The sequence below is a fragment of the Castanea sativa genome, chromosome 8 (assembly GCF_040712315.1).
Source record: "Castanea sativa cultivar Marrone di Chiusa Pesio chromosome 8, ASM4071231v1".
Classification (NCBI taxonomy): domain Eukaryota; kingdom Viridiplantae; phylum Streptophyta; class Magnoliopsida; order Fagales; family Fagaceae; genus Castanea; species Castanea sativa.
In genome coordinates, this window is record NC_134020.1 from 53100910 (window position 1) to 53221858 (window position 120949).

The 120949-nt window shown below is 32.3% G+C and overlaps 5 protein-coding genes across 7 annotated transcripts; 2 read left to right on the forward strand and 3 right to left on the reverse strand.

The window, feature by feature from the left end:
- Positions 1–5203: 5203 nt before the first annotated feature.
- Positions 5204–9033, reverse strand: LOC142606912 (protein neprosin-like). The gene is made up of 7 exons (XM_075778280.1): positions 8441–9033; positions 7576–7662; positions 7226–7483; positions 6933–7097; positions 6756–6809; positions 6477–6623; positions 5204–5912 (listed from the first exon to the last, which is right to left on the reverse strand). Exons 1-7 carry the CDS (start codon positions 8615–8617, stop codon positions 5535–5537), a joined length of 1266 nt encoding a protein of 421 aa, XP_075634395.1. The 5' UTR covers positions 8618–9033; the 3' UTR covers positions 5204–5534.
- Positions 9034–41214: 32181 nt separating this feature from the next.
- Positions 41215–43634, reverse strand: LOC142608124 (uncharacterized). The gene is made up of 2 exons (XM_075779835.1): positions 43177–43634; positions 41215–41682 (listed from the first exon to the last, which is right to left on the reverse strand). Exon 1 carries the CDS (start codon positions 43514–43516, stop codon positions 43205–43207), a length of 312 nt encoding a protein of 103 aa, XP_075635950.1. The 5' UTR covers positions 43517–43634; the 3' UTR covers positions 41215–41682; positions 43177–43204.
- A 7691-nt stretch (positions 43635–51325) lies between these two features.
- On the forward strand, positions 51326–63067 carry LOC142608362 (lysine--tRNA ligase, chloroplastic/mitochondrial). Its single transcript, XM_075780122.1, has 14 exons — positions 51326–51667; positions 52025–52243; positions 53025–53136; positions 53925–54033; positions 54833–54890; positions 55713–55781; positions 55887–55994; positions 57175–57267; positions 57439–57543; positions 58035–58241; positions 58646–58740; positions 60081–60171; positions 61168–61344; positions 62609–63067. The coding sequence occupies exons 1-14, from the start codon at positions 51434–51436 to the stop codon at positions 62699–62701; spliced, it is 1770 nt and encodes a 589-aa protein (XP_075636237.1). The 5' UTR covers positions 51326–51433; the 3' UTR covers positions 62702–63067.
- A 2844-nt stretch (positions 63068–65911) lies between these two features.
- On the forward strand, positions 65912–70071 carry LOC142606895 (uncharacterized). Of its 3 annotated transcripts, none has more exons than XM_075778261.1 (3): positions 65912–66037; positions 66696–67061; positions 69654–70071. In XM_075778261.1, the coding sequence occupies exons 2-3, from the start codon at positions 66718–66720 to the stop codon at positions 69715–69717; spliced, it is 408 nt and encodes a 135-aa protein (XP_075634376.1). In that variant the 5' UTR covers positions 65912–66037; positions 66696–66717; the 3' UTR covers positions 69718–70071. The 3 variants fall into 3 exon arrangements, with proteins under 3 accessions (XP_075634376.1, XP_075634377.1, XP_075634378.1); XM_075778262.1 differs by lacking the exon at positions 65912–66037 and adding an exon at positions 66044–66410; XM_075778263.1 differs by lacking the exon at positions 65912–66037 and adding an exon at positions 66044–66410 and having other exon boundaries at positions 66739–67061.
- A 23798-nt stretch (positions 70072–93869) lies between these two features.
- LOC142606545 (F-box protein At4g35733-like) lies at positions 93870–94595 on the reverse strand. Its single transcript, XM_075777869.1, has 2 exons — positions 94315–94595; positions 93870–94218 (listed from the first exon to the last, which is right to left on the reverse strand). The coding sequence occupies exons 1-2, from the start codon at positions 94593–94595 to the stop codon at positions 93870–93872; spliced, it is 630 nt and encodes a 209-aa protein (XP_075633984.1).
- Between the last annotated feature and the right edge of the window lie 26354 nt (positions 94596–120949).

Below are 120949 nucleotides of genomic sequence, written 5' to 3' on the forward strand. Positions count from 1 at the left end.
CTGGGTTTTGGGGTTTGTATTATCTTTTAATGTAACATTTTGTTCTTATGAAACTGAAATCAACATCTAAATGGTTTTTATTATTATTATTTTTTATTCTAATATATTCTACTCTATAATATTTGGTTGAGACAATCAGTATAATGGTGATATTTTTGGGTATGTTCTTCATATTCAAAATTTGTGTGAATGGAGAGAGAGACAAATACCATTTTTTGATATTGTTTCTCTTGCATTTTTGCTCTATTTTTTGTTTTGGGAAGAGAGAGATATAAAATCTGAGCAAAAATACCTATTAACCCCTGATTTTAACAGAGGTGGGTTACGGAAAACAAACAGAGCATACCACAGGTGGGTTAAGTGATATTTTTCAAATCACGGACAGATAAAGTGATTTTCGCCCAAACCACATGTGGGTTATGTGTAATTATCCCATAAATATATTTAAAAAACCCAATACTTAATATCAAATTAACTCCTTAAAGGCAAACAACACTAATGATTAAGTAACAAGAGTAATTTACTAGAATTTGTGTGAACTAATTGACTTTTATATAGGATAGGAGAAACTGGTTATTTAAAAAAAATTATTAATTATATAATATATTTTAAGTATATGGGTGGGTTGGGTCGGGTTTGAAATTTTATGACCTGAACCCAACCCGACCCGCTATTAAAAAAAAAGATTGTAACCCAACCCAACTCACCAAGCTCTAAAAACCGATCCAACCCAACGGGTTGGGTTGAGTTGAGTTGACAAATTAACTACACACCCCTAATTAAGATTAAGATAAAAATAGACTATTTCCTTTATCTAATAAATACTAGTAAATAAATAAAGAAGAAGATTGGCTATTTCAACTATAGGACAGTTGAAGGACAGGTTTGTGTACATAGACAGCGTCGACAATTATTTTTTTAAAAACAAAAAGATGGATGAATAATAGAGATTTATGGCCTGCGAAAGCATGAAACAATCATTATATTAAATACAGACAATTAAAGTGAATGAATTAATTAGCGAAAAGAGTAATTGACTTGGCAGCTTTGTAATTAAATTGGAAAACATTTCACTGTCAGAAAACTCCATTCGTGTTGTCGAAGGTTTCTTTTAATGTTACATAGACGCCATGCATGATAATTGAACACATTTTAATAATTAATGAATATAAATTAAAATACGATTGTTTAAACTAGAATGTCCTTTTGTTATCTAAATTACCTTCTATGGTATTTATTTATTATTAAATTATTTATTAAAAAAAAGACTTATCTTCTATGGTCATGCACTAACAAAATTTTCTATAACCATGACTAGAAACTTTGGAGGATCTTTACTTTTTTTTCTTTTTTTCTTTCTTTTCTCTTCTCTTTTTTTCAAGAGGTAAAAATGTAGACAAACACACGAGGGAAGAGCACACTCTAGCAAATCTCAAAAAATCCAAGACATTACCTCATATTGGATGAGGAAATGTAATTTCTGGATTGGCATAGGCACTATGAGAAAGTTAAAGATATTAGAGAAAAGGAGTATAGGAGTGCTGTTGAGAATGGTCATATGATACATCCAAAGCTAAAGCAAGTTGGGGTAGGCAGATAAGCAAAATATATTCTCACCTTGACCTCTTTGGAGAGAAGTAAATTGAACACCCAATTGGAATGTGACATGTAAATGAAAGGTTTTTAGGGGAAAGAAGTATCGAGTAAGTTGGGTTTAACATGTGTTCATGGAAACCCGACACTAAAACCAATTACAAGATGCTTTACACTTCAAATTTTGTTTTAGATTCAATCATTTCATATCATATTATATTGGATAAATAAGGTGTTTTGGGTTCGAGTTTACTTGAGCAATCGGGTAGGATGATTGATCAAGTGCAATGTGAAAAATGGGGTGGGTTTAAGTCATACCTCGTGTAACTCTAAACAATGTTATATCACTCAATATTTTTTAATTTAATGCAAATATTGACAAATTCACTATTAGATTACATTATCTTTATATATTATTTATACTTGCAAAATTCCAAGGTGATCAAAAATTAGTATCCATGCCATCAATCAATTGTTAAAATTCAATTTTTTTTTGTAATTTAAAATAATGCATAAAATATGAGTTTGTGGATCAAATGGTAAATAACATCCGATTAATATGAAAATTGGCATGCACAGGGACGGAACCAGGATTCGAAAATGAGGGGGGCCAAAGTATATAATAATAAAAAATTGGTATAGACCAAACTTAACATAAGCTTGTTCAATTGCATTGTGTTAATTAACATCATAATATATTCGTGATAATTCTAAATTATTCTATAATGAACTATTACCAATTTTATATATGGTGATTTTTTAAGAATTTATTTGATGGATTTTAAAATTTGGGACATCAAACTAAATGTTGACAATACTGTATTTTCAATATAAGCTTCTAAATTATTTTGAATTTTTCTTAATAAAAAAAATCAAAATTGAACATTATTGTTCCATGATCTTAAAAAAAAAAAAGGGCAACAATAATTAATTGTAAGGAATTTATTCTACATCTACCTAGCCATTTAAATAATATTTTGACATAAGATTGACAAATTTCTCTCATTTCTTAAAAAGTAACACTACCAAACAATTTCTTACAAAAAACTCATTATATAATTTTTTTAATGAAAAAATAAACATTATTGAAAAATTCATACATTTGATAATGTTAAATTTGTGCATTACTTTTGTTGTCAATATTAGTTTGTCTACAAATAATTCATGTTATTTTTGGGGCAATTGGGTTTCTTTGTGTGCAGATAATTCATATTATATTTTGGGCAATTGGGTTTCTTTGGACTAGATTTTTGGGTTTTTTTTTTTTTGGTTATTATCTAGATGTTATTGTAAATATTTTTCAGGCAACTAGGCAAAAGGGATAGAATAGAACATATACTTTTGGATTTCATGGACCAATTTATAATTTTTTTGGAGGGAAGGGGGCCAAGATTGCATATTTTGGGACAAATTGAATTTTTTTTTTTTTTTTTTTTTTGTGTACACACATACTAAGAATTTTTTTCCCAAAATTTTGGGGGAGGGGAGGGGGGGGCATGGCCCCCCAACCCAAGGCTAGGTTTGTCCCTGTATGCATATTAAGAATATATAGAACATGTAATTTAACGGTTGGATTTTCAAAAAAATTAATTCAATAATAAGTTATTGGGTGGTGCAACATTGCTTAGAGTTACACCGAGTGTAACGTGAACCCAGTTCGTGAAAAATTTAGGACAATAATAAATTTTGAAGCTTGTATCAAAGAACTGTGACATGAATAGGAAACAAAGACATTAATAATGCTTGGGCAGAGAGAGAGAGAGAGAGAATAATGCTTCTACTATCGGTTTTACACATAAATATGCAATGAGGTGTCATATGCTAATTCCCAAAAAAAAAAAAAAAAAAAAACCTTGTACTGCATGAGAAGGCAACGGTACAAAGGCCTTCAATTCAATGTCATAAATAAACGAGGTGACTGCATGCGAAGGTGGGTTTCCAAATAGGGGCTTGAGGCTTTTGGAGTCAACATCTAAACTTGGCCCATATGAACACCATCCGATATTAATTACTCCTAAGTGCCGCCTGGAGCATCATAAAGTTCACAACCAAACATAATGAAGAACAGTCAAAAGGGCCATTTGGACCCAAACCCACTCTATTGACACAAAATGGTTATGTGGGCTTGAGATGCCCCTTATTCCAAAGCCGATAGTATAGAGAAGCACACCTCCCAAAGTGGAAGCACTTGGGGGAGACGATGCTTCAAAATCAGGCATTTAAAGAACACAGATGCATTATTGTCACACGTATAGGAGCTTATACACGTGGGTCCTCTATATATATGAGAAGTATTTTATATATAGCAAATAGTTTTTGATACTCAGGTGTGAGATTAAAGTTTTAAGGTATCTTATTTTATTATTTAGCTTACAATTATGTTACTATTTAGGATTTAAAGTTCAGCTTGGAATTTGGAATTAGGTTGTATTTGGCATTAACTGAAAAATGCAGTTTTTATTTTTACTAATTAGCTTATTTTTGCAACTATTTATGAGTCTCATTGTATTTTTTAGTACTTTTCATAGATTCTAATGTATTATTTTAGCTAGTTTTTAGTTTTATTTACAGTACTTTCAACAAAAAGTCAACTTATTTTATTATTTAGTTTATATATAGCAAAATTGTTTGTTAAAAAAGTTTTTTTTTTTTTTAATTTCTTCCCTTCTACCAATACAGACAACAAATTGTCTTCTCTTATAAAGAAAAATGGGGAAGACTTGTACTATTTGCTCAAATTTTCAGTATAAATATTTTTGCTAGAGAGGCATTTTTCTTTTTTTGATGAGTACTAGGTAGGCGTTTTTCTTGGTTGACAAAGGTGCCAAGAAATACCCCATTTCACTCAAAACTACTTCTTTGATGGGTATGCTGGAAAGCATTTTAAGATTTTTGCTCGGAGCTTATTTAACTCATACAACTCCTTAAAAGGTTTTTTTATAAGGTACAATTGTACTTTTATCCAACTAATTTTTCTAAAGTCTAATAAGGCAATGAATGTAAACTTTCTCTAAGACAAGCAAACTAATAAATTTCATTGTTCAACAAACAACAATGGTAGGTCTCAACCGTAAAATTAGCTTCTGTCGACACAAGTATCATTACTGCTTGAAACTAATTCACATATAAAGCCATCTATTCTTCTCAATCAAATAATTGTTTTGTGGAAAATGAAGTAGCCAGTTGTCTTCCAATATAATTTAGGCGGTTGGATGAAAATGACAAACATCTAGATCATCCTATAAATGCATTTAGCTTTTAAGATTCTTTTGGTGAAGGAATCTATGTCTGTTAGCCCCATTTCTGATCAGATAATGGAGGAACCTAGCATAGACACAGAAAGCCGGAAAGGATAAGTATTTGTTAATACCAAATAACTGGCTAGGGTGTGGTGGCAATAGAAGTGGGGGGGCTCTTTACAAAAGGAGATGCACAAGTGATATGAAAAGTTCTGCCATCCACTCACATGCAAGACTGATCTAAATATCTTTTTCAGTATTTTTCAGGCATTTCCCATCAAAAAGCAAATTCGAAATTTCTTCAAGAAACAACATATAAGCTCCTCCACACAAATGGAATTAGAATATCCCAATTTGCAACAAAGTAATGGTTTTTCAGCTCAAACACCAATATCCATTCATTAACAAACCACTCCCAAGAGAGGAGTAAACAAACAAATAGAATACAGAAAATTATAAAGGCCTGTTTCTTTTAGGCTTTTGAGAAACTTGGCCACCTTCCCACCACTTACATGGAGAATCTTTTAAGTAATAAAAAACAGAGTCAAAACTTCCCACTAAGAAAGGTAAAAGGTTACTGGTTACTAGCCCCACCTAAGAGTAAAAAGAGAAGGGTATACAAGAGAGAGAGAGAGAGAGAGGGGCATTAGACTAGATTGAATGATACATAAGAAGATTAAGAGGGTGAAATGGGGTTTTTCTTCAAGCACAATTTGCGTTTCTACCAGGGCCTCCATAGTAAAAGAACTGGCCCCAATCCCCATTTCTGCCTAATTGGACATCATAGCAGTTAGATTGCTCGGTAAAGGTACCAATCCCTTTGGGAGCCTTGAGATTGTTTGAGCTATCAACAACTTGGACATTCCTGAAATAACTTGACTTGCCAAACCCCTCCTCTGGAAAATGACCACTGCCCATTTGAGTTGAGGTGTGCTGACCTCCAGGCTGTGAGTTCACAACTTCACCACCCCACTCAATCATGGAAGCACTTTCAGCCAGGTATGAGAATAGGAAAGAAGGCCAATAACCCAATACATAGTCATTGCCAAACTGCATCCACCAATGCCCCTCTGTTGGATCCTGCAGAAGTTCCCAAAAACAAATTATAAATTATAAAAGTAGTCAATTTTTTAAAGATATTAACAAAGGAAAAAAATAAAAAAAAAGATTTTGTCAGGGCACTTGTTTTACTCAAAAAGGGGCATCCAAACTATGTTAACCAAAGGCAACGAAAAGCTAGAATAAAATTATAGTGTTCTAAAATTTTTTATGATGTGCAAAAATAGAAAGAGAAAAAAAAAAGGCAAACTCTAAACTTTCCCATGTCTGTAAGTAATAGTTTTCTTTCATCATTTACAGTTAGTGTCCAAATCAATGACCAAAAGAAATTGGCAAAAGATTCTTAACATCAGAACCGTCCAATGATGTCTTTTGACTCCCTACACTCAATACATGGAGGTACTAATTTTGCTGCTGACACTGCCAATGATCAATTTGCACATCTAATGGAAGTACCCTATGAAAAGGACAATCACATGCATCCATCCTTGGCAGTATCAGCTCCATCTACCTTTCTCAATCCTATTATTATAAAGGGTGGTCAGTATTTTATCAGGGGCTGAATGAGGGTGCTTTGGCCTTTACCTTCCAGACAAGTATACTAATATCATATTGGGAATTGCGAAATGCAGAAACAGGAGAGATGCTTGCTCCCATTGCTATCTCGCTGTTAATTTGAATAAAGCCTGAGCAGAGGAGGTTGTAGCAACCTGTGGCTTGGTATGCATCACTCTGAGATACATTCACAGAAAGCAAGTGTGAGAGGAAAAATTCATTAACATATCTATTAAAATCAACAAAAAGGCATACTCAAAAAGACATGTAGTTCAGGAGAAGTTGAAATATGAAAGCTTAGTAGCTTACAGTCCAGTAGGTGAAAAGTCTTGTGTTGTTATCACCATATAGATCTGGGCTAACCTGTTTCATACATGTTTAAGTAATAATTTAGCAATGGGCTTAAAGATTGAAACAGTGTTACCCGTTTCCAATTGTCAGTTTAATTATTTTTTTGTCAAGCCCAAGTATTTATTATAATAATACCTGCCATCCAGCTTCAATGCTGTTAAGATCTTCACCAAAAGAACCTCCTAATATCCAAAGCTGAGACAAGCTGAACTCATTAGGCTGTTGTATTTTGGGTTCCCAAACATTAATGGTTGCTTTTGCTCCATAGTACTTATCTCCTTGGACATAGGCTATTGCATGCTAAACAACCCCAAAAGAAAAAGACCAAACAAAAGCAACAAAGAAATTAGAAACAATTATACATGATAACAATGAGAAAAGCCACTTTACTACTTTAAAAAGAAGAAAAAGGTTACAACTTTAATTACCTGATGACCACTCTGATTGATGAGATCAGGATCTGCTGACCTGGGCTGAGGGGCGGTTCTTCTCTTCTTCCTTCCATATCTTTTGATTGAGCTTGCTCTCAAAACATCCTCCTCCTTTGTGCGCCTAACAGGAATGGTGCCCTCAGGGCACTTACCATTTTGGTGCCACAGCTGTTTAACTGGGCTTGATTTTTCTATGGGGTTTGCTGCCACTTTGTTCTCATCAAAGAGCCCTTCTGGGTGGTAACTAGGCCTCATCTGATAGACCAAAAAGAGCAAACAAATTAGAAGCAGTTTACAAAATTATGTTTTAAAAAAATCATGGAGATACATAGGTGAAGATTATGGACCTGAATTTTATGGTCTTTAAGGAATGGATGATCAAAAGCTGGCTGGTGAGACATGTGAACACAATCTATGATGTCCCCATCTGGACTCTGCTTAGACACAAAATATCAATAAAGTAACATTAGATATCTTACACTATGATGAGACATTTCTGAAGCACAAATTTTTTCACAATATGAAGAAGTTACTTTCAAGTGAAGGGGATAAATTAGAAGGATTAATATGAATAAATAACTTTGACTGAAGTACACAGTTGTATTTATTCAATACATCTCTGCTTGGTTGCAGAGACAGTGAATCAATTATCATTACAGTATTTTTTTATAAGAAAATATTGAATATTGCTCCATCATATACTTTGGTGATTTTCATTATTGTTTCATGTACAATAAATACATAAAAGAGAAATCATTGTAGAGAGAGAAAGGCAGAAAAAAGGAAATATAATCAGAAAATCATTACTGCCTCAAAAGCCTGAATTCCAAAGAAAAATGCTACATATTTTAGGTGGAAATTATAGAGCAAGACTGAAACTTGAGAAATACCCATTTGCATATATGCACCATACTAAAAAATACGAAAAAAAAAATCAATTATAGGAAAAAAAAATAACGCATTTTTGATACTTCATTCACAGTCTATAATAGCCAAAACAAAAGGCACCCATTTCACCAAAACAACAGGAAACATCAACTTTCAATCAGAAAAAGGGTATACTGTCCTTCACTTTCTCTCACTTTCCTTCATTTTCTCACCGTCCAAACAGAGGCCAAATAGTATTTTAAAAATTAAAAACACATACACACACACACACACACAAGAAAGTTAGAGAAAAGAGAAAGTAAAGTGTAGAGAAAAGAATGGGACCTCAATGCTTTTCACTGCAGGCTTGTTCAAGCGGTTCAAATGCTTCTGGACCTCAAGTTTCTGCCTTGAAGCACTCAATCTAGCTGCACAACACATTGAGATCAAACCCCATAAGCAGAAAACCACTGCCAAGCCTCTACCTGTTCTCCCTCTACTACTAAACTGAGAAAGACCCATTTTTTTTCTCAACACCACCTCTAAAGTTAGTAGCTTTCTCACACTATACACAAAGCTCAAAACCAGTGCAGTTTGAAGCAAAGGCTTTGTTGCTACTAGTAGTTACACAACCATTACAACCTTAAGCTAATAAGAAGAAGCTCTCTCCCTCTCTGCTTATCTCACCAAACCTCAAAAGCCCACAACTTTGGCAGTGGGACTGGTTCTTGCTCCACAAAAAAACCCAATAAAAACAAACCCCACTAGTGCTCACTGCTCAGTGCCCACCTCTCTTTCTCTCTCTAAAAGAAAAAAAAAAAAAAAAAAAAAACCAATAACTTTCTCTCTCCACACAATGTCATTTTCTCTCACTTACTTTTCCATTAAAAACTACCCCTATTTTTTTTTCCCAATTTCTCTCTCTCTCTTTCTTTGTCATTTTGCCTCTGCTTTTTCTCCCATTAATAAGAATGCCAAACTGTCCACCTCTCTTTCTCTCTCTAAAAAAAAACTTTTCACTTTCTCTCTCTAATTGCATGAGGGGTAAAAGTGGAATAGGAAAAGTTGTGATGGGAAATGGGTCGTTTCATGGAAATGGAGGAGGTTACGGAAAACGGAACAGGCGCACACACACGAACAGGCAAAGTTTTGTCTGTCGTTTAGGGGTGGCCCACATGTACTTTTTATTGGGTTTCCCATTTTACCCCCACCCCATTTGAAATTTGACCTCTTGGAACAGAACATAATTACTAATTTGTCCATTTCCTCGTGCTTAATTTACCTTTGTATTATCCTTAATCAATTGCTTAACTTGGGAAATGATTGTCCAAATTCAAATGTTGTGCCTACTACTTCCTATAGGTGTAACGGCGTCTCTAGATATCCTAGGGGAGATTTTTACCCCCAAAAAAAAAAATCACAAATATATATATATATATATATATATATATATATAATCTTATTAGAGATGGTCATATTTCAAATTATGATAATTTTGTATGTACGAGTCTGTTTAGTATTCATTTATTTTATTGTAGATAAAAGTAAAAATTAACTGAAATGATACAGTATAACTCATAAATAATACCAAAAAGTACAGTGAAGCTCATGAATAATAACAAAAATAAGTTAAATAGTAAAATAAATTGACAAAAATAATTTTTGCCAAATACACACAAAAATAGAAGAATTAGAGGGTAATTGGATCTATGTGCATTTATACCTAAGCAGAAAATGCAAGAAAAGATTGTTTAAACCTTTTTAAATTACAAGGGATCTACCTTACATTTTATTATAAGTGGAAAGTCCAAACTATCAGGCTTTTGGAGTGTCAAGTTCAAAGTATGGATTGAAATTCTAATATAAGTCTAATTTAAGTATTTGGGTGTGAAGTTTACTTCTAAAAATTTCTACCTCAACGCTTGTCTCTCACATCCTATAAAAAATTGTATTTTTAAAGTAATTATTACGTTAAGGGTGTGCGACAGATACAATTATATTATAGTTAAACCCGTTTGGAATGTGCTTAATTGCTTTAGCTTATTTGAGTTTTTAGCTTCTTTTTGTACTATTTATAGATCTTGTTATACTCTTCAGCTAACTTATAACTTTTTTTTTCTACACTATTTGCAAAAAAAAAAATCAATTTCAACTATATTGTTGTTCCCAAACAGACTGAAAATGTAATAAGCTCTCTCTTTGTTAAGGTTGGCCACTTTTCTTTCTAAGTTATGAAAGCGTCTTGTAAAATGTACCATAACAAAACAAAACCAAAAAAAAAAAATTGCAATGTTCACTGCAAAGTACGAGAACATTTGTAATGTGCATCACTAATTTAGATGAACGGTGGACTCGAGTTGAAAGGATGATTTCCAAGTTTTGAACTTGCAAGGTGGATGTTGCAAATACCCCTTTTAGTTTTATTGGATAGCTGCAACCAAAACTGATTTTTGGTATTTTATTTTGCAATATTTTCCATGTTATTTAAATTATTCATATTCATTAGTGTAGCTTTGAGAGCCTGAATTTTAAATAAAATCCATCATTGGATAGATTTGCTTTGCTTTTCTTTTTCTTATTACCTTTTTCATGATTGGTTGAACCATATTTGTTTATATTCATAATGAAATTTTAGAAATCACTTTAAATGTCATGTGTTTTTTTTTTTATATATAAATAATTGTAGATTATGGTTGGAGATTTCAAACATTTCCATAATTTAAAATCATCTGTACGTAAAAAGTTAAAACCATATTCTAAACCAAGTGATGTACATTTTAAAATAAATTACTGAAAATCATTTGTGTAATTATCTTTCATAGTCTTAAAATGTTTAATTCAAAGAGTGCTTCATCATTTGTCATTGTTTTTGGTTTGAGAATTGGAGGTTCTCCATCATTGCGTAGTTGATTTTGTGATCTGAATAAATGAATAACGTAGGGTCATTTTTTCCCCCCTAAAATTATTGCATACTTTAACCATCATTTAAAGGAATCCAATGAGATATCTTGCTACTCAAAATTATATTAATGTGTAAACATTACTCAGTAGGTACTCAGAGAATCATTTACAACGTGGCGTTTCATCTACGAACATGTTCAATGTTATTCTAGACAAAGATTCTTTTGTTCCACTTCTATTTATACGTTTTTTCTAACGTAACAATACTCATTAACATTTTATAATACTAATAACAAATAAACATGATATATTTTTTTAATGAATTACATTTAAATATTCTGACATTAAGCATTATGAAGATACTCGGAACATTGGTCAAATTTAAAAATTTATTTATTCAACGTTAATGAAAGTGCACAATTTTCCAGAACATAGTTAAAAGATATGCATTATTATGGTGGCCATTAATAAAATAATAGTATATATATTTTTAATGCAAAATGTTGAAAAAATAAACCTTTTTTTTTTTTTGGTTCTCTCCAATACATGTAGTTATTTAGTTAACAAAAATAAAAACAATTACATGGAATTGGAAATGGTGGAGTAGGTGCTCAATTCAATCGTAGCACACTCCAAAAAACAACTTTTTTTTTTTTTTTGCTGAATACTCCAAAAACAACTTGTGGTCCATATTTAGGTCCTAATATATCATCCATCATTAATCTTTGTTGTTGATATCTTTGTAAAATTCTTAACATAGAGACGGTTCTCGGGATGCCAAAATATAACAAAGTTTTGCACATTTGCATGTTGATCAATGTTAGTTTGATAAGAAAGTAATAATATTTTTATGGGAAATGTTAACATGCGTTTTAAAAGGCAGTAGTTTAGTAAAATATTTTTATAAACTTTTTATGAGAAAAAAAAAAATCAACGAATTGCTTTTTTAGAGTCATTTCTATTTTTCCTTAAAAGTAGTATTAAAACTTTCTTAAAATAGTATTGTGGGAGGGTGAGGCTTGTAGAAGAAATATTACCAAATAGATTCAACCCAAGGAGGAGGTGGGCCCGACTTCTCATCAGCTACACAATGATGATAATCCATATATTGAAACCGAGGAAGTGGCCTGCCCGAGAACGAACACTCCTCGGAAGACTGTAGATAAGCCATCTAAGCCAGAAGATTGAAGACTGAAGAAAGAAGTAGAGACGTACAAGTAAAGAAAGAGAGGAAGTTTTCAGGTAGAGTACCCATTACCTCCGCATTTAATACACTGCACCAACTTAACTGACGGCATTAATGATAGAATGACTCTTGAATAGTACCCTCATAGCTTGCAACACATTCTACTACTTCCAACAAAACCTTGATGGGACAAGCATCCAAGTGAAGATCGGTGGTTGTCTAAGTAGAGGGCTAATATGCATCGCAAATAGCTATATAAGGAAAAAGGACTCCTTTAGAGAGGTGGATGAAGGAATTAGAGGGAAAAAATATGAAGTGTAACCAAGAACTTTGTAACTGAAAAAGTTTTATTATACAAGTTAAGGATCCTCGGACCATCTTGGGAAAGAACTTACACCAACATCTTCGTAGATTTTCACTATCTTTTCTCATGAAGTTTTTCCTTGTTTGCTCATTATTCTTTTAATCATCTGACATAATTATTTCGGCGTGAAAGGTTGACCTTGATAACCTTCTTTTACAAATTAATTGTATTGAGCCACAACACAGAACCAAACCATCTCTCTTGGGTCGGATTGTTGTATTTGCCGCTCACAAGTATATTAAAAAAATGCTATAACTCAAAAGAACTCATATTTTATATAAATATTGGTTTCTCAAATATAGTATAAAAGACCACTAAAAGATTTGCACACACCCAAAAATACAAAACAAAGAGCTCAATATAGTAAATTAGCAAATTTAATTAAGGGGATCAGATATTGTAGGTTTAAAATAAAAAAACTAACTAAGATAAAAACTCTGGAGACTTGAATGATGACCATTTCTCCCATCCTATAATAACTTAAACATGTGAAATGACTATTACGACTAATAGCATGTGGTGTTTAGATTTTTCTTTTTAATACTACAATTGTAATGTGCTTTCTTTATTCCACTTGTAGATACTACAATTATGTAAAATATAATTTTATTTTATTAGTTTTTTATTAGTTTATTAGACTAAAAAGATAACTCTAGTAAAAATATATTTTTATCTATAAAAGTGTACATTTAAAAATTGTAACTAATTATAAGTTTAAAATAAATCTCGACAAACTTAGAAAGTTGATAAAAGCATAATATTTTAGGAGACCAAGAAACTGTTAATTGTTATTTTTTTTAGATATATTTTTGCAAGGTTAATTACTCGATCTTGCAAAAATATATTAGAAATAACATTTTAACATATAAATTTCTTAGTGTTATGATTCATCTAATGACGATTTTTCCTTCTTCCCCTCCCCCCCCTTTTGTTCAACATGCTATGGAGAATTTATTTTCAACAAAATTATTAAGAAATCAAATAGAACAACACATTTTAGTTTTAAAAAATTATTTAAGTAAAAAAAAAGTATATTTTTATTTTAGTTTTCTTTGAATGTCTAACCCACAACTTGAGAAACAAAGGAGAGCAAAGCAGGATTTAACCTAACGCATGGCTCGTAAAGCAAGGGAGATGGGGTAAAGGTGTTTGCCATTGAACTCAATCTCATTGGCTAAAAAGGATTATACTTACCGTGCGTTTGGGAGCTGAGTTTTGCGCGTTGAAGCTGCGTTTGCGTTTTTTGGCTGGTCTCATGGCACTGTTCATGGACTAGCCAAAGCACAAAAACGCGTGAACAGTGTTTGTGAACAGTGTTTTGAATTTTAAAAAATATTTTACTACAGTATTTTGAGTAATAAGTTTTCTATTTTCAACAAATAAGTGATATTTAAACAGACCCTTAGTTAATTGACGTTTCAAAATTTAGTGTTAGTCCACTAACTAGCCAAAAAGCTTTAACATAATGGATCTTAAACTATAAATAATACAAACATAAATTAAGCTACCAGTAGGGATGGTGGTTGGGTGGCTACTAGTGAGGGGTGGAGGTTGGTTGATAATTTTAGGTAAGGAAGAAAATATTTTTACAGCAAATGAAAGTGCAAACCATTTTCAATTAGAAATGCCTTTATTTTATGATCAATCAGAAAACAGTTCCCATCTGATCAACCGTTTTAGTCATCCCAAACATCAGCAAATGTAAAAAATATTTTCTATTGAACCAAAAACCATCTTAAGCAACCCTAAGAACGAGTACAATATACTATTGTGGAAGCAAGTGACACTTATACATGGGCGGCTCCACTTGGAGCTTGGGGGTTCAAATGAACCCCTTGAATTGGCCCAAAAAAAAAAAATATATATGTAATTTTTTATTTTTTTGACCCCCTAAAATAAAATAAAATTTTGAACACTTTTATTTTAGATTTTTTTAAGCATATTTAAAATAAGTTTGAATATGACCCTCTCAACAATATCTTGACATTAAAAAAAAAAAAAACAATAACAAACCAATTTAATCTAAAATCTAGAAAGAAAAAAAATTATTAAGTCCAACAACATAAGTAGAAATTTGTTAATCTTAAACCTTAGAAAAAGCTCATTTAGATCTTAACAAATTTGAAATAAATCAATCAAATGGATGACCAATAAATGAATGATTGATTAAATGTGATCATTGAAAGAAATGTAGATCGTAGGATTGATAATGAAGAAATCATACATGTAATGATTTCAAACTATGAAACATCATAAGAAGCAATTGTAAAATTTTATGTATTTTGATTTTTGTTTTGTTTTTTTTATGATATCGATATATTCAAGTTTTCGTTTGTTTTAAATTTTATATACTTTATGTTTCTTATTGGCCCATCTAAAAAATAATTCTAGAGTCAACACTATACTTATAAACTCATATGTATTTTATAGTTAGCTTATTTTGTCGAATAAGAGAGTTGAGTTCGAATTCCACTTATATTTTTTTTTTTTGAAAACCATTGTATATATAAGAAAAAAAAACACACACACACATATATTCTTACTAAGCCCAAAAACCAAAAAGAAAAACAAAATCCAATATTATATTATATGACTACCATTTACCACCAAAAACGTTTTAAAATGGAGTATATTTTTAAAAATAAACTACAAGGGTGGAATAGTCATATCAGCACAATTTCAATTTAGGGGCAAACCGAAATTCTCTTTCCCAATGAACTATTAATTAAACCCCCTCCTTTCCTTTGTCGTTAGTCGTTAATACCAAGGCGGTAATAAAGCCCACTGTCCGTTTAGGTTCATATTAACGCCGTTTAAAATTTCCATCACCCGCGGGTCACATTCTATATTTCTAACCGATCGCTAATAATCCAAAACGAACAAGAAATGACGTAAAGTGTGTTTTCACAAAATCATAACCACACGTACCTTCTGTGGGGTCCCATCGCATCATCATCATTCACCCTACACGTGTACGGCTACTGTGACACAAAACGCACCCGTGAGCAGCCTTTGTACTAGTTTATATCAGCACGAATTACTAGGAACAGTAAATTTAAAAAAAAAAAAAAACCCAACGGTAAAGTAGGAAAAGAATCCAATGGGGTGAATAGGGTTAAAGAGTCATAATTAGATTAAAAAAAAAATGGCACAACCCACGTAGTGTTCTGTGTGGGTGTGTAAGTTCCATTGGGATAAGAGTCATAATTAGATTCAAAAGGACAAGATTTTTTTTCTCATTCAAAAGGACAAGATTTTTTTTTCTTTTTTCTTTTTCTGCATTTGGGAATTTGAGAATTGAGATTGCTACACAATTTTTTCATTATTTTGTTGCTCAATTTGTTAATGTAGATCAAATGTTAATGATTTCAATTTCGTCAATTTTAAAATTGATTCATTTTTATGATTAAGAGTTATTTATTTATTTTAACATGGCTATCAACATGTAAATGATTATGAAATGACATATAATGAGTGTTCGTTTTTAAGTCAAACCTCATAGCATCGTGGGGTCACTCTTAAGATTTTCTATACGTAATGACTTGATTAATGTGAGATTAGAGGGATTACAAGCATTCGGGAAATAATTAGGTATTCAAAAAGCGGGAGAAATAAGAGTAAGACAAGACACATTTAGAGAAACAATTAATGGAAGAACTCTAAACACCTTGTCGGCAAAAAAAAAAAAAAAACATGTTCAGAATTTCAGGGGAGAATAAACTCAATAATGAAGTTTATAAAAAAAAAAAAAAAAGCTCAATAATGAAGTTGATATAATTTTTTTTTAAATGATAAAAAATAATAATATTCCAATCCATGTACTCGTGCTTCACCCATCAGTTCTTTAACTCTTGCGATTATTTAGAAAAAAGAAAAATAATGTGTGAATAGTATGGTTATGGGCAGTGGCCTGGGTGTTTGGCTCTGTTTTTGTCACTGGCCACGTGTGTGCAAGTGTGTAGTGATTGGTACTTTTTGTCAGAAATGAATATCTTGTCTTGGAAAATCTAAGTTCTGGTTTGAATGTCTGAAATGTATATGTGTGCATGCATTTTGCAGATTTTGGATCACAATGAGACCACAATTTCTTTAATCATGCTTGTAATGTCAAAAATTAGTGGGATGGAATGATCTTTGATTATAAACTTCTTTCATGCATATCTTGTATTGAGTGCTGGTTTGGAAATCTTTGGTTGGCTTGTTTAAGTAACAGTTTTCGTTGTTTAAACAATACAACATTTATTTTAATTACACTTTTTCATTCACATGTATTTTTATGACACTTAAACAATGTTACTAAAATAACATTACTAAACGGACTCTTATTTTTTATAGGGAAAACTTAAGTACAATAAATGGATCAAGTTGTTTGTGTTCATGTACTTAGAAAACAAGCCAAACTCAAGCACAAGTTTTGACTTGAATATTAAACAATCAAAACTCATAAAAAGATATTCCTGAATAAGCTCATGACATGCATGCTTGATTTAACAACATAATATACTATTTTTATATGTATACTTATATAGACTTGATAATGGATTTTGTAATTTTGTAGCTAGCTAGGTTCATTTAATTTCAAATTTGTAATATAGTTTATTGATTAAATAGTTTATTTGTAGTCATATTTATAGATTTGTGAAGGAATAAGAAATTTTAGCCCTAAGGTACTCAATGCAACCATATGATTAAATTCAATTATAAAATCTAAGATACAACATCTAAGTAACTGTAAATAAATTATATATATATATATATATATATATATATATATAGACACACATACATACATATAGGATTTTAAGCAAAAGTAGGATAAAAATTAAATTTTGTCTAGAAATAATAAAATTTTAAAAATTGTAGATAAGTTAAATAATTTGAATAAATAGCTGTAAGTGCACAATTGCACCTGAACCCAAAGACAATCACAGGCTCAGGCCCAATGAGCCTTAAACAATAAAATTTGTAGAGTGTGGGCTTGAAACCTAGGTTAGAAGTGCTGGGAGCTTGATAACAGACTTTTATAAACAAATACAGGTAAATAACGAACGATAATTGCAAATGGATCTCCTCGGACTCGAGCCGAGGACTACTTCTTTATTATTTCTCTTTCTTCCTTAAAGATTACAATTTCTTAATTTCTTTCTTAGTTACCGATCCCCCCTCCTCTCTGGCCTTTACCCCCCTTAAATACATCATTCCCTGATACTTTTTGAACAGTGACTAGAAGTTTCCACCTCACTGTTCAGGGGTTACTTTTCCATTAATGCGGTCAGGGAGGTAGGTGCAGAGCTTTTAATGCGGAGGTGGCAGCCTTTGCTCTTGATATTTTCTTTAACACTGGTGCATCTAGAAGGTTCAGGGTGTCCCCTTTTAACCATTAGTCTTTCCAGAGTTTGTGCTTCGACCTTCATAATCAAGTTTCGAGTTCTCTTGGATCTGTCCGAGGAGAAGCTCTCCCTCGGCTGCATCCTCGGATCCTTGGCATATGGGCCAATTCGTAGAGTTTAATTCTGGAGCAGGTCGGCCCTCCATGCTACAGTCCAAAGACCCATATACCCACTTGGGTCCTTTTACTCCCCACAATAGGTTCGTTCTTTTCTATCACTCATCCAAAAGACATTGGCAATAAATTTAGTTATTAATAGAAACAATTTTATTTTCAAAGAATTTGGGGGCGTTATTGTTATTTGGAATTATTCCCATTATTTGTTCTAATTTTTATTTTGCTAGAATTGGAAACATACGATGAAGATCAAAGATTTATTTGTCTATTTGATTGCTTAAAAATGAATAGTTTTAGTGTGTGTTTGTTTAGAAATTGTTCGGCGTTTTGTGTTTTTTGGCTGGGTTCTATGAAACTATTCATGACCCAGCCAAACTTCAAAAAACGCGTATAAGCAGGTTAGTCGTGGGTCCCACTACACAATTCATAGTTTAAAAATTATTTTTTCTACAGTGTTTTCAACAACAAATTTTTAATTTTCAGCAAAATAAGCAATATTTAAACAGACCCTTAGTGGTGACAAATGGAGAAAACGACTGGTAGGTGAAATCAATGAAAGGGATGTTCTTGCTTTTGTAAGAAAGAAAAAGATTAGATTTAGAAAGGGGAAAAATAAAAGGAAGATAAAAATGGAAATGTGTTTTTATTAGAAAGCACAACATTAACTCTCTTTCTAAAGCATTCAACAAATGATTTTTTTTCTTCTTCTATGTTGGTCTCTAGTCAAGAACTATTATATATAGTAAAAGTATTAAACTAAACTTTATGCCTTTGTGGTGTAAATTATTAATATTGTGAATAGAGTAATGGACCCATGATTTGTTAGGCATCAAGGCCAACTATTGATTGTTCTTATCACATTCCACTCATGTATGACTTTTAGATAAATGTATTATGCTACATTGCCAAAAGTGACTTTTCCATCATTTATTTTTGTTCAAATCTTTATCCCTACCAGTTTTTCTAGTAATGAACAAATGCTTTGTTGTTATAAAATTCTTAGATTCGAAATAAGGGAAGAGAATTTTATTTCCAAAGCTATCATAACACCACAAAAAAAAAATTCCATCACAATGGTTCTTCTTGTAATGCATTATTATTGCACATTATAATTTATAAAGGCATCTCATTTTTTCATGGACCCAATTGATAAAACAGACTCATGTTGATTCTATTTAGTATTTTGCTTATGGCAAAAGATTTTTCACCACCTTCCCGCTCTCTCTTTAAGAAAAAAAGGGGGCTTTTGGTGTGGAATCATGGAGCTCTAGCCTCTAGGTTGAACCTCAATTTGCAAAAGATCACTCTTTTGTTTTCCCCCTTCCTAAAAAGATAAATAATCATACATCCTTGTTAATCTTTTCTTAAAATCATTAAAGCATATTAACCAAAAACCATAAAGTTTTCAATCAAAAGAAACTTTTCCTTGTTGTATGGTTAAAGAGAGTGGGGTGTTGAGATGGAGAAGGTATCTCTTAAGATTTGGCTCCATGGAGCCTTTTGACTATGCTCTTAGCAAGTTTCACATAGTCCTCCCAAGTTGATGAACATTCAAGTTTAATATCATCTAGATGACATAGAAGAGAAAAGCTTGAATTAAAATTTATGTTACCATTTCATATTTTTTTCCCTACAGTCACAAATATAATTAGTAATATACATCTATGGAACTCTACCAAGATGAAATTATGTTTGGCTTTGTCGGTGAGTCATTGGCACCATTATTAGCTCCAATCTTCAGGTCAATACAAAAATCAACTAATAGGTGTTGAACACCCATCATATGGACAATGCAGTGGTTGAGGCACCTCTTGACACATAATTTTCTTCAACATAAAAATAAGGGAATTGATACAAAGATGACTTTATTGTGGCATACTAGAGGCCAAAATTTTGGTGGGACGATTCCTTGTGAAACTGCCTGTGAAAGGACAAGGCAATGGTGTCTGGACATTGTTGAATGTTAGTTGTGTTGGGCATAGTTTGTCTACAAAGTACTACAAAATATGGACTACAACCAGAAATTTTTAATTTTATTTTTCTTTTTAAAAGGAAATCATCTTATGGGGCCTACCTTTTGAATGCTTTTTATCCAAATACAGAGGAAAAATTGGAAGTGTGTTCTTATTTTTTCTATAGAATGGAATAGAACATATCATGATCTAGATTCCAGACTGTGTAAAATTAATGACCATGTATAGTCTTCTTAGAAATGTAGGTGGAAAGTACGAACTGTAATGAGCGTGTGCTAGTAATTTGCATGTAGCTTTTGATATTAAATTAGTAATCATATGCCAAAGCAAACAAAACAGATAAATTGATTAATATAAACTTAGGCAAGTGGTAGCCAAGCTGTCATAGAAAATTCAATTCTCCACCAAAGAATTTGATATGATTACGCATTTAGAATCAGATAAAAAGATAAGTTTTTGACTAACTTTCACTTGTTTTTAATTTAGTATTTTAAGGATATTTTTATTTTTCATTTTAGTCATTTAACTTCTATTTAGTTCTAATGTAGTTTTTCTATCCAATCCAAACTACTAGTAAGTCCATCCAAAACAAAATCATTTTGGAAAGTGAACAAATACTAAAAGTCTAAAATGAATGGCAAGATTGGGCAAAAGATGGAAAGACTAATTAAAGTTAAAAGTATTGAAATGAAAAATGTGAAATTTAAATGATCGAATTGAAGACATGTTAAAATTAGGGGTGTCAATTTGGGTTAGCATGTTGGGTTCGTGTTGTGTCGAAATAAGGGTATTCGACTAAATGACTCAACCCTATCCTAACCCATTAATAATCATGTCATGATCCTTCAACTTTAACCTGACCTGTTAATAAGACGGGTTGACCTGACCCAACCCATTTGACAAGCATAATAAATAAGTCGTGTTGGGTTGACACGAATGTAACACAACCTATTTTAACCTGCATAATATTTAATATAACATCCATCTAGAATTTTTTTTTTACATTCCAAAAGCAATGCATACACTCCAAGTCTTCAATCCACATTCAAAATAATATAGTTCAACAAAAATATAACATTCATCTAGAAATAAGTTCTTTACACTCTAAAAGAAGTGCATACACTTCAACCCAAATTCAAAACAACATAGTTTAACAAAAATAACATAGTTCAACAAAAATATAATATCCTTGAAACTCACCAAATGCTAAGTATTAATATTTAAAGAATTGGAGCAAACAGTAGACTAATCTTGACTATGACTACGATTATCATCCATAGAGAGAGAGAGAGAGAGAGAGAGAGAGAGAGAGAGAGAGAGAGAGAGAGAGAGAGAGAGAGAGAGAGAGAGAGAGAGAGAGAGAGAGAGAGCAATAACTGATTTGAGACTTTGAGTTTGAGAATTGGGCATGAGACTATAAGATAGTAGAGTGAGTAGTAGAGCTAATATAAAAAAAAAAAAAATTAGATATTTATAAGAAGGTTTAGAGATTTAGGGTTTAGAGATTTAGGGTTTGTAAAGTTTCAATTTCCAATTAATTCCCCTTTAAGTTTTTGTAATTACTCACTTTTCTTTTTAAATTTAAAATATATATTGGATATAAAAGGTATTTGATACATCTAAAATAAAATGAATATTTATTTGTTATATGAGTTAAACAGGTTGTATTAAGTGGGTCATTTTGGGTTGATACAAATAAATTGGCGTGTTAAACATGTCTATTGTGTCGCTTTTGGGTTGACCCATTTATGACCCAAACCCATTACGGCACAACCCTAACCCGCAAAAACCTGTGTCAAATTTGTGCCGTGTTCGCAGGTTGGATTGAACATTGACACCCCTAGTTAAAATCAGAGGATGTTTTTGTTTGTTAGGATTTATTTATTTTTAACAATGGATGGGTCTGTAATTTTATAAATTACAATTATGACGAATTGATATTTGAAACTAAAACCTCTCACTTTGGAAAGATGAGATTAAGTATTAGTGGAGTATAAGATACTAATTATCTTTCCATTGATCATTCTTATACAGGCTTTTAGTGGCATAAACATAACTCACCACCATAATCCCACAAAGTGCTTTTCACTGAATAATAAGCCAAAAAGTTATATTATTAGGGACTGTGAAAATGGAAGTAATTGATCTTTGAAGATGAGTACCAATAAAGAAAAATAATGTAATCTGTAGAAATATATGGAAGTGATCATTGCTTACCTAAATATTGTTGTAAGTTTCATTTAAAAATTGAAATTTTCCAAATTGCTTTTAATTGTATGGCTACCACTTACCACACCAGAATTGTTTTGAGGCAAATCTTCTCCATGTAAAAGTGCTTCTGTTGGCCTTATTAGTTTCATTCAACTGTAGTCTTTGAGTCTTTCATAGTACTCTCACTGTTTCAACCATACTATTACTAGGTGGCCATAATTCTAGGCTTGACTTTTCTTGGAAACAAACAGGGAGAGAAGTCAGGAAAATTTTTCGCACTCCACACCCATATCCCCACAAATTGAAAAGCTGGAAAGGTGGGGAAGAGAAGGCCAGCAGTCAATGTCTACTAACAAAGAAAGAAAAAAGTGTATCTTTAATACTTTTGTATTAGGTTTTTGTATATGTGATATGGTCATTCTTAAAAAAAATAAAAGAGAGGAGGGTCGGTCCGTACTTTTTTGCCTCCTTTTTCCACCCTATAAATCTATAATTGTGCTATCTGATTCTTATTAAAATGCTACCACTTGGCCATCCATGGACACAAAGATACCCTTTCATTTGGACAATAGAAAATTGAAGGCAAATTAAGACCCCACATGTACCGTGATTGATGCAATGCCATCACTCCTAGTTTACTTTTATTTGTCCTTCCATGGAAATAATTAATCCACACCAATGAGCAATGTTCCATATATATCTATGATCTTCACACATAACATGTTATAATCCTGCAGTCTTCTTTTTAGTCAATGGCCAACTGTATGTATAGGATACTTTGGTGGATGCCAAACTAGCAGATATTGGGTCAATCAATCAATTGCTCAAGCAATGTAGCACATATTGGTTCATTGCATAATGGCGGGAAGTGGGAAACGAAATACAAAAAAGAAAAGAAAAAAAGAACTGTCTAAATAAGACTACATGATAATGATATAAACGACTTTTTTTTACAGTTTGTTAAGGTGGCAAGTTAATTGATTTACACACGATCTCTTTGTTGACATCACTAAATTATCTTCCAAGAATAGAACAACTTGTTGCCTCGCTTCAACATTTGTGAAAAAAGTTGTGTTTGCGAACTTTTTGTGTAGTACTATACGTCCCTTCCCTTGAGGAAAGCATCGAGCTTCCATTGAGGTATATTTTTAAGTTATTGGGTATCGGTTGCTATATATTGCAATGGTTGCTAGGAACAGTAATAATACTAAAGAATGTTTGAGCATGCATTTTTGTGACTAAACAATCTCACCGATGACATAATGTTGAAGTGGTCATCAAGTGTAAACATTGGCCCAAGGGTAAGTGAAAAGCATGTAATCCTCTCAGCCTCTTTATGGATAGCAAGGATTAGAGTAAACAACTTGTATTTGGGGTGTAATATGACTATGAAAGTAGACGTGTATCCATTCTCTTAATGTCATTTTTGTTGTGTTGTTGATGCCATGGCCATGGGTTATAAGTTGAATAAACATTAATAAATCTTGGTTCCATAATTGTGCCATTTTTTAAAGAAGACAAGTATGGACCGCATGTTACATGGGAACAAGACGCTCGCTGATGATGATTACCTTTTAACTTTTTTTGATGATATTATAATAAAAAAATCCAAATCGTACCTGTAAGGAATTAGAATTTCACAATAGTACCGTAGCAAAACAGACTGCATAATGCAGCTACCATTAACATTGAAATAGTAAAGAATGGTCACAACCAAAGACCTGAGTGAAGCTAAAACAGCTTTACATCATTTTAGAGAAGGTGTAACAGCTTTAGAACATGGCCAGCAGGTTCTAAAAGACCTGAGTGAAGCTAAAACAGCTGAGAACGCTAAAGATATCACAAGTTGAGGAGTCCTAGTGATTCTGTCAGTACGTACAGAGGAAAAGTTCTCAGCCCTGAGCCATTTTCTTTTTATCAATCAAGCTTTGGGATAGGTCTGAAGAGCATATTAGCCAATTTAACCTTGATATTGTCAACAAAAAAAAAAAAAAAATGATAGGATGAATCAAAGTAACAAAATCATGACATGAACCTTTTGTTTCTCAAGTTACTGAAAACCTTTTTCAATCTTGTCAATCACAAAGCATCGGGTTGTTATGAGTTAATTCTTTCAATCCTAATCATCAAAGCATCTCATTAGTTAGAAAAATACTAAAAGCATATTTTACTTGCGAAGCAGCATCCCTCCAGTTTGGCATCTGCAAATGTTCTATTCTCTACCACTACAAACAAGTTGATATTCTCTAACAACATAACACAAGCCGATATTCTCTACCGCCAGAGTACAATCAAATATTCCCTACCCCCATAACACAAGCCAATTCCTAGCTGAATTCTACATCCTTCCATCCTACCAATCTACCTTCAATAATTATCGCTTAGCTTCTTGAGGAAAGGAATTGGACTAACATACCGGCAGTAGCTAGTTGCCAGAGATCACATATTGTTGACTGATATCAACTCTTTTTTTTTTTTTTTTTTTTTTTTTATAAAAAATTTATTACTATTTTTTATTTTTTAGAAGAAGGCTGTAAGTATTATGGTGTGGAGGATGTTCCTCTATTCACACCAAAAAACCACCAACATATTTAAAATGTCAAGCAAGATTATGAGCTGCAAAATTAATTACCCTGTCTTTTAAAATGGGAAAAAAAAAAAAAACTTTGACAAAGGAATATGTTAAAAATTTAGCCTTGTCTATAAGATAATCATATGAGGCAAAAGAAATATCTTCGCAAATCAATGACTCGATGACTACTTCTGAATCACCTTCCAGAATGATAGAAGAGGCACCGATTTCCTAAGAAAAGAGTAAAGCAATGATAGAAGGTCATTAACTTCCTCTCTTAGCTCTCTCACTCGAAAATTAAACCCAATTGTCAGAGCTTCCCTCTAAGCTTGTGCTAGTAGCTTCTTCTTCTTCTTTTTTTTTTTTTTTTTTTTTTTCAAGAGCTCTTCTAATATTTCCAAAGCATTTTCAATTCCAAGAACTCAAAGTTTTGCTACACTTTTCAATTTTGTGAACTATCAGAATAGCTAGACCATCTTAGTCAACACTAGACCACATAGTATTGGACTTTGTGGAGCCTAATTGTGTTTGATTTGATTGACGACCTGATCCGAATAATATTGTGTGGTTTTTTTAATGGGAGATTTTTTGAGGCTTAGCGCTCAAATTTTGGCCCATTTTGTAGCCCATTGTAAATCCTGTGCGTAGGATATAGAAAAAACGTTATTTTTGGTGATTAGGATTTTCTGTCGTTGTTTTGCGAGAGAGAAAAAAGATTGTAACCGCATTTTGTATTTTTTCCTGATAATAGTGAAATTCCTGCAATTCCGTGGACGTAGTCAAATTGCTGAACCACGTAAATACTATCTTGTGCGTGTGATTATTTTCTTTGGCGTGTATTTTTTCTATTTTCTATTTTTCACAGGTTGGGAATTTCATGGTAATTTCCCTGCACACAGCTTCCACTGTTTCAGTACATCTTCTGTCAAAGAGCCACATTTCTTCAAAGTGGAATGGTTTAGTGAAACGAATAGGTTCCAATGCCTTGGCACTATCCACAGAGGAGAATGATTAGAGGTATTGCAACTTAAATGGTGAACCTCAGACTCGACAAACTTGAGAAGCCAATCATTCGTAACAAAGCCATGGTCTAGCCTTTCCCATATTGAATGTCCTGCCCCAAAATGCTTCTGCCATGTAAATTAAGAACCTGTAAACTAAGATCCAAAAATCCACATTTATCAATTGCTTCTCTATAATTTTGCATTTCTGCTTGACTCCAAGAACTACCACATTCCTTCTCTTAACTTCTCAAAATTTCATTGAAGTCACTGTCACATAACCATGGCAAATTCATATGGTTATTGAGTAGTCATAGCAAATTCCATGACTCATAATGCCTCTTATGTGTGATGGGTTCCCCATAAAACCCTGTAAATCTCTAAGCTTCCTACGTGTCCTTTCCAATGGTAGAGTCAATGTGATTTTTTGGAATATGTTTCAATCGATAAATCAATCAATTTCTTCCAATACATCACTTAGAACATAAATTTCTCTTGATTTCCTTTAGCCTTGCTTCATTCGCCTATGTTTTGGCTAAAAACATAATAGATAGATCTTTAGCCAGTACCAAATTTACACAACTCATGGTTCTTGGAGGGGTTGCATAGAAACCTCCACCATTGCATTAGATAGAACTTCGTCATCCTTTGAAACCTGCAACCTCTTGCTAGGTAACTCAGATTAACCCTCATTAATTTCATTTCCCAATCTCTTACCCAAAGTCCAACCCTGCATAGATGAGTCTTCACTGATCAACTGATAAGCAAGTCTTTTTTAATTCATCAGCCTGTGGTAGTGTCTACTGTCTAAATTATCCGCTAAAATAACGTTATTTGAATTAAGATGGGAAGGAGTAGAGGAGTCCAAATATTCCAACCCTTTCGGATATATCTTCCTTGAAAATTTTTGTCAAACCCCCATCGATCTGTTGGAAACTAATATCAAAAGGGATTGAGGGAATATGAGAGTTATCCAAAAATCTGAAATAACACCAAATGCTTATCAAAACTACACGTCTCATTCAAAAAGAATCACTTGATTTCCTACATCACGGATCATGAAATCCCTACGAGTATTCCATAAAGGTTTGAAAATTCAGCCAATAGCTTCGACATTCAATGATTCAAAACACGCTTGGTTAAGAACTTTGCGGCTAAAACAAACTCATCCGTACTACTACTATTCCTATCAAGGTTGACATGCATTATCTGTTAAGAGAGAGTTTGTTCGAATCATTTAGAAAGGACTCCATACCAAAGATGATAAACAAAAAGAACAAGAGAAACAAAAGAAAAACTGTATCCCCACCCACCCTCGAAAGAAAGCTCGACAAACCCTACAGATAACAGTGTTAAAGGATGGAGGGAATAATCATTCCTAAGGAAAGATAAGAATTTCTACTGTGAAGGTTCCATGACTGCAGAGAGCCACAGAATCCTTAGTCGAGAAAAAGTAGCCCATGCTCAACCTGACTGAAGATCATGTTCATAATATCAAATAAACGAAGGCCAAAACTATAACCCAAGAATGCCTGTGGAAATATGGAATAGGTTCAAGAGATGAAGTCGAGGCTCACATGATAAGAAGTCAAGCATGCATTTTTCATTTATTAGTTTAGATCTCAGTTCAAGTAATAGAACATAACAAAATGACACGTTGAGCTAGTCAAGTCGATACGACGATACATGGACTTGACTTCATTTGGTAAACTAATTTTATGTTCAATTCCAAAGCTTTCAGGCAATGCATTTGCGAGGTTAGAGCAGAATTTAATCAAGGTTTTTTTTTTTTTTTTTTTTTTTTCACTTTCACTCCCTTACATAAATAACAATTAATAAATCACCTAGAAAAAAGAGTATTTCAATCATCATTATCTACATATAATGCCCTAGTCATAATTTGAATTATATTTTGATGATGACTATTTTTTTTTTAGATACCATAGTTTTTAATTTATGACATTTACTCTTTATCATCATATTAAAATATTAGTTAATTATTAATGTAGGCAGAGATTAAATCGTATATTCTTTATTCAATGACAATAAACTTTTAATAACTCATTTTGAACCAATTGTTTCTTCATCTCTTGGGAGGTTAGAGGCCTAGCCACTGAGTCTCCCAAAGAGATGGGTCTCTTATGATGCTATTCCTGATGGAAATGTTGGTCAGGACAATTTATCCTCCACTATACCTCCCATTATATACTAGCTATAAAGAATTCAGCAAAAAAAAAAAAAAAAAATACTAGCTATAAAGAAGAATATTAATTAGTCTAACTCAAATATAAATTTGGTGCTTCCCTATTGCCTCCTTAATTTAGACCATAAGCTATGCTAGATAACTATACATGATATGTTGTAGGAAGATTGAGCAAGCTGATAAGGGGATCGATAACTAAGTTGTTCATAAACAACTCAGGCTTGATTTGATAAAAAGCTTGTTAATGTTTGTTCATTTGTAAATAAGCGATACTTGAGCCTTAATTTTAGTCTTGTATAATAAACAAGCAAAGCTTGAACAACAAAATTTATTTAAGAATAGACACATGATTCATGAACAATATGGCTCAAAAAAAAAAAAAAAAAAAACCCAAGCTGAGCTTCGGTTGGTTAATGGGCTTGATAATAAGCATGATATGAGCTTGAAAAATAAACTCATATCTTACTAACTTTTAAATTAATTAGGAGTTGGGATCACATGTTTAAACCAAATGAGTTTGATAATGTGTTTGTATTGGATCTAGAGCTAAAAAAAAACTTGATATTGAGCTTGAACTTGGCTTAACTTATGAATCAAGCCAAATCAAGCTCAGTTTAAGCTTTTGGACTCAAAAACAAACTTAAGCTCAAACATAGCCAAGCTCAGTTCAAGCTAAACTTGTGCTCTTTTACAACCCTATCAAATTGTATGTTTGTGTATTTTGTACATCAAAGCAATCGCAACTAGCATTAAGATGTGCACACGGTTATTTAACAAAATTTTTTATATTTTTGTAATCAAGCAAAAAAATAAGATGCATGTGAATTAAATCATCTTCAAACTAATTTTCAAAGAAGGAGTCTTTTCTAATTCGTAATTTATCCACACTAATGATCAACTCATTCATTAGAGAGAATTTCAGTGCTTGAACTCATTTCTCAAAAAACAATTTTACAAAAGAAGTCAACCAATAAATTATTTAACTTTAACAAAAAAAATTAAAAAAATATTTTTAATAAAAAATAACCAAATTGCAAATTGCATCCTGTGCAATCTCAAATATTTAGATGGAGAAAAAGTTATAACTATCCGCATAAAATTCGTAATCCTCTAATTAGTAAGAAGTATTAGATAAATAAAACCAACCGACTGCATCCATAGTAAATTCAAAATTGCTACACTGAGCTCAATTCTTCAAGAGCATGTTTATCACCTATAAGGCTAAGGCTCTAAGCAAGATATAGAGAGTCAACTTCGTCTGGTTCGAATTCTTCATTATCATCATCGTATTCACTATCTGTTGAAATGGCTTGAATTTAACTTCCATGGATTAACATTACAAGTAAGCATTAAATGCTATCTTGTATGAATTGTCAAAGAAAATGGCAAGGAACAACACCAACTCTATGTGTATTCATGCATAGCCGAATTGTTTGACTCTATAGACCATTAATGAATGCATGTCTATGTTAGAAAGTTTGACTTGATCAACAAAGTCAAAGATGTGCAATTTACCATTTAAGCTTGCGTAAAGAATTACTACACTCATGCATTAAATGATGTAGGATTGCTTGGCCACTATTGTTGACTTGCTTCCACAATAGAAGACTCTCATGTGTTGAAATTATTTGTATTTCGGCTGAAGGTTGGCTATAAATTGAGGTGGAGCAAATGAGAATATTAGTGGTGTGAGCAAGAGATACTTCAAGCGTGAAACAGAGAGATAGCAAAGGAAGTGTTAGTGTCTTGTAATTTGTCTAAATACAATAGGGTATTCTCTATTTATTTGTGAGAGAACCAAGGGTGTATTTGGGGTTTGGGTTGTGAGAAAGTGTCTTCAAGCTGTTATTGTAATCTCCACAGTTATAGTGAAATTTATTCTGTCGCCTCCCGTGGATGTAGGCATATTGCCGAACCACGTAAATTTCTTGTGTCATATTTTCTTCTCTCTTATTTAAACCTTGTGATAAAGTCAGATTATTTCACCCAATTTTCACAACACTATCATTTTCATTAGGGCTGTTCATAGGTTGACCGGGTCGGGTTTGTGCCCAATCCGAACTCAACCCGAATGATTCAGGTGGATGAAGATATGACCCGAAATCGACCCGGATGATCTGGTTGGATTTTTCTGTTCGGGTCACATCAGTTTTTGATTGTATCGGCTCAGTCTCAGGTTTTATCACTGGGTTTGATATTTGGCCAGATTCGCAGAGATCTGGTTGAAATCTGATTGAATTTGTTGAGATTTGGCCAAATCCATCAAGATCGGACCGAAATCTAGCCGAACCCGTCGAGATCTTGTTGGATTTGGACCAGATCTCGACGGATCTCGATGAGATCTTGCCAGATTTGGTCCGGAATGCTTAATAATTTGTTGGAAAGGTTAAAGGTATCAATTTCGAGTGGATGAAAATATGACCCGAAACCGACCCTAATGATCTGGTCGGATTTTTTGGTTTATGTCACATTGGTTTCTGGTTGTATCGGGTCGGTCTCAGGTTTTCTCATTGGGGCCAATATTTGGTAGGATACGGGTAGATCCGGCCAGATTTGTTGAAATCTGGCCGGATCCGTCGAGATCGGACCGAAATCTAGACGAATCCGTCAAGATTTGGCCTAGATTTTGTCGGATAATGGCGAGATCTCGTTGGATTTGGACTAGATCTAGATGGATCTCATGAGATCTCTCTGGATTTGGTTTGGAACGCTTAATAATTTGCCGGAAAGGTTAAAGGTATCAGTTCAGGTCGGGTTTCACAAGTTTTGAAATGGAAAACCGACAACCGACCCGCTGGGTCTGGTTAGAGAGTTTGAAACCCATGTTCAACAGCCGGAATTGTCGGATCGGGTGGCGGCGGGTCAGACTCGGGCGGGTTGGCCGCGTTGAGCGGGTTGGTGGGCCACTTGGACACCCCTAGTTTTCATCCCCAAACATATCTACATTGTCATATTCAATATCGCCTAAAGATGATACACCTTCATCTTCATACTCATATTCGTCTTCATCTTCTTTTTCATCTTCATCTTCATCTTCTTTTTCATCTTCATCTTCTTCATCATCATCATCTTTATTTTCACCTTCACCTTTTACAATACATATTTTCAACCTATGAGGATCATGACTTCTCAATATATCTGTAATTAATCCAATTCAACTCACATCAAAGTCAAGAAGAGTATATCATTTTAATGGAAATAATCAAAATATCAAGAGAATGCATATATTATACATCTTTATATTTATCAAAGTCAGGTTAGGTTAAATACACCTCATAACCCAAACCCTACAAAAGAACCCTAGAAATAGAGAAAATTTTATATTCTATATCAAATTTTATAGAACCAAAAGAATCAAATGCAAAACTTAGAAAAGTTGGGGAGTTTGGGTTGTAAAACACCAAGCTTTCAGGGGAAAAAGAAAGAGGATATTGTGTTAGTCATGAAAGATCGGGTATTAGATTCTGTTTAAACTATTCAAACCTACAAGAATCAAAACTTAAAAGTTCAAAACGGTTGGGAGAGAATATTAGGGAAGGGTGCTTGTTAATGAAGGCTGATGAAATCAATAAAAAAGAGGGTTAACCACCCTAAGAAGGAACCGTACACCCTCCGAACGCTCAATTTGAAAGCAAGTGAAGAAGTTGGACCTAAAATCATAAAACATGAAAGTAAAGAAAACCTCAAATCTTAATAGTTATACCACAGATTATTATAATCCACTTAATGTTGTAGCTGTTATCCTGTGGCAAAAAGAAAAAAAATATATAAAAGAAAAAGAAGTCAGATTTTATCATAATGGGAGTTGAATCTTAAAAAAACTTATGCAAGCAAATGAATTCCACACACAGCTATACTTTACCTTCTAGGACAGGAAATTACAACAATTCTTTCAGAAGAAATAAAGAGAGGAAAAGTTCCATTTAAAAATTGTGCAACTCACTTTCCAAATTATAAGAAAGGCATCATATAGTACATGGTTCAAAACATTCAAGATCAATTTGGCTTGCTAAAAAAAAAGGATTGTTTTGTTTTCCTCAACAATACATTCACAAATACTTGTAAAACAATACAGTCTCAAACAGACTCATGTCAATGGAATCAACTACATGACCTATGATTCTCAACATATTAATCATCCAAGTGTATTCGAGGACTATAATAAAACACAAAAATAGATCAATGCCTCAAGTCAATCAGCGAGACAAGAAAGTCCAATGTAGGAAAAATCAATTTCATGACCTGGATAAATTCAACAATAATCTTAAAAAACATAATAAACAAAAAACAACACAAAAAAATGCCTTGAATTTTGCTACAAGTGATAAATCAATATCATGACCAAGAATAGCAAGACATAATATTGTGAACAAACAATAGATGGAGAGAGATAGAAAGAATCAGGAAAGCAGTGTACTGATCACCTCATAATATATAAAACGAAGTATAGAAAGTGTATAAGGACAATTTCTTGGACTGATCTTTGGTTTTTTGATTCATCAAGGTCATAAGCAACTCTTTTTAGATCAAGCTTATTATTTTAAAGTTCTTCAAAAAGCAAATCATAACGAGGGTCCTCTAGATTAATCCTGAGATAATGCCTAGCAACGTCCTCTGCTGCGGAAAACAGATTAAATAAAAAATAATTAAATCTATCAAGAAAGGGATGAAATTGCGTAGGCTCAAACTAAAGAAGTCGCACCTTTTCTCTCTCCATGTTCTGATTTTGGAGCCAAAGATTCTACAGGTGAATCTTGTGATTGTTGCATGATAGCATTAGGTTCTGTGGCTGTCCCAATTGCTGACCATTGATGAGGTTTTTTTTTTTTTTTGGTTTAGTTTATAGTTTTTCACTCATTCTAATTTGAGATTTACATTTTTTTTTTTCACAGAAATTGTGCATTTAAGACTACTAATATAGCTAGAAGTGTCATAAGGTTAGTAAAAAAATGAACAAATCTACGCATAAACATATGATATCAATGTTATTTCGATATTCATTTTTTGTTGCTAACCTTAAGACCTTTCTAGCTATATTAGTAGTCTTTTTAAAAAAAAAAAAGAATTTCAACCTATGGCATCTACTCCTAGTGATGCTCTTTATCATCAAACCAAGACTCTAATAAGTTTTTGGTGTAAACGGGAATAGCTATATTAGTAGTCTTAAATGCACAATTTTTGTGGAAAAAAAATGTAAATTTCAAATTAGAATAAGTGAAAAATTATAACACTAAACCAAAAAAAAACCTCATCCTAGTATATTGAAAGGTAATCTCCTTCCGATTAAACATCTTCTATATGCATTTTTTTTTGGGTCTAAATTAAACAACTTCGAAAAGTAAACAATCTTATGTTATATAACTGCTAACATTATCTAAAAATCAAGTATGTGACAGAAATACAAAGTAAAAAAACAAGAATATAAACATAAGTGTTAAGAGTGTTCCCCTAACATAACAACCCTATATTAAAGGAGAAAGCAAGTATTCACAAAGTTTCAAACGTGGTTTTATTCAAAATCAAACCATCATATTCATATCACCAAGGTTGTCAAAATCGGGATCCTACGTAGGATCGTAGAAGGTAGGTAGGATCGAAGATCGTAGGATCGAATCGTGGATCGTAAGATCCTACCTATTTTCAGATTTTAAGCAAAAAACCTATTGATAGTGACTTTGTATGTTATATAATCACTTAAAATATGAATTCATCCATTAAAAAAAAAATTGCATCATAAAATGTAATTTGCATGCACTACATCGTTCTTATGTCATTCTAATGATGCAAAATATATTTAACTTTTGACATAATGTATCTAAAAAGTTCAGTACATATTTAATTAGAACTAAGTACCAAAATATTATCTGCACAAATGGAAAATTCACTTAATTTTCTTTCTAGCCAAAGTAGACATTGTATATTTGTACTAGAGCTGCCAAAAAAAAAAGACACCAAGATACAGAGCATGCTAAAAAAAAAAGACACCAAGATACAGAGCGTGCTCAAAAAATCACACGAAGAATTCATCAAACAGGTTGTGTGCAATTCTAAACTACTAATTGTGTTTACTAATATTTCTCAAAGATTCAAATACTGAAGATCATGTTTCATAATTTTTCAAATTTTACTTAATTTAGTTAACAAAATAGAAAAATAAAAACCTTAAAAGCTTTGTCAAAATCATATACACAACACAACAATATGGAATCAAACTATCAAAGTACAAATAAATGATAAACTACTAAGTACTAACTACCAAAACAAATTACCAGAAAGCTTAAAGGCAGCGATGTCTCACGACAACATCATTGAGAGGGCTGAGAGGTGCTGGATTTTTTACTGGGTTTTTAAAAAAAAAAAAAAAAAAACGTTAAACTTAAGTTAAGAAAGCTCCAAGGCAGTGATGGCTCACCATTAACAGGGCTGAGAGGTGTTGGGTTTTTGATAGAGGGTTGAGGAGGCGCGGGACAGAGGTGCATGCTGGAGCTTTGTGTTTCTAAATAGTTTAGGTTTTGTTTTTGAAAACGTTAAATTTATACCATAGATTTTTTTTAAAATTTTATGTTGACATAGGGGTAAATTTGGGACTTCAATTCATTATTGGGCTTCTAAAACCTGTTGGACTTGTGGGTTTAGGTTTACCCAAATGAATCCCACTTAAAAAAAAAAAAAATTCAAGTCAAATGATAGGATTGGTAGGATCGGTAGGATCCCATACGATCCTATACGATCCTACACGATCCTAATATTTTTGCGATCCTGTTACGATTTTAAACTTTTTGGTGAGGTAGGATCGTAAAATCGTGCGATTTTACGATCCGAATCGCGATTTTGACAACCATGCATATCACCCCCTCCAAGTCACAGATCAAACCCTAACTTAGCAAACACGTGAAAATAATAACAACCCTAAATCAATAAATTCATTACAAACTTAAAAAAACAATTTTCTTTTAATATATAGGGTAAAATGCAAAACTGACATTCTAAATTTCTTTAGATTTCATTTCAGTTCTCTAACTTTGCTTTTGTTTGTTTCAGTCTTTTAACTTTCAAGTTTATTCAATTAAGCCTTTTCCATCAACTTTTGTTATATATTGTGGTTAATTTTTCAATTTTATAAATTTTTCTTCAAATATTTTTAATTAAAAAAAATTCAATTTATGATTGAAAAATATGTTCCAGATTTTTTTTTTTCAAAAATTTTTAATAAAAGTTAACGGAAAAGCCTTAATTGAATAAATCTGAAACTTAGAGGACTGAAATGAACAAAAGTAAAATTAGATGACTGAAATGAAATCTGAAGAAATTTAGAGAGTTGGTTTTACATTTTAGCCTATTATATAAATAAATAAACTCACCTTTATTTGTCAGTATGTCACCGGCTCTCTTTTCCAATCTTAGCTACTGCGGTAATTTTTTTTTTATTTAATTATTTAATTTTATTTTAAGTTTTGATCAAAGGTTTAGAAGCCTTTTATATTTGTTGGAATTACAGCGTTAGAATTACCGAATAAGTAACCTAGCCTAGTCACTCGAAGCCTTTTACATATATAAGGTTTGGGTTCAAGCCCAAATAAGTCTTATTTTTGGGTTCAGCCCCAAAAAATTTACTTCTATTCAAGTTAGGAATTGGGCTTAGTTTTCTATATTACATTTTTATAATAGAAAAATAAAAAATGTGTAGAATTTACATAGTTTTGTTTTAAAATGACCACATATCAATCGGTGTATAATTATGTAAATTTTCAAGTTTATTACAGTATCGTGTAAATTTACAAAGACACTATTTATTTTGCATTTAGTATAATATATATATAAATATATATATATATATATATATATATATTTTGAGGATAAAAGAAAAGAATAGATAATGGTTGCTGTGTATAAAGAAAGATAAATAATTAAAAAAATCAAGAAAATATGATGTTTTAATAAAATGTAGTGTAAAATAGATAATTTGATGTGAAATATTTTGAAAAATGAGCATGTAAAATAGAAAAAGTAGGTTTATATGTTGAAAGTTTTATAAACACTATGGCACGTTCTTATATTTAGCTTTCCCACCTATGATGAGCATAACAAATTTTTTCTCTCGTTTCTCTTTTTTTTTTTTTGGTTTCTGTATGTTGCTTTCTTTGCTGATTCTCACTATAGTATTTGTATTTTGCCAAAATTAGATTGGTAAGTTGGTGTTTACTTTAGTCTTTTAGACTTATAGACATGTTTGTTTTACTAGTGTTACTCATGTGATCCATCTTTTTATTATTATTAGTTTCATCGAACATGTTGTGATGTGAACATGTGTCTAAAACTGAATTTATGTCCGTATTCCAACGTGTCTAGTGGAACTGGCCACTGGTTACAAGACCAACCCATGGATATGATGCTCTAATTTTCAAGGCCAATATCAAAATAGAGGCATGCTTAAAATTTGGCTAATTTAAGATTGCTTGAAGCACTTTCAATTATTTTTGTTTTTCTCTCTATATGAATTGTAGAAAATTTGTATAGGAGTCTACCAAAAGAACACATTTTTTTTCTTTTTCATGGGTCACAAATTGGTTTACAATTAACAATGACAATGATGTCATGGTGAGATGTTTCTAAGGGGATATTTAATAAAAAAAGAAGAAAGTAAATGATACTCAATCTCAAACCTGAAAGGAAAAAACACTCTCATCCCTTGAGATTTGAAAAAAATACCACTCTCCTTTTACCAAAGTTTAACCATGATTAGTAAAAATATTACGGATAAATTTAGAATTAAAATGCAAAGTTTATTAAGCACCAAAAGACTTACAACGACAAATCACTCCACAGCTCTTTGAAAAAAAATGGTAAAGAAGAATAAACAAAAGTCATGTCATGGCCATGGCCATGGGTAAGTTAATTGAATAAACATTTATAAATCTTGGTTCCTTAATCGTGCCATTTTTTAAGGAAGACAGTATGGACCGCATGTTACTTGGGAACTAAACGCTTGCTGATGATGATTACCTTTTACTTGTTTTGATGAAATTATTATAATAAAATCCAAATCGTACCTGTAAGATATTAGAATTTCACAATAGTGTAGCTACCATTAACATTGAAATAGTAAAGAATGGCCAAATCATCACCAACATGAGAGTGCATCATTTTAGAGAAGATGTAATAGCTTTAGAACATGGCCAGCAGGTTATTAAAGACCTGAGTGAAGCTAAAACAACTGAGGATGCTAAAGATATCACAAGTTGAGGAGTCTTAGTGATTCTGTCAGTACAGGGGGAAAGTTCTCAACCCTGACCCCTGAGCCATTTTCTTTGTATCAATCAAAGCTTTGAGATAGGTCTGAAGAGCATATTTTCCAATCTAACCTTGATATAGTCAAACAAAATGATGGGATGAATCAAAGTAAAAAAATCATGATATGAACCTTTTTTCAATTTTCTCAATCACAATTCACAGCATTGGGTTGCGCTATGAATTAATTCTTTCAATTCTTAATCATCAAAGCATCTCATTAGCTATAAAAATACTAAAAGAATCTTTACTTGCTTAGCAGCATCCTTCCAGTCAGGCATCTGTAAATGTTCTATTCTCTACCACCACAAAACAAGTTGATATTCTCTAACAACATAGCACAAGCCGATATTCGCTACTGCCATAGTACAAGCAAATATTCCCTACCACCATAGCAAAAGCCAATTCCTACCTGAATTATACATCCTTCCATCCTACCAATCTACCTTCAATAATTGTTGCTTACTTTCTTGAGGAAAGGAATTGAACTAACATACAGGCAATAGTTGCCAGAGATCACATATTAACTGCAGGCTCAGCAATACAGCAATTTAAGAAGGTCAAAGGAAGCAACACAGAGGATCACACCATTGAACGAAAGGTTGTAAAAGCTCATGTCAGACAGCTAAATTGTTGAATAGAGGTTGTGCTTTAACTATCATGAAGCAATGCTCATATAAGGATGTGAAGATTGTGCTTTGTTAAATGGAGTGGTAATGTACAGCTTTTTGTATTTTAGCAATCATACTGAGCTCTTTAAAATCATTAAACAGAGATTCTCAAGAGCAAAATAAACTCTTAACTATTTACTTAAAAATCACAGAAAATTAAAAATAGATAACTAAATTTGAAAAAGGAACTAAGGTAACAAAAGTTCATATAATCAAATCTCACACATGTATGTGAACAGAACCAATGGCTTTGATAATAGGTTGGGGTGAGTGTAATAATCTCATAGGCATCAATACAAGTGAAACTTTAAGAGATTAAAACCCATTCTTTATGAAACCGACTTGGACATACTGAAGATTTAAATATGGTTGCTCATGGTATTTGGATCTAATGTGATGTCCATAAACCACAACCTATTATCAAAGCCATAACACATTATCAGTATTATATTAATAAGAAAAAATTCTTCATTGCTAATAAATATATACTAATGATTCATTTGCATTTCCATTGGCATTCATTCCACATCATGAATAGATGGCGATTGGCTTATCCAATTGACCATCATTTTTCGTGTTTGTATTCCACTACTATTGAAGTCACTCAGTTTTGTTTTTATATCATTCTGTTAAAAGTTTGAGCCACATTTACAAAAGATGGTCTATGCCTCTGTTATGTAGGATCATTAGGGATTTAGCACTAAAGATTTCTTGATGAGATCTTGAAGGGTTTATGGATAAGGATTGATGTTTAAGCGTTCAGGTAAAGAAAAGATTGAATCTTGAATATGTAGATGGCTGTTTGGTGTTTAAGCAGTGAATAGAACAAAAAATAAAAAAGGTAAACACTAAGCAATTACACCCAGGTTTTCCTAAATAAGTAGGAGAAGACAATCATACCCTCAAAGCTTAAAATAAGTTGCTGGAATTTTATTAGAATCAATCTCACAATGAGTGTAATTGACTACAATAAACCTTTATATAGGCTATAGCTAATAACAAAGAAAAAGTACTTCAAAGCTTCCAAATCAAAAAGGAAAATGACTTTTTTTTTTTTTTTTGAGAATGAAAAGGACTTGAAACATAAAATAAGATTCATGGGCCTTTGGCCCAAAAAAAGAATATTATGTATCCGGCATATATAACCACCCTCTCACATAAGGACGGATTCCACAAGCATGGGACCCATCCCTATGTGAAGGGATGGTTGTATATACTGGACACACCATACACTCTCCTCCTTTGATAAATCCAAGGACAGCCCATTCTGGAAATCTTGAAATTACCAAAGTGCCCTTACCTTAGTAAAACTGATCCAGCAGCAAATAAACAAAAAGAAAAAGAAGAAGACACTATTCAGCTTTAAAATGACTAAGCAAGGTCCCAAGAGAACTCTCCACCATCTGCAACATTCCAAACTATTATAAGCCTTTAAAGGAGGCTGCCAGTTATGTTCCTCATCACTGTTATTATACATATGTCTAGTTAATATTTCTCTCTTTCTTTACCTTTACTGTGTCAAAATTGTGAACCAAATAACCACAGTTAGTTCCTTATACCCTGACCTAAAATGAAATCCTAGGAGGAACTCGCTTTTCTTGCTATTTCTAATGTCCATTGTATATTAGTGATGATGATGAAGAGGCTGATTAAATTTTTGCAAATATGACGTGATTCATAAACATCAACCCAAGCAGGAAAATTGTAATTCCTAAATAACATCAAATAATCACTTGTAAGGATCTAAGATCTAAGACTCTCTAAAGCTATTGTTGTACAAAGAATGCAAGATGAAAGGTTTTTAAAATAATCTTAGAGTAAAAGGACTTTTGTCAATACCAAGAAAGTATACATAGCAGTTACTAGGCAAGAAAACAAAGACCAACCCTATATACATTGTATTATTTTAGGCTACCTTACGTATAGATCTGATATACACAAGGTAGTTCTTTCTCATCATAAAATTTTTATTTATCAAAAAAAGAAAAAAGAAAACCAAGACTAGCCTTGCAATTTTCTCAGCCAGTTCCCTGGAAGTTAAACTCTACAACTATTAAACATGGCCAAGAGGTTATGAGATCAACCTCCTATCCTTCAAGTTCCTACAAACATTATGGTACTCAACCAGATAATGCCTTAAGAAATCAGATCATCATGCATAGTTGAACTATTTCCCTGTACAGAGGAAAAAAAAGAGATCTAACTTCTAAGCAGAAACACAAATTAGAAGAGCAACTATCTTCCTCCAGCTGTATCCTACCCACATTTCTCAACAAGAAGCAAACTCTTTAAAAGCAGAAGGGTCTTGCTGATATTTCTCAGGAATCCTGTCAGGTATGTCAAATACCAAAAAACCCAAAATGAGTTGTTACAAATTCTTAATTTTGTATAAGCTCGATGGTATTTCCTTGGCAAGAAAATTGGATATCTTAAGTCTTGTTCATTTTCCTTTTCTCTTGGAACCACTAAATCTTTTTTTTGAGAAATAATTACAACATGCTGCTAACCCCATAGCTCGAACCTTTCCCCCCTAGACCTCAAAGCACTTTGTACATGAGGAGGTGCCAATTTAGCTACAAGGCCTTTGGCAACTTCAAGCCAAAGAGAAAATAAGACCCACATATCTGCAACTTCTTTTTAATTAGATACATATCTCTAGCTTCTAATGGAGAAAGAAAAGAATTCACCATTTTTTTTTAAAGTTTTACTAAGCCACCATACATTTCATGTCAGCAACTATACATAAACATATATCCTATTCCTCATCAAAACCCTATTTCCAGTAACAGTATTGTTTAATATTCTGCTCTGCTACTGTAGACTTCAACACACATTTGTATTGTGTTGCTCTATTGCACACGTCCTAAACAATGAAAATTAGCTCTCCCTTACTTTATAAAAGGTTTTGTTCACTCTATTTTTCATAAACATGGCAAGTCAAGGTTTTAAGTCCTCATCTCACAATTCCATCATTCTCATTAATCTCTCATTTATCTATTACATTATTGATTTCGATACTTCTAAAGGTGAATTTTACATGCTTTATGTTAGACTTCTTCAAAACTATCAGAATCCTCATCTAGATTATATTATTTATGTATTTTTATTAGTAATGTGATAGCATTAGAATTCAAAAAAAAAAAAAAATACTGGAAGTATAAATGCAAAAGAAAGAACAGCATAACACTGAAAATTAAAAAACAGGCTCAGACTCGTGGGCTAATATGTAAAGAGGCTATGAGATCCAGAAAAAGCAGTGGTAGAATTTTCATTTAGAATCTTACCATTCTTTTTTCTATAAACAAATAAATACTCATTACATCATCAAATATAAACAAAGTGAAAGACACAACCTCAAACAAAATATGTGACCACAGATTATTCATACTATACAAGTGTTATCTAAGTCACATATATCACCCTGCTATGAAAATTAAAACCTCCAGAGATCCAGTATTCTGATGCAAAGATCTAAGACTTCACAACTGCTGTTATACAAAGAGAAAGAGTTTAAAAATAAGTGGGGTCCTCTATATTATCATACTGGCAAAAAAATTCCTTGTCACCCTGCAATGACCATAAAATTGAGTAACCAAGTAGCCTAATCCTGCTTTGCAACGATCCCTGGTCACTTCTCTGTCAAACCCCACAATTCTATCACATGGCCAAGAATCCAAACAAAGAATCTATCTCTATCCATCCTGCAAGTTCCTACAAAAATTATTAAACTCCATAAGCCAATGAAGATGTCAAATCATGATTCAACACATACACTTTTTCAAAATCAACGTGCAAAACATCTAAATTACTTAATGATTAGGCAAGTTATAAAAGTGACCCTCCCATGACCTCTCCTCTTCCTAACTCAACTCCCCAACAAGAAGCCAACACTTCTAGAAGCAGCAGCAACCCTGGAGGGAACTCTGAGGAAGCAGTCCAGTGTATGCATATTATAAAACTTAAGCATACAACTGTAAGGTTTAAAACTGGAAAACCTGAGAAGCTAATCATCAGCTAGAGAAGAAAATAACTTAGTGTGGAAATCTTGATCCACACATCCCAAACACTGCAATGGCTCTACCTCCATTGCTTAGGAATGGCAATTCTCTACTGTTAAACCTTCAACTGTCCATTGCATCATCCTCATCTTAGTTCTTACCAATAAAAGATTTCTAGGCTAGCAAAATTTGATTTATAAGGCAAACCCAACCCCTTACTCTATCCGTAAAATATCATAAGTTCAACTGAACATGCCAGTAACTGACCTAACACCCATAAGCGTATCCCCATGAAACCCAACTGTTTTAACTCCATGAACAATCTCAACAATTAATCCTAAGAATAAGTTTAGAGCTATTGGCAATGGATTCTTAAAAATATTTATCACTAATCAAATTTAGTGAATATTCTCTTGACTTTCTTTGCCGTCAAGACCATGAACTATCATCTCACATCACCATTGTGGTTCTCTTTGAACAATCTTTGCCACTAACTCATCCTATTGGATTGTGATTTTGCTTATGTTGCAATTTACATGCTTGCTTTTATGTCAGACTCATTGCTTTTCTACCAATAATCTCTACAATTCCTAAGTTCGAACCTATATAGTAGCTACTCCAGAGTTGACCTAGGTATTAACTAATAATAAGTGGCAGCAAATATGAACCACAATAAGTGGTAGCTGAAATTTGCCAAAAGGTGTGGCTTCCCAACCAGCACGATCCTTTCAATTTCATCTTTCTTAGTTAAAGGAACACTTCGTTATCTCAAACTTTCGAAGGGCAGCACTAACTATTCCAGACAACCCAATTCATCAATTCAAACAAAGTACTCAAAACATCAACCAAAACAAAGTTCCACCCTCTGATCATCAACAAGCCTTCATAAACCCAAAATTACAAACTTGAAAAAGAAAGGATTTTGCAAACAACCCAATTCGAATATCCCCATAATTCAGCTAAAAAACCGAATTTGCAAACAACCCAATTCGTATATCCCCATAATTTAGCTAAAAAAAATGAACTTGCAAACAGCCCAATTCATATATCCCCATGACCATGATTCAGCTAAAAAAGGTCAACCAAAAGATCAATCAGCCAGCAAATTAGCACAAACCCCACATTACAAAGACAAGAAAAAAAGCTAACAAATTGAAAGAAAAAAAGAAAGAAAGAACAGGGGAGAGAGAGAGAGAGAGAGAGTTACTGTGCATGAATCCCAATGAGAGAGAGTATCAATCTGAATGGGAATGATAATAGAGTCCGTTGTTGTAATTTAGGGTGGAGGAAGAGTCATCATCATCGTCATCATCATCAGAAGATGAAGAGGAAGAGTAATAGGCGTAGGAGTAGAAGGAATCAGGAGGAGGGAGACAGAGGAAGGTCCAGAGGCAGAGAGCAAGGCGACCCAGTTGCTGCAAAGGGAAGCAGCAGATTAGATCCAATAGCTGATGGCTGCTCAGCCTCTCTGGGTTGCAAGCTATGCATTGCCATGCGTCTGCCGACAGGTGAGCCACTGACAGCACCATCAAACTGTTGAAAACCATTTTTGGCCCTGTTTTGCTCTGTTTTCTTTCTCTCTGTTTTTTTGGCCTGTTTTGCTTTGTTTCCTCTCTGTTTTTCTCTGTCTGAAATGCAAGCAAAGGCAGGGCAACAAATGCCCTGTTTCTCACACTCTTTATATTTTTATCTCTTTTTTTTTTTTTAATTTTAATTTTATATAAGTTTATATTTTTGTCTTAAATTATGGTTTGGTGTTTGATTTGGTTTGCTTGTTCAATTGGTCTTGATGTTCAAAAATGTAAAAAGTCTCTATTTTCGTTTGATTGCTTTTTGGTTGAATGAGTCAATGTCTTTATCTATTTATTTTTATATAAGAAAATAATATTACAGCCTTTCACTATATTTATCTATGAAAAATATTTCAAAATTTCATACTATCATTGTTAGTATGGCGGATTGAATCTTACCGACTTTTGGATTTTTGTTATGCATATAGTGTCTTACGGAGATATAAGCCTATATACATATTCATTACCTATAAGATTTTTATACAATATGAGTATTTTATTGGCTTTAGTTTGTTGTCCTCTCCTCTCTCTTTAAAAAAAAAAATTGTTATTTTGCTCTTTAATTTGTAAAGTAAAAAAAAAAGTGGAAAGAGTTCTCAATTTTTATGACGCAATTCACAAACAAAAGTCCTCCCCGACACTCAAGTTGTGGATCCTTTTAGACTATCGTCAAACTCTTTTCCAACAATTATCATGTGGGTCTTTTTCATTTTCCTTAAGAGGTATTTCATTTTTATTTTAGTATTGACTGTTGACTTATGACGGCAACCTAATATGTACTTCCCTAGATACCACCTAAAGTTAGGCCAATACTTGTTATTCAGCACAGGTTATGGTACTATTCCTATCTCTTTGTTCCTTTTGTGTGGAGTGATGGGAGACTTCAAACTCATGCTATGCGAGATTGTTCCATTGTCCAATCCTTTAAGAACCAGCAAGGAATTCCTTGGCGTAGGCATCTCATTTCTCAAAAAATATATATTGAGAATCCAAACAATAACAATAAAAATGTAGTAATCTCAAAATTTTGAAATCCATTATGAATCCTCAGTAAATTAATTAGAATTGATCAAGGGACGCCAGAATAAGTATTCATGGTGAATCTATTCATAATAGAGTTTATTATATTTTATGATGATTGCCAGCCTACAATAATTCTTCTCTTTTTCTTGAGCTTGAGACCGACAGTGAACAAAATAGATAACACTAGACATAAATAGAGCAATATATTGAGAATTTAAGGCAGGAATAAAATTGGTGTTTCAATATTCACATGCTCAGGGGCAAAAAATGTTACTTCTCAAGAATTTTTAATGGTAAACATTTGCTCGCTCAACAACCAACAAAATACGTACTCTACATAAACATAGGAAAGAGGGGTTATTTTTTTATTTTTGATAAGTAATAAGAAAGAGGGTTGTGTGAATACTGGCGAGGTCATCAATTTTTTCTATGGGAGGCTAAACTAAATATATCATAAAAAATTAAATTCAAATAATAACCTATGAATCACATTAACACATATGTATATTATATATATACTAGTATTATGCTCGTGCGATACAAGGCGTAATCAAAATTTATATGAAAATAATTTTTTTATTAATTTACTTAAAATAAATAATAAAATAAATGAATATTTTACTTTTAAATTACATAATGAATGCATGTTATGTGAAACTAAGGTATCATAAAATGCATATATATATATATATGTATATATATAATTGAATGGAAAATGGTTGAGGTACCTAAATATATATATATATATATATATATATATATATATATATATATAAAATGATTTTTAATAATACATCGAACTTTAGGGCTCAATTAATCACATATATTTAAATGAAAAATTCTTGAATTTAATAGTTAAAAACTATCCAAAATAATAATTGAGATCATGTTTAAGTGAAACCTCAATTCAATAATTAAGAACAATTTAAATTATATAACATTTAAAAATTTGAAGTAGAAAGAGACACACATGAGAATTTAATTTTTATTGTTGAAAGTATGGAAGAAGGCACTGAAACTTGAGTGAGTTTCATCCTACCAAATTTAAGTTTAAATTTAAAGTTTAAGACTTGTGCGTTGCACGCTACATGTGCGTGTACATGCATGAAAAATGATTTGAATTTAATATTTATTGTAGAAAAAAGGTGGTGTAGTCTTACCCCTGTCTAGCTAATTCTTGATCTAATTCATTCGTGTAGCATGTGTATATGAATGAAAAATGATTTGAATTTAACATTTATTGTAGAAAAGAGGCGGTGTAGTCTTACCTTTGTCTAACTCATTTTTGTTATAATCCATTTGTTTTACAAGGAGGGAGAAAACCCTTCTTTTATAAATTAAAAAAAAAAAGTCAACGCTAATTTATAATAGCTAAGTTATTAATCTTTGAAAGTGGTATTTCATAAAAATTAGAATTTCAATTGTAAGTTTTGGTAGTTAAAAGTTAGCGCATAGTAGTTAATAATTAGAAAATTACTTTGAAAATTTTTTAAACCAATCCCTTTAAAAAGTTTTAGTAGAGTTTAAATCATGTTAATAAATTCTCTCTCTATTCAATTTTTTTTTATTTAAATCATGTTAATAAAAAGTTACTAATAAAACTATTATTAGTAAACATTTCTTAGACTTATCTATTTAGCTTTGTTGCCAAATTTATATAAATTCTTTTATTTCTTTTTTTTCGGAAGAATATAACATAGCCAAAAACCTATAAACAACAATTTAAGTTCAATGTAAAGAATATAATCAAAATTATTCATAATTTAAAATTAAGAAATAAGACAAATTATAAATTAAGATATAAATTTAGAAAAAGAACAAAGAATGAACCTGTTTGTTTTCTTTATCACTTTGAGAGATGAAAGTGCGAGTATGTCACTAAAACCTGAACCAATTATTATAGAAGAGAATAAATGAGTACAAAAGTTTAATATTATGAATTTGGTTAAAACGTACGTGAGAAGTTTTTATTAATTTTTTTGAAGTTAAAGAAAAATAGCTTAAAATAATAATGAAGAAAGAATGCATACCTATCATGGGATTTAGGCATTCACATATTAGAATAAACTTCACTTCAAAAGGATATATATATATATATATATATATATATATATATATATATATATAGATAGAGTTTCATTTGATATAGAATTTAAATCCTATTGGAATTAAGATTTCTAATCAATTTGTTTGTTGCTATCTCATAAATCCCATAAAAAATGGATTAAAAAAAGGTCATATGAATATAAAGAAAAAAAAAACTTTTTTTTATTGAAAAAAGGAGACTTTTCTTTTATAACAAAAAAAAAAACGTTTTTTTTTAAGAAGAACAAATTTTACGAGAAGAAAGAGAAGATATTTACTTTGAACTCAAATATTTATTACCTTATTTATAAATTTTTAACTTTATCCAAAAACATTTTTGGTAATAGGGTATGAACAATAATTACCTAAAAAAAATAGTCACGTGTAAAAAGGAAGATTTTGCTGTTGAATACGTTTCTTTTTTATTTATTTATGGGTATTGTGTTGTTTTTTTTTTTTACACAAAGTAATATAATTTAAAATTTAAAAAAGGAATAGATGAAGATTGTTGCTATTTTTGTTTTTTTACGTGTTTTTTTTTTACACGTAGTAATGTAATTTAAATAAAAAAAGGATTAGACGAAGAATTTAAATTGTAATCAAATTAAAATTTGTTATCAACTTATAAATTATAATAATAAAAGGATTAGATAAAGAGTTTGGGTTGTAATTAAATTAAGATTTTTATAAACTTAAAAATTATAGGAGAAGAAGATAAGTACAAAAAAATTATATTAATTTTTTTTTTTGCAATTTAATGCAGCCACTTAGCACAACCACGACTTCTAAGCCCAACTTTTATTTTATATATATATATATATATATATATATATATATATATATATATATATATATGTAAATGTAAGGGCGTGGCTTGGATCCTAAGCCTAAAGGATAGAAGGCTTAAGGCCCAAAGAGTCTAACACAATGAATTTGTAGAGAGTGAGTTGTAAATTAAGCTCTAATAAGTTAGACAACAATTATCATGGGTTTAGATGACAAGAAAGCAAAGATAAACAGGTTTTATTCAAAGAAAATCTTCCTCGGCAAAGTTTGAGGAGAATAATTCTTGTATATATCTCTCTTGAATTTGATTACAAGTCCAGTTTTTATTGCTACCGTGTTTTTCTCTACAGATTCTCCGATGGATCCCCGTATAATGGTGTCTTTCTTCCTTATATTCCCTTCTTTTGCTTCATCTCCATCCTCCACGTATAGGTCAAGTTGCTTGCTCTGATCCCTGTCCCATCAACACATTTCTGAAATCTCTGGAGGTAGCTGTAAGGTTGTATATCACTGTTCAGATATCATCTCCACATTAATGCGGCCAGAGAGTTAGCTATAGAGTATTTAATGTGGTAGTAGCAGCTTTCCCTTAGATATTTCTTAGCTTTCCCTTATTCTATTCCCTCCTGATGTTTACCTTACCAGTAGAATCATCCGGAGTGTTGCTCTTGATGGCAGATCAAATCTTCTAACCTCTGCTTTGCTTAGCCGATGAGACATTTCTCCTCGGACTACCTTCCCGAACCTTTATGGCCAGAATCCTTCCATACCCTACTAATTTGTATGTTTTAACTAATATCTAACTGTCCTCGGACTGCTGAACATCCCCGGACAAGGCCCACGGCCCAATATACGCCCTCGGGCCCTCTAGCTCTACAAAATATATATTCATCCAATCGATTTGTAAACCGTTAGCTATCTCTTAAATCATATTGATAACTATTATTACTCTTTAAACAATTTAGATCAATATTTTTTGTTGTTAAAGAATTTAGAGATAATACGGTTAGAATATAATAATAATTAAAAAAATGATAAATCAAACAAAAATTTAAATACTATAAACATTACTTTACATACATTAAGTAAACTGAACTTAGGCTTCTAGTTGGTTTATGATGCCATAAGGTCAAATGGTCACCATTAACAAGGTAATCCTCGAATTGTTAGAAAATATTTAAGGAGAATCCATTAGAAGTTTTATTTTCTTTTTAAGCAAATAAAACCTATATTCATCATTTCACCACTTTTCCATTGGGTTATCACCATATAGACCACAAAAGGTGATCATATCTTAGTCAAGAGCTATAAATTAAAATTAAGTTAACAGAAAGATAAAGCCAGATAATTCACCATTGACCAATTATTTCCCATCAACCAAATCCCTTTGATATCTGCACACCCATCGGTTTACACAATTTTACGCTGCATGTCCCACCATTCTCTTATTCTATCAACACCAAATCCAGAAAGAGGTCACAAAAAGAGAGGAAAAAAAAATGGGTTACAAGCATTTAGCCATGTTGATATTGATCTCTATGTGGGTGGTGGTGACCAATGCAGATAAAAAAGCAGAAAAATTCGCAATCTGCATCAAAGAGTGCATGCCTCTGTGCATGAGTTTAGATGGTGCAACAAAGCCAGCTTGTGACCCTGCTTGCTTTCTTGGTTGCGAACAGTTACAAGGGAAAGGAGCTGTGTATTCACCTGCAAAGGATACTTGATTTTGAGGTTCTCTTGCAAACTATACATCTGGTTTTGTTTTGTTTTGTTTTTGTTTTTATGATTCGGAAATGGTGATTTGTAACCATTTGTGATTGGACCAAAAAAGTGAGTTTTATTAATATATTTCTGTTTCTAAATAGTTTTTGAACAAATGCAAGTTTATGTTAGCAATGAGCATGCATATATCTAGATAAATAAACACATCACATTACATTGATCGGGGGTTCATAATTTTTGTCACAAATACATAATATGAGAGCATGATGTGTTTTTTGTTTGCCACAAAATGGCTGGTATGATTTCAAGTGAATAAAAAAATGATATATTTTCTATTCTCACACATTTCTATTATTTATACTCTTTTTATTGTTCCACTTTTCGATCATCGGAATCTAATTTAATTCATATGAGTTAATGAAAGGACACTCTTTGGCCAAGGAACCCATGAACTCGTGCATCCACAGTTGTGAGAATACATTAATTCTCAAATTAATATAAACCCCCTAATTTTTTATTTTTTTAAAAAGGGGTGCTGAATGCATTCTTTGCCCAAGTGCTCAACAAATCTGATTATATATCTCTTAATCAAGTTTCTTTTGTAAAAAGAAAAAAATTGCAATGGGATTGTCTCATAATGCAACTGTCACTAGCTCTTTTATTTTTAAAGATTATGCTATCAATTTCAAAACTATAATCTTATCATTGGATCAAGAACTTCATAGTAATCCAATGACAGGATAAAGGTTTCATCATGCTATTTGAGGCTTGAAACACAGGTTTTAACTGTAGCCTAATTTCCATTTATTTATTCAATATCCATTTGTTATTTTTTTTTGGGTGTTACAATTGAAAATACATGTCAACACAAAACAAACCAATGGATTGAAACATGTTTTCCAGAATATCACATTCTCAACGGACCATAAAAATTAAATTTTACACCACAAAAAATCCCAAAAATAATTTATCTCTTAGCAAAAAAGAAAGAGACTAGAGGGCAATAGAGCCATAATCAACGAATGTCTTGGAAATATAAGGTGCCAACGAGTCGAGTAACAATACTCTGCAATAAATTTGAGTGTTAATTTGCTTTTCCTATAAATATTGTATCACCAAGGGCAATTGCTTACAACATTTGAAATTTCTTCTTACAAATTAACAAAACAATAAGTAATGAATTTGGTTGTGTAGTGATTTTATGATATAAATTTGGTACAAAAGCAACCTAGAAAGTACAAGCCACTTCATAAAATTATCAAAACAAAAAGTCTAATGCCGTAACTTTTTTCAAAATTAACATTGATGTGTCATAATAAAAAGTAATATAGTAACAAGATCATACGAAAATAATGTCATTCCTATCACAACTTATCAAATTTGCACAACTTATCAAATTTGCAAGTTACGAGAAAAACAAAGGATGCTCTTAACATTACTCTTGACAAAAAAAATTGGATTAAATCAAATGCAGATTTCATTTTTTTTTTCTTCTTTCTATTTATTTTTTGAATATTCAAGGCTAATAATTTTTAAAATCACAAAAATTTATATAAAAAGATTCAATATTGTTTCATTTAGTTTGAAAAAATGGATTTTTTTATTCTTCAAAAAAAAAGAAAAAAAGAAAAAAGAAAAGGCCAAGGTCATCTGAAGTCCAAACTCGGCAAAATTTGGTAAATAGTACATTTTTTGGGAAAAATTCTATTACTAGCACACATTTGAACTTATTTAGTAAGTTGGACTGTTTTTGAACCTCGAGTTCTAACCCAATATCCAGTTTCTCAAACTCGATTTACATTTGACGTGGATTTATTTAAAAAAAAAGTGAAACTTGAGTTTAGTAAACTCGAGTTTCATGTTTTAAAAAAAAATAACCCAGATAGAACTCGAGTGTAAGGAACACGAGTTTCATTATTATTTTTAAATGGAACTCGAGTTTATAGTAAACTCGAGTTTCACATTTTTTTTTTTTAAATCTATGTCAAGTGTAAATCAAGTGAGAGAAACTCAATTATGAGTTGGAGCTCGAGTTTGTAGTTTTACAAACTCGAGTTCCAAAACTACAAACTCGACTCCAAAAACCAGTCCACCTGACTAAATATTTTCAGCCCCATGCTATTTATCTAATATTTTTCTGCAAAAAATGCTGTTGAGCAAATTTTGCCACCAAACCCATAGGTAGCACTAGTGGATAAACCCACAAACACATACACACATAAACCCCTTCTTTAGCTTTTAGTAGAGAAGAAGAAGAAAACAACGAAAGAGCAAGCAATGGAGGCACTGAGAGTGTGGAGCCTAACGACGTCGCAGCCATTGAAGCACCTCTTTCGCCTCGCAACCGCTACGACCACCGCCACCTCCTCTGTCAGATTCGTTCTCAGGTGCTCCTCCTCCGCCGCTACCACCACCACCGGAGGCCGTAACCGCCGATCTTCTTCTTCTTCTTCGTCTTCTTCGTCTTCCACTTCCGACAAAGACGCCGTTCGCGCCATTCGTTTGAAGAAGGTAATCTTGTAGTTATTGTTTTGGTTTAATTGAGAGAAGAATGGAAATTCAAATGTTGAAATTGTGGAGTTTGAATTGTAGTTTCGAATTGTTACTTGGAGAATAGGAAGTTAAAATTTTGAATCTGTGGATTTTGAATTGTATTTCAAGCCAGAGAAGAAAGCAATCAGATTGATTTATCTAATAGTATTTGTTCAACTTGCAAAAGTTTTGATTTTGATGCAAAAGTTTTTATTTTGATTTTTTATACTCTTTGTTTGGTTGCTGAGAAAAAGTGGGAAAATGTAGGAATTCTATTTTTAGGAACTTTGAAATCAAAAACAGAATTTGAGGGGGGCAAAAATGCTTGCTTTGTAGGTTGATGAATTGAGGAGCAAGGGGTTGGATCCGTATGCTTATAAGTGGGATAGGACTCACACTGCTAATCAGCTGCAAGATATCTATAGACATCTAGGGAATGGTGAGGAGTTGAATAGTGAGAGTGATCATGTTTCAATTGCGGGAAGAATTGTGGCTCGCAGAGCATTTGGGAAGCTTGCCTTTTTCACGCTACGGGATGATTCTGGGACGATTCAGGTTTGCAAAGTTGCTTTGTTTTTGGTTTAGCATTGAGATATTTTGACTTCATGATTTATTCACTGGTTCAATACTTGTTATGTTGGTACAAGTGCATATTCCTTGCATTTTCATGTATGTACGAGGTGGTTATGGCTAATATGGACTCTCTCTTAAAGTTGCAGTTGAAAGTCTACTGGGTTCCAAAAGATCAAGTGAAACGTTTCAGATCTTTTAATTAAGTGTGTAGAAGCATGTGGGTTAAGCGATTTTATTCTATAGATTAAGTGGTGATGCATAGAATTGGGTCTATACATAATTAAAATTTCACTTAAAAGATTATCAGTTTTTTGTTGAGTTTATTTTGGTGCTACATTATGTGTGCGTTTGGATAAATTTTGTTGAAAACTTATTGTTGAAAACACTGTAGCAAAATATTTTTTATTGTTCAAATTTACTGTTCACCCGCAATTTGCACTTGGCTGGTCCATGAACAGTGCCATGGACCAGCCAAAAAACGCAACTTACCCAAACGTAAACGCAAAAAGCCTTACCCAAATGGAGCTTATATATCTTTTGGGTGTATATATACCCCTAGGGTAGCAGAATTGATTGGGGATCACGTCTCATGAATTGGAGGTCACTAGTTCAAACTCGAAATCTCCCCTTTTGCCTTCGCTTTGGGCCAAAGCTTACTTGCTACAAAAAAAATTATAGATGATGTTATTAAAAGTGCCTGCATTTTCTGCTGCAAATTACTATAACAGGGCACCCACTGAAGTAATGAAATTATTCGTATCAGCTTTACTGCGAGAAGGAGAGGCTTGTAAATGATCAATTTGACCAGTTAAAGACGCTCGTTGATATTGGTGATATACTTGGTGCAAGTGGTTCAATTAAGAGGACAGAGAAAGGTAAGTCTTGCATGATGTCATGATTCGTAGTTTTCTTTAAAAAACAATCTGGGTAGAGAAAGCTAGAATCAGATTTCTTTAACTATTATACTCTTGAATAGCTGCTGATAATATGTATGTACACACGGTGTTTGGGGACATTTTAAACATCCATGTTAACTAAATAGTAGTTGAATGTAAAATCAAGGCATACAAAGTAGTCATTTTGGAACTTTTTTTTTCCATCATTTTGTATAAACAACTACTTCTAGAATCTAGATCAGTTCGGATGGGCCACCTAGAAAGAAAATTACTTCTTATAACAAAAGGCTATCTTTTTTGATTATTAGAAGAAGTTTTAAATTGAGTGAGGGGGCTTGAAGAGACCCTTTTCCTTAGCTCAGCTTTCTTGCTTTGTATTGGCTATAATTTACTTCTTTTTATTTTTATATTTGTTGAGTTGGGGTCCTTGTACGCTGCATGTGTACCAATTTGTTTCCTTCTTCTAATGTAATATTACATATCAGAGCAAATAAAAAGAATATTAATACTGTGATTCTGAGTTTACCCTCTGTACTGATATAGATGTGGCTGTTGGGCTCAAATGCAAACTTCGGTGACACTAATATTACCTGATTAGTTCAGGGCATCCAACATAACCTGTTTTATATCAATTATATTTTCATTCCAGTCAGGAATATAAAAAATGCCTTGGTTGTAGCCATGCCACTTTCTTTCCTGATATTTTATTATGACATTTCGGAACATCAGCTTAGACCTAAGTTCTTTTCTCCTTGGTTCATCTTCAGGAGAACTTTCTGTTTATGTGAATTCATTTGCCATTCTTACTAAATCTCTACTCCCACTGCCGGACAAATTTCATGGTCTAACTGATGTGGATAAGCGCTACCGCCAAAGGTGAGTTCATATTGTTGATGTTGTGGGTGTGTGCATTTTTTACTCACCAAAAAAAAAGTGTGCTCTTTTGGGAAATGCAATGCAAGTGAATCATGTGAAAAAGAGTGACTTCATTAAGATGATTTCTAATGTAGGTAATTGTATTATATATGAAAAATGTGATTTTGATAATATTTTTATGAAGATAGCCACTGATGTAGGAGATATTCTGGTTTTCAAGTTGCATTGATACTCTTTCGTTATACAGTGTGATATTATGAGCTCTTCTAGGTAGTCAAAATTTTATATAAATTCTGAATGGCATGCATTTGGCAAAATAACCTGTGGATATATATATATATATATATATATATATATATATATATATATATATATATTTATCAAGCATAAACTCAATTTCAAGTCTTGAGCACTAGTAAAATAATGTAATTAACTATGTCCGGTGTTCACGTTTCTTTTGAGTACTTTCTCTTTGAGTTACTTCTACTCTCTTGATTGCTTTTTCTCCAGATGTATACATAGGCTCTCTTGTGTGTTTATCTAGGTAACCAACAGGGTCTACTTCCATGCTTTTTAAATGAGCTTTCTTTGGTGGAACACTTACATATGTATCCTACTTCATTGTTTCAATTTCTTTTGGGTGCAACTCGTTACTCATCCATCTGCCACTGGAATCTATTTTCAATTATCTCCATGGTCATACTTATTTTCCTTAATGCTTGATTCTTTTTTTAGTCTCTGGCAAATTGGTTAAGTTCTGATGCCTAACTATATCTGTATGTATCTTATCTATGTTTAGGTATGTAGATATGATTGCAAATCCTGAAGTAGCTGATATATTCCGGAATAGAGCAAAGGTAAGTCATCTTCCTTTCCCCTCTTCCCAAAAAGTAACAAAGGACCTTATGGAGCTCTCAAGTTTTCATTTTCTTTTCTAAATATAAGTTTTTTGTATAATTTAACTATAAAATTGCCAGCTGTGTGATATTTCTGTACATAGGTTTCATGCAGCTGTTTTATATCAATAGAATATGACTTTTTCCCCCAACATTTAATGTTAAACATCTTTATAGCAATATTAAGTTAGCATTGTCAAACAATTTCACAACATGAAATTGCTAATGTTATTGTGATGTCAAGTGGCATCTTGAAGTAGTGCTCACTTTTTCTCCAATAGATCACCTATATTACTGTTCAGCCAGCAAGTACTTCAGTACTGCAGACTTTCTAATATTTTTCAGTGTCTACTTTTTAAGTTCTCTCTACAAAATCAGAACCTCTAATTGATTGGCACGAAAGCTATGTAATCTATAAATGCTTAAGAATTGGATAAATGGAAGTTAATTTGACATTTATGAAGCTCCCAACTTCCTGCACTGTAATCAAGGTTTCTGATTTTGTTACAGCATCTGTTATGGATTTTGGTTGAATTGAAAGTTTCTTTGGAATTATCAACTATATTTAAATGATAACTTTGTGGAAAATTCTTCACTGGTTTTGAAATTTCTGTTTATATAATCGGTGGATTGGCTCTAATCTAAAAGGAGATTTTGAATAATCTTATTGTATGGCCAGGTTTTCCAACCTAGTCCCAATGTGGTATCACAGATTGCTTTTCATTAGATTGTCCTGTTCTTTTTTTAAGGCCTGAGCAATTAAAAGCTAAACTTTCTGAGCAGATCGTGTCAGAGATACGTAAGACAGTGGAATCATTAGGCTTTGTTGAAGTTGAAACTCCAGTTTTACAGGTTTGTTAATATCTTTGAAGTTTCTTCCCTTTATATAGTGCACAATATCATAATGTGCATGAATTTCATGCCTTGAGCTTGGTTTTAATTGATTTGATTAACTAGGGAGCAGCTGGTGGAGCGGAAGCTAGGCCATTTGTTACACACCATAATTCACTGGGAAGGGACCTTTATTTGAGAATAGCGACGGAGCTTCACTTAAAGAGAATGCTGGTGAGAATTTACATGTCACACTTTCCCTATTCTAGTAAGTTATGACTTATGAGTGGTCTTGTCAATGCCTATCTACTGTTCATTAATAAACTGCTAGTTTGCAAGATAAGGCAACACTATTCTTAAAGTAATCACTGATCAGGTATCGTTAATTTTAAGGGACATTATGTGGTATACAGTTGACTTATGCTGTAAAATTCATTACCAATAGCTTTTGAGGAATAATTCATTACAAAGTTCATCAACTATGATGGTTGAGGTTACTTAGAGTTTATGGTTTTCATCTTTTTTTAATCTACAAATTTCTTTCCATAGTCTATCTTAACAACAAGGAGATAAGTAAATTATTCAGCTCAACTAATTTAGCGTTGAATACTTATTACTCCTGAATATCAGATGTATGCCCACAAAAAATATAGTTGTTATTATCTGACACTGTACATTGCTGGAAGTTCTCCTGCAACTAATTCAAATGGTGTCACTTCATGTATCTATTCTGTTAAGCCAATATGTAATATCTTGGGAAATTTCCCCCCACAACTGGCATTCTTGTCCTTAGGGATTCTGTCACTTGTGCGAGATATTTAAAACATTCCCTTGGAGTTTTGGAACCAATAAAGTTGACGGTGATTCTTTAAACAATAGAACAGCTTCTATGAAATAGTGTTGGGAGATTTAGTATCTTCTTTTTAAAGTTTCATTCTCTTGCACTCTCTCTCTGTCTCTCTCTCTCAAATTTTAATATAAACCTGTTGTCTTGCTTGAGTTGTGTCCTCTAATGAATATCAGTTTCCTTCTTGTTTCTCTCCCTTTCTTTGTTTAGTGGATTTCATTTTCTTTCATATGAAGAGGATCTTTTTTGACTAACTCAATTCACTCTCTTTTGGCCCTGTCATTGCTAGTGTAGAGCCTTCATTCTGAACCAAAATAATCCTTTCTTTTAGTGTATTTATACTCTCCTACGAATATGACCCGATCAACATTATGGTCTCTTTTTAGGTGCTTAAATGTCACTACTATCTTCTTGTCCTATACATTTATTTTATGATTGCTGAAACTTTTCACATGCGTAATTGCTGGTCTTGTAACAATAAAATAGCGATGTTTTCTTCTAATGTAAGTTTTGAATTGGTTTTTACTAATTTGTATCTTCAATAAAACCTGTGCCTGTGGATGACAGGTTGGGGGGTTTGAAAAAGTATATGAGATTGGGAGAATATTCAGAAATGAAGGCATTTCAACTCGTCATAATCCTGAATTTACCACAATAGAGGTAAATTTATTTTTTTGGATAAATTTTTTGCTTTTGTTGGACCTAGTACATAATTAATGTCGGTGCACTCTATGTGAGGTTAAATGTTGATTGCCTGTAATAATATATGCTGTTGACGATTCAATCTATTAAATGAAGCTCTTATTATTATTGGTATTAGTTTGATCATAGATGTATGAAGCATATTCAGACTACCAGAGCATGATGAACATGGCGGAGGAAATTGTTAGTCGATGTGCTGTTGCAGTTCATGGGAAGCTTACAATTGACTACCAGGTAATTGTTTTCTTACTTGCAGTTCTGTAGCACCAACAAATACCTGCGCTTAAGTGGAATATTCTGGAATTGGATTTATTGCCAAATAAGTGAAACACAAAAAGTAGTCTCTGTGAATTAAAATTTAACTGAACATCGCCTCTTTTCATTTCAACCTTGCTTATAAGATTAGCTCTTTTTCCTCCCTATTGAGCTTTAATAATCCTGGCCTGTGTACTGTGTTAAAGGCAATCTTGGTATTGAAATTGGTCACAATTTAGGCATGCACCTTGCCCAAAGTATGAGTTACCTAAAAGTTCTTGGTAAGCAAAATGTTAAATTTGGAAGAAGCTTTGGTTGCTTCTGTAGTTTTGTATGTGAGCATGCGACTTGTTGCTTCACATGCTTGGAATTGCTGTTGAAGAAACAAATTAGAATGACACCTCCCGTTAGTAATATATGGCAATGATTGATGTTTTAATCTGCTAAGCTGGTGTAATACATCTATGCAGGGTGTGGAGATATGTCTTGAGCGACCTTGGAGGAGGGAAACCATGCACAATCTTGTACAAGAAGCCACTGGGATTGATTTCAGTGAGTTGGGAAATGATCTTAAAACTGCAAAGGAAGTAACGCTGAAGGCCCTTGGAATTGACCTTGAGAACAAAGACAAATCTTCTATTGAAGCAAGTCCATCTGTTGGCCACCTCCTTAACGAGGTCAGTAAGCATCTATATATCAAGTATCTAGAATTAGTGTTTTATTTTATTTTATTTTTCTTTATAATAATAATAATAAATATATATTTTTTAATTTTAATTTTTCTTATGTGCAATTGCAATGTACATAGAATATTTGCCTTAATTATTGTTAATGTTGGTGGACTATTTTTTTTTTCTGCCCTTCTAGTCTTTGTTTTCCTGCATTTCCAATCTTATTAAACCTGCAATTCTCGTGTAATTTGCTTATATATATATTTTTCCATTTAAGTGCTGCTGTATGAAAAACAATAATGCTGAAAAAAAGAGTTTCTTTTTGTATACTTGCTTTTCTTTTGTTATACAGACTTCCTCTTTTATGCAGCCCTTTTCAGTATTTAGTCTTGCCTCCATAATTTTTCCAGGTGTTTGAGATTGTTGTAGAACCGAAACTTCTGCAACCCACATTTGTGTTGGACTATCCTATTGAGATATCTCCTCTGGCAAAACCACATAGAAGGTAATTGAAGTTGCATGATGAGATTATTTGGTTGTATAGTACTTGCTATGCAATGCCACAACTTTCAGGAACAATTTAAAAGATGTGGTGCAATATTGCTATTACATGTATTTCGTATGTAATTACCATGTCAATTACATTTATGCATCAAATATGACTTCGATTTGGACTCAAGTTTATCTTGTGATTTAGGGTGCGTTTGGGTTTAGATGAAAAATGAAAATTATTTCACTATTCAGCTTATTTTTGCTCCTATTTATGGGTCCCACTGCACTTTTTGGTACTATTTATAGACCCCATTGTTCTATTTCAACTAACTTTTACCTTTATCTATAGTACTTTCAGCAATTATTTTTTAGTTTCAGTAAAATAAGCGGTATCCAAACACACACTTAAACCTGAATGTCTCTATATCTACTGTACTTCTGGCACTCTAGAGCCTTCTTTTTGCATGGAATCATTCATTGAAGAATGAAGATCTTCATTCATTTCCTAAGAATTAACTAATATATATCTTTTGGCATATTTTATTTTTATTTTTATTTTAAGTTTTCAAAATAAATGACAACTATCAAAATCATTAAAAACATATCTAAAATAGAAGTTTATTTATTTATTTATTTATATTTTAAAATCATTCATTGAAGATCTTCATTGCCTAAGAAGCATGGAAATAGACACTAACACTACACAGCACAATGGGGATACAACAATTAATTAATTTATAATTTTATATATATCTTTAGGAATATTTAATGTCTATTTTAATTTTTAAAAATAAATAACAACTACGTAAAACTTTAAAAACTAAAATCAAAGATTAAAAAAAAAAAAAAATTTCCCACCCTTGACACATTGAGGACATTCATGCAAGAGTGTCCTTGGTATGACTGTGTTTGATATGGACAAACCAAGGATTTTGGAGTGTCCATGCCTCTTAGTATTGCACATGGCCGGCTTGATTCTGCTAGTTTTGTCTTGATGTATCATATACTGGGTTATTCCTAGGTTTGCTTTATGCACATGGCCAACTAACAGATCCCATCCTTATACATATTAAATGTATTTGCTTTCCTCCTTGTTGCCTACCAGTTTATTCTTGTTTTTCCTGTCCTAAGCAGACTGATCTTTACAACCAAACCATTATGTACTTATTTCTGATAAAACATGCAGAATTCTGTGTGTGTGTGTGTTTTTTTTCTTTTCAAAATTAATAGTTCCTTTTACAGGCATTGCCTTGCATCAATGAAGGAACATGTTGTGGAGAGATGATTGAAAGAATAACTTATTTGTTATTTTGGATGTTCTTCATAATCTAATTCTTAATCTTTCCACCGTAGGCATGCAGGGTTAACTGAAAGATTTGAGCTTTTTATTTGTGGTCGTGAGCTGGCCAATGCATTTTCTGAATTGACTGATCCTATGGATCAGGTGAGCTTATAGTACTTTTTTGGATTTCATGATTTGCCTTCTATCTTGCTAACTGTCAACTTCTTGCAACAAATTCACAACTGAGGAGCATCTGATTTTGAAATATTTTCTCTGGATGAGTTATAAACTAAGTGTCTGTAGGTTATGGTTGGATTCAAATGTAATTCAGTTGCATTCACTTCATGAATCCATTAGAGTCAACAAATAAAGTCAGTGATTTTGGTTTTCTTGTTGCTTTATCTGGCCTTCCTATATTTCAATGCAATGACAATTGCCTTAACTTGAGCTTAGAAGGCAATTACAATTTATGGAAGTTTTAGGAATGCTTTTCATAACCAACTAAATGAGTAGGGTATTCCCCAACCACCTCCCCCCCTAATAACAAGTGGGGATGGGGGGATTCAAACCCAGGTTCTCCCTATGAGGGAAACCGGTCAATGCTACTGAGCCATAAGGCTCTGCTCTTGGCAACAAAATAAGTAGATTTGTATAACACTCATTATTGTCATCATTTAAGCCATCCTCCCATTTCTCATGGTGGATGGTAGATACAGGATCTTGTTCCTTTTTGTTTTCCCATGATTTCTAGTTTGATTTATTCCACAATTCTCTATGTATTTTTCCATGCACACAAAGACAATTTATAATTTTTAAGAATACTGAAAATCTTAAAAATGTGGTTGTGGTAGAAGGATTGATGTGGTTTTGGATTAGAAGAAAGTGGAGTAATGGTTTGGATAGCATCCACTGACCAGATTTTTCTTTGGTTGGACTCGGATAATTTTTCTTCAAGCTATAATCTAAAATGGAATTTGGGAGGTCGTATTGGGGTTTATGTCCTGAGAATAATTTAGTATTGACTGGTACCGAAGTTGATGTTAAGTACATTTTTTTTTATACTTGTTGGTGGATGTTCTTGTTGTTCTGTTAAAACTGTGCATAGAGTGGTTTTAACTAGAAAGCAGAGGGGTTGTCATTAATCTTGTCTTTTGGCAGAGAGGACGCTTGGAAGAGCAAGTGAGGCAGCATAATGAGAAGAGAGCAGCAGCTGCTATGGATACAAACTCTGTGGAAGGAAAAAGTAATAAAGATGAGGATGGCTCATACGAAGTGACTCTTGATGATGACTTTCTGACGGCTTTGGAATATGGAATGCCTCCAGCTTCAGGAATGGTATGATTGTCCTTTTGCTTTATGTTAATTTTGCTTGGGTATTTTTTGGAGGAATCCTCAAAAATGATTACTTTAACTACAAATTTGTTGGGGTAAAAATGGGTTGAGCTCTTACTATTTTATGCATCTAGAAAGTCTACTCAACAATTGATCTGTATTTTCCAACCAACCTTTTTTCTTTTGTACAAACCTTAACAATAATTACATTAAGTAAACTTATATACCATGTTAAATAGATAAGCTAGTGCCTATTAAGTTTATTCATTAAAAAACAAGAAAGTAACAAGCAAAAGACCAATTTAACTAGTCCTTAGGATATAAGGTTAAGCAAAAGAAATCTGATGCTAAAATTATGAATTTAAAGTAGCTACTAATATTATTTCAAACTGATAATCTTCAACTTGTTGATCCTTTTTTGAGCCCCCCTGTGTGTTTGTGTGTTTTTAATTTATGCATAATTATATAATAATGAAAACTTCAAAATACAAAATTGGGTTTATGTAGATCTCTTTTGTAGTTTGCATTATGCTGCACACATTTTTACTACAAACGGAGTATGGGCTACATGTATTATGTTTGGTAATTTCTTTTTAGTATAATACTAAAAAAAGATATAATTATGTTTAAATGTTAGCATATACTATTATATTTGTACATATATATTTATATTTGGAAAGTTAATTAACATTCTGATAATTCATGTAATGAAGGAATTTTTTTTGAAAAATTATGATTTTTTTTTTCTCAGAAAAAAGATAATAAATTAAAAAAAATATAAGAGAATATATTTTATAACCTACCTACCGAATAAAGTTGGTTCCTAAAAAGTTATGAAATACTCAGAATTGTTAATTATTTATAATATGAAATATAGAGGGGCCTGCTGTGTTCCCATGACTTTTCCAATGTTTTATTTTTTTCCTGATAAGGCAACTCATTTTCTTGCATGGTGTATATGCCTTTTATTAGCTTGATGGTCTTTGAAGTTCTAACTGAAATGCCCGCTGTTGTTATTTACTAGTTTGAATTGCAATATTTCACATAGTAAATAATTTCACAACTCTGAATTCTCTAGTATTTATATTCAAGAAGACATTGTAAGAAATGTGTGCACAGGTGGGTGGTTGCATGTGTGCGTCTACTACATCTATTCATTCTTGCAAAGAAAGTGAAGGATTGAGAGCATTAATGATTTTATTTTTCATTCAACTGCTATTGCTACACATCTTCCTGAGCAATCTTAATTGAAAGAATTTGTTTTCAGGGACTTGGAATTGACAGGCTGGTGATGCTTTTGACCAACTCTGCCAGTATCCGAGATGTAATTGCTTTCCCAGTCCTTAAGATTCAGCAGTAGCATAGCAGCAAATGGTCTGGTGGATGATAATTCTTTTGGTTTAGTAATTATGTTGTAGTTTTTAAGAGGATTATAGCTGTCTCCAATGTCGACCTCTTGGTGGTTAGAGCCTATGCTGTTTTGTTCAATACATTGTGATCATTTTAGGAAAATTTTGGCTTGCATGTGGAGTGTGATGTAGCCTTGATGAAAAAAGCTTCAGTATTTGTTCTTAACGCAAACACATTACAGATATATTTTTATTATTTAATTTTTTCAGTCCAGGGTGTTCATTATGCGGCTGGCTGTAAATCATGACTAGATTGAGACACTTGAGCTGTAATACAGTTTCAATGAAATGAATGAAAATGATAGTTGTGTTGCCTATTCTGGATTCTGGATTCATGCCTTGTCTTCCTTTGCTGGCTTACCATAAACCCTGCCTATACATCTTATTAGCAGAAATTATGTGGTCTTTACTACTGTGGGAATTATGGTTTTAAAGAAAAATATAAATTGGTTTCAAGGGGCAAAAAGTGAGAAAAAAAGGGGGGGGGGGGGGGGGGGTTGTATCTCTCTTGAACTATAGCCTATATCAAGTATCTTTGAAAACTCAGCATTTTCCAATGTGCAATGGTGGTGGGTTGTTTTAAAAAGCATGATTTAAGGACCCACAAAATGGTCTCCCAACTATAGCTTTTTATGCAAAAAAATAAAATAAAAATGGCTTTACACATTAACTTTGTTACTTTGATGCGATATATTGATGATGTTACACGTTTTCTTGGCGTGAACTATGCTATGTGTGTTTTTTGGCCAGACAACAATGTGGTATGTTTGATTCACAGCTGTTATCATGTCTTTTCAATTTTTTTGCAGTTTATTATGAATACAGCCAATACCTTCCATCGTTGTGAGGGGGAGCAGGATTCTGACTTCAATTATTGGGATGAGGGGGTATTTATTTTTTGGGGAATTGGGGATTAACTAAGGAGTTGAGAAAAAATCATTTTCATCAAGGTAAATAAAGACAGAATTATCTACCTAAACAGACATAACACAGAGAGATGGCTTTCTCTCGTTACGAAACCAATGGGCGGCACCTTTAGGGTTTGTTTAGACCTGCTTATTTTACTGAAACTAAATTTTTTTTTTTTTGCTGGCGTACTGTAGATAAATGTAAAAATTAGTTGAAATAGTATAGTGAGACCCATGAATAGTACCAAAAAGTGTAGTGGAGTTTATAAATAGTAGCAAAAATAAACTGAATAGTAAAATAAGTCGGCAAAAAATAATCTATCCAAGCACACACACTTAGCCTTTGTGTTAGGAAAAAAGTTGAATGAAAATTTCTCCAACTCACTAATTAGCGATTGATAAAATTTTTGTGCAGTTTTAGTCGCATGATCTATTTAATAAGTTTTGTAATTTGTTAAAATAATACATGTCAATGGCTTTATGAGTTCCACATAATAGGTTGGAGGAAAACTTTGTGAGAATGTTAGCTTACATTAAAAACTAATGAAAATCAAATCTGAATTAGGAATTTGCTTACATGAGATTATAGGTTACATCTTCTTGTTATAATGATGTACAAAATAGTAAACCTTCATGATTGCATGCAACTCTACTCTAGAAATTACATGTTGTCATCATGCAAGACAGATTTGCAAAAGGGTAGGGACCTTTGTTCCCACACTCAAATACATTTGGGCATGCGCTTGTCTCTTTATCACAAAAAAGAAGAAGCTAAAAGCCTAAAACTGACATCCCCTATTCCATACTTTCATTGACAATACTACTCTGGTTTTCAATCACCACTCATCAGCTTTAATTGGCTTTCTCTCTATTTAATGATGTTGCTTTCCAGATGTTGTACATTTGTTTGAAGGGCCACCAGTCCCATGCCCATCTTAACCTATGGCAAGCCTACATATTAATTGAATATTTATTCACAATAATTATCTTAGGAATCATGATTTTGATGGACTCAAAAGCTTTGCGGATTTGGCTCCTCTATTGGGAAACTGTGCTTTACTGTTGGGTCGGTACTAAACAATCATGGTTGTTGTTTTTTTTTTTTTTAAAATTTTTTTTAACAAATTATCATTATTGATGTGACAGATTAATTGTCGGTAACATCTCTTAAGAGGCTTAACCTGGAAGTATTAGAGTCTAAATTAATAATTTCTTACTGTGAATCGGAATATGAGTACAGCAATAAAAGGATAAAAGAAACAAAATTTTTTGATGCTTTGACATGGTACCATTATTCAATGCCATTTGAAAGAGGCAATTACAGAAGTTGGGGATAATTGATTGATGGTGGTTAAAGTATCTTGAAAAGTGCATGGACTGATGGCGTGTATTAGTTATATTACCTAATAGAACAGGACAAAGAAAAAGGAGATACCTATTTAATCTTGAATATATGTATGGTATTTTACATGTTAAATGGAAAAGAAGAATTGCTAATAAAGAAAAAAGTTGCATCATATACCCATCAAGTTATCTCACTCAAAAGTGAAAAAGGAAAAGAAGAAAGCTTGTGGGGTCTTCCAAGAAGGACCTTCCATTGAGGAAAAGGCCAGACAATTTCATAGTTCAGAAAGATTAGAATAACACAATTTGGGTTAGTAATTAGTGTAAGCCTTAAAGGTCAATCCCCAAATCCCTAAGAAATCAAAGGTGGTTGCTTTGGCTTAAATCTTCTCAAATTCCTTGAAATCCTCATGCAAGATCATTAGAATATGCACACATGTGAGGCAACTTGGAAGCCTTGGAGGCTAATAATGCAAAATAAAGGAAACATGAGGTACTTAAGGGAACAATAGGTAATGGGAAGTCTTGCATAGTGGGGTATCCTCATTGAACCTGTAGGTTAAGAACTGCTCCTAGGCATACAATAGAATCACTCATACAAATACAATTAACAATTTAATTTTATTAAAACAAAAAGCAGACATTTTAATGGCTTTGGTTGAGGTTGCATATTGGCTTTAAATATGTGGATGGAGTACTAAAATTCTGCATATGTTCTTTCCTTATACCATTTCGTTGACCACAAATCTTATGTGATCCTAGTGAGGTTCTCATTCTAGCTGTTATTTATAATATCCTTATTTAAATAAAAGAAAATACTACTATATAAAATTTTAAAGTAATGTTAGTGGTTATAGGAAAGATATTTTTAAAGTTCAAAAGTTCTTTCATTGTATACAGTGTAGAATATTTATGGCAGTTACTATTTAAGTTGATCTTGCAGGGACAAACAGTTACTATTTAGAATGTTGGACAGTTGGATTTGTCTTCAAAACTTCCAATTTGGTCACTCTCTTTCCAGGCCTTCCAGCTAAGGTTTTCCTCTCTTTCAGTTCTTTCATTTCTCATTTATTACATTAGGATTCTTCTTCCCATTAATCATCATTGACAATGAAAGTGAAATCCTGAAAGAGGGTAGGATAGTCTTTTTAGAATCCATACATTGGAGTAACCTGTTTCTTACCTGGTAGAATACAAAAAAGGAGTCTTTTCCTGCAAAGAAACAGGGGAAACAGAGGTTTCTGGATAGTTATAGGCTTGTTTCTGAGCTACAAATTTTTCTTAGAATTGGACTTCATTATCAGGAACCTCCAAAATTCAAAATTCTTTTCTGGGTTTCACTTCTTTCACTGCAAAAATTTGTCTTTCTTTCTCTATCAAATCCTAAATCTCTGAAACAATAATGAATGTAAGCCTTTTTTTTGTTGTTATAATCAGTATTTTCATTAATTTGGTTCTATTTTTGTAAGATTTTGCTACTTGCCTATTTGGGTCCTTCTATATAAAATATTCTTATGATGAGTGCCAACTTGACAAAAATCTCACCATTTAATGTACTTTGCTTGTGAAATTCCCATGTTTGCTTTTTCTCTCAATAGTGAATACACTTTAATCAAAGGGTTCATGATTTAATTTAAATTAATGCGTTCTACTTGGAGTTGTAAAGAGATGGGCTAATTGTAGTAGCAAACAGTTGTAAATCAGGCAAATATTTCATGAGGTTTTTGTTCTGCAAGATCCATTGTCCGTCCTTCATTTGCTTTTGCAAACCCTCTCCTCACATATACACTGCTGGACCATTGAAATTGGAAAATTCTCCACATGTACCTTCAAAACCTGTCTCAGTTCCTGAAGCCTCTGATAAGTTACCTGGTGAGACCATTGAGGTCAAGGAAGGGAGCTTAGATGGGAAACAACAACCAGTTGTGAAATGCCTAAAAAGCAGTCTCCGGAAGCCGACTTCAGAGTCTGGTTCTGTGAAAGAGGATCAGAAGAAGAAAGTACAATGGATGGACTATATAGGAAAAGAACTTGTTCAGATTAGAGAATTTGAATTGAGGTAGGCTCTCTTCTTCTCTATCTCCAATCTACCTTTGCATCTCTGCCTCAATGTTCATTTGTTCAATTTTGTTTGCTGTGGAATTTCTTATAAGCTATGTACTTTTTGTTAGTTGCTAATAGAGTACTAAAGATTCCTAAAGATGTCACTTTATCTGTTTAATACTGTTCTTGATGTGTTGTTACTTTAGAAAGTAGTAGGACTTGAGGATTGCTCATTTTAAGCAAAATTCGGAATATTTATTGTCATGTACTTCCTTTATTAATAAGGTTCCTTGAATTAATTGAAAAATATATTGGCTAACATATTTATGAGAAAAGGATTAGTGTGAATGAGTGAAGGGAATCGGAATTGTACATGTCAATCTAGAGAAGAAATGGGGTTTGATGGATAACTTAAAGTCATATTTTTATGTTCTGGTCTTTTGCAGAAACCTCGTATTACATCAGAAAAGATAATAATAATTGTTAATAGTTTTGAGTAGCTAAGATGAAAATGCTATGCTTGTTTCAGAAAAATGAGTATATGGTTGAGTAACATAAAATAAAACCCAATCAAATTGGAGTTTGTGGCTTTATAGGTATTACACTTCCAAAGATGTCCTAGTCCACGAAAGAGCATCAATAACCGAAGGCAAATATTTTCAATAATGAAGATAATTGTGGTAGAATGGAAACCGGTTCATTTTTATAATGAGTGAAAAAGATTCTTTAGGCATTTATTTCAATCCTCAAAAAGAATGTGCTTGAAGTTTCATGAGGACACCACATAATATTGAACTCTTGAAGCCATAAAATTGTATGGGTGTTGTTTTTTCCGTGTTGATGAAACATTCTGCTGCTAATGCTAAGAGGGGAGTAATCTTGTACTAAGCATCATTTGTATGTGACAACGTGATTGATGTAACTTTCCATTCCATTTTTACATGTTTTGTTCTATTTGTTTTCCTTATGAGCCTGATCGAAATAATTGGTGCGATTGAAATGCTCAATATATATCTTTTTTCTGCCAGGCCTTCAAAATTATTTCTCATTCACCGATTGGTAGGATTAATTTTTATGTATGGCATGGATGTGAAAAACTACTATCATAATGCCTTTACATTAATTTAAACCTACTGGTGTTTCTTCTGGCAAGAAGCTTCATCATAGGGAGGGTGAAAAGTGAAAACGCTTAGGGAGAAAGGAATTTCAATGCAAGTTTGGGATTCACTTGAATTTTCTAGTTCAGATTTTTTCATTCTTTAAGATATTGGAGATAAGATCAAAGGATAGGAGAAGTATTGGGATGACTGTATTGAAGAACATACAAGCATCCATTGGTCTGGATTCAGAGAGATGTAGAATAACTAATTCAATTTTGTGAGCTATAACATGTTTTGATCTGAAAGAAAGAATAAAGGTCATACTGGAATTTCAATGTGAGTGAGCACATGTTCCAAGTAATTCGTTATGACATTTATTTGTAAACCACATGAAATTATTCGTGATTCACAAAAAGCCATTGTGAATATGATGATGCCATGAAGAATATGAAGGAGTTTGGAGTAATATAGCTTCAGAACTAATGTCGCTGAGATTTAAAAGAGACAGGTCTTGGCTTAGCTTTTATTTAATTTTTTCCCCCTTGGGCATTGGTTCTGAATGAATTGGCTTTTCTTGATTAAAACGAAGCCCCTTGATGAAAGGTGTGCCATAATGATAATCAAGGCTGATGAAGGAAAGAAACTTTCATCTTCTTCTCATTACCTTGTTTCACTTAAGACAGGGCATATTAAGGCAGTTTCCGATAGAATTAAAGGTTAAAATAGAATGGTGAAGTAGAAGTGTGTGTCTTCACTGCTATGACATCTAACAAAGATCAGTAAAATGTAATGAAAGAGAAGGAAGATCAGGGAACACTGGATCCTATGGCATAGTAATTTCAACAATCAGTATTACAACTGAAAACTTAATAATGCAAAGAAGAAATGAAAATGCTAGTTAGATGAGGCGGATTAAGTTGGTTGATGACAAAAGTTGAAGGTGTGAACTCTTTATTATTATTTTTGGGGGGGGGGGGGGGGGGGTTGAGGAGATGGATGACATGCAAAGAATTAGTGTAATAACAACTGAAGTTTGATTCTTCAAACTGAGATACAATTTTCAATCACTGGCCAAGCATTTAAGGCTAAATCCAAGTTAGAATGTGCGTTGTGGATGTTAAACATGAAATACCATTCTCTCCTGGATCTGGATGCTTCTGTTATTTCATAATTACGCTTCAACTTTCTGTAAAATTTGTCTTTTTGAAGTGCAATAAAAATCAAATCTAGCTTGGTTAAAATTTCTTAGATTAGTTGGGATATGGATTTTAAAATTTGTCTTCAATCACCGTTGTCTTCAACCAGTCAACGTATGCTTATATGTCTGTGTGTTTAGTTTAACTGAATATGCACATATTTTAAATTAATGCAATCAGAAGGACTTTCAATGGCACATTGCACATTGCACATTAGCTATTGCTAATTGAGGGATCCATATTCATTTTATGCTCATTATGCGGTTGTATTTGTGATATACTTACATTTCATTCTTTTTTCCCCCCTGACAGTGAAATAGAAGATACTGAGAATGACAGTGATGACAATAAAGGCTGTGTTTGTGTTATTCTTTGAACCTGTTCAATCAACTTCTACTCTACAATTTCAGCAGCAACTACAACAATGACAAGGGAGGCAAAACAGTTTAATGGTTTTGAACTTCAGCATATTCATCATATGGATATGGAATTGGAAAGGAGCTACGTTGGGCTCAACATTTAACTTTCATTTACTTTGGTGCTGCCTCATCAGCTCTCTAATCAAGAGTACTCCAAAAAAATTCTGTACACTAGATAGTTAATTTTCTATTGTAAGAATGTCAAGCTATTGTTTATTTTCTTCTAAACAACAACATTGGTTTCTTCAGCTGTCTATGAATTTCACAGAAGCTCTAATCTTTATCAAAATATGGTTTATTCCGTTTTTGTGCTTACTGTTTCATCATATTCAAGGTTTCAACACACAGCACTTCTTAGAGCTATTAACAAATTTGGTTCACGAAAACACCTTACATTAATCCGCATCACATAAAAGTTGACATGAAAAAAAGATATTTTATGTGCTAATGTTTAGTTTAAATGAGTAGCTTTTAACACGATTAAGGAGTAGATCAATAATAATTTGACTTATTTAACACGCAAACAACTTGAAATGTTCTGATTTATATAAATAAATGTCATTTAAAATTTTTTATCTACAATAAATTTAAATTTTAAATATAAAACTGAGTAATTAAAAGAATTTAGTATCCAACTCATCAAAGAATGGACCAAAGTGGACCGGAGTGGACCAAGAGGAAGAAACTCACTTTAGGATTCTATTGCTTCAATGAATGGGAGAAGTGAAAGGACCAAGAGGGCATTTAAAAATCTAATAGGAAAAAAAAAAAGTCAGTGGACTTTTAAATTTTCATTCTAGGGAGTAGCAATTGAAGAACCTCAATTCTGAATAGTCATTTGGGTTTGATGGGTAAAGGAAGGGTCCAAAGACAAGGAGAAGTAATGAATTGAAGTAAGAGTAACGAAGAAAAAGATAGGTGTGGAAAAAGATTTTTCTAAATTAAAGTAGATCATAAATGTATAAAGACAAAGTATATATGAAGTTAAACCTCCCAAGTTATTAATAGAAAAAATATTATCCAAGATGAATGTGTCGAAGTTAGTTGGTTAATATATTTAAGGGTTTTGTTAATGGATGCCCTTAGACCAATTGTTAATAAACAATTTTAGGAAAATTTTGAAACCACTTTCATGAGAAATATATATATAAAAAAAAACCATTAGAAAAATTAAAAATTTTTTTTCCATAAAAACTTTATAAAACTATTTCCTAAACTAATACTCTTAGGACATTAGTCAACTTTCCCTATATTTAATATTGTCAACAAATTAGATGAACAAGTCAATATAAAAATGTTGATGAAATGGTTCTATAGGAGTGTAGTAACATTATTTGCCATGCAACAATCTTTAGGTTAATTCATTATTTGAATAAAATATGTTTTTGATGCTTTGAGTTTCAGATTGTTTCATTTTGGCTCTTTATGTTTCAAAATTTTTATTTTGGTATTCATGTTTAATTTGTATTCATATGCCCTTTACGTTCCAAAATTCTCATTTTCATGAAGGGCCAAAATGAAAATTTTGAAACGTAAAGAGCTAATATAAAAAACAGAATCAAATATGAATGGCAAAATGAAAAATTTTCAAACATAAAGTCCCAAAATGATAATAAGCCCAAATTATAAGGGCTAAAATTATAAACATAGTGCTAATTATTTTTACTAGTATATAAATTTACATAATATGTAATGTATGTGTAAACATAAACATGATTATATAAATATGTTTGTGTGGAAAACATAAACATTATTTTTAATATTTATTTGTGTTTTAATTTTAATTGTAATGTACTTATTTGAAATAGCACTGTTATTTTGATCTATTCAATATCACTTCCAATTTAAGTTTATGTTTTGGAAATAGTAGACTAGCATATACAAATTTCGCCCAACATATAAAAATATGTGTTGTTTCCCTAGAAACTTTATGCTATATAGTTGGCTTCTACAAGTCCATCTTGATCTTTTGTCATCTCTTACAAAAACACAAATGCATAGAACAACAACCAATGTGATTAAAAATATGTACTTAGAATCCAAAGTCAACTCCAAACGTAAAAAGCTTCTACTTCTATTGAGACTTAAAACCAATCTGATCCCAAAACCTTACCCAAGGTTAGCAAACATGAAATTTTTATTAAATTTAGTAGCCCACATTGGATTCACTTAAACTTGAAATTGTTTTTTTGAACTCAAAATTTATATATTTATTTATTTTGTACGTGAATACTTCTTGTATCACATGTTTTGAAAATAAAATCTGAAAATTAATTTATGATTTTTATTACTATAAAATTTAATTCATGCACAATGCATGAGGAAAAAATAAACATGAACTATCGTTCATTATGTTGCATTTTATATTATTTTGAAATGCACTTTTAGAAAATCTGCAGACCTATCTTGAAAGAAATGCAACTTACATCTTTTTTGACTGTGTTCGCTCTTTTGTTTCTTTATCCAAAAGTATTCCAACTTGTATTGTTGAAATATGAAATTTAAAAGCAAAATGTGTTTACATAAAAAATGTTCAAGCAAGATTTATGAAAGAATATAAATTTTGGCACGCCTGGTAGGACCCATTCTCCTTTTCATCTCCAACTATGTTTTTTATACATCAATTTTCGGATTGCAATTAGATTTACCAATGGCTCCCCAAGTGATTGTTTACTTCCACAAATTCCCTGTGACTGCACTAGGAGCAAGTGGTTGTTACATGATATTCACCCTTGGTCGCCCTTCCGTCAAGCTTGCGGTACCAAATGATGAACGCATGACCAACATCCAAGTTTCATCAAATTCAAAGACTTCAAAGAAGAGGAGGGCAAGGAAAAGTGCTAAAGCTAAAAAAAATCCCAAACTGAGGGTTCAAATGTGAATGACTACACTATGGGTATGGCCCCAAGGTTTCTCCCAATCCAAATCATGATTGGCTCCATCTCAATCACGTTGGGAACAACTGAGTTAGTAATGGTGACTTCAACTGAAGAAAGGGAAGCTAGTCATCCTAAAACCCTGCAGGTTAGGGTCAGTAAGAAATCTATCAAGATTTTGAAGAAGGCATCACTACTCAATCAAAGGCAATGCGGCCTTGCATTCTTGAATTAACTTCACCAAAGAGTGATCCTGTTGTCAAGGGAAAAGAAATAGCCATGGACATTGATGCCTCCTTGGAAACATTGCCACTGACCAAGCAAGGTCCTAGGAAAAATGTAAGGAGAGAAGAAAGCCAAACTTCTGAATTATTTGATCACTATCTGTTAACGACTCTTTGTGCTGAACAATCAGAAAGGGTCAAGTCAAAGTTGGAGGTTAAAAAATGGGCATTCTTCTTAGGCTATTTGTTGGCAAAAGAAGAAAAATTTGGATTAGGGACAAGTTCAAAGCACAAAAATGTGACAGAGATTTGTGAAGAGGTTAATAAGTCACTAAGGCATTACTTAGGTCCTAGTGGACCAAATTTTTTTTTTGAAGTACGTTGCGATTAGTGGTGCAGCATGTGAAGCTCATTTTAAGGAACCATTTGATCAAGTAGATGCTCTTCTTAATGTATGCAAGCTATCTAATGGGTATGAATATGATGAATGGCCTACAAAGCAAGGCATATAGAGTACGTTCAAGCCCATAATGTTGACACTATAATCACACCTTCGAAATGATATTGAATAGAGCATAACAAGTAAAGCGATTGTCCATGTTTATGTTTTCCGCATGCATTGCATGTGAATTAAATTTCTTATAGTTATATTCAAGTACAAAATAAATAAATTAATATAGTAATTTTGAGCTCAAAATAAAAATATTCAAATTTAAGTTAATCCATCATGAGCTAATTAATTTATTGAAAATTTGAAGTTTTTTAGGCTTGCATGGGGTTTGGGTAGATGATATGTTGGTTTTTATTTTTATTTTTATTTTACATTTTACTTTATTGAAAGTATAACATTTATACCTTTAGTGCTATAGGGGCATATTTCATATTTATGTTGCATTTTTGTGGTTATTGTTCTATGCATTTACGTTGCATTTTGTATCCCAAATAAGGACTTTACATTTTAAATATGAATAGGTGTTGTACATATCATAACAAGTAGTGTGATTAATTATGTTTATGTTTTACACATACATAAACATATTTGTATAATCATGTTTATGTTCTCACAAGAATTTCATATCAAATAAATTTGCATACTACTAAAAATAATGAATTAACTTACTAAGTTTATTTTTCTTGACATATAAAATAAAAAGTACTCACATACAAAATAAAAATAAATAGAAAAGATTATGAGTTAGTAAACACATTTTCAACCTTATTTAATTTATTTTTCACTAATAGTTTTTTTTTTCTCAAATTTATTAGGCTTGGGTAGGATTTGGGATCGATGACAAGTTGTATTTTAAACTTTAATTGTAATATTGCTTTTTACACTTAGTATTGACTTTATATTTCAATGGCATGTATCTCACTCACATTTATTTTTTTTTGGTTTCACAATGGTTCTTTAGTTATAATCTTAGTTATTTGGTTTTCATTAATTGGACTTGTAACCATATAATCAGACTTATTAATTGTCCCAATTTGTTGTGTGCCTTTGTATGTGATATTTGTTATTTTGAACATCATACATGTTGACGAAGTTGTTAACCAATGTTTAACAATAATTGTTAGATGATGTTTAGCAAACATTGTCAAATTATGTTTAACAAGAATTGTCAAATTAGTCAAATTCATCAAACATAATTTCACCCATAAGCCTTTTGGCGTATGAGTTTTATTGATGTGAGCAGTACCCATTCAAGATAATGTAATTACAACCCCTTATTTCAAGGGAGGACCATTTGATTCCAACCACGTTGTCTTTGTACATAAGTTCATTTATTTTCATGTTTAAGGGGATATGTGTTTTTATTTGTTTGTAGCTGCATCTAATAATTTATTTAGGTTGCCTACGTACCCTTGACGGGGATCAAGCCAATTCATAGTTCCTAATTTGAGGTTTTAGATTTAAAATCCTTAAATTGATTTTGCCCAATTTAAATGATGGACATTTAAGTCAAATACTTTGTATTTAATTGAACATTGACTTAATTTTGCTTTTTGGTGAGATAATTGGTTTTAATCTCAAGGATAAGTCAAGGACCATGTTTTTATGGAAATTGAATCAAGGATGATCTCTTTGAGAAGTTGAATGTCTGAGCAATTTTCCATTTTCTTTCATTTGCTTCCTTGTAGGAATTTTAATGATATTTGGATTGAGGTTCCCAAATTTAATTAAAGGAAAGAAAACTCCTTTGAAGCAATTTTATTTTTTATGAACATGTTTTAGGAATTGGGAATTGGAAAATTTCCTCAAATCTATTTTTATGGTCATTTTATATTGTGAATTATTTACTCCAATCTTGATTAAGAAATTAGGAATCCCCAACAAATTAGTCATGTTGGAATTTAAAATAATTTTAGGAATCAAGGACTTCATTGAAATGTGGTGAAGTCGAGGAATCCTTTAGTTTGGTAGAGTCAATGACTTTATTAATTGGGTAGAGTCAAGCACTCCATTTTAATTGAGTAAAGTCAATGACTCCATTAGAATATGGTAGAGTCAATGACTCCATTAATTGGGTAGAGTCAAGGACTCCATTAAAATTTGGTAGAATCAAGGACTCCATTAATTGGGTAGAGTCCAGGACTCCATTGATGTGGTAGAGTCAAGGACTACATAAATTTGGTAGAATCAAGGATTCCAATTAATTGGATAGAGTCAAGGACTCTAGTGGAGAAAACGGAACCAAAACTTGAGAGAATTTTTATTTGGTAATTTTCAAATAGGATTTACGAGTCAGGGACTCGTATCTACAGCTTCATGTATGGAGTTAAAAATTCCTCATGAAACCCAACCCTATTTGTTTTACCAAACAAAAATCCAAATTTGAAAAAGAGGGAGAGGTAGGGATTTAAAGAAGAAAAGGACTGATAAAATCTCCACTTAATGCCGTATGTTCCTCCTTTGCTTGTTGCTCTCTATCTCTATCTGTGTCTCTCTTCTTTCTTTCTTTTTCTTTGCGTTTTGCTGTATGCGTGCTTCTCTTCTTCATTTCTATCTTTCATGTAAAAGGAATTGTTCTAACAGTCTAATTTTGCTTCAGTCATAAGCTCATAAAGACTTGGGAGATTGCTTGACTCGGCCTTGACATTAAGAGTCTTTTTGACCTTTTCAGCATTATTTGGTTTTGCCCCCAGTGGGCAAGGCAAAGTGGACTTTGGTTCCTCCTTAAGCAAGGAAATGCTATTTGATGCAGCAGCTGGTACTCGAGAGGAACTATCTACCTCAATTTCACCGTCATCTATCATTTTTTGAATTATATTCTTCAAGATATAGCATTCTGATAGAGGATGGCTAATGATTCGATGGTAGCAGCAATATATAGGGCCATCTATCTTATCAACTTCAGAAGGTCTTTCAAGCTCAGGGAGTTGTATTGCTTTTTCTTTCATCAACTCATTAAAAATCCCTTACACATCATCATCATGGAATGAGTATTTCATTTTCTTTTTCTCTTCAAGAGTGAGCTTTTTCAAGCCTTCCTTACCTTTCCCATTTTGCCTTCCATTATTGACAAAGGTAGTTGTGATGCCTCAATTTGATTGATTATGTGATGTGTGTGGGTGTGTGATGAGTCCCACATCGGGTATTTACTAGGTTGAACTAGGTTTTATTAACAACTGCAAGGAACTTCAATTGTGACTAGTCCTTTTGAGGTATAGCGCAGATGTGGCTAGCACTTTTCTCTAGGTTGTTACATATGGTATCAGAGCCGGCCCGGTAACCTTGTGTGGGCTTGGAGACACTACCCCACAAAGTGGGCCCTAACGAGGACGTTAGAGATTTAAGTGGGGGAGATTGTGATGCCCCAATTTGATTGATTGTGTGATGAGTCCCACATCGGGTATTTATTAAGTTGAACTGAGTTTGTTAACAACTGCAAGGAGTCTCAATTGTGACTAGTCCTTTTGAGGTATAGTGCAATTGTGGCTAGCGCTCTTCCTTGGGTCGTTATAGTAGTCATTACTTCTCCATTATTTCGGGGTTTTTTCCTTCTTTATTTTTTTCTTCTAAATTACGCCCCCTTTGCATGGTACTCTTCTGTCGGGCAATTTGTCTTTCAACATTGCTCGTTTTAGAGACCAATGCATCAAAATTCTAAGGTTCAGCGATCCCTATGAAAGTGGCAATCTCTGGGAAGAGATTGTTTGAACACATTTGTACTGCAAATTGTTCAGTCAACTTTTCAGAACATTGGAGATTTAGGCTTCTCCATCTTGTAATGAAGTCATTGACACTTTTATCTGACTTTTGTCGAGCATCGGCTAAATCAATGATTGAAACTTTCTTCTTTGAACTCATAAATTAGGCAAGAAAAGCCCTTTGTAAATCATCCCACGTATGAATTGACCTTGGTAGTAATTGGGTGTACCAAGTAAATGCGGAACCTTTGAGATTTGGGAAAATTGTCTTATTAACAAGGCATTTGACAAAGAAGATTCTCCACACGCGGAATAAAAATGTGCCAAGTGTTCTTGAGGAGAACCAGTCAAATCGTCAAATTTCTCAAAATTTGGTTTTTGATAACTGGTTAGGAATGGAATAGTATCATAATGAGCTGGATAAGGCTTTCGATATCCAAGAACAGGTAGATTTATAGATGCCTAAAATTCTTTGTTTCCCTCAGCAATAAGGATCTTTAATTCCTCTTGTGTTACAGAACTGGATGATGTGTGCCCCTCTTCAGTTGTAGGCACATGAGTTCAAGCTGATGAACTTGCTTGAGATGCCACTTAAGCTGCCAAAGTCGCTATTTCGGCGGCTTTCTCAATGAGTTTCCTTTGCAACTCTTGAAGTTGCTCTTCTAAATTTGTGGTGCTAGTTACTAGAACCGGCATGTCTTCAGAATCACTTTCATTTGAGATCTTTAACTCTTTGCCAAATTGATTTATTAGAATTTTTGGAAAGTCTTCTTCTTGAAAAATAAACTCTCAACCTCCGTATAGTGGACTATGAAAATCACTTTGTGTTTCCATAGTATCGGAAGAAGTGGTGGAGAGTTTATTTCAGCCCACTTCCGGCAACTTCGGTATAATTCAGTCCACATCGATCCATTTAGTCTATTCAATCTATTTTGGTCCACTTCAATCTATTTCGGTCCACTTTTGTTCATTTCGCTTCACATATGTCTACTTTGGACCATTTAATCTACATCAGTCCACTTTTGTGCACTTACTTAAAAATAGGAAAAATATAAGTTTAGGTTGAGAGTATCTATTGTAAATCCAAATTTATAAAAAAAAAAAATCTAAAACTTGTTCCAAATTCTATTAAATTTCAGTAATTTAATTTCAAATTTGTTTAATATATATTTATTAATGAATTCAAACTTATTTTTGACCTATCTATTTATTTTATTTTATTTTGGTTAATTAAAAAGAGACAAACTTAACATTATTACTTTTTTTTTAAAAAACTTAATATTATTTATTGTTAATTTCAAAAACACTATTAGATCATATTCAAACCTTAGAGCCACTATACGTAGTTGTGAGTTATGACATATATTGAGTAATATTAATTTATAAATATTTAAAAGATAAAAAAAGGAAATATCAATTCTGAATAAATAAATAAAAAAACCCAGTACAGTTTACACCATAAAAAAAGGGATAAATATAAATGCCTCCACGCTCTTGTTTAACCGCACTACGCTTCGTCATAGGGTGAGTGAAAGGAATTTCAAATGTAAGTTTAGGATTCACGTGAATTTCCAAGTTCAGATTTTTACATTCCTTAAGATAATGGAGATGTGATCAAAGGGTAGGAGAAGTATTGGGATGACTGTATTGAAGAACATCCAGTGGCGGAGCCACATGAGGACCGAAGGGGGCCTTGGCCCCCCCAAATTTTTTGGAAAAATAGCGTGTTTTGTCTGTCACTAATGGTTTTTTCTTCTTGGTCGGCCTTTACTGTGTCTTCTTGATCCACCACTATTGCTGTTTCTTCCTTAACTGCAGATTGTCTTCTTCGTGATCTGCTAGTGCTGCTGCTTCTCCTTTTTCTTTATCAAGCTTTATCTTTTAAACTTTCGTTTCCAAACCTTATCTTGGTTCCAGCACCTTTGAATGAATTTTCTTACTTTTTTATGTCACTTTGCTTCTTTTGTTTGCTGTGTCAAACATAGAAGATGGGAAGGTCATAGGTGTAAGAGCATTCATACCCGTCATGCCATATGCCATATGTTGGTCTATTTTACCATTAAAGCACTGGAAAAAGGCCATTACCTTGTATTGTAACTGTAAACTTTTTTTACAATTGTGCTATACCAGCATCTTATTTATATGATGCTACTGTAGCAGAATGGTATTTCTAAAAACTATTTTTAATTCTCTCTCATACTTTTTATTAAAAACTCCAACAAACTTTCTCTTTCCTCACTCTCTCATTATTTCTTTTTCTTTTCTCTATCTTCCTTCTCTCTCTCATTCAGCTCTCCTCTCTTCAGACTTAAAATCTCATAACCACCACACCATGGCCTGACCCACTATCATCGGCCATGGCAAGCTACCACCCACTCATTATTTTTCTTCTTCTCTCTCTCCCTTGTAGCAGATCAGTGTGGTGGTGTGGAGATCGGTGTTTGGGTGTGGTGTGGAGATCGGTATTAGGGTGTGGCGTGGAGATCGTCGTTGACTTCGAAAAGATGGAAATTTTTTTTATTTTCTTCCTTTCTTTGTGTCTTGCACCATGTTATAGTATACTGCATTGTTTGGTAATTCCTGGTGTGCAGATTGGGCATGAAATTTCTGATGTAAAAAGGACAAAAGGTTGGTTTTGGACAATTTGGTGCTAGGTTCTGTGAGAAGGATGATGTTTCAATTGGGATTAGTAGAATATGGTGTGAGTTGTTCATTTATGGGTTTTGTTTGGTTCCGATTTTGGTGATATTGTTGGATTGGTGTGGGTTCGATTTTGCTGGGTTTTTTGTTAGTCATTTGCGGGTTTTGTTTTGACAGTGGTGGGTGTTGGGCAGTGAGGCAGGGGTGGTTTGTTTGAGTTTTGTAACTTTTTTGGACGGTGTAGGTGGTGGTAACAAGTGGTTTCAGTGGAAGAGAGACAGAGGAAGAGAGGTAAAAATTAGAGAGAGGAGAGAGATGGGAGAGAATAGATTTGGATTTGGGATATATTATTTTATTGTGTAGATATATTATTTTAATGTGTTGTATGGTAAAATAAAAATTGGGATGTTAGGTGTGTTATAAAATGGTATGGTATAAATGATAATGTAGCTTTTGAGATGGTAAAATGCAATTTTTTTAGAAATTGGATGTGAATGCTCTAAGTAATTACTAAGTGTAAAGAGTTTTTTTAGTACAATTTTTACTTTTTAACTCATCTTTTTATGGTTCTAGAGTGTACACCAGTGTACTATTTTCTTCTTTAATTCATGTTTATTTTGGTGAAGTTTTTAAACTATATCCATTATTATTTTTATTTGTTAGATTAATGGGTCAATGTATACAGTTTTTTGAAAAAATAAATATGATTAAGATGGTATGAAGAAGTAATTAAAGGTTATTCACATTAAAAAAAATAAAGAAGGGTTTATATTTTTAAAAACTCTTAATAATTTATTATGATTTTCAAATTGAATATCTATATAGCAGCAATATTGAAACGGTACACCGGTATTAACTGATAGTGAAAAATATTATTCATTTAACTAAACTGAAACAGTCTCCGGTATAAAATTGACTTCCTTGATTATACGTTACTATTTTAGATTTAATACACAAAAAAAATTATATATGGTCCTCCCAAAGATAAATTCCTAGCTTCGCTACTGCATACAACTATACTAGCATCCATTGGTCAGGATTAAGAGAGACGGGAAATAACTTATTCAATTTTGTGAGCAATAACATGTTTTAATGTGAAAGAAAGGTGGAATAAAGGTAATACTGGCATTTCAACGTGAGTGAGCACATGTTTTAAGTAATTCGTTATGACATTTATTTGTAAAACCCCATTTGAAATTATTAGTGATTCACAAAAAGTCATGTGAATATGATGATGCCATGAAGAATATGAACGAGTTTGGAGTAATATAGCTTTAGAACTAATATTGTTGCGGAGATTAAAGTGACAGGTTTTGGTTTAGCTCTTATTTTTATTTTTCATTGTGCATTGGTTCCGAATGAACTGACTTTTCTTGTTTAAAACGAAGTCCCTTGATGAGAAGTGTGACATAATGATAATCAAGGCTGATGAAGCTGGCAACTTTCATCTTCCTCTCATAAGAAGTCATGATGTCTGAACTATGAAGCATGGGTGCGTTTCTGGATTCTGGTGCGGATACGGGTGCGGGTGCGGGTGCAGGACTCAGTAATTTTTGAAAAAGTAGGGTGCGGCGATTCAAAAATTATTAAAAATATTTTTATATAGTGAATTTAATATTTTTTTTTATATAAAACAATTCAAATAATGTGGTAGAGTTTATTATTTAAAAACAATTATTTATGATCTGTTTATAATAAAATCAATATTTTTGGTAATTGTAAATGAAAAGCTACCTTTCAAGAAGGTTCCTTTACTCCTTTTCCAATTTTCAAGCCCATCCACGTGAAACAATGACTTTCTCACCTACTTAATTTATATTCTTTTGTTATATACCTTTATTCTTCTTCCTCACCTCTTCTAAGTTCTAACCATCTTTGTGTCTTTTTTTTTTTTTTTTTCACAAGGCCACATGAAGCAAAAGAATGGCGGCTAACAGCCATTTCGGCCTGTTTCGAAAGTCGTATCAGCCAAAATCGGGCCTTATCGGTTTGTTTCGGTAGCCGTTTCGGGTCCCGTTTTTGCTGGAATCTGGCTGAATCGGAGCAAATTGGCTGGTTTTGGCCCAAATCAGCGAGAATTGAAAATAAAAGAGAGGCAAATCAGCGGGTCGGACACCAGACGCCACATCAGGATGAGTCCAGAATTTCACAGAAGGTCTAATCCTTATCAAAATATGCATGATCTATCTATCTATCTATCTATATATATATATACTTGTTTCGAAAGTCGTATCGGCCAGAATCGGGCCTTATCGATTTGTTTCGGTAGCCGTTTCGGGTCCCATTTCTACTGGAATCGGGTTGAATCAGAGCAAATTGGCTGGTTTCGGCCCAAATCAGTGAGAATTGAAAATAAAAGAGAGGCAAATCAGCGGGTCGGACGCCAGATGCCACATCAGGACGAGTCCAGAATTTCACTGAAGCTCTAATCCTTATCAAAATATGCATGATCTATCTATCTATCTATCTATCTATCTATCTATCTATATCTATCTATCTATCTATCTATATATATATATATATATATATATATATATATATATATTCAGTTTTTGTTCTTACTGTACTTCTTAGAGCTATTAACAAATTTGGTACATGAAAACACCTTACACTCATCCACATCACATAAAAGTTGACATGAAATTATGATATTTTGTGCCCTAGTGTTTAGTGTAAATGAGTAGCTTTAACACGATTAACAAGTAGATAAATTGCAAGTTGACTTATTGAACATGCAATCAACTTCAAATGATATGATTTATATACATAAATGTCATTTTTATCAACCACAAATTTAATTTTAAATATAAAATTGAGTAATTAAAGGATTTTGTATCCTACTCACCAAAGAATTGATACTAAACTTAATATCATAACTTTTCAAATTTCTTATCCCTTAATATATATAATAAAAAAAATCCTTAATTGGTCTTCAAATTCAAATTATATCATATCAAAATACTAAAGTTGTTTAATTCACTCAAAAACTAAAATACTAATATTAGCTGAGAGAAGTGGGGGGGGGGGGGGTGGGGGAGAACATAAAAAAAAGATAATATCACAAATCATTAAATTGAACAATTAAAAATAATATTATTACTTTTTGTCATCAATATTTTTTTAATAAAATTGGACTTAGAATAAATACTCTCAACCAAAATTTGTCTTTTTTATTTTCTTAAGTAAGTGCACCAAAAATAAATTGAAGTGGATTGCATTGGATGGGATGGACTAAAGTGGACCAGAGTAGATGATTGGCTAACAACGGATAAATCTCTACAAGTGGGAGGATAGCAAAACGGAGGTTTTTCTCTGTCATCTTAAGTCTTAACTTCTTAGTCCATAGGGCTTATGTGCCAAGGTTTATATTTGGGTATACCATGAAAAAGAAAAATTTTGTTTGCTCCAAATGGGGTTTTCAAGTGATAAAAACTGTTTGGATATCCGAAGGAAAGCCTCCATCATTTCGTATCCAATTAGTTAGAAAATGAAACTTGAACTCTTGGTCGCTCACTAATATAGGATCTGCACCATTTAGGATAGTGTAAAGTTGTGATTTACAACTATGTTTATGTTGGCTTTATTTCATGACAAAAAGTGTTGTAATTGCATAAATTTGTTTCCTTGTATTTTTGTGAGATTTTATTGTATTGGGTTTAGTATTAAGTTAGTGAAGACTCAAGTTTAATTGAAGATCAGTGCATTTCGCAACTAGCTCGCGAGAAGTTCGCGAGAAGGGTTCTCGCGAAAAGGGCATGTGAGAAGCACATGACTGGAAGCTGAAGAGTCGTGCATGACTGTCAATTTCGCAAGTATTTCGCGGGTAAGGCCTTCCTGCGAGATACCCCCGAAACTCTCTGCCTGGAGAATTTTTAAGTGTGACTTTCTTACCTTTCACCCCTACTATATATACCCTCTTTACCCACAAAAGTATGAGAGGCCATTTAGAGAGAAAATAAATAGATAGGTTTTCTACAACACACATACCCATTTTTTAGAAAGAGAGCTACCCATCGTTAGTGAGAAATCATTGTAGCCTCTTCTCCTTCCCTCTTCCGTTGCCATACCTTGAGAGGAGATTTGTACCCAAACATAACCCACACCCTTTCAGAGTGTAGAGAGTGTTTTGGAACTTGGGAAGCTTTGAGGATTTTCCAAAAGAAGCCGGTGAGGCTTGGCGAATGCAATTGGGCATATTGCGGGATCCGAAAAGCTAGAGAAGACATGACTCCGTGAAGTTTGTTGATAACAGAAGCTTGGAGGGCTCAAGTACATTGGGTAGACTAGACTTGGAGGGTCTTTTGTTTTTCGTGTACTCCAACTTTATTCTCTAGTGGATTGATTTACCGCTTGGAGGGCGGTGGAGAGGTTTTTCGCCTAGATCTTCAGTTTCTTCTTTGATAACACATCGCCGTGTTATCTTGTGTTTGCATCTCTCTTCCCTTACTCTTGTGCTTTACTTTTATTGTTTGTTGTTCATGTTTATGCATTCGAGTAGTATCGGTTGATTGCACTTCATTTAGTTTTGTTTTCGAGCTTAGATAAGTTAGAGTAAAATCAACCGAGCCATAATTTATTAATTTGGGGTCTAAACAGCTCTTGTGCTTTTAATACAAATTTGAGCTTTCAGGTAGGATCCCTAGGGTCAAAGACTAATTAAACATGAGAATTAAGCACTAGGTTGGGGTAGGATAAGAGTCCCATTGGTCTAAAAAGAGGGTTCAAACATGAGTGTGTGGCTTACATGCCTCCATTCCTTTGTAGAGGATGGTCATGTCACTTGGACGACCCAGTTTTACAAACGAAGCCTTGGTATTGGCTAGCCTCTCCTAGGAATGCATAAATTTCAAAGATGGGTTATATCACTTCCCTTTTTCCTTGTCTACTTGAAACCAATTTTTATGAACATCTTCATATCATTTGATTCACACATGCATGCATTTTTAAACCTAAGCATTTTTGAACATAAAAACTAATTCCTTTTTGTTAGTTTGTTCATACATGCCCATGCTTGAACACAGTTTGTTTACACATACTCTGATTCATATAGCACCAAAGAGGCAGTAACAAAATGTACAACTTCTGTTAGTATTGAACCAAAAGACATAGCTCCAATTAAAAACCCCATCAATCAAAATTTCAGCATAACAATCATCCATTCCACAACACGAAAGGGGTAGTAACAAAATGTACAAAGGGAAACAAAAAACATTAAGCAAAAGAATAGAGCACAAAAAGAGTTGGGATTTAGAGATACCTCGACCGAATCATATAGGTTCTGTCAGTTTATAGTGAGAGAGGAAGGCAGGAAGGAAAGAAGTCAGATAGGTGGCTACTACTACGAAACTGTGGAGCAGGAAGGTGGGGAGATTTTTATGAGTTCAAATGGTATCAGATTTCTTCCCTTCATAGTTTCAAATGATTTGGTTTTCCTTAGGTTGAAAAGATGTGAAATTGTAGAGCAAAATTTCAAACTGTCTTTTTGTCCTTGAAAGGATGCGTAACCGTAGAACAGAGAGGTGGGAGAAATTCAAATCGTCTATTTGTCCTTTCCTTTTGTTCCTGTTCCCCATGGTTTCTTCAAAACCCTTTCTAAAACCCTTTTTCACGATTTCAAATTTCCTGTTTTTCCTTAAGTTGAAAAGGCTTTGGGTTTGGGCTTTAAGGTGGAATTAAATAGATAAGAAGTGGGCTTTATGATGGAGATAGGGCTGAGATTTATTATATAGATTTATTATTATTCTGAAATTTATATATTTCTTATTATTCTAAAATTTAAAAAACTATTTTAAAATTGTAAGAAAAAAAAGAGAGGAAATGACCTGGACGCTGATGTGGCTCAAAGTGAGCACAACAACATTAACACTACGCTTTAGCTTTTAGTAATATATAGATATAGATATAGATATAGATAAATTTCATTTTTATCTACCATAAATTTAAATCTAAATATAAAACTGAGTAATTAAAAGAATTTAGTATCCAACTCATCAAAGAATGTACCAAAGTGGACCGGAGTGGACCAAAGAGAAAGAAACTCACTTTAGGATTCTATTGGTTCAATGAATGGGAGAGGTGAGAGGACAAATAGGGCATTTAAATATTTAATAGGAAAAAAAAAATTAGGGGACTTTTAAATTTTAATTCTAGGGAGTAGCAATTGAAGAATCTCAATTCTGAATGGTCATTTGGGTATGATGGGTAAAGCAAGGGTCAAAAGAGAGGGAGAAGCAATGAATTGAAGTAAGAGGAACGAAGAAAAAGAAAAGTGTGAAAACTGATTTTTCTAAATTAAAGTAGATCATGAATGTATAAAGACAAAGAATATATGAAGTTAAACCACCCAAGTTATTAATAGAAAAAAAAATCATCCAAGATGAATGTGTCAAAGTTAGCTAGTTAATATATTTAAGGGTTTTGTTAACGGATGCTCTTAGGTCAATTGTCGATAAATAATTTTAGAATAATTTTGACACCACTTTCATGAGAAATATAAAAAAAACCGTTAGAAAAATTAATTGTTTTTTTCCTTTTCTCATAAAAAATTAATAAAAATATTTCCTAAATTAATACTCTTAGGACATTAGTAAACCTTTTCCTATATTTAATATTGTCAACAAATTAGATGAAAAAATCAATGTAAAAATGTTGATGAAGTGGTTCAACAGGAGTGTAGTTACATTAAATGCTAAGCAACATGTTTTAGAAAAATAAAATCTTTAGGTTAAATTATTATATGAATAAAATATGTTTTTGACCCTCTAGGTTTGTGATTGTTTTCATTTTGGCTCTTTATGTTTCAAAATTTTTATTTTGTTACTCATGTTTAATTCGTATTCATATGCCCTTTACGTTCCAAAATTTTCATTTTCATGAAGGGTCAAAATGAAAATTTTGAAATGTAAAGAGCTAATATAAAAACAGAATCAGATAAAAATGGTAAAATGAAAAATTTTCAAACATAAAGTCCCAAAATGATAATAAGCTCAAACTGTAAGGGCTAAAAGTGTAAACATAGAGCTAATTATTTTTGCTAGTATATAAATTTACATAATATGTAATATATGTGTAAACATAAACATGGTTATATAAAAAATGTTTATGTGTGGAAAACATAAACATTATTTTCAATTTCTATTTGTGTTTTAATTTTAATTGTAATGTACTTATTTGAATTATCACATTTTGATCTATTCAATATCACTTCTAATTTAGGTTTATGTTTGGAAATAGTAAACTAGCATATACAAATTTTGTCCGACATATCAAAATATGAGTTGTTTCCGTGAAAATTTTTGGCTTCGACAAGTCCGTCTTGATATTGATCACATGATTATTTAAGGAGATTTTTTTTTCATCTCTTACAAAAACACAAAATGCATAGAACAACAACCAATGTGATTAAAAATATGTACTTGGAATCCAGAGTCAAACCCCAAACATAAAAAGCTTCTACTTCCACTGAGGCTTGAAAACCATTCTTATGCCAAAACCCTATCCAAGGTTAACAAACATGAAAATTTCATTAAATTTAGTAGCCCAAAATGGATTCACTTCAATTCAAAATTGTTTTTTGAACTCAAAATTTATGTATTTATTTATTTTGTACATGAATACTTTTTGTATCACACATTCTGAAAAATAAAGTCTCAAAATTAATTTATGATTTTTATGACTATAAAATTTAATTCATGTAGAACGCATGAGGAAAAAATAAACATGAATTGTCGTTCATTATGTTGAATTCAATATTACTTTGAAATGTTTTTTTAGTAAATCGATAGACCTATCTGGAAAGTAAGAAATACATCTTATAAGTTATATCTTTTAATTTTTTTAACTGCTTTCTCTCTTTCGTTTCTTTGTCCAAAATGTATGCCAATCTGTATGATGTTCAAAGGAACATGTATCACATAGAAAGGCACACAAAAATTAATACAATTAATAAGTCTAATTAAATGGTTACAAGTCCAATTAAAGAAAACCAAATAACTATGATTTTAACTAAAGAACCACCGTAAAAAAAAAAAAAAAAAAAAATTCAATGTAAGTGAGATACATTCCATTGAAATATAAATTCAATGCTGAGTGAGAGTAAAATTACAAATGAAGTTTAAAATACAACTATCAGCGATCCCAAATCCTGCCCAAGCCCAATAAACTTGCAAAAAAAATTATTAGTGAAAAATAAATTAAATAGAGGTTGAAAATGTGTTTTACTAACTCATAATCGTTTGTTTTTATTTTTATTTTGTATGTGAGTACTTGATGTTTTATATGTCCAGAAAAGTAAAATTGGTAAATTAATTCGTTATTTTTAGTAGTATGCAAATTTATTTGATGTGCAATGCATGTGAGAACATAAATATGATTATATAAATATGTTTATACATGTGTAAAACATAAACATAATTAATCACACTACTTGTTATGATATGTACAACACCTACTCATGTTTAAAGTGTAATGTCCTTATTTGGGATACAAAATGCAATGTAAATGCATAGAACAACAACCACAAAAATGCAACCTAAATATGAAATATGCCCCTGCAGCACTAAAGGTATAAAAGTTATACTTTCAATAAAGTAAAAAAAAAAAACCAACATGTCATCTATCCCAAACCCCATGCAAGCCTAAAAAACTTGAAATTTTCAATAAATTAATTAGCTCACGATGGATTAACTTAAATTTGAATATTTATCTTGAGCTCAAAATTACTATTTTAATTTATTTATTTTGTATTTGAATATAACTATATGAAATTTAATTCACATACAATGCATGCGGAAAACATAAACATGGACAATCGCTTTACTTGTTATGCTCTATTCAATATCATTTCGAAGGTGTGATTATAGCGTCAACATTATGAGCTTGAACATACTCTATATGTCTTGCTTTGTAGGTCATTCATCATATTCATACCCATTAAATAGCTTGCATTCATAAAGAAGAGCATCTTATTGATCAAATGGATCCTTAAAATGAGCTTCACATGCTGCACCACTAATCGCGGTGTACTTCAAAAAAAAAAAAAAAATTTGGTCCACTTGATCCATTCAGTTTATTTCGGTTCACCTTGGTAAATTTCGGTCTAATTCGGTCCACGTTGGTCCATTTAATCTAATTCAATCTATTTCTGTCTACTTTTTTCCATTTCACTTCACATTGGTCTACTTCGGTCCATTTAATCTACATCGGTCCACTTTTGTGCACTTACTTAAAAATAGGAAAAATAATAAGTTTAGGTTGAGAGTACCTATTCTAAATCCGAATTTATCAAAAAAATATAAATCTAAAACTCGTTCCAAATTCTATTAAATTTCAATAATTTAATATCAGGTTTGTTTCATTTATTAATGAATTCAAACTTATTTCTACCCTATCTATTTATTTTATTTTATTTTGGTTAATTAAAAAGTAATTAACTTAACATTATTTTCTTTCTCAAAAAAAAAAAAAAAAAACTTAACATTATTTATTGTTAAATTCAAAAACACTATTAGGTCATATTCAAACCTTAGGGCCAATATGTTTAGTTGTGAATTATGATATATATTTCTCCCATCTTTTTCTTATCAAGTGCTTGAACATTCATGTTCGTCCTAATACACATATAGTAGATCCTGTATATCAAGGCTAACTGGTAGGTTCCTTGCACCATGAGGGTTCCTTGGGTCTTGATATTTAGGGTGAGAGCTTTCATGATATGCGGGTCATGAAGAGCAATTGTGAAATTAGGGAAACAGTTAAAATGAACTGGTCCACTACTAAGACTGGATTGGATGGTTCCTAAGAGGTCGTTATCAAATCATATGTGACGAGGATCTCTAAGGGTGATGAGGATTGAACAATTCAACCCTTCTCTGATCAAAGGTTTAACTCTGACCTGGACTAAACCTATGTGTAAATAATTGTGTCCTTTTTTCTTGTGTGCTGCTATCGGCAGAAGGTGATAACAAGTAGCATGTCTCATACTCCTTGTTAATTCCATAAACTTGTTATGTAGTTCTAACATGGTAATTTGTTTTGAAAATCTTTTCCAAAGACCATGAAGACTTATAGATCTGGTTTGTGGGGACTTTAGGGATATTCCAATCTCCTAGTTTTAGATCTACATCTGATAACTCATATGACTCAAAATTGAGAATTCTAGCATCTTGTGGAATCTGAGGGATTTTAGGGAGGGATGATCTAGAGTTGGTAGAAGAGTAACTTCTAAACAACCTATTCATTGTTCTGGATTAAAAGTTTAATTAAACAATCACAACCTAACCACCTTTATCCTCAAACTTCTGGATCTAACCTTAGATCTAAAACAAGGTGTTCTAACAAGACAATCGCCTTCTCCTGTGCGAACTTCAACCTCCTATTGCCATAGTCCTTCACAAACGCCACAACGCCTAAACGCCTCACTTTGGCTAAACAGCTAACAGGCAACCACTCTGGACATCGGGACTTATTGGGTTAATGAATAGCAAAGATATGGTCTTACGTGTCTCAATAGTACACATCTGTCACAAACTTTGGGGCTAAACACAGAAACAAGAAGAAGCAGATAACTGGGATGCAAAAGGTTAACTTATGCAAATAATCACAGAATAATAAACAGATAGGTTAAGAAGGAGGCTTAGCCTACCAACGGTATAGATAAAAAAAGATGATGAAATAGTAGCAGATGAAGAAATAAATGGATAACTATGGCGGCGAAGCTTGCCAACTTGATTGAATATAAAATGTAACTTTTATATATATATATATATAGACACACACACACAACTATACTAGCATCCATTGGTCAGGATTCAGAGAGATGGGAACTAACTTACTCAATTTTGTGACCTATAACATGTTTTAATGTGAAGGAAAGGTGGAACAAAGGTAATACTGGCATTTCAATGTGAGTGAGCACATGTTCTAAGTAATTCGTTATAACATTTATTTGTAAAAACCCATATGAAATTATTGTGATTCACAGAAAGTCATTGTGAATATGATGATGCCACGAAGAATATGAAAATTTGGAGTAATGTAGCTTCAGAACTAATGTTGCTGAGATTTAAAAGTGACAGGTTTTGGTTTAGCTCTTATTTTTATTTTTCATTGTGCATTGGTTCTAAATGAACTGACTTTTCTTGTTTAAAACGAAGTCCCTTGATGAGGGGTGTGTGCCATAATGATAATCAAGGCTGATGAAGGAAGGCAACTTTCACCTTCCTCTCATAACAAGTGACGTCTAAACAACAACATTTATTTCTTCAACTGTCTATGAATTTCACAGAAGCTCCAATCTTTATCAAACCATGCATATATATATATATATATATATATATATATATATATATATATATATATTCAGGTTTTGTGCTTACTGTACTTCTTAGAGCTATTAACAATTATTTTTTTTTTTGAGAAAGAAACTAACTTAGATTTATTGAATTGAATCAACTACATCCGATTGTAAAATCGAAACAATATGCGATGGGACATCTTCCATCCATACTTGAAAATTTGGTATGCATAATGTATTTTTCGCCAGACTATGAGCTACCTTATTACTGTTTCTCTTAACATGAGAATACAACAATCTTACAAAATTATTAGCAACCCTTTTCACATCGTCTATTAGCAAACCTATTGGAGATAGGCTACACTCTGCTGACTTCAAAGCTTTAATCAGATTGAGAGAGTCCCCTTCAAGTATAGCACGTCGGAAACCCAATTCAAGCACGAAGGACACAGCCCTTAGAGCAGCCAGCCCCTCAACCTCTTCAGGTTTGTAAGCTTGATGTAATTTTTCTCAACAAGAGGCCAACACAACTCCATTATTATCCCAAATTACCACACCAATTCTAGACTGATTAGATTGATTGGAAACAGCTCCATCAAAATTTATTTTCACCAGGCCAGCTTGTGGCCTTCTCCATCTAGACCCTCCAATACTGCTGTCTGTAACCTGCATTTCATCATTCTGCATGAAAACACCTTACACCCTTCCACACCACATAGAAGTTGACATGAAATTATGATATTTTGTGCGCTAGTATAAATGAGTAGCTTTAACACGATTAACAAGTAGATCAATTACAAATTGACTTATTTAACGTGCAATCAACTTGAAATGATTTGATTTATATAAATAAATGTCATTTTTATCAACCATAAATTTTATTTTACATATAAAATTGAGTAATTAAAGAATTTTGTAAACAACTCTTCAAGGACTAAAATTAATATCGTAACTCTTCAAATTTCCTATCCTTTTATATATATATATAAAATCCTCAATTGGTCTTCAAATTCAAATTATATCATATCAAGATACTAAAGTTGTTTAATTCACCAAAAAACTAAACTATTAATATTAGCTGAGAGAAAAGGGGGGGGGGGGGGCAGGGGATAATATCACAAATCATTGAATTAAACAATTAAAAATAATATTATTACTTTTTGTCGTCAATATTTATTAATAAAATTGGACTTAAAATAAGTACTCTCAACCAAAACTTGTCTTCTCTATTTTCTTAAGTAAGTGCAGTGAAAATAGACCGAAGTAAACTGCATTGGACAGAATGGACTAAAGTGAACCAAAGTAGATGATGTGAGATACAAGTGCGTCAAGAAAGCAGAACATATCTACTTCTAAAAACAAGAAAAAAGCGGGAGGATAGCAACAGATAAATCTTTGACTGGGTTTAGTTAGATCTACTTCTAATAAGCAGAACATGTCTGACAAAGATTAGTGTGGGGGGTAATCCTTGACTGAACGAAGAGGCTAAACTTGGCTAGCAACAGATTTGGGCATACCATGAAACAAAAAAAAAACATGTTTTTTTTTGTTCTGTCCAAATGGGGTTTTCAAGCGATAAAAACTGTTTGGATAGCAGAAGGAATGCCTCCATCATTTTGTATCCAATTAGTTAGACAATGAAACTTGAACTCTTGGTCACTCGCTAATATAGGATCTGCACTATTATTTAGGATAGGATCCCAGGGTCAAAGACTAAATATGGGAAATAAGCACCAATTTGGGGTAGGATAAGAGTCCCACCGGTCTAAAAAGAGGGTTCAAACATGATTGTGTGGATTACATGCCTCCACTCCTTTGTAGAGGATGGCCATGTCACTTGGACGACCCAGTTTTTACAAACGGAGCCTTGGTATTGGCTAGCCTCTCCTAGGAATGCATAAATTTCAAAGATGGGTAATATCACTTCCCTTTTTCCCTGTCTACTTAAACCTGATTTTTATGGACATGTTCATATCATTTGAATCACACAAGCATGCATTTTTAAACATAACCATTTTTGAACATAAAAGCTCATTCCTTTCTGTTAGTTTGCTCATACATGCCCATCCTTGAACACAGTTTGTTTACACATGCTCAGATTCATATACATACATGAACACAAAATCCCAAATCAAAAACATTGTCACAGCCAAAAATCCAACCTTTTAAACACCCAAAACCTGAAACAAAAATCTTTTTCTTTCTTAAATCCCCAAACCCCGACTCATCAACCAAGATGCAATCAAACAGAAAATTATAAAGAAAATAAGATAAGAAAAATAGAGAGAGAAGGGAGAGGACGACAACCATCACGATGGTGGGGCTGGCCGTATAGGCTCGGCCATGGCTGGGTTGAGAGAACCAAGAAAGAGAGAGAGAGAGAGAGAGTCTGCCCCAGCAGCAATGAACTGGCAACAGAAAACAAAGATGTCAAGAAAGAGCGGTGATTTGATTTACGCTACATGTTGGATATGCTCTGAGGTTACTGGCCCATTTCATAACATCCAATTAGATTTGGACTGTCTTAGATAATCATCACAGTTTATCAAAGGTAATTGGGCCTAACATAAACAAGGAAAAGAGATTTGGACCACTGAAATTCAAGTGTACAAGGCCTTCACTCAAAAGCCTAACATTGAAACAAAAGGCCATTGTCTCAAAAGCCTAACATTGGACCATTGTTTTTTTTTTTTTTTTAAATCTTTTTTATATGGGAGTCCAAACTTCTTTTTGTTTCTTGTTTCTTTTCTTAATACATGTGGACAGTCAAACGGTAATATATTATAAAATTATGTACAATTACTATTACTTTAAGGAAAAAAAAAAAACAATAATAAACTAAAAATACAACCACAAAGTCATTTATTCAAGGGAAAAAGAAAAGGAATACAACCACAGAGAAATATACGACCATATAGCTCAATCTATCACCATGGATTATGAGTAATCCAAAAAGGTGGTGGATCAAATATCTCCAAATCATAATGGTAAAATTGCCTAATCTCTTCATCATCTAAATTGAACAATCCAAAATTATGGCCACCATACGAGTAGTCCACGTTCATCTCAAACCATTGATCATCCGTGAAATAAATTGAATTTGATATGCATTCTAAAAAATCATGACTGGACAATGACATCCACTGATTTCCGCCCAAAAACAGACCTTGATCCTTCAAAGACTCCACCTTTTCCAATATTTCTTGCTGAAATCTAACTTGTACACATAAAACAACTCTGTACGGTGTGGACAAACCAAAGGTTGTGTCACTGGAACTGAGCAAAGTAAGATTCATCAACAACATTTCGTTCTGCATTTACAAAATTTCCAATGGTGCGTTGGATGATCAAGAATTCACTTGATGTCTTCACCAAATACAACTGATTTGAAACTTTGTCTCTGGAAGTTTAACAGCAACATGTTTCAGTGGTGTTGTTGAAGGTGCAATGCTCAAGATTTTCATTGGAAGAGCACTCTGAAACTCCCACACTTCCATTGAACAATTGTATCTTAATGCGTAAAGCTGAATATCATGGCATATAATGTCAAAGTAGCCTCGATTTTCACTCAAAAAGTTGGTCCATGTTGTGTCTCCTTGCTTACATAATGCAAGGCTTGAGAGATTGCCATAAATCATCACATTTCTCAACATGTCATTTTTATCTGAAGGGCACTTTTTGGACCTTTATATTTCAAAAAAAAAATTTTTAGAAATAATTATAACATACTGCTAACACTGCAACTCGAACCCTTTTACTCCTAGACTCCCAAATACTTTGTGCATATATTTTCACTAATAATTTGATTGTTAAGTGCGCTTTATATTCAACTATTTCCTAGAATTTTAGCACTAAAATCTTGTAGAATGTAAGAACTTTATTATCGTAGGCAAAAAAAAAAAAAAAAAAAATCACTCATTATGAATATTCATTTTAGTAATGAAAATCAAGAAATGAATGATAGGGGAATCAAACTTGATCGGTTAAAATGAAAATTTTGAAACTTGAAAAGTTAATATAAAAATAATTCCAAACTTTAATAATAAAAGTAGATTTTATTCTAAAAATTAAGTTAAGGTGAATGGGTTGCAGGATACATGTAGTTTCACCTAAGGCACTACATATCATGGTCTCATCCGATAAAGTAAATAATTGATGAGGTGGAAAAGAAGAGACCGAAAAGCATATTGCACGTGAAGTGGGCTTAAATTTAAGTGGGTGCAGGGGAATTTGATGGGCCTTTCTCATAAACTTCCATAATAGGCTGTAAAATCCAAGTCGTTTGGATTTATGTCATTTTCTTTCCCTAATGGGCTCCTTAAGGCCCTTAAGTCCGATATGTTATCAGATCTTTATCCCTTTATTTATTTATTTTTATTTAAAGAAAGATTAGATCTTTATCTTGGTTTCATTTATAGTGTTTTTAGTTATTTCTTTAAGAATTCAAATATATATATATATATATATATATATATATATATATATATATATATACCTTTAAAAAAAAAAAACTACAAAACAAAACAAAAAGCTTCTGTTGAGGACAAATTTTTCACATCACATGACTTTATTTCATTGGCAACCTGCACCACATCAGCATTATCATGGATTTTCGAAAAAACTCTTTTAAAGCCCAAAATAGCCCATATTCACAAAATGACGCCGAAGCCCATGGCCCAAAACTCATAGCGATATTATCTCATCAAAACCCATAGTTCAAGCTTATGGCACAACATCTCATTTTCAGCTCATGATCCAAGCTTATGAGTCTCATCGGGGGAATTTTGGGAGTCATGATTTGGAGGGCCAAGAAGTATGTTCTGTAAAACTCCAGTGGTTCAAAGTTGATAAAGGAAAACATATTGTTTGGCATGTCTTCCCCAATTTCCTGAACTTTGATGGGTCAGTATGTAATAGATAGTATTTGGTAAGCCTCTCATATCACAAAACACTTAAAATGATAAAACTCCCCTTGATCTTTACATAAAAATTAATGTTCATCATATAATATAGGTTTAAAAATGCAATTATATTATTTCATATAAATTATATTATTATTTTCATTTAAATCAATCCTAACCAAATCGCTAAATCTATAGAGCTGACAACTGTGACTGACAGCTGCATTAAAATCTCAAAATTTCTTCTTTTAGCTAAAATTAAAAACAAAAAACCAACTAAGGAAATCACTTGTTTTGCCAAAAACCTTTCCTTATTTGCTATTTTTTTTCCTTCAACTAATTTAAAATTAGTTACATACATGGACGGAGCCATGTTTGGATTTGGGGGGACAATGGCCCCCCCATTTGAAAAAAAAAATTATTATTATTATATATTATGTACTACTTTTAGCAATTTTGTTTTAGAAAATTACACTTTTGCTCCCTTAAAAATATCATTAATTCTTTTAAGAGTATTGTTATAGTCACAAATTTTTCTATAACATTTTTACAGACGGTTAAGGTAACAAATTCTTATTGGTTCGTATTTGGGCTCACTACTTACATTATTAGCAATTTGTAATAAGGTTTGTAGTTCAAACATTTTCCACATTTTAAAGACTATTAAAAAATATTTATATGTCTAAAATCTAAAAAAGAAATATACAAGCCCAAAAAAATTAGTACAACAACAAAAATTATCAATAGTAAAACTAAAAAAAATTAAAAAATTAAGCCTGGTCAACCAATTTTAATTAAAACAAAAAATTTGACCTTTAAATTTTTTTTAACAACTAGTAACTAAGCGACTAAGTAGTAACAAAGTCGAAGGCCGAAGTCATTACACACAACCAATAGTAGAGCCGCCCTCCCTAACTCTAGGTTCTGGCTCCGTCCTTGGTTACATACTTGGCTTTATATAAAAAGGACCAAGTAACACACAACTCACCACACCATTATACACTATCCATCCCTCTCTCAAACTAAATATTCTGAAACTTCGTTCATTTTGCTGTCATATCTCTAAACATCTCCATATCTTTCTTCATCTCTCTTACAAAATCTACATTCTTAGATAACACCTATTACACACACTAATACCCATCTCTCCCACACTTTGATATTTTGAAATTTCATCATTTTGCTACCCAAAAACACATCTCCATCTTTTGCTTCATTTTTCATATAAAATATTCCTTCTTAGAAAGCAACATAACCCATGACATAACACAAAAAACCACTCTAGCAGTAGCTATAATCTCATGTAATTACTATATTTAACCTTCATATTATCTATCTTATACTTTCATATATTTTACAAATACATTTCTCACAAACTATCCATACATAATTCTTACATATATTTCTTATCTATCTTACAAACACCATATCTCACAAAACATATATATTTCTTACTATCTCCATATAGCTTAATAGATACCAAACACTCTTCCAAGAACATATTACAAAAGCCCTTCACATGAAAGACATATGAACATCAATACTAAGGCCCTTTTCCTAAAAGGCACAAAGATTTCATATTAAAGTCATTCTCATTGAAGCATTTCTAATACTTAAAACTATTCTTATGAAAGACACAAACTTATAAAATTAAAAGCTCTTCTTATGGAAGGTAATATCACTCATACTTGACTAAAAACTAAAAGAGCATTATATGGAGAAAATTATTTAAGTGCATGATAAAGGGGATAAACTTAACCAACCAATGCACACGACTGGACATATTTTCCCTCTAGTTGCAATTATTTTTCCCCTTTAATCATGAAGTCACCATGAAATGACTCATAATAGCATATTGTATCGTTGGACTCATTTTATTATGTTGCTAAAATGTTCGAAGTCCACTGATGTTATGCGGGAGGCACAAACTATGAAGATAAGTCATTATATCTTTAGCTCCAAATTTATATTATTTAGTATATTTTATTTTATTATTATTGTACTGCTGTACTCGTATTATTATGCCGCTGGAATGTTATCGGCTCACTAATGCTATACGGTTAGAGCCACAAATCATATAAAGAATGCAGTGTTGCTATACAGCTGGAGTAAAAAAAAATACAAGATAAGTCAATATTTCTCTATCTTCAAGATTACATTATTAAGTACATGTTGACTCATTATCATTGTACTATTGGATGTAAGTTACTTTAATATTATCTCACTATTCAATAAACATAGATTCACTAATGTTTTATTAATAAACATATATATTATTAAATTGAATCTATCTCACTACTAGACATATATTATTCAGACATAAAACCACCACTGAACATATACCATTTGGACATAAACTACTGCTGGATATATATTATTTGAACATAACCACAGTTGGATTAACTAATTGACATATATTATTCAAACATAAACCATGACTGGATACAAACTATTTAACATACATTATTTGGACATAAACCACTGTTAGACATATTTTATTATGTTGAACTTGAACCATGAACTGCAGCTAGATATAAACTATTTTGGACTCATTTCATTACTAGACATATGGAACTTAATTAATTATTTTTTAATATTGGACATCACTTAATATACATAATAATAATGTTCAAATAATCACTTAATCAAAGATATTTCAATTAAATATATTATTTATTTATTTCAACCATTATCATGATTCTAAGACTTTGGGCTTTATCTATTTTGTAGGCTTAAAAATGTACCAGAAGCCATTGGTCTATGTGACCCAATGTCGAGTTCTGGATTAGACTTCCTAAAACAAATCCGGGTCTACCAAAGTCACATCTCCAGTAGAAGACATGTGGCTACATGCAAAAAGTGCCCCTGACAGCCTTTTAATGGACGCTAACTTGAGATCAATCTCACCCTAAAGTACAACTTTTGTGGAATATTATAGCAAAGTTTGAGGGTCCGGTTATTTTAGCTTAAGTCCATTATTCTAAGATAGTTTCTTCAGATGAAATGGCAGTTTGTTAATTAGTCCTATAACAAAGCTCTATTAACTAGTTATTGAATCTTCTATTATTACAAGTTGTGATGAAGACAATAATTGCAATCTACTCCATTACAATGATTGAGGTTACTATATATTTTTCTCCAGGAAAAGAAAAAAAGAAAAAAGGGAAAAAGAAATGGAATGACGAGAGAGAACAATTAATGTGAATTTTATTAAGTAGGAGAAATGGGTTCTTTTTTAATAGAGTATAATTAAATTGTTAGTGTTTTGATGGGTTGGAATTATTTATTTATTTATTTATTGAGTTTAATCTGAAATTTAATGGGTCTTAAACAAATTGTGTTAGGTTTTGCTTAGATGATACACTAGTCCTCCTATGTTGCATCTTTGGCTTGTTGTTAGTTATTGTAATATTAGGGTTGAAGCTATTTGGGAAGGATGGCTGATGTTTGTAGCTGTAAGAAAAGAGCTTTGTGTTTCAAAGAAATCACTTTCGCAGTCCTCACAACATTGTTCAAGAGATAATTCATGCCAACCACATAATTTTTAGCCACTATTAGCACTTTGGTTTTTAATTAGGATAGAAAGAGCTTTAACTATATAATGCTATAGTGGATTCAAACTAGAATTTAAGAGCATATAAATTCGTAGAAGAATTTAGGAATATAATATATATTATGTATGTTTGTGTTACTTTGTAATTATTGTTTCAGAGCCATAAATTTATTGATCTAAATCTGCTAGTCAAATTTGCAGGAACACTAATATGGATTTTAAGAATTGTTGAATGCATCAGATTTATATTGGTTTGCTTTCCCTTTCGTGTGTGCTTTCCTTTTCTGATTGATAAGTTTACGCATGCACCTAGTCGGTTTTGAATTTATAATCTTATGCTTTGTGTGTTTTTCTAAGATTAATGCGTGACAGGATATGTGATACAAGGGAAACTTTGTGTGGAAGTATTCAAATCAAATAAATTCATAGGCGCTTTACATTACAAAATTTTAATTTTCATGAAAGGCCAAAAGGCATGAATTGGAAAAATGAAAATTTTAAAAAATAAAGTGCCAAAATGACAATATGTTCAATTTGTAAGGCCTAAAAGTGTACTTTACTCATTATTTTTACAAGTATATAAATTTACATAATATGCAAATGTATTTGTAGAACATAAACATGACTATATAAATATGTTTATAAACATACAGATGATTTTTAGTATTTATTTGTATTTAAATTATAATGTGCTTAATGAGAATATCATTATTGTTTTGATCTATTCAATATCACTTCCAGTTTGAGTTTATGTTTCAAAAATAGTAGACTAGCATGTACAATTTTTGCCCAACATATCACAATATGTGTTGATTTCATGGAAACTTTATGCTATATAGTTGGCTTCTATAAATTTGCCTTGATATTGACCCATGATCAAGGAGATTTTTTTCATCTCGCACAAAAACACAAAATGCATAGACCAATAACTAACGTGATTAAAAATATATACTTGGAATCTAGAGTGAGCACTAAACGCTAAAAATCATCTACTTCCATTGAGGCTTAAAAATTGATCTAATCCCAAAAACCCACCGAAGGTTAGCAAACTTGAAAATTTCATTAAATTTAGTAGCCCAAAATGGATTAACTTGAATTGGAAATTGTATTTTGAGCTCAAAATTAATGTATTTATTTATTTTGTACGTGAGTTTTTTTGTATCGCATATTTAGAAATATAAAAACTCAAAGTTAATACTTGTTTTTTTATTACTAAAAAGATTTAATTCACATATAATGCATGTGGAAAAAATATACTTTGACTATCGCTCATTATATTGTATTCAATGTTACATACATTTGAGAACATCTGACCAGTTAGGTATGTTAGCAAGGCACTTAAAGAATGAGTATATATCTACTAAAGAACAATGATTTCAATAAAATAACGACTACAAACCAAAACAACTAAACATGAGTGAGATACATGCATGCCACTAAAATATAAAGTCAATATTGAGTGTAAAAGATAATATTTCAAATGAAATTTAAAATAAAACTTGTCATCGATCCCAAATCCTAGCCAAGCCCAATATATTTGAGAAGAAAATATTATAAATTAAATAAAGGTTGAAAATGTGTTTTTCTAATTCATAATATTTTGTATTTATTTTTATTACGTATATAAGTACTTTTTGTTTCATATGTTAAGAAAAATAAAATCAGTAAGTTAATTCATTATTTAGTAGTATGCAAATTTTATTTAAGGTGCAATGCATGTTAGAACATAAACATGATTATACAAATATGTTTATGTATGTATATAACATAAACATAGTTTATCATGCTAATTGTTTTGTTATATTCAACATCTGTTCATATTTTTAAATCTAATGTCCTTATTTGAAACACCATTATTGTTTTGGGTTTTTCAATCACTTCAAATTTCTGGTTGTATTTTGGAAATGGTAAACCAATATCTACACATTAAGAACTTACATTTTCTTTTGCTTAACATATAACATATCACAATATGTTTTGCTTTAATGCTGGCTTTATTTAAGAGGTTTTTTTTTTTTTTTTTTTGTCTGTCTTTGCTACCAAAGCACAAGATGCATAGAATAATGACCACAAGAATAATACAACGTAAAAAAGAAATATACCCCTAGAATCTAGAGTCAGCACGAAAGGTATAAACGTTAAACTTCCATTGAAGTTAAAAATCCATCATCGTGTCGTCTATCCCAAACTCCACACAAGCCTAACAAACTTGAAATTTTCAAAAAATTTAGTAGCCTACGATGGATTACCTTAAATTTGAAAATCTATTTTGAACTCAAAATTACTTTATTAATTTATTTATTTTGTATTTGAATATAACTGTATGTTGGAGGAACCATTTTCCTCTCATTAGTAGATGAATGTTTTGAAAAGAACATACAACCAACATAAAGAAAATGTGGCAAACCATAGAGTCATTATATTTATCCTGAAACTTGACATATATTGAATAATATTAATTTTTGAATATTTTGTGATTAATTTATGTCTAGGAATTACTATTGCCATTTGTAATATGTAATATATAAAGAATCTGATAATATCAAATTTGCAAAAGAAAAAAAATTTATACAAAAAAAGTGAAAAGAAAAATGCCTCCATAGTCTTGTTTAAGCTAAAAATGCAAGGGATGGAGCTAAAAACTATTTTCCAGAGTGTTATATGGATTCTTCTGTAAGACACAAAAATGTATTTTCCTGAATAAACCATAAACTTACATCAAACTACTAAAAAGAGTGCAAAAGATAGGTAATAGTGCTTGTTTCTTTCATATCGGTGAAGTGAACAAATGTTATAGTCAAAACATAAAAGTTGTGTTAGTTCAAAACCTTTCAAATTGCATGGTTTGGAGTTTGGATTGCCAATTTTTTTGCACTACACTTATTGCACTTTATTTATATAAAATCATTTCAATCTTGTTGTTTGTTCTCTATATATTTTATTATTATTAATATTTGTTCTCTCAAGGCTCAAGCGTTTGTTGGACCACAGAAGCCACGTTAACTTATTTCTAAGTATAACAATTTTGATATTGAGCCCTAAGATTAACTAAAAAATAAAAAATTTGTTTCACGACTCACAACCTCAATTCAGTTGGTTATAAAAAAAGGTTATGTCTAATTAAAATTACCAAGACCAAACTATTATTTTGGTCATTCGTTATATATTTTTCAACATGTCATTTTTATCTAAAGTGTGCTTTTGGACCTTTATGTTTTAAAATCTCATTTTGATTCTTTTTGTTTGATTTTATTTTCATATTAATTGTACCATATATTTTTATTAATAATCTGATTGTTAAGTGCTCTTTATATTTAACTATTTCCTAAAATTTTAGCACTAAAATCTTGTAAAATGTAAGAACTTTATTATCGTAGGAAAAAAAACACTCATTATGGATAGTCATTTTAGTAAAGAAAATCAAGAAATGAATGATAAGGCTTATATAAAAACAGAATCAAACTTGATTGGTTAAAATTTGAAACTTGAAAAGTTAATATAAAAATAATTCCAAAATTTTTGACCGGAAGTATATTTTAGTCTAAAGATTAAGCTAAGATGAATGGGTTGCAGCCTTGCAAGGTACATGGAGTTTCACCTAAGGCACCACATAACATTGTCTTGTCCAATAAATTTAATAATTGATGAGGTGGAAAAGAAGAAACTGAAAAGCACATAGGATGTGATGTGGGTTTAAATATTAGTGGGTGTAGAGGGATTCTAATGGGCCGTTCTCGTAAATTTCCATAATGGGCTGCTTAGTCCAAGTCCTTTGGACTTATCTTCTCATATTCCTTCCCTAATGGGCTCCTTAAGGCCCTTAAGTCTGCTATAATATTAGATCTCTATATTGGTTTCCTTTATAGAGTTTTTAGTTATTTCTTTAAAATTCTCAAAAAAAAAAAAAAAAAAAAAACCTCAAAAGAAAAAAGAAAAGAAAAAAGAAGCCTTTTATGGGTGCTAACTTGAGATCAATCTCACCATATAATACAACTTTTGTGGAATATTATAGCAAAGTTTGAGGATCCAGTTATTTCAACTTAAGTCCGTTCTTCTAAAATAGTATCTTGAGATTTTGTTTTTTTTTTTTGTTTTTTTAGAGAAGGGATTGTATCTTGAGATGAAATGACAGTTTGTTAATTAGTATCTTTTTTTGTTATTTTTTTCTCCATGAAAAAAATGAAAAAGAGAAAAAGAAATGGTATGACAAGAGTGAATAGTTATCGTGGATTTTATAATTGCTTTTAATATGTTATATATTTCTTCTCACTTCCCCTCTCACTTTGATTTACATTTTTGCTGTATAGATAATTTATTGATACTATCTAATTAAAATAAAGAAAAAGAAAAAAAGAAAAATTTATTGATAGTTATGAATGGCTATTGGTTACATTCTTTTATTGAAAGGGAAAATGCAATTACAAAATTATCAAATGGTTTTGAGGCTTTGACCGCTAGAAACTCAATGTTCTATTTTTTAATAGGCTATGATGAAGACAACAGTTTGTTGTAAACAATTGTAAAATGACTATGGTTTATATTTCTTTTGGCTAAAGAAGATAGAAAAAGAATGGCATGACGAGGTGTTGAAGCTAAAATGAGAGATCAACAACAGGATAAGCAAAACGACAACAGTGGCAGAAAGTCCAAGCACAAAACAGCAAAGGAGAAAGAGAAAAGGAAAGGAAAACGCACCGTTTAACTTAATAGGAGTTAGTTATTCATTATGCCATATGTCCTTGTATTATTAGCTGAACTTTGAAGAGGCCGTTATGTAGCTTAATTTAGGCGCCAAACATTTAGTCTCTGTTTTTCATTTTGTATAAGTAGCTCTTAGTTAATTCATTCTGGTAACTGCTTGTAATAGAACTTTCCAGATTAGTGAATACAAATTTCTCTCATTCTGGTAACTGCATATTCAATCCCCATTCCTTCCCATGAGAACTGTGTTTCCTTATTTTCAACCTCTTGTGATTTTATTGGTGACCTGTCTTTCGGACATGGCACCTGAATTTGCAAATCTTCATAACATTATTTTGACTTTTTTCAAGTAAATCAAAGTTTTGTGGGGTCCTACTTAAAACTCATATATTTTTTTCCTTGCCATATTATTCTCAAGCTAGCGGCAATTTCTTTCTTCCCTGGGTGCTTTTCTCAGGGCATTTGTTCTATGAACAAGGTAATCTCACATAATCATAACTTTTATATATATATATATATATATATATATATATATATATATATATATATATATATATATATATATATATATATATTTATGCCCTTTGTATCAAACTAAAACCTTGGCCTCCACTAATCCTTTTCTCTTCTATTTTAACTTTTTCACAATTTAAACTTTCAAACAAAGTTATTTTTGCTATAGAACCAAAATTTAACTACTAAATACTTAAAAGAATAAAAAATAAATGTTGAATTTTGCATAAATTTTAAGAGCATTCAAGGCATTGAGAATTCAACTTTGCATGAATATTACTATATTTATCACACTTTTAGATTGATTTATTTTCTCAATTTATTTTAAATATTCAAATTACATGTTAAAATTCTATATATTTATATCAATCTCTTAATTCAATTGTTATTATTTATGATTTATTTATTTATTTATCTTAATAATATGAAATATATACTTGTTAATTAAGATTATGAAGAAACCAAATTATAATAACAATTTAGACTCAAATTCTAAAAAAAACTCATATTGAGGTGTATTTTGTTAATCTTCCAATTGAGTGAATTAAACACGTATGAAAATATAAATTAGAGTTTATACTATATTAGATTTTGTATGACAATTGCATTATTAGTATATAATTTTTTATCAATTTTGTTATTAACATTGATTAATAATAGTTAAATTGATTTTACTTTCAGTTTTGTCTTTTAATTTTGCCCACATCTGAACTGAAATATTGGCTCTGCCACTAGTCCAGAGAGAGGAAAAAAAATTTCATGACTCACAACCCATGCATCAATTCAGCAAATCATAAAACAAGTTGTGTCATTGGCCTTATCCTGCTTAATATTTATAAGACCAAACTATAATTTTGGTCATTCTTGATATATTTCTTAGCATGTCAATTTCATCCGTATAAAGTTGGGAGAATGGATTGAGTTTTGCCATTGTTGTGTTTCTTTGTTCTTTGTTGGATGGTTATAATTATATCAAAATTAGACTAAAGTACACTTTGGGCTGATTTATATATTTTCTCTTAGCCGTAAAATGATATGTAATGTATGTGAAAACATTAACATGACTATATAAATATGTTTATATGTGTAAAACATAAACATGATTTTTAATATCCATTTTTGTTTTAATTTTAACTGTAATGTACTTATTTGGAATAGCACTATTTTTTTGATCTATTTTCAAAATCACTTTCAATTTGAGAGTTTATGTTTCAGAAATAGTGAACTAGCATATGCAAATTTCACCTAACATATCACAATATGTGTTGTTTCAATGGAAACTTTATGCTATATAGTTGGCTTTTACAAGTCCATCTTGATATTGACCACATGATTATTCAAGGAGATCTTTTTCTATCTCATAAAAAACACAAAATGCATAGAACAACAATTAACGTGATTAAAAATATGTAATTGAAATTTTAGAGTGATTAAAAATATGTAATTGAAATTTTAGAGTCACCTCCAAACGTAAAAAGTTTCTACTTCCATTAAGGCTTAAAAACCAACTTGATCCTAAAACCACAACCTAAGTTAGCAAAGTTGAAAATTTCATTAAATGTATTAGCTCACAATGGATTAGCTTAAATTTGAAATTGTTATTTATTTAGTACTTGAGTACTTTTTGTATCCCACATGAAAGACAAAATCTCAAAGTTAATTTATGATTTTTTTTTACTATGAAAATTTAATTAACGTACAATGCATGTGGACCAAAAAAAGACAAAATCTCAAAGTTAATTCATGATTTTTTTTAATATAAAAATTTAATTCACGTACAATGCATGTGAAAAAAAAAAAAAAAAATGAACAATGTCTATTGCTCATTATTTTGTATTTAATATTATTTTGAAATCAAAAAGAAAAGAAAAGAAAACAGAATTGCACCCATAATCTACTTCAATGATTCCCTCTCTCTCTCTCTCATTTGAAAAACACCATTATCTCCAATACCTCTTTCCACATGTCGCAATTGCAAATGGACTGTCTTGTACGCAATGGACACACTGTGTGAATTAGACAATAGCAAAGTCACGCTATATGATTACAAGTCTAACTAAAGAAAACTAAATTATTATGATTCTATCTAAAGAATCACTGCAATACAAAACTCAATATGAGTAAGATATGTCATAGTAATATAAAGTCAATACTCAGTGTAATGCGTTGTATTTCAAATAAAGTTATATAACTTGTCATTGATCCCAAATCTTACACAAGCCTAATAAACTTGGAAAAAAAATTATTAGTGAAAAATAATTAAATAAAGGTTGAAAATGTGTTTTACTAACTCATAATCTTTTGTATTTATTTTTATTATGTATGTGAGTACTTTTTGTTTCATATGTTAAGAAAAATAACATCGGTAAGTTAATTCATTATATTCAGTAGTATGCAAATTTACTTGTTATGCAATGCATATTGAACATAAACATGTATATACAAATATGTTTATATATATATCAAACATAACCATAATTAATCACGCTACTTTTTATGATATATTATACACCTCATGTTTTAAATGTAATGTCCTTATTTGGAATATCACTACTGTTTTGGTTTGTTCAATATCACCTCCAATTTGTGTTTGTATTTTGGAAATGGAAAACCAGTATCTAAAAATTAAGAATTTACCCCTTTTTTTTTCTACAAAAACAAAAGATGTATAGAACAACAACCACTAGAATGCAACATAAATAAGAAATATGCCATTGGAATCTAGAGTCAGCACCAAAGGTATAAAGGTTATACTTCCAAGGAAGTTAAAAAATCACCATGTCATCTATCCCAAACCCTATGCAAGGCTAGCAAACTTTAAATTTTCAATAAATTTAGTAGCTCGCGATGGATTTACTTAAATTTGAAAATCTATTTTGAGCTCAAAATTACTGTATTAATTTATTTATTTTGTATTTGAATATAACTATATGTTGGAGGAACTAGCTTCCTCTCATACTCAGATGAATGTTTTGAAAAGCACATACAACCAACATAAAGAAAATATCAAAACCTTAGAACCACTATATTTAGTTCTGAGGCTTGACATATATTGAGTAATATTAATCTATAAATATTTGTTGAATATTTTGTGATTTATTTATTTCTAGGAATTACTATTACCATGTGTAATATATAAAGCATATAATAATATCAAATTTAAAAAAGAAAAAAAAAGTTTATACAAAAAAAAGAAAAAAGAAAAATGTCTCCACACTCTTGTTTACGCTAAAAATGCAAGGTGTGGAGCTAAAAACTATTTTTCAGAGTATTATATTGCAGGATTCTTCTGTAAGACACAAAAATGTGTTTTCCTAAATATATTATAAACTTACATCAAACTACTAAAAGAGTGCAAAAGATAGAAAGTAGTGTTTGTTTCTTTTATATTGGTGAAGTTGTCAAAAGTTACGGTCAAAACATAAAAGTAGTGTTAGTTCAAAACCTTTTAGACCACATGGTTTGGACTGCCAATTTTTTTGCACTAAACTATTGCTCTTCTTTTTTTTTTTTTTTTTTTTTTTTTTTTTTTTTTTTGAGAAATGAAAAATTCTTCACATTTGATTCTATTTTCATATTGACTTTACTATCTATTTTCATTAATAGTCTGACTGTTAAGTGCACTTCATATTTAACTATTTCCTAAAATTCTAGCACTAAAATGTTGTGGAATGTAAGAACTTTATTGTCGTAGGTAAAAAACACACAATATGGATAGTCATTTTATTAATGAAAATCAAGAAATGAATGATAGGGTCTATATACAGCTTTTTGCTGAAAGATTTTGCTCAAAGTGTATTAAAATATATTTGTATCATAAATTTTTTTGAAAATGTGAGAAATTGCAAAAAAAGAAAAGAAAAGAGATTTTAAAATGTTGTATATAAAAGTTAAAAGGTAAGAAACTTAGATGTGACGTGGGCTTATATTTAAGTGGGTGTAAAGGGATTTTGATGGGTCTTGCTTATAAACTTCCATAATGGGCTGTAAAATCCAAGTCGTTTGGATCTATCTTCTCATATTCCTTCCCTAATGGGCTCTTTAAGACTCTTAAGTCTGATATATTTTTAGATTTTTATCTTTATCTTTATTTTATTTTTTTTAGAAAGATTAGATGTTTATCTTGGTTTCCTTTATAGTGTTTTTGGTTATTTCTTTCAAAATTCTCAAAGAAGAAGAAGAAGGCATGCCTTAAAAAAAATAAAAAAATAAAAAACCCTTAAAAGAAAACAGAAGGGCTTTTAATGGGTGTTAACTTGAGAACAATCTCACCATCTAATACAACTTTTGTGGAATATCATAGTAAACTTTGAGGGTTCGGTTATTTCAGCTTAAGCCCATATTCTTCTAAAATAGTATCTTGAGGTGAAATGACAGTTTTTAATTAGTCCTACAACAAAGCTCTGTGAAACTAGTTATTGAATCTTCTATTTTTACAAGTTGTGATGAAGACAGTAAATGCAATTTACACATCTGTTCAATAATTGAGGTTACTTTGTATTTTTCTCTAGGGGAAAAAAGAAGAAGAAAAGAAACGGTATGATGAAAGAGAACAATTAACGTGGATTTTATAATTGCTTTTAATATGCTATATATTTCTTATCAGTTGCCGTTTCACTTTGACTTACATTTTTGGGCGAAATTACACTATTAGTCCTTAAAGTTTACCTTGTGAGCGCTATTAGTCCCTTAAGTTTCAAATAGGTGCTATTGGTCCCTTTAGTTTAAAAAATGAAAACTATTAATCCTTTAGTTAATTGCTGTTAGCATTATTGTTTATGTGGCTACCGGAAAAATGATGTGGCATTTTTTAACTTAGTGTAAGCCTATATGGCAATAGCCACGTTGATGAATTTTCTAGGCTAGCATGTGAATCATTATTTATTTATTTATTTATTTTAAAAAATTCCACGCATTCTTGTGACTTCCCCCTACACTTTATCTTCCTCCTCTCCCAGCTAGTGGTGCTGCCACTATTGCTACCGTTGCTACTGCTTCAGCCACTCCCACTACCATTAGCCACTAGCGATTCAAACTGTTATCATTGCCATTACATCAGCAGCACAAAACATCTCTATGTCCTTCGCCAATCACCACGGATCTCCACGGCTAATCTTGAAGGATCTTTATGTATCTTTGTTCTTAAGATTTGTTTCCAATGGATCTATAAATAAAATAAAGACGTTTAAGTATTATATTCAGATCTATTTTTCTTTGCAAAATGTTAAAGATTGTTTTTTTCCCCCGGCCCAACCAATCTTTGTGGGGATCAACGGTTGCCTTTTAACAAGAAAGATTGTGTTCATTGAATCCTTTTGTTGGGTTTCTTGCACCCAATCAATAAATATTTGTGTCCAATGAATCTTGATGAGAGAGAGAGAGAGAGAGAGAGAGAGAGAGAGAGAGAGAGTTTTATATGACTTTGTATGGTCAAAGGTGGATCTACTTACTTTGCCAGCAGATTTGTGTTGCTTTTGATGTGATATGGTGACTGGATTGGAGGTTTACAATTTACATTCTAAATACTAATTACTATCTTAAATATTTCTAATCTAGCTAATAATATTAAATTTACAAAAGAAAAAAAAGTGAAAAATAAAAATTTATCTAGTATTTGATTTCTTCAAAGTAAAACACCATACAAAAAGAAAAAGAAAGAAAAAAAAAAGATAAAGATAAATTAGTCCATAGTCTTGAAAGTAAAGTACCACGCAAAAAGAAAACGTAAAAAAACAGATAAAAATAAATTAATGCACAATCTACACTCTAAATTCTAATTACTATCTTAATATTTATAGTCCACTTAATAATATAAATTTACAAGAGAAAAAAATGAAAAAAAAAAATTTACCCAGTAGTTGATTTCTTGAACGTAAAGTACCATACAAAAAGCAAAAAACAAAATACATATCAACACTCTAAATACAAATAACTATATTAAATATTTATAACCCACCTAATAATATATAATTTTTATAAATAAAATTGAAAAAAAAATTGTTTTGTACTTGATTTCTTGAAAGAAAGTACCATACAAAAAGGAAAAAAAAAAAAAGATAAATCATTCCACAGTTCACACTCTAAATACTAAAAACTATCATAAATATATATAATCCACTTAATAATAGAAAATTAACAAAAGAAATATAAATTTCAAGTACTTTATTCTTGAAAGTAAAGTACCACAAAAAAAGAAAAAGAATAAAAAAAATCACTCCATAGTCCACACTCTACTATCTTAAATTTTTATAATCCACATAATATGAACAAATTTACAAAAAAAAAAAAAAGTGAAAAAAAATTTACCCAATACTCAATTTCTTAAAATTAAAGTACCATACAAAAAAAGAAAGATAAATAACTCTACAATCCACATTCTAAATACTAATTACTATCTTAAATATTTCTAATCTAGTTAATAATATAAAATTTACAAAAGAAAAAAAAAGTGAAATTAAAATTTTACATAGTATTTGATTTCTTCAAAGTAAAGCACCATACAAAAAAAGAAAAAAAGAAAAAGAAAGATAAAGATAAATTAACCCATAGTCTTGAAAGTAAAGTACCACACAAATTTAAGTTATACATTCATTAATATAATTACCATACATTACTATATCCATTTGTATATATCATTTAAAAAGGCCAAAAACCTCAAAACGTGATGGTTAGGAATACTATAAGCATATGGATAATAATTGTTTTTTGAGATTTAGTTAGTTATAATTCTAAGCATGTTAATTACATTTAGCACATGTTGGAATTATTAATGCACATGGGTTAGTTACAATTCCAAGCATGTTAATCACATTTAGCACATGTTGGAATTATTAATGCACATGGAGAATAATAGTTATAATAGGATAAGGGCATGTGGGCCAATGAGATTAGAGATGGTCTCCTATAAATATATGATTGTAATCCAATATGAGATATCAGTTAAAGAATTAGCCAACTTCTTAGTGCATTAGTGCATCTCTCTCTCTCTCTCTTAATCTCTCTCTTTCTCTATGGAGGGTGACTACCTCGAATTAAGTCAATTTCCCTACAATTCCCATCAATCCCCATACAATTCATACCCATCCCCATTAGGAACCTCTAGGTTTCTAGCATTTGGTATCAGAGCCGTTGATCCCGGAGACGAGCAATTGTGATCAAAGGAAACTTTTGAAAGAAATACAGCAATTGTTGAACAAAGCCTTAGAAGAAGTCAAGGATATTTCAAAGAAGATGAAGGCCTTCGATGAATCTAACATGGCCATGAAGGAAGAGCTCTCAATATTGCAAGAGGATCTTGAGAACATGACGGAAGAAAAGTTACAATCTCTTGATTCAACGAAACTCGAAGAACAAATCAAGTTCCAAGAATCTACTGCTGTTGTTGTAAGCCAAGATATTGATTTTTGTGTCAAAGTGGATGATGATATACATGTACATGCTGCCCTTGAAGTTCAATCAAAAGAATCAACAAAGAAGGTGATGATGATCTTCCAAGAACCAATTCTTGATGCACCATTGGAGGCTTCCATTCAAGAGTTTATGATTAAAGAATTGGCAATCCAAGTGTTGGTGATCCAAGAATCCAAAATACAAGCGTCAACAATTTTAATGGTTCTAGAATCAAATAAAGGCTTGAGGATACAAGAACATTTCAAGATTCAAAGATCCAATGAGACCTTGAAGATTGAAGAACCATTGAAGGCTCAAGAATTCGAGCAAAGTTTAAAGATCTACGAAGAAGAAACCTTCATGTGTATGGGATCGCTTGTCAAAGAGAAATGCATGACTATGGTGATCAAAATGTCACAATGGTATTGGTCCATTGAAAGATCTCCTTTGATGAAGATCCTATTTCACAACAACACTTTGTGGGCAAGGTGTTTTCAAGGGGAGGGAAATGTTAGAAATACTAGAAGCATATGGATAATAATTGTTGTATTGAGATTTAGTTAGTTAGTTAGTTATAATTCCAAGCATGTTAATAACATTTAGTACATGTTGAAATTATTAATGCACATGAATTAGTTACAATTCCAAGCATGTTAATCACATTTAGCACATGTTGAAATTATTAATGCACATGGGGCATGTTAATCACATTTAGCATATGTTGGAATTATTAATGCACATGGGGAATAATAGAACCAATATGATGAGGCCATGTAGGCCAATGAGATTAGAGCTAGTCTCCTATATATACATGATTGTAATCCAATATGAGATATCAATTGAAGAATTAACCAACTTCTTAGTGCATTAGTGCATCTCTCTCTCTCTCTTAATCTCTCTCTTAATCTCTCTCTTTCTCTATGGAGGGTGACTACCTCGAATTAAGTCAATTTCCCTACAATTCCTATCAATCCCCCTACAATTCATACTCATCCCCATTAGGAACCTCTAGGTTTCTAACATTTGGTATCAGAGCCGTTGATCCGGAGATGAGCAATTGTGATCAAAGGAAACTTTTAAAAGAAATACAGCAATTGTTGAACAAAGCCTTAGAAGAAGTCAATGATATTTCAAAGAAGATGAAGGCATTTGATGAATCTAACATGGCCATGAAGGAAGAGCTCTCAAGATTGCAAGAGGGTCTTGAGAACATGACGGAAGAGGAGTTACAATCTCTTGGTTCAACGAAACTTGAAGAACAAATCGTGTTCCAAGAACCTACTGTTGTTGTTGTAAGCCGGGATGTTGATTTTTGTATCAAAGTGGATGATGATATACATGTACACACTGCCCTTGAAGTTCAATCAAAAGAATTAACAAAGAAGGTGATGATGATCTTCCAAGAACCAATTCTTGATGCACCATTGGAGGCTTCCATTCAAGAGTCTATGATTAAAGAATTGACAATCCAAGTGTCGGTGATCCAAGAATCCAAAATACAAGCGTCAACAATTTTAATAGTTCTAGAATCAAATGAAGGCTTGAGGATACAAGAACATTTCAAGGTTCAAAGAACCAATGAGACCTTGAAGATTGAAGAACCATTGAAGGCTCAAGAATTCGAGCAAAGTTTAAAGATCTACGAAGAAGAAACCTTCATGTGCACGGAACCGCTTGTCAAAGAGAAATGCATGAATATGGTGATTAAAATGTCACTACGGTATTGGTCCATTGGAAGATCTCCTTTAATGAAGATGCTATTTCACAACAACACCTTGTGGGCAAGGTGTTTTCAAGAGGAGGAAAATGTTAGGAATGCTATAAGTATATGGATAATAATTGTTGTATTGAAATTTAATTAGTTAGTTAGTTACAATTTCAAGCATGTTAATCACATTTAGCACATGTTGAAATTATTAATACACATGTTAATCACATTTAGCATATGTTAGAATTATTAATGCACATGAGGAATAATAGTTACAATAGGATAAGGCCATGTGGGCCAATGAGATTAGAGCTAGTCTTCTATAAATACATGATTGTAATCCAATATGAGATATCAATTGAAGAATAAACTAATTTCTTAGTGCATTAGTGCATCTATCTCGCTCTCTCTCTCTCTCTTTCTCTATGGAGGGTGACTACCTCGAATTAAGTCAATTTCCTTACAATTTCCGTCAATCTCCCTACAATTCATACTCATTCCCATTAGGAACCAGAGGTTCCTAATGGGGATGGGTATGAATTATAGGAGGATTAATGGGAATTGTAGGGAAATTGGCTTAATTCGAGGTAGTCACCCTCCATTGAGAGAGAGAGAGAGAGATTAAGAGAGAGAGAGAGATGCACTAATGCATTAAGAAGTTGGTTTATTCATCAATTAATATCTCATATTGGATTACAATCATGTATTTATAGGAGACTAGCTCTAATCTCATTGGCCCACATGGCCTTATCCTATTGTAACTATTATTCCCCATGTGCATTAATAATTTCAACATGTGCTAAATGTGATTAACATTGGTTCTATTATTCCCCAAGGTCTTGAATTTCTTTGCAATAGCCTTGTTAGATTCTGTCAAGGCCTTTACCTTCTCTGAAACTTCATTCACCATTTGTCGTAAATCTTTCAAGATTTCTTGCCGGTCATATTCATCTGTCTCAAGGTTGATGGCTCTGATACCAAATGTTAGGAACCTAGAGGTTCCTAATGGGGATGTGTATGAATTATAGGAATATTGACTTGATTCGAGGTAGTCACCCTCCATAGAGAAAGAGAGAGATTAAGAGAGAGATTAAGAGAGAGAAAGAGATGCACTAATGCACTTCAGATTTGGTAGGTTAAGGTAGCTAATGGAGAGGTGATAAGAACTCAGGGAGTGTGTAGAGAAGTTCTAGTGTGGTTACAGGGGCATGATTTCTTGGGGCAATTGCATGTGTTGCTGATGGGAGGATGTGATTTGGTGCTGGCTACACATTGGCTAGTTACACTAGGGGTTATTCAATGGGACTTTAAGCTGTTGACCATGAGTTTTACTTATGCTCAAAGGCAGGTGCTCTTACAGGGTTTGAGGAGTATAGAATCACAGCTGCAAGAAGGTACTTAGTTCTTAAAGGACACAATAAGGAAAGGGTTGGTTTTGCACATCTCAGCTCAGTCAGAATTGACTTCTATAGAATGTTTAACTCAGTTGCCTAAGCCAGTTTTTGATCTTTTAGTTGAATTTGAGTCTATTTTTGCTACCCCTGTGGATCTGCCCCCCTTGAGAGGTCATGAGCATCAAATTACCTTGAAGGAAGGAGCTCAGGCAATCAGTCAGAGACCTTACAGGTATCCATACTATCAAAAAAATGAAATTGAAAAAATAGTGAAGGAGTTATTATTTGTTGGTTTCATTAGAGATAGTTATAGTCCTTTTGCTTCTCCTGTTCTTTTGGTGAGGAAAGCTGATGGTTCATGGAGGATGTGTATAGATTATAGGGATTTAAATCAAGAAACCATTAAGGATAAATACCCTATTCCTGTAATTGATGAATTGTTTGGAGCTTATGTATTTTCCAAATTAGACTTAAGGTCTGGATATCACCAAATTAGGATGAAGGAGCAAGATATTCCTAAAACTACATTTTGTACACATGAAGGTCATTATGAGTTTTTGGTGATGCCCTTTGGCTTAACCAATGCTCCTTCCACGTTCCAATCCTTGATGAATACTATTTTTAAGCCATTTTTGAGGAAATTTGTTCTTGTTTTCTTTGATGACATCCTTGTGTATAGTAAAACCTTAGAGGATCATGTCTGTCATCTTAGATTGGTATTGGAGGCTTTAGCTAAACACCAACTGTATGCCAAGAAGTCTAAGTGTGTGTTTGCTTGTAAAGAGGTGGAGTACTTGGGGCATCTTATTTCAGGGGAAGAAGTGAAGACAGACCCTAAGAAGTTGGCCTATCCCTAAGGATGTTAAAGCATTGAGAGGATTCTTGGGTCTCACAGGGTATTATAGGAAGTTTGTGAAAGGGTATGGTCAAATGGCAACTCCTTTGACTGCTTTGCTTAAAAAAGATTCTTTTTCTTGGACTCCAGCAGCTTCTTAAGCATTTCAGCTACTCAAGGATGCTATGTCCAACCCACCTGTGTTGGCTTTACCAGATTTTACCAAACCTTTCACTGTGGAGTGTGATGCTTCAGGTTTAGGGTTAAAGGCTGTTTTAATGCAATCTCAAAGACCTATTGTCTTCCATAGTCAAGCATTGAAGGGTAAGAATCTTACTCTCTCTACGTATGAAAAGGAGTTGTTAGCTTTGGTGGTTACTGTGAAGAAGTGGAGGCCTTATCTACTTGGAAGGCCATTTGTGATAAAAACTGATCATCAAAGTTTGAAATACTTGCTTGAACAGAGAGTGGGTACTCCTGCACAATAGAAATGGATTACTAAACTACTTGGTTATGTGTTTATTGTAGAGTACAAGCATGGTAAGGAGAATGTGGTGGCTGATGCTCTATCTAGAAGGGATGAAAGTGCATGATGGGCATTCAGGCTATTTGGAGCAAGTGCATGATGGGCCTTTGGGGGGGGGGGGTCATTTAGGCTATTTGAAGACCTATCACAGGCTTAAGAAGGATTTCTATTGGGCTGGTATGATCAAGGACTTGAAGCAATACATTAAGGAGTGTGATCTGTGTCAGAAACTTAAGAATGAGACTTGCTATCCTGCTGGGTTGCTACAGCCTTTATCCATCCCAGAAAGACCTTGGACAGATGTAAGTATGGATTTTGTGGAAGGGCTGCCTAAGTCATAAATGAAGTCTGTGGTGTTTGTGGTGGTGGACAGGTTAACCAAGTATGCTCATTTTATCCCTTTTTCTCACCTTTACACTGCTGCCATGGTAGCCGATCTTTATATGCATTATGTTTTCAAATTGCATGGCATGCCTTCATCCATTGTTAGTGATAGGGATCCTATTTTTACATCTAAATTTTGGTCAGAATTGTTGAGATTGCAAGGGGTTACATTAGCCATGTCTTCTGCCTACCATCCCCAATCTGATGGCCAAACTGAGGTTGTAAATAAAAGTTTGGAACACTACTTAAGGGCTTTTGTAGCTAACAAGCCTCAATCTTGGGTGGAGTGGCTTCCATTGGCTGAGTTTTGGTTTAACATCAACTTCCATACATCCATTAAACTAACTCCATTTGAGGCTCTTTATGGATATCCTTCACCCAGAGTTATGGATTATGTGCATGGCACTACTTAGGTAGGGGCTGTGGACTTGTTGTTGAAGGATAGGCAGCAGCTCTTATCCTTGCTCAAACACAACCTCACTGCTGCCCAAGAGAGGATGAAATGGTATGCTAATAAGAAGAGGGTGGACTAGTCATTTATTGTGGGAGATTGGGTTTACCTCAGACTGCAACCTTACAAACAAGCCTCTGTGCATCATCAGAAGCTAGGAAAGTTAGCTCCTTAGTTCTATGGTCCATTTCAGATTTTACAGAAGATTGGGCAGGTTTCTTACAAGTTAGATTTGCTAGCTGGTTTCCTCATTCACCCAGTTTTCCATGTGTCCAATCTTAAAGCCAAAGTGGGCCAACATGTGCAGCCTAGGTCTACACTACCAGCTGTGGCTGTTGATTTGGTTCTTTCCCCTGAACCCGTGTCTATTTTGGATAACAGATCACATCAGTTGCGGAACCGAGTCATTACTCAAGTATTGGTTCAGTGGCAAGGTGAGAGCAGGGAGGATGCTACTTGGGAGAATTTATTTGATCTCCAGCAGAAATTTCCACACCTTGTGGGCAAGGTGCTCTAAGGGAGGGGAAATTGTTAGGATTGTGAGTATTAGTTAATTCATTGAATTGTTTAGTTCATTAGTCATTCGTGTGAGGGTTGTGTAGCTATGGTTGTATTAGAGTGAGTTGGTACTTGGCCCACTGTGTAATCAGTAAACACGGATTGGGACGGCCAGTTAGGAAAGTTAGAATGGGAGGGTTAGTTAGGGAAGTTAGTTACAAGATTGTATAAAGGTGTAATTGGGAACACACAAGAGGCATCAGAACATTAATGCTATAAGCATATAGATATACGTGTAGAGGTCTTTGTTGATTCTTTTGATTGAACTTCAAGGGCAGCGTGTACATGTATATCATCATCCACTTTGACACAAAAATCAATATCCCGGCTTACAACAACAGTAGTAGATTCTTGGAATTTGATTTGTTTTTCGAGTTTCGTTGAATCAAGAGATTGTAACTCCTCTTCCGTCATGTTCTCAAGACCCTCTTGCAATATTGAGAGCTCTTCCTTCATGGCCATGTTAGATTCATCCAAGGCCTTCATCTTCTTTGAAATATCCTTGACTTCTTCTAAGGCTTTGTTCAACAATTGCTGTATTTCTTTCAAAAGTTTCCTTTGATCACAATTGCTTGTCTCCGGATCAACGGCTCTGATACCAAATGTTAGAAACCTAGAGGTTCCTACTGGGGATGGGTATGAATTGTAGGGGGATTGATGGGAATTGTAGGAAAATTGACTTAATTCAAGGTAGTCACCCTCCATAGAGAAAGAGAGAGATTAAGAGAGAGATTAAGAGAGAGAGAGAGATGCACTAATGCACTAAGAAGTTGGTTAATTCTTCAATTGATATCTCATATTGGATTACAATCATGTATTTATAGGAGACTAGCTCTAATCTCATTGGCCTACATGGCCTCATCCTATTGGTTCTATTATTCCCCATGTGCATTAATAATTCCAACATATGCTAAATGTGATTAACATGCCCCATGTGCTTTAATAATTTCAACATGTGTTAAATGTGATTAACATGCTTGGAATTATAACTAACTCATGTGCATTAATAATTCCAACATGTGCTAAATGTGATTAACATGCTTGGAATTATAACTAACTAACTAAATCTCAATACAACAATTATTATCCATATGCTTATAGTATTCCTAACAGTGACACTCTATTAGAATATTTTTTATTTGGATCCAACTGACACACTCTACATTAGAGTGGAAAATTTTGGTCTATTGAGATTTTATTTTTCATTTAGGTCCAACTGAGCCTTCTGTTAAGTTAAAGAAGATTACAAGAAACAAAGGTCGTTTGAGATCGTCTGAATCGTACGATCCTATTGATACTAAACGATCGCAAAGATCCTTGAAAGATCCGAATCGTTTTAGGTAGGTGGGATCATAAAATCGTAGGATTGTAGGATCCCGATCGAGATTTTGACAACCATGATTATGACTCTTTAACAAGCACCTTTTCATTTAATATGCACATTTTCATTCAATAGGAACATTTTTGTTCAATAGGTACCTTTTCAGTTAATAGACACTTTTTTGTTCAAAAGACACAATTGTTCGGTGTTTTAAAATGTATACGTGGCATAAATTTGTTTAGCCACGTGGCTCAATAATTAGTGGTCAACAAAAAATGCCTTGTGAATGTTTTTCTTTGAGGCTTTTCTTACAAATAGGGAAAAAATTGTATTGCAAGAAATAAAGTACAGAGAGGGGGATAAAGGACAAAGACTGGGAGAAGAAAGGAACATGTAACGGGCAAAATTTGTAACTGCCTAATGGACAAAACTTTGTTTTTGTTGTTAGCATAGTCAATTGGCCTTGGGATTGTCAGTGATTTTTTGAAAGACACGGGTGCGTGGTTGCGTGGTTTGCAAAATGAAACTGTTTGTGAAGGCTTTTCCAGACTAGTTAAGGGATGGTATTTATTAGACGTAAGGGAAAAGCAAAATAATTACCCAAAAACCAAACGTTGTACATGGTTACTTTAGTGGCTTTAGGGAAAAGGCACAATTTTTCCATTTAAAAAAAAAAAAAAACGTAAATGTGGCATAAATTTATGTTTGATTTCTCAGATTTTTCTCCCCAAACTCTCTGCGCCTAAGCAACTCGTTTTCTCTCTCTCTCTCTCTCTCTCTCTCTCTCTCTCTCTCTGTTTACCTCTTTCAATTTAACGGTATTTTTGTTTTAAACCGTGAGGAGTTTCCTTGATATTAACAAATAGAGAAGAAAAGGGTTATGAATCCAAATTTCTAAATTAACAGTAAAAAAAACAAAACAAAAGCAAATATCTACAAAAATTTTGATAGAAAACCCTAAAACTCAAAACAAAAACAAATCAAATCTAAACCTACCCAACAAAAAAAAAAAAAAAATCAATTAAAGGCAACATTTCATACCCAAATTTGAAAAATGGAAAAAGAAAAAATTTACCGGTGCGGTTCCGTCAATTTGGGTGGTTGATGCATGACCTAACAGTTTCTTTCTTTCTGTGCTTGCTTTGGCTAGGGAATGGACAATGGTCGGCCTTGGATCTTTCTCTCTCGCTTGGGGTTCGACAAACAACTTTGTTCTCTCTCTTTCTCCGTATACGGGCAAGCCTTTTGTATGTAATTTACCCATTTAAGCGGTTAGTGTTGTATTTATACTTAGAGACCATCAGACTGTTTTAATGCTATGATAGGAAGCCTCTCCAAATGATGCACCGTACGATTTTTTAAAGATTAAACTGTATACATGTCTGAATTTTAGATAGGCACTTTTCCTATATGGTAGCACCCCTTTAATTGTAGGAATTGACTTTCTCTCAGCTTCTGCTATTATATATAGTATATGATATAGATTTTTTTTTTTCAAATCAAAGGAAGGAAAAGTGTTACAATTTAATAAAAAGCTGGTATGCACATCAAAATACATAACCAAATATTGTGTGAAACTCAAATGCCCATTCCAAAAATCCACAAAATATTAACCAAAACTCAAATCAAACCAAAGTGATAAAAATTCAAAACCTGTGATCGGGAATTAAACACCTAAACATATAAACCAACACAGATATAAAAAATAGAGCAAAATGCACCAGCTTGAAACAGAATTGAATTGAATAACATACTAAAATTTTTAATACTTTG

Excerpts from the sequence above, each read along its gene's own strand:
- LOC142606912 (XM_075778280.1), bottom strand. The coding sequence starts at position 8,617 with ATGGGTCTTTCTCAGTTTAGTAGTAGAGGGAGAACAGGTAGAGGCTTG. Across the intron at positions 7,663-8,440 it reads CTGCAGTGAAAAGCATTGAG|AGTCCAGATGGGGACATCAT; the intron begins GTCCCATTCTTT and ends GTGTCTAAGCAG. Across the intron at positions 6,624-6,755 it reads GACTTTTCACCTACTGGACT|AGTGATGCATACCAAGCCAC; the intron begins GTAAGCTACTAA and ends AATGTATCTCAG.
- LOC142608124 (XM_075779835.1), bottom strand. The coding sequence starts at position 43,516 with ATGGTTTTCAACAGTTTGATGGTGCTGTCAGTGGCTCACCTGTCGGCA.
- LOC142608362 (XM_075780122.1), top strand. The coding sequence starts at position 51,434 with ATGGAGGCACTGAGAGTGTGGAGCCTAACGACGTCGCAGCCATTGAAG. Across the intron at positions 55,782-55,886 it reads TTGAAACTCCAGTTTTACAG|GGAGCAGCTGGTGGAGCGGA; the intron begins GTTTGTTAATAT and ends TTGATTAACTAG. Across the intron at positions 61,345-62,608 it reads TGCCTCCAGCTTCAGGAATG|GGACTTGGAATTGACAGGCT; the intron begins GTATGATTGTCC and ends ATTTGTTTTCAG.
- LOC142606895 (XM_075778261.1), top strand. The coding sequence starts at position 66,718 with ATGAGGTTTTTGTTCTGCAAGATCCATTGTCCGTCCTTCATTTGCTTT. Across the intron at positions 67,062-69,653 it reads ATTAGAGAATTTGAATTGAG|TGAAATAGAAGATACTGAGA; the intron begins GTAGGCTCTCTT and ends CCCCCCTGACAG.
- LOC142606545 (XM_075777869.1), bottom strand. The coding sequence starts at position 94,595 with ATGTTGAGAAATGTGATGATTTATGGCAATCTCTCAAGCCTTGCATTA. Across the intron at positions 94,219-94,314 it reads TTTCAAATCAGTTGTATTTG|TTCCAGTGACACAACCTTTG; the intron begins GTGAAGACATCA and ends TACTTTGCTCAG.